Genomic DNA, 139,355 nt, shown 5'->3' on the forward strand with positions numbered 1-139,355 from the left:
CTGCCTGGTCCCAAGCATCCTTGGTACTTGTGTTTAGAACAGAGGGATTTCTGACTTGCACAGTAGAATGTCTTATTTCTGCAGTGAATGCCTTTGAAGGAAGAACTCCAGACTCTGGATTGCAGGCTAGGTGACCTGCACTTACATTGGCTTAAACCACTTTTGGGACTGCTGCCTTAGAGTAGACATTTTGCAGCTGAAGTTTTCTTTTCACTACAGAATTTTCTGTAGGATAGGGATCATCCAGCAGCTTATAGCTGTCTGTTCTAACTCCAGATTTGTAAAAGCCTTAAGAGCTAGAACTTTTATGTGGGTTGAGTCACACAAATTTCCAGGCACTGCCCACCTTTCCTTATTAGCTTGCTACCTTAGCATACTGCTACTACAGTCTTTCTAGCTATTTGTAGCTAACCAGTTGAGTACAGATCTTCCATTTCTTTTGGGCTCTATCTTTAGAAGGCATTTTTGCAGACCGATTTTTTAAGTCTCTCAGAATCATTAAACTGTAGTTTTAAGTCTGCTAGATATTGTTATGCAGGAAAGGACTCCTGGAGTCATTGTGATAAGCCTGGCAATGTTGGCTCAAGACTCAACAGTAGTCATAAAGACAAATAGAGAATTAGAAATTATTAGAGGGAACACAAAAATAAAGGAGAAAAACTGTGTTGTTTTCACTGTGTAAGTCTTTGAAAACCTATGTTTTAAATCTTGTGTATTGATTCCAGTGCCCTTAGTTCATCAAGCATACCAAAGAACTGCAAAATAGTGCAAATAATCAAACAGCTGTTTGCTCAATGGGTTTTTGACTATCCAGACTTCTTGCTTGTATTCAAAAATTTTTATTTTCCCTGAGAACAGATTTCAGTCCATTTTCCACATGTAGTCAGGCAGGTGAGCTTAGTGTTTCCTCTTTCTTGGCTTCATTGCATCTCCTCAGGCCACTGAATGACTGCCTTTTATCACTTCCACTAATTGCTGCAATGTAAGTAGGAACTAGGGAGCTGATCTTCCTAATGTCTGCCCCTGCAAAGGTACACCTTCCTTTTTCAGTCCTAGCTGGTTTTCTCTAGCATGTCCTGTATTGATTTGACTTGCTTTAAATGCAAGCCTCCACTTGGTTTGTGGCCAGTTTTTTGGCATGTTGGTATTTAGTTTTGCTGCTTCCTTTAATTAAATTTATTCATGCTGTGCAAACCAAGTTTAAAAAGATTTCTGATCATTAAAAAAAGAAAAAAACCTAATCTAGCATCCACTTTTTCTCAGCAAGCATCAGACCTAGGACTGTACATTCATAAAGGCCATTGGCTTGCTAGTTGCTGTAAAAGATCAAAAAGAAAATCAAAATGCATGCCAGGCTCCCTAGCTTTTTGGAGTGTCTGTGTTCTCCTTTCACTTGTCTTGATCTTCAAGTCAGAGTCCTGGTGAGTTTTGATTTGGTTTTATCTCTATGTTAGTCTGCAGTCATTATATCCCAAAGAAGTCCATGGTGGCTGTGTGAGAGGCACAAGCTCTCTTGAATCCTCTACTGATTTCTGTGAACCTGACCTGGTGTCGTTGTTCCAGAAGCCTCATGTGACTGCAGGTGTTTGATTAGACCATGACCAGAATAAGGCTCCCCATTTTTTCCTTGGGCACAATTAGGTTTTGGTTTCTTCGAGCTGGAGCAGTGCACTTATTTCTGTCTGGGTTTGATTGAACAGAAAGGGCTTTGTTGCATATCCTGCCTTAATCTATTCTCTAGACAGCCTTATTCCTGAGCTAACTGTCGTCTGAGCAAATTTGAATTTCTTTGCTGGAAATGAGTCTCTACTGGTGTACATCAGGTGTCCTGTTGTCATTTCACTAAGGCAATCTCGGCTGAAAGCTGTGTATTTGAGTCCCAGCATTTGCCAGGATGCTTTCTGGCTACTGGTCCTAGAAGGTTTTTATTTCAAACTTTTTCTTAAAGTCTTCAGCTACCATTTTTAAGGTTCTTCTATCTGTCTTTGATTTCTGTAATAACTTTGTACGTCTTGGCTTCTCAGTTCAGCTGGAGCAGCAGTTCCCAACTTAACACTCTTTTATCTTGTTTTGGGGACCAAGGTTACTGGTCTTGCTTTGGTCAGTTAAATGGTGCTGAAGAGCTGCTGCTGACTATTTTTTCCTCAGTGTTCAGGAGGACAAGGTCTTCTGTAAATAGAGAATTGCACCAAAGGTTGCACACAAATCACAGCATTCATTTGCTGAATGCTGGTTAGCCACTTAGGCTGAACGGGTAACATGAATGATAACAGTGAGCATAAGGATGCTCTTGTCCTCTTGTGTGATGGTTTGGTGACAGCAGTTGATTTACTGCTCTGTGTGAGAATGCAGCTGCTAGATAAAAAGCTTCTCCTGGAATAGCCCATCACATTTCAGCACTTAAGTTAATTGTAAGCACAAAGGGGAAATAAAAAAATTAACGGTCCAGTCCATTGCTATCTGCAGTGCATTTCAAGCCTTGGCAGAATTGCAAGTGCTCTTACGTACCTAGCAGTGAGAAATGTTTTCATAAATGCCACCAGCTGGAGATAAGGGTTCACAACTCCAAAATGGGCTGTAACTCCAAAATAGCAAATCTATCTATCTCAGGGTTTTATGCTCCTGCCATCATCCTGGCCTTTCTTAACGCTGCCTGCCTTTTTCAACAAAATTTCTAAAACCAGGCAAGCTTAGTGGGCCTCATTCGGTTTCTGGTGTATCTCCCCTTCCAGATCTAAATGTCTGCTCTGGAGACTGCTTATTTTATTAACTGATAATTTTTAAGATAATTTGTTTCAGGATCTTTGACTTCTTTTTCTCTGCCTGAGTTTTGAAAGTGCCAGCGTTACACAGTATATGGAGGTTTGTTCCCTTGGCAGAAGCCCACTGAACCTGTTTTCCTTCCTTGAATGGCACAGAGTTGCCTCCTTTATGTTCTCTGGAGAGCCTGCCCCTACAGTTTGGGAAGGAGCACCCAGTGTCCCACAAAGAGTACCAGGTTCTTTGTGCCAAGTGGTATATGCAGATTGGTATAAATCTGCTGACCATCTTTGAAACTGGGAAAGGTGGATTGGGCTTGAGAAAAAGCAGTGTGGGGCTACATGCATTTTTGCTCCCTGTGCTCCAAACCTGAATGGGTTGAGCATTTCACATGTGTAGGAGTTGTCATGTGTATGTATAGACATGACTTCTTGAAATTACTCTGCAGCAAAAGCGTTCCTGGCATGGACTTTCTGGTAAGGTGGGCAGGCTTTCAGCTGCCAGGCAGCTGGAGCTCAGAAGGTGTTTACTGTATCACAGCACTGCCTAGTGCTGTGATGGCTGCAGGAATGTCCAGGGTTATCACCACATCAATCTGTTCTGCTTGTCTATACCTCTTACTAACGAAGTGGCCTGCCAGCTGTGCACATAGAGACCATATGTCTGCTTGTTACTTGCCTTGGTCCTTGTTTGCAGCCTTACTGCTTCCCAAAGTACCTGTTGATCACTGGGAATGCCTGTCCCGTGGGAGCTTGGAATGGGCACTGTTTCATACATTTACAGTTGCATCTTGGTGGAGTTGGGTAACAGTTTTGGCTTTGAGACGTTTCTGAAAGCTGAGTGATTTCCAGATTGGTTGGATCAGTGGGTTTTTTACCACCATTAAATAAAGTTGAACACCTAAGGCTTCTAATGGATTGTAGGTTTAAAACATTTCTGAAGCAGATAACTCTTGTCCTAAAATAGGATGCCATTTCTGCTAGCAGAGTTCAGAGAACAACAGTAATTTTCTGAGTGAGCTTATAAATTATTTATCTTTAAAAGAGGCACCTGTGGGCAGAAGAGAAAGACTGTAACCAAACCCTCACGCTCCATGGATAGAAAGTGTTGCCTTTGTAGGCTTGTTCCTTTAAAGATCACAGATCCCTGTGAGATCATTGAACAAACATCTGAGCTACTATATATCATCTGAGCCTGACAGACTGGCTCTATGCTGAGGTGAGAAAAGGGGGTGTGAAATGTCCCTCCTTGATGCTGCTAACTAAAATAATAATAATGATAATCTTTTAAGTACGATCAAAACCTTTTCCTTGTGTAGGGAAGTGTTGAGGCCTGGATTTTGATACCACTCAAGTGCAGATGTATAAAAGCACTCCTCAGGAAGGATTTGGGACACAGAAAGTTAGATATGTTTGGCTGGGCACAGAGCAGTTCACTGAAAACAGCAGGACTGCGAGAAGTGACTGGTAGGGACAAAGGACCAACTAGTGGGCAGAGACAGTTCACTTCCAAACTCCAGGAAGCTCTGTCCTGGCTAATGCTCAGTGAGCAGAGCAGAGGGAGATTGACACTTTTTAGTCTGTGCTTGCCAGAGTGAACCTGGTGGGAACTGTGTGCAGAGGTCCCTGCACCAACCCTAGCAGTGGAGAGCAGGGTGAGGCTCCTCCTCTCCTCTCCCTATTTCCTGGCTCTCTCATCTTTGCTGTGTGCTGCTCAACTTTGTCCATGTGTCCAGCTCCAGACACTGAGCAAGACTCTCATGAGTTCCATCAGCTTTGGATTCTCCACAGCAGGACTGGAGCATGTATTCGTGTCTCTTTGTTACCCTGGAGCTCATGGGGAGCTGCACCCACCTCTGCAGGCAGTTCTTCTCCCCAGTGATCTCTTACAGCTTTACTGCCCAGCAACATTGGTGCATCCCACCTCAGTGGCATCCTGTTTCATACCTCAGAGGAGAAATTTGCCCTTTTTTGCTTTCACTTAATCTTTTGGTCTGGCTGAACTTTTTATTATTGGAAAAAATATCCTTTCTTCCAACAAATTTTCCTGTACTCAGGGCAGAAAAGATGATGCCTTCTACTCTGGAAATGACAGATGTGTGAGCTGGTGGGGGCTGACTTGCAGACTCATGCTCTCAGCCCACAGCATGAGGGGGCCATGGGTCCTTCACTGCATGTAGTACAAGCTGCAGCTGCTGGATGCAGGAGATCTGGGACACCAGAGCAGGATTGGCAATTTGCTGTGAGTTTTACACATATGTGGCATGGTTACCCTTGAATCTGCAGCCCACATCTTTGTCTTTCCCATCTGACCCACTCCACATCCTCTGGATCCATAGATATGTGCTGTACACACAGCATGTCCTGGGAATCTGAGTTGTGAAACTATCATAGCAACATCCTCCTCCTCCTCTTCCTCTTAGCATTCATGAACATGGAAATAATAGTCATGGCTTGATCAGTGTGGGGGTGAGGAGTGGTGCTAAAGCATCAGCACTGCATTTAGCTCCAGGATAGCTGCAAAGGTAAGGTAGTACTGGGTCAGACAAAAAAAAAAGCTCTGTGCTGCTGCTAGTCCTGGAGGGATGCTTTTCTGGAAGCCAGTGTGAGTGGCAGCTGCTTCCAGCATGTGTCTGTAGCATTGGCAGCCAGTGGAGCCTCTCTCTGAACTTGGCTCCTGCAGACAGAAAGAGGAAAGGGAGAAGGAGATGAGTGCAGCTGGGGTTTGGGCAGAGTCTGTTGGGAAATGTGGCAGCTGTGTGTGTGTTTTTATTTAACTTCTAATTATTTAGTTATGTTCTTTCTCTGTGGTGCTTCTGGGGATTAATTTCAACAAAGACTTCAGCCTGCATCAGCAACTTTAAAGTTGCTCTGTGAGAAGTGTGATGGCACTTGGAAAAAAATTGTTTTCTATATTAATTAGAAGTTACTACTGTAAAATTGATGTCAATTATCCAGCACTTTATTATGGAGAGGCAATAGCCTCTTTGTAGTCCAGGTGTCGGCAGCCTTTTCATTACAATGAGAAATGTTGCAATTCAGTTGAATTCATGACGAGAAACACTCAGGGACTTTGAGTTGTTGTAGAGATTAAGGAGGGAGAAAAAGGGGAAGATTTGTACTAAACCTGGAATAAACAAGCCCATTTGATGACTGCATTGTAAAATGCACATTTCTACTGGAATAGGAAAACCCTAGAGTCTCTTCCTACAGCCTCCACCCTCTGAGGGGACAGATTGCTGAGTTTGCTTGTGGTGTTTTGTGCTTTGACTGGTTTGGGAGGTGGGACTGCCAGAATCCCCTCTGGGTGTGGCACACAGGCAGTGACTCCACCACCTCTGCAGGGCAGACAGAAGGCATGTTTGGCTGCCCTCAGTCCTGCCCTGTGTGCAGTAGTGCTGATGAGAGGCTGGCATTGCATGCCCCATAGACTGGCTGCTCCATCCTCTGGCGTGGAGCAGATGGGACAGAGCCTCTGGCTTTTCTGTGCTGTGGGGCCTTGCTAGTCCTGAACTGGAGACCCTCCCCCATCCCTGAGCAGCAGGGAGTTGGTGAAGGGGCAAGTGCATTTTAACCTGGGCATTGTTGGGGGTGTTTTACCTTTTGCTTGATGTGAGATCATTCAGTCAGTGCTGTTCCAACTTCTCCTGTGTCGTGCTAGTTAATGACTGTCTTATGGGCATGGAGAGGCTTTAGTGAGGTACTGGTGATGCTGACTGATTGCATTCTTGTGCTTTCCTGTGCTAATTAAAAAGACAGTGTAGAGACCTTGATTTGTTTTTGCTTCTGTTTTTCCTTTTTATTTTTCTGTCATCACCTGTGCATGCTCCCTGGAACCTACCCACCACCACCGGGTCCTTTGCTGGATGCTGTGAATTGCTGGTGCTCTCTAATTTTATGTTCCAGTGAGGCAGAGACTGCAGATGCAGATGATGAAAGATTCTGCAGGTTAAAAAGTTACTAAGCAATGAAGCAACTGATGTCTGCTAGATAGATGGGCCCTAGAGCTGCATGTTGCCCATTAGGTTTTACTGCTGGTGCAGCTCCCTCTGTGGCATTGCTGCTAACAGTAGCAGTGTTCTCCTGGGCACAGTGGGGATAGGAGAGTGCTGTAATCCCTGTGTTTCTCCAGGACAGGATCTTCCAGGAGGACTGGTCTCTCCTGGGAGAATGCAGTATGTTGGCTCTTGCTGATGATCAGTCAGAGGGAACAGCTCTGGTGCACTAAGGAAAAAGTCAGTGTGTAGTGACTAGTGTAGCAAAATGATGGTGTGTTTTGAACGCTGAAAATTTCAGGATAGGGGCAACTGCTTCTGGGGGAAATGGTTTCAGAGCTCATGTGGGAGGAGGCCACTGACCCAATTGACCAAGACTGTCCATCCAGTCTGCAAGGCAGTGGTAGAAGGAGCTGGTGGATGGAGCAAAGTAAGGAGCCACAAACTGGGAAATTATCTTGGTCCTCTGGGTGCAGTGACTTGGCATGGCATGGGTGGGATGCTGCAGAGAGCTGAGCCCCACATCAGTCCCTCCTTTGGAAGCCAGCCCTCCTGCCATGTTCCTGGGGGGATGCCTCTACTCACAAGCTGTTGGTATGACTGGGGAAGGGGAGTTTTATGGGGCATGGGCAGTTGTAGCTGCAGGAGGAAGCTGAAATCTGAATGCCAGAGAAAGAACTTGCTGTTCAGAGCAGCTCCTAAAAAGTTGGTTTGGGGACACACATGCAGGGACCTGAATCTCCAGCATTTCTCTGGAACTTCTGGAAAGCAGTCAGAGAGTGAGTGGTGATAGGGGGTTAATTTGATGGCAAATTATCTTTAACTTACAGTGGTGCAGCTCCACTGAGCTCTGATTTGTTGCAGTGGAAAAAATGAGCAAATGTAGCCTCTGGGGCTGATACAGGTAACTGCAGGAAGGGAATTCAGCAGCCTTCTCTCCTCTTGTATTGACCCTGTCTGAGTTGCTTGCTTCCGTCATACTGCTTTTTAAAGACTCTGATCCCCCTAAGGTAACCTACAAAAAGACTTTTAGATTGTGACTCCATTAGGGTTTGTTTGTTGGCTTTTTTTCACTGTAAAGATCCAGTAAACTATTTTTAAAAAAAGAAAAAAGCTTCCCCTTCATGCTTATCCTTGCAGTCTTAGGGGTGCCACATCAAACTCCTTGAGGATCATCTACAGCTCGATTTCATCTGTCCTTGCCTGACACTAAAACTGGTGTTTTTCCAGCTTCTCGTGAGATTGTAAAAATCTGAATGAGTATTTAAAATCTGTTTGCAAGAGCAGCTAAAAATCCCTTCCGTTCTCATACTTGACCATCTTGGAATTCATGTTTTCTAGACACAAGACTTCCAAGAAGAATGGGTTGAACAAGACTTTGAAGGAGAAATGCTTTAATCTCAAAATTAAATTGCTCTAGTTCCTTTGTATCTGACAGGAAGGTTGCAGATAAAGATCTTGTGTGTTTAAGGAAAAAAGCTGTTCTTCCTGCAGTAGTTTTCTTGAGCAAAAGTCAAAGCAATGTGTAAGAAGGGCAAAGGATGCTAACATAGAGTCTTCTATTACAGAAAGGATGTGAGTTTTTTGTCATCTGTGTAGGAAGTTGATGTCTTTCAAACCTTCCTGTTAGGTATTCTTAATACCTTTTGCTGCTCTTTGACCTGTCCTCTGTCTTGCAGCTGCATCTTAAAGAGCAGATGAAATCATCTCAAGGATGGCAGGTCCTACTCTCAGTAATAGTTTCTATCCATTACAAGGTATGAAGTTGAAATGATCTGTGAGTGGGTTTATCTCAGATCCCACGTAGCATTTTTTTCTCAGTAGCAGCAAGAAAGGGAAATTATCAGGCAGTAGAGAGAAGCTGTTTATTTTTAACTTACCCTTTCTTTTTTTTAAGTTCTATTTCATAATTAAAGGAGATAAGGAATGGAAGCCAATGAAATACATAGCTGAAGGGATAAGCTGATCTCAAGCTCACTGCAGAGATTACAATAAGTAACAGAGTAGAGACTGTGGGGACCTCTTTCCTTCCCTGTCCGCATCCTGAGGTATCAAACTGAGTTCTTAGCTGCCTTTCAAAGGTGATGCAAGCAGACAGATTTAAAGGATTCTGGTTACAGAGCTCACTACTGCTCTCAGAGTTTACTTCTCTTCACCATGGTTTGAGGATGCCTCTCTTGAGTATCTGAAGAGATCTCTACTCAGAGCTAGCAAGGAGGAATCCTGATTGTTCCTGAAGAAGCACGTGCATCCATTGAGCGATCTCAGCTGTGTGGCACTGTGCACACCTGTGTGTATGGGAGTGCAGGGAGACTGAAGGGAAGGTTCCTGGGGAGTCAGGTAGCCCTGAATGAAATGCCTTTGCTCTTGAATTACTGCTGGAGAAGCCTGTTCAACTCCTCACCTTTCAAACCAGGTTTTCTCTCTGCAGCTTATTAATCTTGATCAATTTGGCTTCCTCTGACTGACAGGAGCAAGCTGCCAGATCCTTTATTGCTCAGAAGAAGGTGCATTATGCTATTACACTGTGTCCCTAGTGGATAGTTATTCCTGTGCCCAGGTGGCTTTCTTTCATCATTGCTCTTGGCTCTGCAATACTTCTTGTAGCTTCTGCACACAGGAGCAAGAAGGGCAGGCTGAATTTGGAGATGGATGTCATTGCAGGGAATTCTTTCTGCCAGTGGAGCTGACAAACAAAACAGCATTAGGAAATGAGTGCTGGAGAGGAGGCTGTGAGCCTTTGCAACACTGGCAAGCTGTTCTTAAATAACATTGCAGAATCAGAATCAGTGCAGTTGGAAAAGGGCTCTGAGACCTTCAAGTCCAAATCCTTATTCCTATCCCTAGCTCATGTCTGCAATGCTGCAGGGCAGTTGAGCTGCAGAGACTGCTGTGTGACCATCTCACCTGGGAACCACTTCTGGAACCCCTTATTTGCCCCCAGTCCTCATTTGGATTATTCCCTGTAGCTTCTGTCATCTCAGGCCCTAGCATGAGTGCCTCTGTGCACCACTGCCAGGTGCAGAGTTTGGGGGAAACAAGCTTTTGAAGGAACCCTAAGTAACTTTAGATTTCTTGGAATAAAAGATGTAAGGACAAGATTCAGTCCTGTAAAGGGCAGAAGCTGGCAGCTGCCTAAAGGGGCAGTTGACAGTCGTGCTTACACTGTTGGGAGTACAAGAGGAGAAGTGCAAGGGCTCCTTGTTGCTCTGGTCACTGCTGTCTTCAGTCCTCTGCAATGCTCTTCTTAGGATCTTTTCTGAATTGTGATGCCTTGGAGCAGGGTCCTCTTCTCTTGCATCTTTTACCACGTGTCTTCCTGGCTGAAGCTTGTCATGAGCTGGGGTTACTGTAGTGCAAACCTCAGATGTTCATATTCTGTTTAGCTCTCAGAGCAAATGGCAACAGCCTAAGAATGAAGTTCCTGTGTTTAGGAGAATCATTTCAGGCATATGTTTGCCCAGGAGTGTTGACCTCTATGGTTCCTTGTAGGAAGATTGTTGTCACCAACCATCTCACAAGTGCTTTGAGGAATGTGTTGGTCCATGCGATTCATTAAAGCTAAAAATCATTGTGGGAGTCCCTCTTGGTGTTCCCTAGCTAGGAAAATGAATAGTTCAGTAGAACAGAGATGTGTAACTATGAGTTTGCAAGTATAGCCCAGCGCTGGGAGCTGAGCAATAAAAGCTGGAACTGCTTTGGTTGTAAAAACCAAAGATACTTTACTATCTCCTGGGCAGAAGGACCTGGATTCACATGTCTTCATGTCTTTCTAAAAGCAGAGTCCATACCAAGGCTGGTCTTCTCTTAGTGCTTGTCAGAAGCTTGTTCCTGTCAGGAGAGGCATGCAGTGCTCTGTATGGAAGCAGAGCAGCTTGACCTGAGCAGCTCTAGAAGCTGGTGATTTAGCAGGCTGTGAATGGTGATTCATGAGCCAGGAGGGAAGTGTAGTGACAAAACTAACCTTGGAAAGACCCTGGGACTGGGCAAATCTGTGTTTGTATTGTGCTTCTCTGTTGCATCTGGGTGTACATGTGGTAATTAGCTGCTTGATTTATTAATATGTCTAATTCTGATGACAGAAGGCTGTTGCTGTCATCGATATAGGTTTCATCTACCATTCTCATGAGTGGAGAAATTTTATAAATTTCAGGACTGGTTCTTGGCATTAGGAAGCTTTTAGTGCCCACCTCCGTGTTGTTAATCATGAGCCAAATACTGGCTGCTAAAGCCAAGTCTGTTGTGAAGACAGGTGCCAGAGCTGTGATCTATCTCAGCCCCGCTCCTCCTGTGCTGAGGAGCCTGTGGGTGCTGATCCCTGTGCTGTGTTTGGCTGTTCCTGGCAGGTTTTGGAGGTGGTGAGGTCCAACTACGACACTCTGACGCTGAAGCTGCAGGACGGGCTGGACCAGTACGAGCGCTACTCGGAGCAGCATAAGGAGGCTGCCTTCTTCAAAGAGCTGGTAAGCTGCCTTGCCTCTGAGCAATCAACAGCCCTCTCCAGAGCCTTTGCTTATGGCCTGGGAAGTGGTATTTGGGGTGTAGCTGAGCAGTCCTGTTACTCCATTGGACTGCCCCCAAAGAAGAGGGCAGGAGCAGGATCTGGACAGACACTGCATGTCTTAACAGATCTGAGAGCTTCCTGGAGCTCCCTGTGTGGCTGAAGAGGAACCTCCAGGCTGCTTAGGCCAGCACTGGTCAGATGGTCTCTGTCCCTTTTGCCATGGGTATTTGCTCTGCTTTGTAGTGGTAAATTTGTGTGGGGAGAAGGTGACTGAGCTGACTGCTCCCAGCTGGGGTTAATCACACAGAGCAATGTTGCTTTTTTGCTGTTGTTAAGGGGACCATGAGGTTTGGGACTGGTGAAACACCTTTCTGCTCATTGCTTTCCACCTTCACTCACAAAAAAAGGATTCCCAAGCAAAGAAAGTGAAGGCATTCCCTAGAAACTTCTCCATCTGCAAGAGAAAACTGATGGTAGGAAGACCCACAAAAATTATAGAGCAAAGACAAAAATTAGTCTAAATAATTCAGGCTGGTAGTTATAATTCTTTAGCAAGCCAACTTGCTTACCCTTCTCCAGAGAGCTCTGATGGAACTTTTCTTGTCCACATGAGCACTTTTCATGTCCACTGCCACATGAGCATGAAGGCGTTGTTTTTGTAGTGACTGGTGTGTGAGGGAAGCCTCACTCTTGAATCATTACAGCTTCACCAAAAGGGAGGGATCTCTAACTTTGGCAGCCTTCTCTACCAGTCTGAGAACTGATTCTTTCTCCCAGCTCTGTCCCTGCTGATTGATGAGTAATTGATGCCTGCCTACTCCATCACGAGTCTCCATGAGTTTGGGCATGTTGTTGTGCACCCTTCTATCAGCTCTGCTCCAGAACAGGCAGCTGAAATGGTTTTGTTTCCTTTTACAGTGTGTTTTTAACTCTCTTGAGGTCATTCCAGCCCTGACATTGGATAGTATATGGGCAAAACCACTTGAAATTGCTTCTATGCTATTTTTCTGTGTTCTTTTGTGTCTGTTTTTGTCTCTCTGGCCTGCTGTTTGACACGTCTTTCCTGGAATACAGCAAAGAAATTTGGCCATAGCCTTCCTGTGACACAGACTGCTTCTGTTACTGTACTCCAGAAAGAAGACACATTCCTGTTTCTGTTGTCATCTGTTCTGTCCCAAGGGCTCCCACCCTCATCCAGCATCTCCTTCCCCTTGGCCACATGACTGCTCTGCTTCCTGCATGTCCCACTTTCCACTTGGCCTGGCAGAAGCTCAGGCCGATCATGCCAATTGATTAAAATGACATTCTCAGTCCTATGATCATCACAGCCACGAAACACTTCAGCTAAAATTATTTTCTTCCTAGACTCATTTCCTATTTTTTTCAAAATCCCAATTTTGTATCATTTAAGAATCTGTTTATCATAACCAGCCCGTCAACTCCCTTGTGAAAATTGCCCATCCGGGTACCCCTGGGACCCTCTCCTCAAGAGCATATAAAAGCCTGAATAATTACTGTATAAATGTGCTGATTTGACCCAGTTGTGAATCAGTTTAATCCACATCTCTAGATGCCCTGAGAATTGGGACCCTATTAAATGTTCTTTACTCACAGCTACAGAAAATCCCCTGCATTCCATTAAGCCGTTCCCTCAGCACAGCGGGAGATGAACCTGATACGTTGTGATTTGTCTTCAGCAAATCCACTTGGCCTCCCGGCCTCCTCGCTCTGCTTCTCTCTAGGTGCACAGTAACTGATGGCTTTATTAATTGTTCAAACAACTCATCAAAAAGGCCCTGATCTGCCCCGTCCTTCCCACAGCCCCTTCAAACCAGGTACTTGCTTTCTTTTAGTGAAGCTGTTGAGTCTTTGCTTCTGCTTCTGGGACTGGTCTGATTCTGGATAATACCCCCCTACCCAGTGCTTTGGGTTTAACCTCAGAGGTTTGCAGGATTTCATGGAGGGGGCAGAAGGAAGTTGCTGCAAATCTCTTTGTGAGCTGTACCAAAGGGTCAGGGCTGCTGGTGAACTACAAGTTCCGAATTCACATTGATCCCATCAGGTCTTTCCGGACAGGATCTGTTTGCAAATAATTCTTTCCAGATTCTGACAGGTTTTCTTACTGCTGTCTGCAAACCCTTCTTGGTGGGGAATGACACAGAGGAGACATTTTCCTTTTCAGCTGCCTTTTTATCTCTCTTTGCTCCCATTAAGTAGGTGAGCAGAAGCTTCCCCAAGCCATTCTGGGGGCTCCTTTATGCTTAGAAATCTTGTTCTCACTCCTTTGACCTGCTTTGCTAATTCACTGCTTCACTTCTCTTGCTTTGCCTCAGTGTTGCTCTTTCTTGCTAATCCCAAAGAAAAATCTGCTTTCTTCTCCCATTCCCTTTACAAAGAGGTTTTCAAAGGCTGCGATACTGCGACCACATTGTGGTGGAAGGTGATGTGCAGATTGTTTTATCAGCTGGGTTTTTTGGCATGTTGTGCTGCCTTTGAGGGGCTGAAGGAATGAAGCTAAGAAGTTTTCTTACACTTTTTATTTCTTTGAAGCCTCAGGAATGTCATTTGAGGTCTGTGTTGCTTTGATAGAATGAATGGTTTGGATGAGAGCTTTTGGATCCTCACATTGCAGCTGGAAGAATGCGTGGAAAGAGATTTCAGCATCTTTCCAAAAGATTCACTGTCTCTGCAGTTAGGTTTCATCAGTCTCAACATAGTCTGATTAGGGATTGATTTCAACTGAGGAAATTATCTTAATTTGACTTTTAATTAAGTGTAGTAGTCAGTGTAAACGTTCTTCCCATTGTACAAATAATTTAAGGGCTGCTTGTTGATTAGGAATAGGTTTAGTTGATGAGACTTGCTGTGAAATAGGAGTGTCGGTAGAACCTTGCACACTTCCAGCTCTGATGACACAAAACTAAAATTTAATCATGTTTCTCCCCCATGGTTAATGCCCTTGCTTCATCCATTCTTTCATTTACTCATTCTTCCACAGGTGATGTCAGTATTTTGTGCATTTTCCATTTTTTCAACATTTGTGGACTAATAGTAAGAAAACAATTTTAGAGCTCTTCTGTCCCTAATTCTCCAGGATACTCCATACAGAAGCAAGAGGGGACATGTGCTCTGCTTGTACTTCCAAGCAGAATTAATGTTAAAGCTCTGACCTTAATTTCTGCAGTTTTGGGGCCTTTGTGTAAGTCTGGAGGGATCTGGTAAATTCCAGGCTGGCAGCCAGGCCTGGGCTGCCCACTGCACCAAGAGCTAGGAGGAGTCCTGGGGTGTATCCTTCGGGAGCAGCTCAGGTAGACTATAGGAAGCTTCTGAAATGTATCCTTGTTACAGACTGACACCTCCCTGTGTAACTGTCTGGTCTTCCAACTCCAAAAGGGAGATGAGCTCTGGCTCCCTGTGCTGAGCCCTGGTGCTGGAGATAACTTGATTTAACTTGAATTTGAGCTATTCTTACCTTTTAAGTGGGTTGGCTCAGGCTGCCTGATTTCTCACAGCAGAAGAAATGCTGGGCAGGGATTTGTGTAAACGTCACTCTTGTGTGTTATCATGCCCACTCTTCTCCCCAGTTTGTGTTAAGGCAGATCTACGTTCATCTAGACTGCTCTTGACCAAAGTTTGTGTCTAAAGCTTCTCTTGAAACCTGAAGCTGTCTTTAAATGAAACTGGCTCCACAGCAGCTTCAGGTGAGCTCCTCCACCGCTTCACAGCCCATAGGTTTTAAAAGTATTTCCTCTTTTCCTGTGTAAATCTTCTTTGTCTAAATTAGGCTGTGTATTTCTTGCCCCATCCCCGGGGAGCCAGATAAATATTACTCACTGTTCTCTTTCTGACCTCATTTTACATAATGGAGTGTGTTTGCTCTATTCCTCCTTCTCTTTGCAAACTAATCAGGCTAATTAATTTCTTGTGCTCTACCCCATAGCTACAATTTCTGCTAAGCCCTGTGTTCTCATTGTGCCACTCCAGCCTCACTTTCTGGGTGTGCAGAAACTCCTTCTTGGAGACCTTGATGTGTACACAAGCTGGGAATCTTCTACTGCTGGTGCCTGAGTCCTGGCAGCAGTTCCTGAGGCCAGGAGCTCATTACTGCTTGTACTTTGTGTTGCTGGGATCCACAGAAATGCTTTTAGTCAGAATAAGGATACTGGCTTACACTGCTTGTAGCACCTGCCCCTTTTCTTCAGGCACTCATATTCCCCAGAGAAGAGAACTCCCCACAGCTCATAACTCGTTTCTTTCCTTCTTGTAAGAAGTAAATCCTGTCAGTGGGACTCCTGGCACCAGGACAGACTCGTGCCAGCCAGTTCTCTGGAGACCACTTGCAGCGGTGCTGAACGCAGAGTACAACCGTGCTTATCTTGCACAATGTGGTCCCAAACTATTTGAGGATGGAGTAAGTAAAAAGTCACCTAGAGAGTTGAAGGGGTGCTCCAAGGGAACAATGATGCTTGGGGTCTCTGCCAAGCATCCTGAGGAAGGAGAGTTTGTGGTTTCTGCAGATCACATAAAACTTAAGTACTTTGTCTCTTCGGGTAGACGTCTTTGCTGGCGTGCTCGGGTTGTTGGGGTTTATGCAATGGGGCTCACTGGGGTTCATTTCACAGCTTTCCCTGTTAACCTTCCAAGTTTTGCTTTCCTTCCCTTTCTTACACATTCTGCCTTTTGGGTAGCTTTCTGCCCTTTCAGTGTGTTTTTCTCACCAGGGTAGCAAGTGGGACCCTCGGCGGTGTGTATATATGTGCTCTTCCAGCCCCTGGTATTGGATTCCTCATTATGCATCTATATAATTCTTCCTCCAGTGCTTTTACAAAGTACAAAACACTAACCAGGTCAGCAACAACCTTATTATCACAGGCTCCGAGTCTCTGGGAGCTGTAATCCTGTTGTTTGGATGAGCTTGTGTCAGTTTTGCTTTCTGTCACTGCTGCACAGTCGCTGACACAGATGATGTTTGACTTTGTTTTCTCGTTGCCAAGTGCAGCTGAGACTGAGCCCAGTCTGGGGCCTGTGTATTTGGCCAGCGAGTCTGCTGGCACGAGGGGGGAAGGGAAGCTGCTGTCAACAGGGCTGCCCAACTCTGCTTTGTGCTCTGTGGGTGACCAGAAGTCTGGGTGTCATTGAGGGATAAAGGTGTCTCTTCTTCAGAGACAGCCAGTGAGCCAGTTGCACATGTACAGCGCTCGGAATACGCACAGCTGGCTCTGAACCCAGGGGTTTCTGCCAGCCTGGGTGGTAATTTGTGTTTACAGCGCAGTGGCATGGCCTCTGTCCTCTCCTTCAGTCTGTATCTTTGGCTCTGCGGGTCCTGGAGCAGGACAGAGGCCGTGGCACTGCATTAATCCGGGAAATGCTCACTGGCACTCTGGTGGGCATTGATAAAATATGATCTTTAAGCTCCAACCTGGGAGTGCTCACTTCCCCCATCCCTTTGCCCCAGAACAGGAAACACATCATAGCTCATGCATCTTCTCCCATCCCAGTCTCATTGGGAGTTTCCTCTCCTTGCTGGGATGTCACTGTAGACATTGCTGTTTTTCCAAGAAACAGCTGAACCTCAGCATTTCCTTGCTAGGCTGGAGTCTCAGTGAGAGCTTGCTGCAGCAATTGCTGTGCAGCTGTAAACGCAAAACAGCTTCACGCTGAGCATGGAGGTCAGCAGTGTCAAAACTACCAGGCTCATGAGGAGCCAGGACGAGTCCCGTGGCTAAAACATCTCGTTTTGCTTCTGTCAGGTTCGCTCCATCAGCATCAACGTGAGGAAGAACCTTGCTTTCAACACGCTGAGCCAGGAGCTGCTGCTGAAGGAATTCTCGACAATCTCTTGAAGCGGGGACGCTGCGGCAGCGCGGGCGGAGCCGGGACGGCCCCGGGTGGGCAGGGACGCTCCAGCTCTGCGGCCGGTCCCGGTCGCCTCCTGCCTGCAGAAGGGACTGTGTTTCTTCTAGGGGAACGCCTTGCTGCTGTGTGTTTGATCCCAAAGGAATGCGTTTAAACAGAACTTGGGCTGAGGAGAGCTGATTGGCATGTTGAGGAGGACGCAATTATTTATGGTGCCACGGGAGTGGGCTGCCATTCCTGCGACATAGCAATGGGAGATTCCCTCCACAGCCTCAGGGAAAATGCACTGGAAACCTTTGTAGCAGAGCTGGGGAGAGCTCACAACTGAAATAATAAAACCAGCCCAGCTGTGTGAAACTGTTCTGGGTAGAGATTGCTCACCTACTCTATGGGGAAAGCTCTCTGGTCCCAAGTGAGGGCTGTTCTTTTCCATCAGCCCGGGTCAAGGTGTCCTCCTGTCTGTAAGTCAAATCCACTGCCATCCCTTTGGGAATGGCTTTGGATTATAAAACAGTTTCCCCAAGGAGCAGGCCTTGCTCACTGCTGTCTCCTGATGTCAAAAGGTGTCACTTCAACCAAGCCATTGGATTACTGGAAAAGGGGAAACTTTGCCTCCAAGGCTGTTGGCTTGCAGGGTCCAGTGTGAGCCAGTGTACAAGAATATGGGTCATCAAACAGAGCACTTTGTCACTGGAGGCCAGCTCTGCTTGGGGTCACTGTTGCTTCCAGTAGCCCCAGCTCATCTGCTGTTTCTAAGGTAGAGGGACATTTTAGATATTTGGTTTTCATGGGGCAGAGGCTGACTCCTTCTCCCCACTTGTTGCCCATCAGAGACGGCTTTGCGACAATCCTCCTCTTCCTCACAGGAACATCTGCCTTGCACATGTTTGCAGGCACCTGGTGACCTTCATAAATGAAGAAGTCTCCAGTTTTTCTTTTGTGTGTAGCACACAGTTAAAATGCATCTGGAGTAGTAGTGACTTCACTTTCTTACCCCCCTGTCTTCACCAAGTGACGTACAGCCGTGTCTGCTGAGGGCTTCCCAAGGAGGAGCTCTGGGATGGGGCACAGGCAGACCTCTCTTCTCCCAGAGCCAGGGCTTCGGAGGTGCCCACATCTGGCAGAGCCTGTTTAGAGTGCTGTGTCAGGCTCCCAGCTCAGGAATACACAGCATAAACACCTGTTCCACACCTGTTCCCTGCTCATGCATTTTCAGCTCCCAGCAGTGATGTTATGATATTAGGATCTGGCCTGACTTGGTGGACTGAAGTAGAGAAGTTATTTTCATCCCAGATCCACAGGTTTTTTCCCTCCCCCTAGAAAACAGATTTTTTTTAAAAAGTGCCTAGTCCTGCTCTTAGCCTTGTAGGTTAGTATGAGTAATGTGGATGTCATGCTCATTTACTACCATTTTTAGGCAAGGCTTTTTTCATGCTAATGTGCGTTAATTGTGTTAATGTTTCATCTTACCTGCTATGAGCATGGGAAACTGAAAGCTGTGTCCTTGGCCACCCACTGGGCACAACACTGATGACATCCTTATGTTTTTCTTGGGAGTACTGGCTTTTCTCAGCAGATGATACTATTCCTCAGCAGGGAATTGTCTGGTTTTTAACAGCTAAGCCAGACATTTGTTTGCTTTCTGCCATGCAAGTGTATGGGAATGTGTATGTGCCAGAGGGACAGTGCTTAGGGGAGAGCAAGCAGGCTCCATAAAATCACTGCTTGAGAACAGGCCAGAGCATGTAGAGGAGGCAGCTTCTCCAGTGGAAAATGAGGAACAACTGTTTGCAGTACATGGTGCTTGTCTGGGGGGATAGAGGGGGATCTCACCTCTGAGGGGGGAGTTCCTTCTCAAGGGGACTTGAGGTGCGGCCCCAGCATTGTGACTGCTGGAGCAGTGAATCATCCGGCTGTCCTCATGCCTCCTGTTCTCTGAGCCCATTTAGGCTGAGCCTAGACACATATGTGAGAGAGTTTGGGATGAGTCTGCTTCCAACTTGGCAGCCTCTGGAATTTTCAGCTTCTCACTCTGGGCTCAGCTATCCTGTCTCCCTGAGGGTGCTCCCTTGCTGGGATGATCAAAGAAGCCCAGGCATGTGTAGGATCAGTTCCTGAGCCCAGCCCTCATCCAAGTCTGAGCTGGGGAAGACTGTGATACATGTCCTCTTGTCACACTGTCACTGAACCAAGCACTGTAAATGGATGTACATACAAACCTAGAGCTCAATAAATAGCAGAGCCCCGCCTGTCCAGAGTGTGCAGTGTTTGTCCTTCACTGGAGGGAGAGTGGGGTGGTTGGGGAGTCGCCCTCTCACCATTTGGTGGCACACTGGCTGCAGCAGGGCTATCACCTGCCCTTGGGCTCTTCCTGCCTGTGCAGAGGGAGGCTGTGGTGCTGCACAGCGATGCTTTGTCCTTGGTCCGGTGTGCAGGCACTACCCAGTAGTCAGCATCCCTCTTCCTCCTGCGTCTCCCTGTGGCTGGCACTGAGGAAACCATGGGCAAGGCTCAGAGCCCATGAGCAAGGGCTGCAGGGACCTGCCTGTGCGTGGTGTGATGCTCTCTGTTGCTGCTGTCAGCAAACTCCTGCTCACAGATTCTGCTGCACCTTTGTCTGCTTTGTTAAACACCCTACTACTATTTGTGTTTTGAGGCCAGCTTGAACTGAGCAGAAAGTCATTTAAATCTTAATATTCAGCTTCAGGATGTGTGTGACAGCCTCCAACTTCCCCGTATCTGATCTGAGCAGGTGAGTGTATTTTGTTATATCTAATTCATAACTCTGTCTGTTATTGGAAGAGCTGTTTCTGAGGCTTGTGGAGTGCAGGGAGAAGTCAGATTGCTACCTTTAAATTATGCAGCAGCTGTAGGGAGACAAATATTTTACAAAATAATGACCTGGAAGAGAATTGAATTTGAGGTAAACTTTGGAGGGAGTTACTACGAGTTGTTTTATAAGTACCACTGATTTTTGATCTCTTTTTCCTGAGCTCTTACAGGTCCCACTTTTCATGCAGACTCGAGAGAGAGGCAGCTCCTCAGGAGCTGAGTCTTCCCTGTATGGGCCAGCAGCTCCAAGTGGTGTTTTGTGTGTTCTTTGGAGCTGCCAGGAGCAGTAGTAGCAAACCCCTGATTGTGTACTGCAGCCAGAGGGCAGGGTGCACCTTTGCCCACCTGCTGTGTTTGCTTTGCAAGCCTCTTTGTCCTCTTCTCCATGGCACAGGAGCCATTCCTCTGCGGGACCGAGCTGCCTTCCATGTGAGCATGTCCTGGTGTCTGCTGTGGGCTGCTTTCCTCTTCCCACTTGAAGAACTGGACATTCCCTGCTCTGGGGTCCTGCCCACTGTTGCATGGTGGATATCAGCAGAAGTCCTGGAAAAAGACATCTCCTAGACAGCACTTGCATAAGGGACCAACTCCAGCGTGCTCCACCTGCTTCCCCACGCTTCCTTCTCAGCATGGAGCTGCTCTCTTCCCCAGGTCCCATTCCAGTACAGGGTGGGCAGAGGGAGCAGCTGTTCCCCCTGCCAGGTCACAGCTGGCACTGTGTGTGTTGGCACAGTGTGTGGCCAGCAGTCAATGGTAAGATTTACAGCTGGCCCTTGGCACTCAAAAGCAGCTCTTGGCCAGCACTGAGGCCTTTTGGGTATTTATTCTCATCTCATTGTGGGGCTCTGTTTTCCTGTTTGGTGCTTGTTGGTATGAGCAGGGTTGTGCTGGACAGAAGTATGATGGGTTTTTTGGCAGATGAGGCATTGCAGTAACCTGAAAGGAAAGAGGTAAAGCCCAGCTTTGGAAAGTGTAAAAATCCAAAGGGGCCAGGATAAGATGTGCTTTTCCCCTGGTGGCAACTTATTAATGCCTTTGCTGATGCTTTCAGGAGGAGGGCAGGCAGAAAAATAAGTGATGAATGGAAGTCTGGACCAGCAGCCTAGAGAAGGGCTGGCGCAAGGCTGGTGGGACCTGGGGGCTCCTGTGGCTGATAAGAGTCCTTTGTGCTGGTCAGAGCCCTGGCTCTCCCACATACAGCACAGTGTGGTTGTGCCCAGGGGGACACTGATCACGCAGGGGGGTGATCCCAAATGTATATGATAGGCAGCACCCTCGAGGGAGCATTGTTGAATGCTGCTGTCTTTCTAAAGCTTCTTTGGGCCACCCTGGCAGGTGCTCAGGGCTGCAGACCTCAGATCTGACCCAGTGTGGCTGTCGCCCCTCAGGGTTGTGACTGACTGCCAAGAGAGATGCTCAGGATGGGGCTTCCCCAGCTGTGCTCTGCAGCTGCCCACATGTCACTCAGGACCAGCAGCTTGTGCCCAGAGGAGCTCCTGCTCTCAGGATAGAATGGGGCTCCCCTGGAGCCCCTGACATCTCAGCACATCCCAGAGGGCCAGAACAAGCACAGGGTCCTGTGCTGCCCTCTCCCAGCTTGGCAGCTGCCGGAGCACGGGCTGGACCATGCTCTGCAGCTTCTGCTCTCTGTGCTGTCCCTCCAGGGCTAATTGAATCATGTGGCTGGAAATTGAATCCAATTGAATAGATTAAATGAGCCGGGCTTGCCTCTCACTGCAGCACAGCTCAGAACCTTGCCAAGCTGCTGCCAGAGGCTGGGAGCTCCCAGGAGTCCCTTGGGAGCAGGAAGGGGCTGGGGAGGCTGCTGGGATGGACACCCACTGTGCTGGGCTGCTCCTCCAGCTCTGCTGTGACAGATGGACCCTCAGTGATGTGCAGCCTGGCTGTGTCCCAGGGCCCACAGGTCACTCTGCTACAGGCACACAGAGGTTGGGTTGGCTCGTTTCCCTTCTGAAGCAATTAATGACTAATTAGCTGGAGCTCCCCTGCTCTAGGGTTCAGCCAGGGCCCTCCCAACAGTGTACAGGGGCCGGGATGCTCTAATGACCTGTGGCTGCTCAGGAGTTCCAATCCTGTTGTTTCCCCATCCTGCAAGTGCAGCACGTGGTGCTCCAGCAGCACTCCAGCTCCACGCCCTGCTTTCAGCCCTGCTGCTGCAACCATTGCCAGGCCAGTGGGATGGGATTGGATGGATTGGGATGGGCAGCTGATAGCAGAGTGCTGAGACCAGAATCACAGTGGAGACATCCCTTCCCATGAAGGTGAGCAGGGCACAGGGCCCTGCCCTGGCAGAGCAAGAGGGCACGTGTCGGCAGTGTGGACTCGCTCGTGACAGAGATGCACATCTGTTCTCCTAGCAGACCTGAGCTGCTGAAAGAGTCCCTGGTGGGGCATCCAGCCTGGCATAAATGAAGGTTGGAAATAGTATCTAGTTCCTCTTTAATTAAAACCTGAGCCCACAGGCACTGAGCACACAAACATGAGATGCTTTGTAGTGCTGAGAGGGCTTTTGGGACGCAGGGTATGTCCTGAGCCCAGGAATGCTCCAGTCTCCACTTCCCAGATGGAGTCTTTTTTTCACATGGATTTGTACCTGTTGTGCAGAAGTGGCAAAGAAACATTCTGGGTGGACACGGAGCCCCCCTGCAGCCCACCCAGCAGTGAGGCCATGCTGGGGAATCCCTCCTTGCTGGAGGGATAAGCAGAGGCAGGTGACTGGCTTTCGAGGATACAGAGTGTGATGCAAAGTCCTTTCTCTCTCCTGCACACCCAGATTTCTCACACCTAGTTTGCATTTGACAGAGGAATTTCCCTTCCTCCTGCAGCATTCCTGCTTGCAAGGCTCTCCCAGCAGCTTGCAGGATCATCTGTTCCTCCTCCAGCTTTGCAAGATTTTTCAGCAGCTGAAACTCCCCCCCTCACTGTGGATCCCACCTGCCCATGTGTCTCTGCAGGGTGGGTAAGTGGAGATGGAGCAGCCCTCCCCTGTGTGTGTCCTGGCTGATGTCCCCCTGGGACATCACCTCCCAGGGACCTGCTGGTCAGCTGTAGCTGTTCTAAGATCCCAGAGACCCATCTCTCTGCAGAGATCGAGGGGCCCGTCCTGGTCTTGTGTCACCCAGATCCATTTCCTCTGCAGATGTAGTAAATATTGTGGTTTATTCCTGAGTGAGGCCATTTGCCCTGCCTGGAGCCCTACCCAGACACCTGCATGGCCATGAACATCCCTGTCTGGGTCCTGTCTGGGAGGGGAGCAGCCCCTGGTGCAGAGCTGCTCATCTCCATCTGCTGGCATGTTTTCAAGGGGTGGAGCTGGTTTAAGGTGCTCCTCTTGTTTGCCCTCTGCCTCTGGAGCCAGTCCCTGGGGGCTGCACCCCTTGTCCCAGCCTGGGAGCTGCCTGGGAGCCCTCTCTGCTGGGGAAGCAGAGCTGTCCCTGTCACCAAGTGTAAATCTGAGCCCAGAGACACCAGGTGACCACAGCCAAAATGGGATTAATGGCATCTGCTGGGAGCTCATCCCGAGGACTGCTATTGATGATCATGGCTTTAAAATACTGTTAACAGTGGATAAAGCGCCGTGATTTTGAGCACTCCACAATTACATCTCTGTTTGAAATTTCCTAAAGATAGGATCAGACTCCTGAGTGCTGCTCTCTGCTTTTTCGATAGAACTAATAAGAATGGAAATTTGCAATTAGAGAGCGTGCTGGATGGTAGGGCAGATCAATGCCTTGTAGTTACCTAATGAAATGTTAAATTACGTCTTTCCCTCTCCCTGTCCCCTAATCACACCCACCCCAGGCTGCTTGCAGAGAGCAGAGGGCCTGGGGGACATCTCCCTGCACTCCTTTACCCCTGAGGTGCAGACCCAAGCACTCCTGACTCCTTTCCAGGGTTGCCTTCTGTGGTTTGGGACTGTCTTGGGTTTTGTGTGGAGCCTAGGGTTTTCAGCAGGGGAGTGTAGGGACTTGTGGATCCAGAGCTGGGGTGTCCCAGCAGGGAGCAGGAGGCATAGATGAGCCAAAGGGATCAGTCCAGTATTGCAGGGTAAGTGTCCTGGAGGAGGAGTAGGGTGATGGTTATGAGTGGGCTCAGCTTGGTCCAGCCTGGGTGTGGAGGAGGCTGGTGGCAGCCTAGCACAGTTCTGTCTCCAGCCAGACTCTTAATCTGGTGAATTTCCAAACTTGTTCTCCTCCCCAGTTATGACAAGGCTGCAGTAGCCACATGATGAGCTGGGGACAAACAAGGCTCCTGGACAGCATGACCCTGCTCATACTTTCCAGCCCTTCTCACCCTAGGAGTCACTCCTGGCTGCAGCTTCACTGCCTGGGGAGCAGCAGTAATCCTGTGCAGATGTCCCTTATCAAAGCCTTGCTGTCTCTGACAGGGTGACAGAGAGGCCACTTGGGGACCGTGCCTAGTGCCTGGGTGATTTCCACCATGGTGAGGGTGTCTGAGGGGTCCCAGGGACACCCTGCCCCACACTGCCTGGGGCACCTCATGGGGCAGCACCGTTTGCCCCCCCAGCCTGTCTCCCTCTGTTTCCTACTCCTCCCACCCCTCTGCTGGCTGTGCCAAGCCCTGGGGCTGGTTTACGTGGCCCTGTTTTTCTCATGGCTCTCTGCTGCTGTTGCAGAGATGAGTTTTGGGGACCTGGGTGCATCCACCAGACCCCTGCCTGCCCCAGCAGGCTCAATCCATCTACCTGCTGCCTGCCCTCCACACTTCCCTGGCCCTTGGAGTATGGGCTTCATGGTTAGCTGTGCCTGTGGAGCCTGTGCCATGTGTTGGGCAGCTAGAGCATGGCCCTTCCTCCCAGTTACCCCGTGTAACTGGGATCTGGATTCTCAGGAGCTGACAGAGCTCTTTCTATCCTCTGGAAATAGTTAATCCAGTGGCATCTTCCGCAGTGCAGACCACCAGCCCTGCCTGCAGCTGGCTCCTGCCCATCCTGAACCTGCTGATTGCTTTTGTGGTGGATGTGGCCAGCAGCAGCCAGGCTGCACAAGGCACGCTTTGATTAAAGCCTCAGACACTGCTTAGGTGATTTTTCCTCAGCCTGGCCCGCTCTTTTTGCATCTGCAGCACGTCCTGGTGAGATTGAGACATGTTGCAAGGGATGCTCAGCATTCTGGGGTGACTTTGCTGCTGTGCCTGTCCCTGTCCAGACACACTCACCGAGGCATCTCTGCACCCAGTGCACCCACAGCAGGGCACCTGTCTGGGTCTGGACAAGAGGGCAGAGACCAGACCCATCCCTGCTGCTCCTCCCCTGGCAACCTGCAGACCCCCACCTGCCAGTGCCCAGAGGAACATTTAGGGGAGGATGTTGTATTTTTCCCAAGCAGAGAAAGGCTCAGAGGCTGTGAATCCTGGCAGAATGCCCAGCCCTCATGTCTGCTATGGAAAGGAGCTGTAAGCAGTGATCAAGTGAGTTGTGTCCCCCTTTTTCTACACTGTGGGGGGGGGGTGGGATATGTTAGCCTGGGCCTGGGGCTGTCCCATCCTCCCCTACAGTACCCACCAAACTGCCCAGCTTCCCCCCTCTCCCCAGCCTGGCAAAGCATCTCTTGCCTGCCTGCTAGAACAGGAGCACTTAGCTAGGATAAAAATAGCCATGTTTGCCTCCCAGTGGACCAGGGATGGCAGAAGGTGAAAACTTCCCTGTGCAGCTCTGCTGGGCTTGCCACATGCATAGCAGGATGGACCCCGAGGAGGGTGAAGTTGGTGGGTGAGCTTGGGCATGGATCACAAGTGCTCCCAACCTACTTCCCTGGGACACTGCTGGTCCCCAAGGTGGCCAAGAAAATGTGGGCAAGCACGTGGTGGAGAGGTTGGAGGAGGGAGGTTGAGGAGGCCAGGGAGCAGCAGGATGGACAAGCCCAGAAGTGCGGGGGATCTGTGGGCTGGCCAGGCTCCAGCTTTGCTTGTCAGGCTAAGCGGAGGGGGCACAGCCAGAGCTGTCCTGGGAGTTTCCCTCCGGGCAGTCAGTGCATGCAGGCTCCGTGCACTGGCCGGGCCACAGGGAGGGCTGGGGGAATGTGTTTAGTTCTCCGAGCATTTCTCCACTGCGTTTTCCTTGCTAAATGGCTCTTATTTTTAGATCCAGGCAGTTGCTAAGCATCACTGCCTCGCTAAGGCGGCTTCTTTCATGGCTTGACACCAAAGCACGCTGACAACATGCTGCCTCGTGAGCACGGCCTTCCCTCCTCGCTGATCTGGATTCCCTTCTGCCCTGCGGCTCCCGTGTGCCGGGCTAACACAGGGATCAGGAGGGATGCTTTGCCTCCTCCCGCAGTCCCTGCTCTCCACTGTGTCTCTGCATGGGTAAGAGAATTAAGGGAGGAGCTCTGGGAAGCGATGGGAGCTGGAAAGCCCCTGAGATATGCCCAGGACCCCTGTCATGGTGCAAACAGTCAGTAGTCAGGCAGTGGCATGACAAAAGCCCCCTCTCCAGCACAGTCGGCATCCCTCGGGGATGGCTTCGTGCACAGATGGCAACAAATAACCAGGGGCAGCAGCGGGACATCAAGTTCCCAGTGCCAGATGTACCGGTGGGCTGTGAGCTCCTCTCTTGGCAGCACCGTGCCTGTGGAAGCCTCCCCGAGTATGCAGCTGCTTCACCCTTTCCCTGGGGCTGCAGGAGATGGGGGTAAAATCTTGCTGAAGACTCCAACCTTGCATGGAAAGCCATGCTCGGGATGGGGACGGCAGCGGGATCCGCTTCTGTGCTTGGCTGCAGGCAGAGGGACCTGGCCGCCCTCCCCACACCTCTCCTGCATCTCTTGACCCCTGCCCATCCCCTCCGTCTCGGACCCGACTTCTCATCCATCTTCTCCCCCCAGGCGGAGGTGCCCCGCGGGACCGGCCCGGGCTGGGGCTTCCCTTCCTGGGGGTCCCACGGCGCAGCCCGGCATGTGCACTGACACGCAGGGCTCGGGGGACCATCGCTCGCCCGCAGTGGGCTGTGCGGGTCTGCACCCCTCCTGCCCCACGCCTTCTCCATCTCTGTCCCTTTTTCCGTCCCTGCACGCTGCCTGATGCCCGGGGCTTTCCCGAACGGCCGGAGACCGCACCTCGGTGCAGTCTGGAGCAGCTCTCTCCCTGCCTCTCTCTTCTCGGGAGCGCCCCCGCTCTCCGCCCCCCGCCCGTGCCTCAGTTTCCCCGCGGCGGCGGGGCCGGGCTGGCGGTTCCCGGGAAGAGGCGGGGAAGGACGAGAGGGAGGGGGCGGCCGTGCCCAGCCCCGGCGGTGGCGGCGGCGGGGACCGGGGCGGCTGCGCGCTCCTGCTGCCGTGCCGAGCCGTGCCGAGCCGAGCCGTGCCGAGCTCCCGGCACCGCCGGCCCCTTGGCGCTGCCGCGCTGAGCGGCGCGGGCGGCGGGGCGCGGGGAGGCGGCGGCCGCGGGCAGCCCCTGCCCGCCGGCGCAGCCCGTGCGCCCCGTCGCCGTTCTCCCCGCCGCTCGGCGGGGCGGGAAGATGCGGAGCAAGGGCAGGAAGGAGAGCCTGTCCGACTCCCGCGACCTGGACGGCTCCTACGACCAGCTGACGGGTGAGTGCCGCCGCCAGGGAAGGTGCAGCAGCCGCTCGGACACGGCGCGGGGCGGTCCCGGGCAGCCGCTTCCAGCCCCGCTTCCAGCCCCGCTCCCTGCCCGCTCCGCTTCGCCGCACGCCTTGCTCGGGGAGAGGGGGAATGGCCTCGACCCCGGCGCTGGAGCAGGGGAACAGTCCCGACCCCCGGGGGGAGGGTGCTCCGGGGGCGATAGGGCTGGTCCCAGCGTGCAGGGGCTGTCCCGAGGTAAGGAAAAGGCCCCGGGCGGGGGGTGGAATGCTTGGATCGCTTTTGGCCGCCCCCAGGTTCACGCTCCCTCACTGTTACGCCCAAGCCCCTCGGGACACCAGGGTCTGGCGCTGGGCTCTCTCAGCCGTGCCTTGGGCCCCCGCTGCACCCTGGGGTGGCACAGCTGCATCCCAGCAGCAGGTTCCCCAGGGAAGACAGGCTCACTCCACTCAGAAAACCCCAGCACCACCACGGTGCCTTCACCCATCGCCCAGTGTCCCCTAGAGCACCCCTTGAGATGTCCCCTGGATGGGATATCTATGGGACAGAGAGGATTCAGACCACCCATTTGTGACTCTGTTGTATTCCCCTTCACCCTCTGCCCGATGAGGGAATTGCCGAGCATCCCACACCCCAAAACATCTGTCCATCCGTCACACCTCATCTTCCACTGTCCGATAGGGAAGCAGCTGGGCTGGAGCTCACAACACCCCTCCTTCCCCACGTGCTCTCCGCAGATCAGGCAAAATCCTGTCCTCTTTCAGGGCCTCTGTTGCAGCAGCTGTGAAATGGGGCAGCAGTTCCCAGCTGCCTTCTGGGACCCTGAAGGAGCTGAACCTTTCCTCAGCCGGTGGGGTTCGGTGTCCTTGTGCCGCAGGCACTGTTGTGCGGGCACAGGCAGCTTCCCTGAGTCCCCGTGATGCTTTTCCTGATGAAGTCTGGGGTGGATTTCAGGATTTGCTCTTGAATTTCAAATAGGTGGTAGTAGCAGAGCAGGACCTCTGCTCTGTTTTCCTGAACAGCCCCACACATGGGAAGTGCTGCTCACTGTCTGCCCAAACGTGCTGCAGGGAAGATATTTTTGAGCTGTGTAGGAACTTGGAACCCACACACAACTTTTGGTTTCTCCGGTAACTTTAAAATGTCCATATGGATTTAAATCAACTCAAAGTTAAAAATAAATTCCAGTCTCTTCAAGACTGAGACCTTTTATGCCTGGGCTTACCTCTGAGCCAGCTGTGCAGCAAGAACATGGATGGAGTGGAGCTGTACCACCATGCAAGTCCCTGCCCTCACGGATGGGGCTTTGGGGAAGTCATGGGGAATAAGGGTGGAAATCTCTGCCCCATTTCCCGGAGTGGGAAACAGGCCCTGTAGGGCATGTCACTCATTTCCCATCTCTGCCAAGTCAGTGACCTGCCAGGGCAGAGCCTGCAGTAGCACCAGGGAGGAGAGGGAGCTGGTCCCAGTGGCACTGATTTCCCCTGAGCTGGCTGAACGCACTGAAGCTGACCTCCCCTATGCAGGAAAAGCTTTCTTTCTCCCAGAAAGTGTGGAAGTGATGCAGGCAGGAAGGGGATGCAACCTTAACTCTAGGGAGGGTTTACTAGCTTGACCCTACTCCTTCTAACCTGGTCTTGGCTCTCCTGATACCCTGGAGATGTGGTGAGGAGCTGGGACCTCCACAGGGCTGTAGCAACGCCCTGGGGTGAAGCTGGCAGTGCCTGGTGGGCTTCATCTGCAGACGGCAGGGTTGCTGCTGGCACCTGCTCTTTGGTAGCTCAGCTCTGCTTGGGGTCGGTCAAGCAGGAGCAGTTTGGGGTGTTCCTGCAGCTTTGGAGACCCCCATCCATCAGGATGTGTCAGAGTTTAGAGGACATCTGCCATGCAAGAGCTGTTAACCAAGAGATGATTTGGTGTCAGGAGAGGCAACAGCCCCACAGCAGCTCCAGTGTGTACAGGGACAGCAGTCAGTCCTGCTGCCTCCCATCACTGCCTGAAATCATGGGTGAGAGCAATGTGATTCCCATCTGTGCATGCCCAGAGAAGGGTTAGCAACACCCACTTCCAGAAGGAGAGGGGCTAAACAGGAAGCAGGACCCCCATCCATGCTCAGGGTAGGTACACTCCACGATGTCCACTCATTTTTAAATTCAAAAAGCTGTTGAAAATGAGGGTGCAGTGACAGTCCCCACTCCCTGCGGCGTCTCCAGAGATGCCCAGCTGCCCTGGCTACGTGGGCACGTGGATGTGTGTGTGAGAGCCCGAGTGAATGAGAGCTGCCTGTGTGTGAGCAGTGGGGAGAGCAGCAGCACTTCCTGTGCCGGGGAAACACAGACAGGCTGTGCTGGGGTGAGCCAGGGTGGACCCTGCCTGTGCTGACCCTGCTGTGGTGGCATGGGGCAGGAAGCAGCCATGCCTGCCTGGCTGCTGAGCTTGAGGCTGGGCACCCACCTGGGTGCTAAGGAGAAAAATGTTTAGGTTACACCACCAGGAAATGAAACTGGTCCATTTCTGGGATATTTAGATGACGCTAGCGAGAAATAAAAGCCATCCATAAATTACATTATTCCTCCTGCCTCTAATGGCATGAGCAATTAGTGTGCAAGCAGTGCCCAGAGCCAGTGTCTCAGGACCGCTGTGGCCATGGCTCTCCATGCAGAAGAAATGGGAATCCAGAGCCACTTTGTCCCGAGAAGTGCAGGCACCACATCCCTGACCCTGAATGCCGGCAGTGTGAGAGGTGAGTGAGCTTGGAGAAGGGTTTCCCTCCCGCCTGATGCTCCATGGGGATGTGTGGGAGTCACAGCTGCCCTAGCTCCAGATTTGGAGCAAGGGTGGGTGGCCTGGAACTTGTCTTACCCCATTGGACAAACCTCTCCCAGCCATGCTGTATCCTGTGAGCAGAAGAGCATGTGCCAGCACAGGGCCAGTATCCAGGCTGTCTGGGGTGGGGCAAAGCCCCTAACTGCCTTTTGGAAAAATGAGGGATTTATCTCCAGGGCTGCTGGGTCCCCGAGAAAGGGTTAGGAGGCTCACTTTTCACCCTTGCTTTTTCACCCTTGCTTTTTTCCTCCAATTGTCAAGATCTGGGCACTTGAGCAACTGCTTTGCTCCACCCCAAAGGCAGCTGCAGCGTTTGCAGGGCTGAGCAATTGCTATAGAGATCATCTGCAGAGCTTTGGGATCCTCCTGTCTCCAGAGGTACAGCTGATGGATGGGGAGTCCCCAACTCCTAGCACTTCTAGCAGCCCACCCCGAGAGATGAAAGCCTTAGGCAGCAGCGTAGCAGCAGCACAGCATCTGGCTGAGCTCTCCTCCCTGCCTCGAGGGAGGGTGTTTCAGAGGTATTTCTCCTCATGGCAGGAAGAAAGGAGAGGTGGGGCCAAGCTGTCCCCCACAGACACATCAGAGGGAGAACAGGCCAGTCGGGTTGGTGGGAGAACAGTGGCAGTGGGGTTCCAGTCTCTGCCATGGGATAAAGCTGAGGAGCTGTGTCCTGGCAGTGCTGCAGGAGGGTCCCAGGTGATGGGCAGATCTAGGGCTGTGCCAGGGGCAAACCCAGCAGCTCCATCGTGTCTGCTCACAGCCCGTGATCAGCCAGGTGGGGGGAACATGTCCACCAGCTTGCCATGGCGTAGGACTTCCATCTGCATGGGGGATAATTTATTTCCCAGAGTGTGGAGGAGGTGTCAGTGGTAGCCTGTCCCAAATAATAGTGTGTGTAGGGGGAAGCACAGGGATCTGCAGCTGGAAGATGGAGTGACAGGATCATTGGGTGGGAGCAAGGGCATGAGCAGGCAGGGGCTGGCCAGGAGCTCAGCTGCAAGTGTGCATGGCAGGTTGTGTGCTGTGCCTGTGTGCTGGATGGATCCCAAGGAGGGGGACTGGGGTAGAAACTGTGCCCAAAACCAGCTCACCCACATCCAGAATAAAGGCCCTTCTCTTGCCCAGTTGCTTTCTCGAGAACAGCCCTGCACAGCCCTGCACAGACCTGTCCTTGTGGGTCTGGCAGGGCTAGCTACCTGCATCCCTCTGGTCACTGTTAAGCATGGGTTGTCCCCTCCTCCTAACAGCAGCCCCCAGGAGGGGTGACTCCCACCGGTGTCCTTCCCCTAGGTGTCTGACCCATGGGAACTGTGTGTTGCCCATCCACCTGCTCCCCCACTAACCTGCCTCCCCTCCTGCTGCTGCCCCATGCAACCTTGCTCTGCTTGCCCTTTCTGCTCCTGCAGCCTGGCAGTGAGGCTGGGCTGGAAGCCACACTGACCCTGACCCTCAAGCCAGGTCCCTGAGCTCCCAGGAGGTGGGGTACTGTAGGGAAGGGTCTCCCCCTCGTGTGCCGGGTTAGGGGCTCCCATGGGTCATCTCTGTGCCAAAGCGCCTTGCCCTCGGTGGCTGCTGCACCTTCCCGGGGTGATGGGACTGCTGCCTGACTCTGCCTCATCTCTGTCTGCTGTCTCCCTCCTTCTGGCACCTGTACCCTCTTCCTCTTCCCTCTTGCTGTCCTGGCTTGTCTGCAGTCCTCTGATGCTGATGACTTCTCCCTCATGGGGCGTTGTGGCATTGCTGAGATCACGAGGGTCCCTGACGGAAGGGATGCTGCTCCCAGCCACACATAGGGCAAGGAGCATGTGGGTGATGCTGCTGGGTACCACTGCTCACGGGCAGGTTGGATTTCGCAGGTGGAAAGGCTGGAGCTGAGGTTTTGGCAGCCGCTGCTGCATCCCTGCAAGCAAAGGCAGGTTGGGGTCCATGGGGAATTGGTGGCACAGGATTAATTGACAGGAAGTTCCTGGATTTGGTTGGGCCGGTTAAACAGCTGATCTCTACAGATGCTGATGCATAATTCATGGGTTGTCGCAACTTCGGCCAAGGGATACAGCTCCTCCTGCACAGGGCTGGCCATGCACAGGCTCTTTCACCAGGTCTGTGTCTGGGCATAGTTTTTCCTCACTGTTGGCCATGTTACAACTGGAAAATGTGTCTCGACTCGGTGGTGCTGTTCTCATACTGTGTGTTGTGCTGGCACCAGTTGCCCTCAGAGCTTTGGGAGTCAGGACATGAGGAGGTTTGGTCCCTGGAGCAAACTCTGGTTTCTCCCAGCTGTACTGGGTCCATATGTCCCAGCTGGACTTGAGCTTCATGCATTAACAGCCTGGATGTCAGTGGGTCGCACCAGCCCTGAAGGACAGGAGAGACCCCATTCATGGAGCTGCCTCTGCCTCACTCCTCATTAGTGATGTTTTCATTAGGGGAAGTGGTTCGGTTTTGTTTAAGCCAAATTGCTGTGCTTGGGAGATGATAAATCCATCTGCTGCAAATCGCTCTCCTGCCGCCGGATCCCAGCCCTGCTCTCTAATCACGCCGCAGATAAATGAGCCCTTAGTGAAACGAATCTCCCTGTCCCTCGCCGGGGGGGCTGAGCTGGGTGGTCTGATGCCATGGTGAGGGGCTCTGCCTCGAGGTGGGGAATCACAGCCCTTCATTAACGGTGTAGAACTCTGAGGGTGATTATTGCTGAGCAAGTGAACTGCTGGGGTTGTTGTGAGCGGCTTCTGTGGGAGCAAAGGGGCAGAGGAGCCCCTTTCCATGGGGCAGGGTCTGCGGATGGGTGCAGGGGTCATGTTCAACCCCCTGTCCATGCCAGAGTGCTCTGCTGGCAGCTGGGGCTGGGTGCATGCCATGGCATGGGGGTGCGTGGCAGGATACAGGGGACGAGTGACCCCGCTCCCAGCGATACTTCCCCTTGAGGGCTTTGCAGTTGTTCTGTGGCAGCCAGGCTGTGGGGTGGGAGGCCCTTACTGAGGTCCTCTGTGCCCAAGCTGCTGTGGCTCTGGCTGCTTCTGGCTCTTAAGTAAACTTGTCTTCCTCTTCAAATGAAAAGGGGTGGTGCAGCCCCTGGGGAGCAGTGAGAGTAATTAGCTTGTTTGGAGACAGAGCCCTGCAGGAGGGAGCTGGGGGCAGGATACTGCTGCCTTCAACAAGAGTTGACAAAGATGGGGGATGTGAAGGGCTGCCACCTTCACTGCCTCTGATCCTGGGCTTCCTTGAATGTTTCCTCTGTGGTCCAGACAGGGCAAGTCACCTATGGACACTGCTGGGCAGGGAAGGCACTCACTGCCATTCATATGCGCTTCTGTGTCCATGCCTTGCACGCCTCTCCAGCCCCAGAGGCTCAGCTCCATCAAATTCCAGATGACTCCAGCCCCATTTTGGCAGGAAGCACTCCGCTTTTGAACCTGTTGGGTTGGAGATCCCTTTTCTTTAAGGGGCTGGCACGTCTCCCAACCCAAGTTGGTGCTGTCACTGCTGCTGGGGACTCTGGGCAAGCAGGTCAATGTCCCATCCATGCTGCTCCTGCTCACTCCACCTGGGGACATGGGGCGCCTGGCGACCCTGAGGTCTGCAGGACATACAAGCAGGAGCCCCACTCTGAGCGTGTGTGATCACCTGATTCCTGCTCCAGCTTCATCCGCAGTGAGTGCTTTGGGGGTTGTGCCCTGTGCCAGCAGGGGCACTGCACACCCTGCCTGCAGTCAAACCTGCTCTGCTTAAAGGGCCCTGGGCTGGGCCTGGAACGGGCAGATGGCTTTGTCCTGATCCGAGGGAGGTGTGGGGGGCTGCTCACAGAGAGGTCTGTCAGGGACCATGCTGCAGCAGCAGTGCCTGTAGGCAGGCAGGGAACACTCAGAGCCCCAAGGGGCTGGCAGTGGAGATGGACAGCTTCACCTGTGGTCCCTCTCTAGGGAGCAGGTCAGGGACAATGATGGAGTGACTAGCTCAGCAGGTGGGGTGGTGGCACAAATCTACTGCCTTAGCTCTGCCCTGCAAAGACTTGAGAACTGGATGGGATTGGACACCCTGGTCTGTCTTGTTGTCCCCGTGAGACACATCCTATGGCAGTGACATTCCTTCTGGGAAGGGCTCAACAGTCTGAAGCAAAGGCAGGCTTCTTGGCAAGATGCTACCATGAGAGACTGGCCTGGCCTGTCACTGAGCCTGTGGGGCAGAAAGTGGGACCCTGCTCCTGGCTTCAGGCACTGACCTCAGCAGCAGAGCAGAGATGCACCAAATCCCTTACCTGTCCTCTTCCTGTTACCAGCCATGCATCTGGACACCAAAAAGTCCTTTTTAGGGATGGAGTATCATTGGTGATGGTCTGGCCAGGATGAGAGTCACAGGGAAGAGGGGTTTCCTTCACCCAGATGGAGAAGGTGTAACCCTGTGGGATGCAGGGAGGCACCAGAAAACTCTCACACCCATCAGGAGCCTGGTCAGGAGCCAGGGAAGAGCCATCCGTGTGCTTTCAGCAGTTCCTGCAGCCCGTGCAGTGGTGGGGTGAGATGGGAACCGGCCTGCTCGCTAACGAGATTAGACAGGCGAGCCATTGCTCCCGGCCCCTCTGGTTAATCGCTTCTTCCTAGATTGAATTTTTTAAAATTGCATTGCTTACAGAAAGCCCCTGAATGGGTTTAAAGGCAATAATCCACCCAGCCCTCTGTCACTGCAAGGGTCCCCCTGGGGCTACTGGGCAGTGGGTTGTTGAAGTCCCCGGTGTGTCTCCACGTCTCTGGTGTCCCCAGGAGGTGGCTGGCAGCACTGCCCATTGACAGCTTCTGATTTATTCCAGGAGGGAATATACAATAATTTTTAATGGCGTGATTTAGTGAAGTCTCCAGAGGTGAGGGAGAAGGGACTGGGTCAGATGCCAGGCTCTGTAGTGCAGCCCATGTGGCAGGTCCCCTTCCCCGTCCCCTCACCCCCTGCTGCCTCAAGGGCCATCCTGCTGGACTATCCGGGGGCATGCTGGATTTGGGTGGTTCAGTGATGTGGTACAGCACCCCCAGCCCTGGCTGCACTTGGTTGAGGTCTCATCAGACCCTAGAGCGGGGAGGGACAGCCGCTGGTGCCAGGTTCTGAGGTCGCAGCACAGGTGTGGGGCTTGGGCAGCACAGTAACAGATGTTCTAATATGCTGTAGTTATGACTGATCCCAGCATCTCTTGGAGACATCTCAGCCCTCTCCTGAGTGGTGGGATCTGCCCCTAAGCACCTCTTTCTCTCCCCTTCACTCTGCTTCTAGCAGTTGATCTTCTGAGCCCATCCCCAGCCCTCTGCTGATCATGCTGACCCAAACAAATTTCCCCTTGAGCTCGCCCTCCCTGCTTGCTTCCCCTCCATCGTGCAAAGTGAGTCACTCCCGGCACCAGGAATCATTCATGTCATTTCCCCCTTTGCCGCAAAGTCATTAATGCGAGTGGAATAATTTGTTGCATAACGGAGAGGATCAGCGGGAGCGCTGCTCTGGCAAGCAATTCCTGGCCCTGGCCACCACTGCCCTGGGAGAGGGCAGCTTGATGGGATCCTGCTGGTCCCATAGCTGCAGCGTGCTGGCAGCAGTGGGGTTGGATCCATGAGGCATTTTTCCAAAAGCTGTCAAGTCTTGCCTGAATCCCATTTGGGGGGGATGGACCTATTTGTCACGGCCTTGGTGTCTGCTCAGCCTCACACAGATCCTCTGAAAGGCACGTGTTCCAGCTCCCCCACAGTGGCACGGGCAAGAAGCGTCCCCAGCATTGATCAGGGTGTGTATTTGTTGTGGCCACATCCCTGCCTCCTACCCACTCCAGCTCCTCTGAGCTCCCCATGCTGTGGGTGTCACAAGTGCTTCCCACCAGCATCCAAATCCCTCCTGACTTCTTGCTCCAGCCTGGGGACCCCAAAGTGTCCCAGCAAGGGTGCAGGCAGCTCTGGAACTGCTCCCATGGAGTTCCCAGCTGGCCCTTTTTGGTGTAAACCCAAGCACAACTTGTGGTCTCTCCTGGGAACCTTGCAGCCTCCCAAGCAGAGGGCTGCCCAGAGGGGACTCTTGCCACCCCACCAGCCCAGGGCTGTGGGGGCTGAGAGCCTGTGCTTGAGGGATGCTCGCTGTGATTGTGGTAGATCTGGTGTCCCTCCTGCATATTGAGTGGGAGAAGAGAAGGAACAGTGCTTTAGGTGATAAGAGGCATTGTAGAGACTGCTCCTCCTCCCCAGGGTTAATTTCCTTCTATCCCACGCTTGGCCAGGCATTAATTTAAAGATGCTGTAATGGGAGAGGGAGAGCATAAGAGGATTGGGCTGAGGGCAGGAGGATTTTAACAAAGGGAAGGGATGTGGCTGGGGCTGATGGGCAGGATGGGCAGGGAATGCCGTGCACTCCTCAAGACTGAGCCGCCCTGATGTGTCCCAGCTGCCACTGTGATGGCACCCATGGTACCCTCCAACAGGGAACATGGAGTGAAGCTTTTCCCCTCCTCAGGGAGAGCTGGTGGTCGCTGGGTGGGGACAGGGCTGTGAGCTGCTTGTTTGCAGTGTGGCCGTGCCTCTTGTTCCCCCTGTCTGTGCTTTGCGTGAGACACCAGGCACAAGTTCAAACCCAAGCCTGGAGTAACCCAGCAGGAGGGCATCGTGCCTGGATGGGGGGACTGGGGGGAAGGAGCAGGCAGAGCAGAGCAGAGCCCCTTTGGGGTGCCATGTCCCAGCTGGGACTTAGTGCCCTTGGCTCAGCTGGGCAGCAAGCCCCCCAGTGCAGGAGGCTGCCCTGAAGCAGAAAGGGGAAGGAGATGGTGTTTATTATTTCCAAGTGTAGGGGTTGTGTGCAGATGTGGAAGCATGGGATGACCTGCAGGCTCAGGGTAGCTCTCCTCCTGGTGTGCTGCCCATCCTCACAGCCTGTCCTCCTGCCTGCCCTGGATTTGCAGCTCCAGACTCAGTTTGCACAGATCAAAGCCCGGGCCATCTCTCATCTTGGCTTACCTGGGTCCCGCCTGCCCCAGCCCGGGAGTGGGGGAGGTTTGGAGGTAATCCTTGCAGACTGGCTAATTATAGCAGACCCTCTCACTTCGTGGGAACCACGGCAAATTGTCCCTCGAGCCCTGGCAGCAATGGTACAAATCTTCCACTAATTAGACTTGAAAGTCCTCCCGTGAGCTCAGACACAGGATGGATATTTGATTATTAACATATTTATTTCTGAATCTCTCAGCAGGTCTTGCACTGGAAGGTTGTACTCCCCCTGCATAATTGCCAGGCACATTTATTCCTATCAAGAGTGCCTGGGGGCTCCTCCAGGGAGGGGGTGCTGCTCAGGTCTGTGTGCTAATTTTTGGGGTTGTCTAATTAAGGTGTGTAGAAGAAAAGCTGCTGATGCTGAGAAGGTCTTAGGCAGGAGCAAGGCTCCCAGGCTCTGCCCCGAGCCTCCCAGATGGGATGCTCCTGACCCTCCTGCCCAACTGGGAACCCAGGGATATCTTCACATGTTCTCCCAAGCACAGTGGGTCCAGGCACTGGGCAGCAGAGGAGGGATGAGGATGACCCAGGGGTGCAGAGCACCACAGCCCAACACAAAGCTGCCGGCCATGGCACCTTGAGGGAGAACATCCCTCCCTCCAGTGGAGGCAGACAAACTGCAATGGAAACACTGTCTCTGAAACAACTGAAAATAGCTCTCCTGTCCCCAAAATGTCAGTTTTAAAAGGCAGTCTTTAGGGCCCCCCCTGGGTTCGCAGTAGCCTGAGCAGGTGCCCTGGAGATGCTGAGTGTGCGGCCCTGCTGCCCCATGGGGCAGAGAGCAGCAGGGTGGAAGGCTGAGCCATCACTCAGGGCACAAGTGGAGAGAGGGTCCATGCTGGCATGGGGGGCCATGAGCCATGGGGATGCGCTGTGCCTTGGCTTGAGGCTGCAGAAGGGCGCAGGTGGGCTGTGGGCTGTTGGAAGGGCAGCACTGACCTTGTGTGTCTGCGCTGCCCCGAGCCCCCAGGCCCACCCAGTCACCTATCCAGGGGCTTCAGGCCAGTGCTGGGGGGGTGTTGGCATGGGGACTCCATGGGCTTGGTGAGGAGCCACGGGTCAGGACATCAGCCCCAACTCCAGCACCACTTTGCTCTCCCCCCTTGCCTCGTTGCTGTGTCTCCCGGAGCCGAGGGCACGCTCCTTGTTACAGCTCTGGAGTTATTAATAGCAGCAAACACTCTTGGTGCCTTCAGGCCAAGTCCATTTTGGGGGAGATTCCTGCCATTTGAAGCATGTTTCCCCTCTGGGCGCCTTATCTCCCTCTCCCAGCTGTGCAGCCAGCGTGTGCCGCAGCCCCTGGCGAAGCGGTGGCGCTAACAGCTCGTGTCACTCAGTGTGACAGCACCCGCCTGGCTGACAGAGGGGGTCCCGCTCCCGGCCCACAGGCAGCCCTGGGCTGCCTCAACACGTGGGAGCCGAGGTCGTGTCCCAGCCTGTTCCCACTGTGCTTCCTCCTGTCACCCTGCCGAGACAGATCAGTTGGTGGCCAAGCGAGCGCTGATTGCGAGGAAATGAGCCTAGCGCCACCTCCAATTTACTGGAGCCCAACCTGTGTGTGATTGCACACAGCTCATTAATTTGCCACCATCACTGTGGCTTGGTGTGGGGCGGCGAGGGTGGCAAGGCTGGAGAGATGTTGAGGACCAAGTCTTCTCCTGGAGCAGATTTGGGAGCAGGGCAGCATCACTTGTGACCAGACTGAGATTTTTCTCAGTTTCTCAATTCAGGAGACCCTGGTGATGATTGGAATGGGTGCTGGAATAGGACTGGAGCTAGAAATCCCTGCTGATTTTCATGGGGTGCCATGGGCATGGGGCAGGGTGGGCATCTGAGGGGCTGAAAGATGCTGCTTTGGGTTAAGGAGATGCTGTGTCTGTGTTGTGCCCCGGTGTGAGCTGTGCACCCCTGTATAGCAAAGCACACACTTGTGAAGGCCACGCTCTTTGGAGCTCCTGGGGGCAGTGCTGCCTCACTGCCCGATATACCCTGGGTGCCCCCAGCACTGCTGTGCTTTTCAGACACTAAAAGCTCTGAAATGCCCCCAGATGGTCCAGGCAGATTACAGGTGCTGTCTCGATGTGTCAGCCCTATAACCAGGGCTAGGTTCAGCTCCTGGCTCTTCTGCCTTCCCTGTGCTTCTGTTTCCCTGCAGCTCTGGTGCAGTTCTCTGCCCTCCTGTTGCAGGACGCAGAGATGCTCGGGGTGCACCCCAGGAGCTGGGGCGGGGGTGATGAAGCTGTTCCCCCAACTTTGTGCTCTCCTACCGCCCTCCTGTTCATGGGGTCAATGAATTATTCATCCCCGGCAGGCGGGGGCGTGTCTGTGGCCGCCTGTGTGATGCCGAGGGGGCCGACATGCCGCCGAGCACAGAGAGCTTTTTTGTGTAAATACCTAAAATATTTAGCAGAACTGACGAAAAAAGATTCAGCTTGGGAGCATTCAGTGTCATTCAGTGTCTCAGTGTAATCTGGAGGTCTGAGGGCCACCACAAGGATTCTGGGGGTGATGGACACACCAGGGTGAACCCTGTGGGGCTCTGACTTTCATCTTGGCCTGACACACACCACCCAAGCTGGTGGTGGAGTTTGTGTCTGTTTGTCTGTCCAACCACCCATCCGTTGGGTCTTTCTTGTTGTCTCTGCCATCAGAGAGCGGGGGTGCCCCATCCTTTCCCTGCATTGCAGAGATGCTTTGGCATGAGCCATCCCTAGCGTGGTGCCACAGAGCCAGGCTGCTGCCCCTCACCTGCTGCCTGCAGCTGCTGCCAGGTGGGTGCTGCAGGGCCAGCGCACAGCACTGGGCTGGGTTCTTTCCCTGGCAGCACCCTCCCGAGCAGACAGATCACGTCACATGCATTTTTTAGCAAGATCCACCAGCTGAGAACGAGCTGAGCTGTCATTGCACGTTTGTGATCAAAGCCAGACGTGCCCTGGCAGCCCTGGGGAGAGTGGCCCTGCGTGCCATTCCTCTCTGTCACAGTTTACTGGGCACAGCAGGCTGGGGACCCTGCTGTGTCACAGGTTGCAGGTATGTGCCCCGGCATTCCTGAATGTGCCAGGATGGCCAGTGTCCTCCTGCCTGCTGTGGTTCAATGATTCCTGACCCGAACAGCTGAGGGTGGGTGCAGTTATGGTGCAGAGCTGTTGATGGAGTTATGCTTCATGCACAGTCCTACATCCCAAAAATTGCACTTTCTGCTGGCAGTCAGAATGAGGTGGGTTTGCTTGCAGCAAAGACTGGGGTAGAAAAGGGTTTGTGCTTGTCCTGGGATGTGTTTTAGGCCAGGTTTACAAGGGAGCAAGCAGATGTAAGGGGTGCAGGGAGCTGTGGCCAGCTCTGGATGGAAAAGCACACAGAGCCAGCTGGCTGTGACAATGTAGGGCTGCCCTGCGAGGAAGCTTGGGCTGCTGGCAGCTTTTCCTTGGCCTTTGCAAGCTCGTCCTTTCATGGATGCTCTCTGAGCCTTGGCAAGGTAGGAGCTGTGTGCTGGCCCACGATCTGTGCATCCCAGGGCCAAGCCGCGGCTGTGCGGCCAAAGGCAGGAGGGGCTCACGGTGAGAGCGCACAGCTCCTCCCAGGCCGTGTGCCCTGCTCCGAGCCTTCCTCCACTTCCTCGCCTGATCTGCTGTTGCCCCCCTGGCCTCCCCGGTGTGGGTGGCGCTGCCTGCGGTGGGTGCCTGCGGTGTGCCCGTGCAGCACGGCTGTGTTGTGTGTTTCCCTCTGCAAGCGCAGCAGAGCCCTCGGGCTGCACTTCGCTGTGACAGCACATCCCATGTCAGACCCGCTGCAAATCCTGACTGCTAATAGCTATGCAAATTACCTCATTAGCTGCTTTATTTATTTTCTCTGGCATCGCATTTTCAGCGCTTCCCCCAGACCCGGAGGCTGCGGTTTCCCCGGGCTGGGAGGAGGCAGGAGCAGAGCAGCAGCAGGCAGGGCTGGCTGGGCTGAGCCTTCCTCTGCTGGTGGCGGAGGTGTTGGGGTGCCACGGAGCCACCCACCCCGATGTGGTGTACCTGGAACCAGAAACTCATGGCTTCTGAAGTAATCCCTGCTGCTGGCATGTCCACCTCCTTTTCCCTCATCATGTCCTGGCTCTGGGGTGAGTCTTGCTGAGCTCTCCCTCCAGCCAGGACCTGCTCTGTCCCTGCCAAGCAACTGTGGGTCTGGCATTGCTGGGATGTGTATGCCCTCCATCGGAAAAAAAAAGGTGAGTTTGAATTATTTAGAGAGAGAACAGAGCATTTCTCAGCCGCTGTGGACCTGAGTGGTGGGCTGAGGCTTGGCACAGGGTCGCAGGATGTCCTGCATCCTTCCCACTCTGATTATCCTTCCTTGGTAATGGAAATTTTCCTCCTTCCCGCCCTGATTGCCCTTCCTCATTACTGGAAATGTGCCTCCCATCTTGACAGCCCTTCCTCCCTGAGAGAAATGTTGGCATCTGCTTTCTGCCAGCCACAGGATGACTCCAGAGAGCTCACAGATGCCCTGGCCAAGGTAGCCCCGGGCTGGGGCCCTTCTCTGATGCTGTCCCTGAGGGCTGTAGCCCAAGTTGAAATACTTTGAAACCCAGGCACCATCCAGCACTGGCACAGGCACAAACAGGGCATCCCTGTGACATGCTGGATGGTAGGCCCATCCCTACCCATGCTGGATGTGCCTGCAAGCTCTGCCCTTTCCTGGCTGCATTTTCTAAGGGTGTTTATGTGCCCGCAACATCCATTACAGTGAATCAGGCTTTGCACGGACACCAGGGGACCCACATACTGGTGTGATGACTGGTATAAAGACCTTGATTCAGCCACTCCATGGGCTTGTCAGTACCATGCTGAGCTGCCTGCAAGCATTATGTCTTCTCCCCCATCCCTTTCTGTTTATCTTTTATTTCCTCCCTTCTCTTGGCGGCTGTGCTAATGAATATTTCATGGCCAGGAACCAGCGTGAATTCCCCCGGCAGCTCCCTGCGCTCCCTCGCCAGGTACAGCCCAAGAGTCGGTGGCTTAGGAAGGATGCATCTGCCAGGAAGCCATCTCGGGAGGAGAGGGCCCGGGTAGGAAAGGAAGCAGCGGCTCTGGTGTGGGCAGATGTGTCGTGCCCCCCTCCTCGGTGGTGTTGTCACTGTCTCTTCAGCCTCCGAGGGACTGCCAGCGGACCGCGGGGGCCGCATGTCCGTGGTGGCCGCATGGTCTTTACGGTTCCCGTGCATCCTCTCACACGCGTGCAGGGCCACGCTCCGACACAACAACACGTGTCCTCTGCTGTCCCCCGTGTGCCATCAGCTGCCACAGGCGTCTGAACGAGCCGTGTCCCCGGCTCACCTCCCGCCGCTCCGCCGCTCCGCTGCGCTGTACCGGGGCTCCTCTCAGCGTCAGGCGGCGGCACCGCGGCCGCACGGAGCGAGGGGCAGGGAGCGAGCGGCACGGAGTGTGGGGCACGGAGCGTGGGCAGTCCGTGTCCCCACCCATGACATTACAGGTGTGTCGTATGGCCTGTACTGCCCGGCTCCTGTGCTTCCAAGCTGGAGGTGTCCCAGCACAGCCAGCAGGCAGCCATGGGACTGGGGCAGGGAAGTGCAGGACAGTGTTGTTCTTCAGTCTCTGTGAATTTGCTCTTTATCCCCTAAGCCAGGCTGGTCCCCGGTGCAGGCTCCGCATTGGGAGGTGTGGGCAGTGTCTCTCTTTGCCGGGTCAAAGCACATAGCGGGACCATGCGCTGGAGCTGGAGGCAGAGCCTGGAGCCACAGCCTTCCCCCTTCCCATTGCTGCAGCTCCAGCAGCAGCATGTCCCCTCTGGGGGCCCAGCAGATGCTCTGGGGACACAGGCTGACTCTAAGTATCCTTTTGGGAGATGATTTCCTTTACTCCACAGTGCGGCACTGTGGGGAATGGAGCTCACCTGGGGCTGCAGCTGGGGCAGGGCAGGGGAATCACTGGCCTTCTTAAGCAGGGAGCAGGTCTGGGAGAACCACAGGCTGGGTTGTTGGGCAGAAGGCTGGCAGGATGCACCGTGCAGTGGCTCCCGTGGGTGGATGTGACCCAGGTGGGGTCTTTAGCAAGAAAAGTTGTGTAAGGGTGGGCTCAACAGCCCTGCCCTCTGGCTTGCTTTTGATTTGTGCTGAATTCCTACTTGGCTTTCCAAAGAGGAGCAGGGTGGGCGACCAAGGTGGCCAGCATCTGCTGATCTGGAAGGGACAGGAGGTCCCCTGTTCCGCATGACCATCACGACTAGAGGGAACAGGATGGCACTTGAACGTCTCACCCGCCAGGGACAACTTTCCCTGTCAGATGGAAACTGGCTGCCAGGCAGCTGGGTGGGCTTGGAATGGATCTGCAAACTTTGTGTGCTGCCACGTACTGTGGGCTCTGGCACCCTCCTGTGGCTGTTCTGTCGCCTGTCCTGTGTCCCGCGGGCTCTTGGGATGCTGCAGCTGCCTTGGTCTGGTTTGTGCTGGCTGGTCCTTGTAGCACTGGGGACACTGTGCATTTACAGGATCTGGCCTTGTATCACACAGCTCATGGGACCTGATCGCTGCAAGAAACTGTCCCAGGGTGTTTGTGTTGTGGGGTTGTGCCAGGAGCAGAGCTCCTGGGTACTGTAGACATGGATGAGGGTCCTAAACCCCACACCTGTTCCCAGAAGGTGTCAGGAGTGGACTGGGCACTGCTGGCTCCCCAGTCTCTGAACTTTCAGCTGGAGGCAAGTGGTTCACAGGGGTAGATTCAGTCAAGGTGTTGCATTCACAGATTGTCTCTACATCTGTGTCTCTGTGTACTGAGCTGCCCAATCTGCCTCAGCTGGCCTGGACTGGTCCCTTCCTGTTGTGAGGTTGATGGCCCTTGCAGCCCTTCCCTGGCCTGGGGCTTTGTGGATGTATTATTAAAGGGTTGCATGTCCCTGCTGTGCTGTGTGTTGTGCCTTGTTTAGGATCTCTCCAAACCTGGCTCAGCTATGCAGTGGCCAGTGCAGCATCCCCTGCTGCAGCTCCCCCTCCCCCTGGGACACTGTCATGCTGGGGTGTGGAGACACTGTTGGCAGCTGGCCCCCTTTTGCAGGGCCACAGCCGGTATAAGAGAGGGGGGCAGACAGGGCTTGGTTTGGAGGGCATGGCCGTTCTTTTGGGGAGCAGGAGGTGAGGTTCCCCTTTGCCAACTCCAGTACAGCGTAGGTGGGAAGCAGTGGTGCTCTTGCCCCTTCCCTTTGGAATCCTTGAGGTATTGGTAGGGACTGGACAGTCTGGCTGTTCCTGGCTGTATCATGGCTCCACCCTCTTTTCCATCCCTGAGGGAACAGAAGCTGTAATTTCCATCAGGTCCCTTTTTGTTCGCTTCCTTCCCTATTAATAAGAGATGAAATTTATGAGATTACAGAGTCTGGATGGATTCAGAACTGATAGAATCCTGCTGCTGTGGGGTGTGAATGCACTGTAGAGATGGAATACAGCTGGGAAAATGGTGCTAGGGGAAGGGATGTTGTCTTGAGTCTGCACAGACCGTCTCAGGCTGGCTCTTGGAGCAGGGAAATCCCACTGCCACCACACTCCAGTCTGTCTTCTGGCTCTGACATAGTGTGCAAGTTAGCAACTTGCTGCCAGGCTGAGCTTTGGAGTGAGCTGCTCCTAGCCTGGGTGGTTTCAGAGTCTGACTCCTCTTCCTCCTATCCTTGCATTCATCCTTGTCTCCTCCCCTGTGTGGAGCCAGCAGAAGTGGATGCTTGGAGATGCAGGACACTTGCAGTGATGAAGGACTGATGCCCAGGGATGCAGGATGCTCACAACACTTGATTGTGGGAGTGGATGGCTCCTGCTCAAGGATGCAGGATGCTCTCGGTGCCGGCTTCCCTCCGGAAGGAGCATCCTTGCCTGCTCTTGGAGAGAGGCGGCCCTGGGATGCAGCGGTGCCTCATTGGTCAGCGGGACCTGTGGAGTCTGCGGGTTGCCATACCAACCTGCCTCTGGTTCCCGGCCAGCCGGGGCGTGAAGTGCCGGGTCGAGCTGATGCCAAGGGGCGGATCGGGAGCCGGGGGCAACCCGAGGCTCTGCCAGCCAGGGAGGAGTCCATCCGCTTCTGCCGGAGGGCTGGCTGGCACCGCCGAGCTTCCCGACGCCCCGCATCGCCCTGACGCTGCTCCCCGCCGCTCCCCGCAACTTTGCGGCACGGAGGGGGCCGGCGGGAGGGCACGGCCCGGGGGGGCGAGCCCGGCCATCCCGCTCCCTCCCAGCGGCCGGCTTTCGTGAGCTCGAGCCCCGGGAGGGTCCCCGCCGCCGAACTCCGTGTCCCGCTACCCACCTGCACCGGGGCATCCCCGCGCAAAACTTCCCGCTGCCCGCCGCCGGGGAGCGGGGCCGGCGGCTGCCGCGCTGCCGGGCGCTGCCGCTGCCCGCTCCGCCGGCCCGGAGCGGACGCCGATGCCCGCAGGCTCGCTCCGGGCAGAAAGGCTCAGTCCTCCCCCGGGCATCGCCCGCTGCTCGGAGGAGCTGGGGGGCTGCTTGGCGGCCGGGAGGGGGTGCGGCTGGGTCCCTCCCCAGCGCCGGGAGCTGGAGCCATGAGCCACTGCCAGCAGCGCTGCAAGAGGCAGCTGGGCCGGGTGATCCGCTTCTTCTACCAGTTTGTCACCGGCACTCTCTCCCAAGGTAAGTACCGTCCTGGGGGACACGGGGTCTCTGTTCTGTGACTGGGGATGTCTGTCTGGTGAGCTCTGTGGGGTTATTTGGGGAGGGGAGAAATGCTGCTTAGAAATTCTGGTGGAGGGGTTGCACTGAGCTCCGTGTGGAGCAAAGCTGAAGATGGCTCCAGGAGGCAACAAAAGCCCCTGAAGGCCCCCTGTGGACCTGGGGTGAGGGGAATGTTTTATTTGGGGAGGGGACTGATGCAAAGTGGAGCATGAAAGAACTGCTGTACAAATAAATTGCAGCAGGCCTGATGGTTCCTGACATGTCAAGGAATCTGACTCCTCTGGGGCTGGAGCCATGCCCTCCATCTAGCTGGACAAAGAAGCCCTGGGTGTGCCCCATGAGCCAGGGCAGGGACACACCCTGGTGCCTTCATCTACTGGTGCTTTTGTTCTGGGATGCTTGGTCCTGGGTTCAGAGCTGCCTGCTGTGCGCTCCTGGTTTGCTGTCACTGCCATGGCAGGACCCTCACCCCTGTGCCAGCTCCTGCACTGCACTGCCAGCTGCCCAGAACCTCATCTTCTGGGTGTGAACCCAGCACCACCTCCTAAACCCAGTGGGCATATCCTGGGGAGGTCATCATGGGCCTGTGTGTGCTGGGAATCTGGGGACCCTACTCCCACCTCTGTCCCTGCGTCCCTGTGCAGGGACAAAGTTGGCATCCCCATGGCCCTGCCCTGCTGAGGACCACTGGGCTGCCCCTCTGGGCCCCAACAGCAGTGCTGGGAAGGGATGCACCATACTGTGAGTGCAGGGAAAGCCTTGTTAGGCCAATGTGGCAGCGTCACGCCTCAGAGCAGGGCTGGGACTTGCACTGCTTCTGCCAGAACTCAGCCTGCCTGGAAAACCCCTCCCAGGTTTTGTCCCCTCCTTGCCTGGGGAAACCCCTGGCAAACTCCACAGCCTGTGCCTGTCCTTGGGGCCAGAGAAATGCAGGAATAGCATGGAGCACTTGGCACAGCCCAGGAGGCTGGGATGTGGGAGCAATATTTGACCTGTGAGCCGTGCCCAGCTGGCATGCTGCCTTCCTGCCTACAGGGACCCAAGCCCTGGGACGGAGGTTCCTGGTCAAAGCAGGGGACAGTCCCCCAAGCCCAGCAGCATGCCAGGCTCTGGAGGCTGGGTGTGCCGCAGGCAGTGCCAGGTCCATCCCCGCTAGTTGGCTCCATCGGGCTCCAGCCAACTTGCCTGGAGTGGAGGGGGCAGAGGATGAGTCAGCTGAGTCCAGCCCAGGGCATGAAGGGCAGAGCTGCCAGTGATGGAGCAAAGAGGGAACGGGACCTTGGGTTGTTCCCAAACCCCATCACCTGCAAGGATATCCTGCAGGTCCTTCTCCCAGTGTCCTGGGTTTACAGCTGGGTGCTGTGGCATTGGGACTGCAGCAGGTGTCCCCTGGGACTGGGTTTCTGGAGTCACCATTTGTTGTGCTGTGCAGGACCAAGGGCTTTCCCTACAGCCCTGCTGGGTGTGCATGGGACTGGGATGGGCACAGAGGGCATGGCTGGCTGTTGGGCACTGACTACCCTCACTGTCTTCTTGGTGTCCTCCCAAGCTCTAAGACAAGCTGAAGTGGGGTGAAACCCAAAGCTGAGCAGCTCTGAGTTGGGTATGGGATGTGGGGCTTGCAAGGCCTTCTCCCCTCTGCAGCTCCCCTCCTCCCCAGCTGCTGCTCTGATCCTTGGGCCACCAAGGTGCTGACCCCTCTCTGGCTGTTATCCTACCACATCATTCCCTTTTGGGGGGCAGTGACCCCCTGTCCTTCCTGCCGAGGTGAAGGAGGTCTCCTGGAGCTCACTGCAGAAGGCACTGGGTGCTTGACCAGGTGGGCCTGGGGCAAGGGGCCCCCTGGCTGGGTGCCCTGGGGAGCTGGCCAAGGACGGGTTGCCAGAGAGGGCAAAGAGAAATGACTCAATCAATTAACCAGATTAAAACTGTGACTTCACCTCCCAAAAATAGCATTTCACCAATATTTTAATGTGCTTATTAATAATCTGCTCGCGCTCTGATTAGCAGCAAGGTAATAAGGGATCAGCTTTAACCTAAATTTAACTCTCCCTAATGGATGATGGCCCCGAGAACCAAAAAAAAGGAAAAATTCCTATCCATCAGGCTGGCCCCCCAGCAGGTGAGGAGCTCCTGAGACCTGGGCAGCAGCTGCCCAGCTGTGCTCAGGGACCATCACCTCACTGTGGCCCCGCAGGTCCTGTGGCACATTTTGTGGAAGTAGTGTCCTAACACCCTGCTGCACTGAGTGAAAAACACTTTAGGGGTAGCCACAGGGGTGGCTCTCAAGGCAGGCAGATCCTGGCCACAGTCAAGGTGCATGGTCCCCTCCTGAAGAGACAGGACCCTTGACAATGGATGATTGCCCTGCTCCATCCCGCAGTGGGGACAGTGCCCCATCCCCAGCTGCGGGTAGGATGGAGACAAGGCCCAGCCACCTGGCTACTTGGGTGTGCTTGTGGCGTGCTGTGTGCATGGAGCTGCTTTTTGGGCAAGAAACCCCACTCCAGGGGTTATTTATACACCACCCAGCAGGTGGCTGGCAGGGTGTTTAAATTTAGCAGTGTGGCAGGGCTGTGCTGCTGGCAGCACTGGAGAGCCAGGGCAGGGGTGGCTGGGTGGGGGATGCTTTGTGGCTGTCAGGGTCACTGCCCAAAGTGGGACAGGCAGCATGGACTCAGTGCCAGCCTGGGCTGCCTGGTCCTGGGGCCATCTTACAGGGCCTGCTGCTCTCCCCAGTGCTGAGCCATGGGCATGTGCCAGGGCCACTTTGCCATCCTGTCCTGTGTCACCTGTGGATCCTAAGAGCTGTTGATCTCAAGGGAGAGAGAAGGGAGGGAGGAGGAGGGAGGGACGGATCTGCATGCTTGGATTCTGCTCCCTGGAAGGGGCACAGCTGGGGCAATGCTGTACTCCTCACACAGTAGGGTGGCCACAACCCCTGGCTGTGGGTGCGGGGTAGGGATGGGACATCTCGTAAGCAAAGAGGGTTTGGGATGAAACACTTGGGTCCGCTGCCTTCCTCAGCCGTATGTCCCATGGGACAGCAGATGGGGCCAAGCGCCGTGCAGGGGCAGAAGTGTCTCAGGCATGGGTGCAGCTAATCCAGCATGGTTTGGGATCTGTGAGTGAGTGTGCCCAGACCCACAGTGGCACTAAATGCACCTGGCATCACGGAGCAGGGACCAGGCTGGTTGGCTCTGACTCCAGGCTGAGAGAAACAGATGCTGATTGCAGAAATCTCTGGGGAGGTGCTGTTGTGGGACACAGGGAACAAGATGCCAGACCCAGCTCTCCAGGATGGCAGAACTGCAGAGACACCTTCCTTCAAGCCCTGGTGTCTGGAGCAAGGACGGACACAGGCATCAGCAGAGATCCTGGCAGCATCATTCCCTTGGGAGCCCCTTTTCCAGGACTTCCAGCTTCACCTGTCATGTGGCAGCAAGGAGCTGAGCCCTGAGGATCCCAAGATGATCAGGGACCTCAGAGCAGCCCTTGGGCTGTGGTGATGCCTTGCTGGCCCCATTGCACTGAGACACAGACACATGTGTAATGAGCCCCGTCTGTTCTCTGCCCCCTGCCTCCTTCTCCTGGCTGATGGTGCCACTCTCCCCCCGGGCCAGGAGGGTTATTTTTAACTGTTTGCCATGTGCTGTCTGAGCACAATTAAGGTAATTGGTTTGGGAGCCTGGCTCTCACACAACGCTCCCAATTACCTGCCTGCCTGCCCGTGCGGCCCCCCGCCTCCCTGCCCGTGGTGGCCGGCTCCTCTGGCGGGGGACTGCCGGGACAGGGCTGCCCCAGATAGCACAGCAGGGCTGGCTGGGGGCGCGAGCGGGCACGGGGCATGGAGCCATGGAGAGGACATCCCTGCACAACGACAGCCTGCTCTATGCCTCCCTGATTGCCATCCTCCTCCTCATCTCCTATTGGTTCACCACCCGCTGCTTCAAAATCATCAGCGGCATTGAAGGTACGGGGCTGGGGACATGGGGGGACAGGGTGGCCCGGCCCGGCCGCCTCCACAGACCAAGCGGTGAGGCGAGCCAGATGCTTGGTGTGGGAGAGGTGCACTGGGCACTCCCTCTCTGGGAGACCTCCATCTCTTCGGTGAGTTCATTTGTTCCTCCTGGCTGTGGTCCTGCTCCGCTGTGTGAGAGCAGCCGGTGCAGCCTGGGGCTGGTCTCTGGCTCAGGGCTGTATACAGCTCTACTCCGGGGTCCACATGCTGCCAGTGTCGAGGTGCTGCTGCCCCTCGCTGTGAGATGGGGATGCAGATGGACTCTCTGGAGCCTCCCATTCTTGCAGGGTGCCCAGAGCTCAGGCTCAGGCCTCAATCTGCGTTTTGGGGCTCTGGGTCCCTTTGGGCGTGACCCACATCTTTGGTGCTCAGCTGGTATGTTGGGGAGCTCTGGGATGTGGTGGGGTCCCAGTTTTCCCAGTGAAGGGTCTCTCCAAGCCCCGCTGCAGTGGGATGTGAGAGTCAGGGGTTTGCAGGGTGAGACCCCAAGGCAAGGAGCAGGGCAGGAGGGGTGAAGCTGGCATCACATGTCTGGGAACATGCAGAGCCTCTCCTGCCCGGGGTGTGCATTGCTCCATCCGTCTGTGAGACCTCTCTGCACAGCTCAGCCAGAGCCTTGAGGCACTTCCCACGGCATGGCCAAATGCTGACTGGCTGCAGGGGCCAGGAGCACCCCTGGGAGTGATGCCCCTCAGTGGGAAGGGGGGCAAAGCCCTGTCCCACACTTCTGGTGAGGTATGCGTGCTCTTGAGCGTCCCTTGCAGGCAGCTGTGGGTCTGGCTCCATTGGTGACATCCCACATGTGGTCCCACCCCATCCTGGGGGTAGCTCCAGATGGAGTAACATCCCTGGGGACCTTGGTGAGGTGAAGGGGTGGTCCTTTGTCACACCTAGCCCATCTGGAGCTGGCCTTGGTTGAAAGGAGTATGCTCTGGGCGAGAAACCCTGGGGAGTCTGGGGGGGCTGGGAGCTGGGCACAGCGTGGGGCCCTGGGACATGGCACCAGTGCCAGGTGCCTGTGCTGGTCCTGGTGGGATTCTGTGTCATGCTGGCAGCAAACAATGGAGTGTTTTTTAATGGCTGCAGCGCAGAAATGTGTAATCCTGACATGGCAGGCAGTGGGAGAATTATCACTGCTCTGCTGGGGAGGATGGCTGGCACAGGGGAGGCACGAGGGCAGGTGGAGAAACTGTCACTTGGTGACTGACCTGCCACTGCTTCAGCCCCAGCATCCCACGATGCTGCCAGAGGCATGAGGGGCTGATGACAGTCTGTTCACATGGGTTCAGCAGGTTCCCTTTGCAGAGAACTGCCCTAAACTCCCTGGATCAGGCTGGAAGGGCTCCTCTCCCTCTACATCTGGCCAAAACTAGATTGCAAAAATAGACTCATGGCTTGCAGGACAGGCATCAGTGCTGGAAGCAGCTGGAGGCTTGAGGAGAGGATGGGTTGTAACTGGGGCTCAGCAAGAAAATAAAAAATACAGTTTAAAAATACAGTTGGCATCGGTGGGAAACTTCCTGCAGGTGTGCAACAGGTCTGTTCCACTCCAGCCCTGAGGGATTGACTCAAGGGCAAAAGTGGGAAGCAGACACATGAAATCCAGGCCCAGTGCCTGGAAACTCAGCTCTTTCCAAGAAAAGGAAATGCGAGGTCTGAAAACTTCCAGCCTGGGAAATGTTTCCCCAGGGAAGGCTTTCAGCTCTTTCCCCAAGACGCCTCTGATGCATCTCTGGCATCTTCTGCTGGTGTTAGAACAACCTTGGGAGCGTGCCCCAGGTGGGCAGGAGATGCCAAGCTCTGTGGCATGGAGCCACTAGATAGCCAGGCTATGCCATGACATGGGACTGAGACACCAGCCCTCCCCATCCTCTGCCAGGGGACAAACCTGCAGCCTCCTGGGCTGGAGATGGGGGTTCCTGGGGATTGGTGTGAGGCAGCCCTGCTGGGAGCTCTTGCGGGGGTCTGCTCCACAGCCTGGATATGGTGACCTCACCTGTAGCAGCTGGCCTTGCTCCTGGGGTGAGCTAAGAGGGGTGGGAGGCAGCAGCGGCATGGGGGCAGCCCTGCTCCCTGCTTACCACACTAGTGCTGGAGTTAGGACTGGTCTTGCATCATGGGCCATATGGGAATTGTCTGCCTGGAGATGGGCACTGCCGGTGGCATCCCTGGGGGAAGTGATGGGGAAGACCCCAAGGGGTGCTGGGCCCAGGTGATAAGCAATGACCACAGGTACCTGCATCCCAGTCATCCCTGTGTTTGTGATCAAACAGCCAGGCAGGGGCTGGAATGCTGTTAGAAAAGAGCAGGGGAGCTAAATTTAGCCCCGTTGTGGATGTGTGTGGATGTGTGCTCGAGGCACACGGATGCACAGGTTCACCCTCTGTTTCCAGCCTCTGTGTGACCTTGGCTGGGCCCCTAGCCCCTGTTTCTCCTCCTCGCCTGCCATTGCTGCACCATTTGGGGGTCTGGCAGCGTCTCAGGAATCCTGCATCACAGCCTCTGCTCCCAGCCTGTTCTCCCTGACCTGCTCCCCGTCTTCCCTTGGTGTTCCCAGCAAAACAGGTGGACCCATCTCTCTGCTCAGAAATGGGACAGATGGAATTGTTGCCCCAGACACTCTCCAGGAGGGAGGTGTTGAGGTGTTTAGCCAAGTTGGTCCCCATGGGGCAGACACATGTCTGGGGCACAGAGGACAAATCTGAGTCATCCCCATCCTGGATGTTTTGCCAGTGCCCAGCGTCCTGCCCCTCCCCGTGTCCCCCCCTGGGAACCGAGTGCCTTTTAATATCTGTGGCCCGTTTCCTTAGCAACTGCATTAAGCAAATCGATGGAGGTGGTGTCATTGGAATGGGAGGGCATGCCTTCTTTCCCCCTCTGACCCCCCCATCCCCGCCACCCCCCACGCCTCCCTCCACTTGGCCTCTCTCCACTCTTACTCACAGGCACGGCCCTGCTGTGCCTGGGCTCTCAGCCGTGGCTCCCTGAGCCTCCTGCCACAGCCCTGCGCTGAGCCCCCGCTCGCCCATGGCTGAGGGCAGGTGTCCCTGAGTAGGGGGTGACAGCCAAACCCCTGCCAGGGACACAGGCCCTGGGGATGAGGGGTCTGGCAGCTCAGGTGCTGGGGTGAGGGGGCTCCAGGACTGTGGTAGGGAGGGGTGGAGGGTGAGGGGCCATGAGACACCCCCACCATGAACCTGGAAGGCCTTGAGATGATTGCAGTGCTGGTGGTCTTGGTCCTCTTCATCAAGGTGCTGGAGCAATTTGGCCTCTTCGAGCCTGTGTCCTTGGAAGGTAACGGGTGTGGGCGGTGCTGTCACCTCCGGGACGTGAGGGGCAGGTGGTGGGTGTCCAGAGCTGCCCCCAAGGATGATCCAAGGCTGCTGCGTCCGTGAGAGAGTCCTAGTGTCTGTTGGCTGCTTGTAGGGGTGTAGGATGCAAGGAGCAGAGCATCCAGCCTGTCCCAGTGGCCGGGGATGTAGGGAGGGGACGGGGCTGGCAAGGTGTCTGCTGCATGGTGGTGACTTTGAGGTGTGCTGGGATGCTGGGGACTGGGACTGTGTGTGACCGTGTATGTGGGCACCAGGGTGTTTTCCAGCACCTCCACAGGAGCAAGGTGTTACCAGAGTTCATGGTCACCTCACCCTGCATGCGAGGTGTTGGACTCAGCACCAGTCTGCACAGCAGCCAGGCTCAGGCAGGATGGGTGCATGCTGGGCCCCCTGCTCCTGGCTCTCCCAAGGCTCCCTGTGGCCCCTGGGCAGGCTGGGGGACACAGAGGGAGCTGTCCAGCTGTGGATGGGATGTGTGAGGGGCTGAGTGCTGTGCACGGGACACACCTGGCAGAGGTGTCTGCCCGGGGGGTTCTGCTTTCTCATGGTGGGAGCGAGGTCGAGACTCGCTTGGCTGGGTGCTCCCTGGACTCCCAGGGTGATGGCCATGTGAAGAGTCCCCCCCAGCCCTGCCCATGCCCACACACACCTCTCTGAAGGATGCTGCAGCCTGCATGGCCCCTGGCATCGGGGCATGCACAGTGTGAGGAGGAGACACAGTTTTCCTGTCCACTGGTGCCCTGAGTTACTCTGCTGTGCTTCTCCAGCCCTGGGTGCCACACGGGTTGGGTGTAGTGGTGAATGCTCACCTCCACAAGCAGTGAAGCGGACAGCTCCCAAGGCTGCATCTACAGGATGACTGTGCCTAGGGATAGGGAGGGAGGGAACAGATTGGGGAGATCTCTCCCTCTGATCCTGTGAACCTGATCGCAGGACAGGAAAGGTGGGTGGAAATTTTCATTGCTATTTAACTGCTTGCTAAGTCCCTGTGTTCCAGCAGCAGCACTCCTGGGTGGATCATACCAGGAGGGAAACTGAGGCAGGAGCTGACCTGTCAGAAATCCTGCCTTGTGAGTGCTGGGGGAGGGCATGCTGACTGTGCCCAGGGTGGATTCCCCCTCCCCAGCTGCTGGTGATTTGAGGGTGCCTCCCTCAGACCCTGCTTTTCCCCTTCCCAGTGCTTTTGCTTCCCTGTGTAGCTGCTCAAAGCTTTGGACCAAAATTGGTGGCACTGATTGCAGCTGTTCTGCAGCTCCCAGGTGTGGTGGAAAGAGTGGAGACAGAGAGCCCCCAGCCCCTGCAGCAACCCTCAGAGGGGCTCAGGACAAGGCAGGGGCCACTTTGTGTGGCTCCTCTGTTTCCTGGGGCGCACTCCTTGTCCATCTGCAACTGACTTTTCCCTAGCATGGGCCAGAGCAGGATGCTGGAGATGGGGTGTCCTGTGTCCAGCCTTGTCCCGGTCATCTGTCACCCCTCCAGAAGGAACAGGGCCATGCCTGTCCCACTCCACCCACATTCCCATACTGAGAAGCTGCAGTTCCCTCTGGCTTAGCTGGAGATGTGCCCCATCTGTGAGGGTAGGAATGGGATCCAGGTGCCCTGGATTGCCAGCAATTGCTCCCATTGCCTGAAGGTGCCCAGAGGAGAAGGAAACGTTGCTTAAGGAGCAGAAATTGGCAGAGGTTAAGCTGAGCCCTGGGCACTGTACAAGGAGTCCTGTGTGTGAATGGCAGGGGTTTAGGATGGAGGTGAGGTGCTGTTGCATAGGTTGCTGCCCCTTCTGACTTGAGAGGCAGCAGGTAGGATTTTGCTCTCCAGGGAAGGTCCCAGGCAGTGTCTGGGGCTGGTAAATACTGTGTCCCCTCCAGGGGTTGTTTACAAGCCATGGTTCGGTCAACAGTGACAGCCCAGAGACCGCAAAGAGCCTGAAACCGAACACTAATGGCTTGGGTCTGCTAATGGACACGGGGCTCTGCCACCTGCTCCGGAGCCATCAATGCTGCCGGCGGTGCTTCCCCTGCTCCGGCCGCTGGCCCAGGCTCTCCCTGCCCCGTCCCTGCTGCTCCCCTGCCTGCGGCTCTTTCTCTGCCCAGGTTGTGCTGTGCCACCACAGTGATGGGTGGGAATGGAGCAGCTCCAGAGGGGACCAAACCAACCGCTCTAAGTCTGGGGGAAGGGTTCAGTAGGAGCATCTTGCAATGAGATCCTGGGGGAATTCCAGGCTTGCTGGGTTTCCAAACTCAGCTGGATGAGGCCCCAAGGACCCCATCCTTCATTTGGAGCTGGCACTTCCCTGAAAAAGGGCTTGGACAGAAGTGCTTGCTGACTGTCTGCAACCCCTTGTCCTGTCTGCTTGGAACTGTACCCCCTGGGACCTTACCACAGCCTTGGTGGCACGGGCACAGCCACTGTCTGGCAGTGGCAGTGGAGCATCCCTGTGATTGCACTGCGCTCCAGGATCTTCAAGGTGATCAGTGCTGGAATTGACGTTGTTTACCAGCTGGATAATCAATGATGGATTGTGTCATCCCACCTCTGCCCTGTGCCATCATGGCCGTCCCCAGCCCTGAAGATCTCCTGGCAGACCCATGCAGGAGGTTCTCCGACCTTTGCTGAGATCTCGCTTTGGCCAAGTGCTCAGGATGGGGCAGGTGCAGAGAAACACTATCAATTCTGCCTCTTGAAGTGCAGCATCAATAATTCAGCTCAGAGCAATCGGTCCCGGCTGGGAGGAGGGGTGGCGGGAGGGAAGAGGCGGGAGAGCCACCCGCGTAGCCCAGCCACAGATTAATATTGAATGAAGTGGCAGATTGCTGTCGGCAGGATAATTGGTGCCCGCCCAGGGCTGTTCCTGCCTCGGCTGTTCAGGGTACGTGCTGGGGGGCAGGCAGGACTGGGGGTGTCTTGGAAAGCCCCCAGCATAGGGTGTGCTGGCCTCTGCCTTCCCTCGGGGCTGCTGCTGCTGTAGAGCTCAGGATGTGGAGAGAGAAGCAGGGCTGGGAGGGTGCCAAACCCTTCCAGAGTGTGGGAGAAACAGGAGGGAGCAGCAGCATGCCTGGGTGCCACTGGCTCTCCGAAAGGTGCCAGGCAGGAGGGTGGTGGCAGTGAGCAGTATGAACCCCTCCTCATGGCTGGCTCAGGAAGAGGGCCCCTCTGGAGAGGGGAGAAAGCAAGCATCCCCAAGGTGCTGGTGAGAGCGAAGTCCTCTGCCAAGCCCTGGTTCCTCCTGCTTTCCAGGAACCTCTTTGGCAGGAGTGCTGTGTCTTGGCTGCAAGAGGGACTGGCCCTTTGGGGTGTGATGCTTTGGTCCCCGGGCTCAGGGTGTCATCCAGCCTGGTGGGTTTGACAGACCCCAGAGGTCAAGGTGAGCTTGCTGCAGGGCAGAAAATCTTGGAGCATCAAAATCCAGCCTAGGATAGCTGCAGGCACTCCAGGTTGTGGTTTGGGGGTCCCTGGGCTGGACTGCATCAAACATTCCCCCATTTGCTCTGGTTTAACCCTTGCCCTCCCATGGGCTAGCAGGTTTGTCAGCTGGCTCTAAGGCGGGACAGAGTTGGCTCTCCCAACAGCCCTGAGCTCCCCAAAGTCCACAGTACCTGTAGTGCACCCTGTGCCTCTGCTGCTGCACGGTGACATGTCCTGCTCAGCCCAGCCAGACCTAATTAGCTTGTTGAATCTCTTCTCCCTCCGGCCTTGTGTTAATCACTTTTCACATTGCTTCCTTCCCAATTCCCTCTGGCCTGATTTGCTCTTACTGTTGCTGATGTGCCTGGAGAGGGGAGCAAGGAGATCCAGCTGGACATGGGAAAGGGCCCCCACTCTGTCCCAGGATGGGCTCTGAGCCAGCAGATGGAGGGGCCAGAGATCACTTGGCCACAGGGAGGTGAGAATACCACAGGCTGGAGAAAAAGCAAGAAATGTAGAGAGCAAAGGAGCCTATTAGAATAGACTGCCCTTCTTTATAGTCCTGCTCTGTCAGTGGAGGGTGAAACCTTCATGTCCAGTGAGAGAGGCTGTGACTCTCTAGAATGAGGTTCTGTTGGGCTGCAGCGTGCTGTGGGAGCTTATTGGGATGTCCTTCACCTCTCCCCTGTGAGAGGTAGGATTAGACCCCAGAACTGGGCACAGGTGGGACTAGAAGTGCCCTGGACTGGGCTCTAGGGAGTATGGAGTCCATGGTCCCCGGAGTGCTGATACTCGGATGTCAGATGTGCCATCCATGCTTGGCTACAGCATCCCCTGCCAGGGATACAGGAGAATGTCTCATCCCCCGTGGATGCCTGCCCTGGGGCTTGCTCTACTGCTGGGGCAGGAGGTGGCCACATTCAAGGCAGCTGTTAGATGAGAGATGCATAGACAGCTGAAAGCCACTTTCTAATAACCACTACTGCCAGGCTGGAGTCTCTCCTGCTGCCCTCAAAGCAGGATGCTGGGTGGGCTATGGGGAGCACCCACCCTGGCTGTCTCTGATGTGCTGCCCTCCCTCCAGGCAGCATCCTGTGGGGCACATTTGCACCCTGTGGAGCACATTTCTCTCCAGCATCAAGCAACGTACCCAGGGCTGGCAGCCCCAGCTGTGGCTGTGACTGACTTGCTGGTGCAGAGATGCCGAAGAAGAGGGAGGAAATGAGGGTTGCAGATGTCTGTAGAGGTGATCAGTAGACAAGGCTGAGCTCCAAGGCAGGGAACTTGTGCCATGCAAGGTGGGGACACTGTTGGGGGGAAGGTTTGGTGGTTTGTGGTGGGGCAGAGCTGCTCCCTGGGCTGGTGACAGCAGTATCCCAGTAGCGTGTGAGGAACTGGAGGGTCCCTGCACACTGCTCAGCTCCAGTGCCACCACGAGCTGCTGTTGGGGTGGAAGTCAGTGTGGCCAAGCCTCCTGCACCTCCATGCACCCACTGGTGCCCACTGTGCACCCCTTTGTGGGTTCATGAGCCAGGCTATGCGGTGCAGGGGTGCCCTGCAAGAGAGCTGACCCCTAAGTCCCTTGGGCAGTTTCGTGGGCTCTCCTTCTCTGCAGCCTGGGTGCCCCGAGGGACCCCAGAGGGTGCCAGGGCAGGAAGAGGGAGGGCCAAGACAGGTCTCTCCTCCCCTGCCCTCCCCTCTCCTCCTGCGTTGCTGGGTCTGTTGCTGCCAGAGCAGCTGCCGGCTGGGGCCGTGTGTCTGGGGGATGGCGCTTGCTGAGGCACCCTGGGACCTGCAGGGGCTGCAAACCGTGGGCATCATCTTGCTGCTCTGCTCCAGCCTCAAGATACTTCATGCTCTGGGCATCATCGACCTGACCAGGGGAGGTGGGATGGGGACAGGGATGGGGATGGGGTTGCAAGGAGATGGAATGTGGTGGTGGAGGTGCTCCTCCTATCCCAAAGGCTTGCAGGGTGCTTAGGGGAATTTCTGAAGGATTGGTGTGGTTTAGGGCTTTTTTTTTTTTTTGTGGGGGGGGGGAGGGGGGCATTGGAGTGTCTGGCAGCATTAGGGTGTAAGGAACTGGGGAAGTAAGGGTGTCTGGGGGTGTTTCAGAGTGTTAGGATATTGGATGGGAATATTTGTGGACATTGGAATGTGTGGTCTTGGGTGCAGGATGCTAGAAATTTAAGATGTCTGGGAGCTTTAGGGTGGGGGATATCTGTGTCTTGAGGCACTGGGATGCAGTGACGTGGGGTGCTGGGGGATGGAGACTGTCTGGGCTATTGGAGTCTCAGGGAAATGGGATGCAGAGGGCTGGGCTTTGTCAGATGATGAGGAAAAGCACTGCAGGTAACTGAGGCTGAAGAGATAAATGTGAGCTGGGAGAAAAGAGCCATGAATGTGGGGTGCAGCACCATGCAGGACAAAGCTTTCTCACTGCTACAGGAATTGGTGGCTATGGAAAAGAGCTGAGAGCCCCTTTGCCCTCCCTGCGGGGCTGTGCCAGGGTTGGGGAAGGAAGAGGATGCTCTGGGTGTTGAGCTTCCTGCACTGGCAATTGGGAACTGAGGACAGGGCTGGATGTGGCCAAAGAAGAGGACCCAAAATATGTCAGAGCAATGGATACTCCACCTGTTGGTTGTGCCTGGTGAGAGTGGGCGTGCAGGCAGCTGCATGGTGCTGATGCCTTTTTCCTCTGGCTCGACAGTGCCAGAGACTGTCCCAGCTCAGACAAGGACTGCCAATAGACTTTGCATGAATATGTTTTGGGGTTGGTTTGCCTCCATCCCCTCTGCATCCTTGCTGGCACTGGGGATGCTGTGAAATGAAGGGACTGCAGATCACATGTCCTTGGTAGCCAGATTTCAGAATGGGAGATGTGTGGCCAGGAGTGATCAGAGGAGCAACTAGTATTAGAGCAAAGAGAGGGGAGAAGAGGAGGGTGCTGTGCTCAGGAGATGCTTTCAACTTCCTTCTGATGGAGGATGTCCCTGAGCTGCCTGAGATCTGGCTGGGGTGTGGCTGAAGCACATCCACTTTTTGTCCCTGTGCCTTACGGTGGAGGGTATGGATGGCATCTGGGTAATGGACATGCAGAGCCCTAGCTCTCTTGTGGAACTCACTGCTTGCAGCCAAGAGGAGCTGCTGCTCCACTGGGGCATTTTTTTGGGTAGCTCCTCTGGCACCTTGGATATGCTGGCTCCTGCTGTCAGAGGAGGTGCTGATGGGGGCAGGATGTGTCCCTGGGTGTGGGTTTTCAGCAGGGTGATGCATATGGCTTTCCCAGTCCTGCAGCTTTGTCTGCTCCATTTGGGGAGCCCCTGAGCTCCACTGTCTCTTGGGATGTGTATCCTGTCCCATTCCCTGCTCGCAACATTTTTTGCACGGTGTGGTCTGAAGAATTATTCTGCAACATCTCCTTTGGGCACAGCCAGCCTGTCTGAGAGCACTGTCACAGGCTGGGGATGGCAATGGGAGCAGCAGTGCTGCAAGCCCCACTTGACTCTCTGGCCTGTTCTGGCCCATGGCCAGTACCCCCCTGGAGACTGCTCAGCACAAGGGTTGTGGAGCTGTTTCTCTCTCTGGCACCAGGGAATATCCTGGTCCTGAGCCTTTGCTGTCCCACAAACTGCAGCTTGCTTGGCAGCTTTGCTGGTCCCAGCTCTGTCCCACCCCCAAGACGGGCACTCTTTGGCCCTGGGAGATGCCAGCTGTGATTTCATGTCCTCTGATGGATGACTGTCTGGCACCTTCGCTACATTTGGCTCTGCATTGCTGACTGATGAGGGTCATTTGCAGAGCTGCTGTTGGTGGGACACATCCTGACCTCTCCCTAGGGGAGACTCACTCTGCCTCCTGCTTAGTGTCATTGCAGCCCCAGAGAGCTGTGGCTGATGGCACTGCCTGAGGCTGGGCACTTCCCTGGGTGGCTGAGCCCTGCACAGGGATGATTGTCAGCCACAGGTTTTAGGGGCAGCTGGGTTCAGATCAGCCTGGGATACCGGCTCCTCCTGACTTGCCAGCTGACCCAGTGTTGCCCCACGGGGCCAAGCAGGGGCTGTGATGCTGCATGACTGGTGGGCTGCTGGTGGTCTGCTCCCCTCCTGGAAGGGTGCTGTGCCCTGGGGCTGGGGACACTGCGGGGGTCTTGTTGTGGGATGAATATTTTCCACCCATCATGATCATGCATTTATTGACAGGTTACTGAGAGTGATGGGGGAGTTTTGGCACTGCCTGTTGGTTTGTTATTGAGGGTGTATTCAAGCAGGAGGGTGCTATGGGAGGGGTGGGTTGGTCTCCCCATCCAGCTGTCACTGGAAGGGCACTGGTGGCTGTGGCTCTGTGGCAGGACGGGGACATTGTTATGCACCTGACTGACTCTGTCTCCTGCTTTTCCTCTTGGGTCCTCCGTGGGAAGGGGGTGTCAGCCCAGCACTGGGTAACCAGCATGGTGGCATAGGCTGGATCCAGCCTCCAAGGACACATCAGCTGCTGGTGGCTCGATGGCCATCCTGATGGCAATCATTGCTGGGGGCAGAGATCTACCCACTGTAGGACCCTTCAGAGCCAGCCTTTGGGATTCATTTCAACAGCGTGTGGAGGTGGGGGTGGGAAAACCCTTCCCCTTCTGGTGCTACTCAAGGATGGAGTCTCAGCTTGTGTGTGTTTGTGTGTTTTGAAGTCACCGAGCTGCAGAGTGATGCCTGGGAAGCGACAAGCCACTTAAGCCGGCAGCCCTCCCGCCGCAGATAAAGCGCTGCCAGCCCTTTCTGCTCTGTGCCGGCCGCTGGATGGCCCTTGCAGGAGGGTGGAGAGCAGAGCGGCATCTGGAAAAGGAGCTGTCGCTGGCAGGCACAGGGCTTCGTGTTGCAATGTCCCTTGTGTCCAGAGTGGCAGCACATGGTTGAGCTGTGCTCCTGATCTTTGGGCAGAGCTGTTTCCCAGCAAGGAGGAGCTCCCAAACTTGGTTGTGGTTTGGGGGGACAGAAAGAGGGTAGTGTGCACTACTCAGCAGAGCCCTTGTGTTTGCTAAAGCCAGGACAGCAAAACCCCAGTCCTGGTCACCCCTCTCCTGTTGTTAAGCTGCATGTGCTGAATGTGCTCCCCACCCCTGCCCTAGGGGCCCTGGAATTGGGCCCCCTTCAGTTTCCTCCTTGAGAAAACGCCCATGTTCTTTATTTTTTTCTTTTTCCTTCTTTATAACAAACTAAAGTGTAACTTGCACCCGACCTGACCTACTGCACGTGCCTATACCTGCTGCCCCTGTGAGTCCAACCACAGTTTACTCTCTGTTGCATCTCTCTCGCTGTGTGGTTTTCCTCCTGCCCTGCTCCCTCCTGGGTGCCTCACCCTGGCACTGGGTGTTGCTCTGCCCACCCTGTCCCTTCCCTCTCAGCAAAGGGGATACTTCTGACTGTCAGGTCTGTTCCCACAGCTCAGCTCTGCTGGAGGGACCTGGCCCCAGAGCATCCTTGGAAGGCTGAAAGGTGCAATTTCCCTTTCCCTCTGCAAATTAAGGCCCTGGAAGTGTAGCTTGGAGAAAATAATTGTTTATGTACAACTGATGCCCACTTCTAGGAAAGAAAAGTCCTCTTTCCTCACCTGCCTGCCAGCCCTGGAGCAGACAGGAGCCAGGTTGTCCTGTTCTACCAGTGCCAAGATCCTGGTCCTCACCCTTTCCCCTGTCATCCCCCGACAAATGCCAGGGGATGTGTTGGTTTATCCCTATAGGTTTGCAGCTCACTGTCACCCTGCTGGGGATGCCACATCCCTGGGGAGAATTTGCCCTCTTTGAGTGGCTTTTTGTGATGTCCTACTGGATCCATGACCTCCTGGAGCTATTCTCCATCCTCTTGAATGATGGAGCTGCCTTGGTGTGAGCTCAGAGGGTGCCAGGTCCTGCCTGTGAGCACTTTGGGGCCAACCTGCCTAGAAGTGGTTGCTGGATGCAGACCCATGTCTCTGTCTTGGAGCTGGGTACAATGCAATCCTAGCATCTGGAGCTCAGCTTACTCCCACAAGGCTGAGAAGGGGCTTCCCTGGCAGCTATTTGCTAGAACCCTAGAGAAACAGCCCCAAAACCAGGGTACAAGATGCATAGGCATTGTGACCTGCTGCTTGCAGATGTACAGGATGTTTGGAGCAAACACAGTGACAAACCAGAGCCCCAAAGGGACTTTGCACCTTTTGTCCCATTTGTCCCCATGCTGGTGCCTGCCTCCCCTTAGAGGCTGGAGCCAAGCATGGCCTTCATCCCCTCCTCCTCCTCCTTTCCGCACCTGCAGCATTAGCCCTGTGCTGAGTTTGCTGGCTTGAGGCACTGTGGGAAGGGAGGGAGGGGGTCTGCAGCCATGGGGCAACACCAGCTGGGAGAGATGGGGCTGAGTGAACCCATTGGGGTCCAAATGGGGGAGCAGGGGGTGGCAGTGGGGTCAGTACAGTGAGGGGACCTACTTATTAATGCAGGGTGACTTGGATGCAGTGGCCATGGGCCAGGCTGGCATGGGGAGTCCCTCACCCAGCCCTGTAGCCTGGCCAAGGCAAAGCCCCGTTCCCCTTCTGGCTGTCTCAAAGCAGGTCCCTGGGCTCGGGTCCCAGTGTTGCACTGGGGTGGGGGTGCATGCTGCAGTCTGGGCTGCATGGGGGGTCTGGTGCATGCTTTGCCTTCAGCCCTTGGGTGCCAGCAGGATCAAACCCAGCTGGAGCTTAGCAAGGATGAAATGCCCTGCCTCTGTTTCTTGGGTTTCATTCTACCTTGCCCCCCTGCAGAGCCCCTCGAGAGGATCCCCTGGGAGCCGGTATTTGTCCTCAAGGCTAAAGGACAGAGTCTGGCCCTGCCATTTCCTGATTCTCTGGGCTCCTGGAAGTCTCCAGGGCACCCTGGTATGATGGGTGTGTACAAAAGTGCTGGGTGTGGGTAGCCTAGCAGGGTTGTCCTCATCCTTCTGGAGGATGGCTACTCCAGTGCTGGGTTTGTCCTGGGATTGAGCAGGAAGGTCAACCAGAGCCTGGGCTGGGATTTGCCTTCCTGCTCCTCCAGCCTCACACTGCATGTGCTGCCTCTGCTCAGATCACCCTGCACCGGGTGCCCAACCCTGCTGCCCGTCGGGACCGGGGGCTGATGCTGTGTTAATTCTTCTGCTTGGTGACTCCTTCTTTCTTCCAGGCAACCCGCCAGTCCAAACTAAAAAAGCGCTGAAGCAGCGATTCCTCAAACTGCTGCCCTGCTGCCGGCCCAAATCCATCCCCTCGCTCAGTGAAAGCAAGTGCTTCTTCTTGCCTTTGTGTGTGTTTGTCCCCGGCGGTGCTGCTGCCTGCTCTCCGCCCTGGCCCTGCCTGCGGGAAGGGGACGCCTCCACCTCTCCCCTGTCCTGGCTGTCAGGATCAGCCCTGCCCTGGAGGGATCCGATCCCATGGGCTCTGCACCCACCTCTGTCGTTACCTGCTCACAGGCTGGTTTTCTCCCTCTTCGTCTCCCTGGAGCAGTTCCCACGGGATGCACAGCGGCAAGGACCGCTTGGGAGCTGGCTCAGGGTAGCAGGGCCCTCCCGGCACTGGTCTGAGGGGTGGGGAGTTGTTTCTCTAAGCTGAGGGGCAGTTTGGAGACGGAGGTGTGATGGGGCGATGAGAGAGGCTGAGCAGGGTGTGAGTGCAGAGTCCCTTAACCCCCTGTAGTGGGTGTGCTTGGCTCCTTGGTGAGTCCAAGCCCCCGGTCGGGATCTCTCCCAGCTCCATGGTGCAAGCCAATCCCCCCGGGAGAAGGTGAGTATGGAGGGGCAGGGTCTGAGCCGTCCCACGAAGAGGGAGTACCTGCTGTGTACCCCTCTTGGCTGAGTGGGGTCTAGGGGTGCTGGTGCTGCAGGCAGGGGTTGTGCAGCTTGGCAGGTGGTGGAGAGAAGCCGTCAAGGAAGGTGGGAGCACGGAAGGTGGGAGCACAGTGGGTAGAAAAGAATCTGGAAAGGGTGGAGCGGGGGTGGCATTTGGGGCTGGGGGTTCTGAGGGGCAACTCTCCTACTGGATGTGAGCCCTGGTGCTGCAGGTCATCAAGGGTCTGAACTTCACGGGGCAGATGTCTCTGCTGGTGGGGGGAGAAGGACAGGCAGGGAGGGTTTCAGCACTAGGGGGTTTTCACACTAATTTTGTGCCAGCCTGGGCTGTACTGGAGGGGGGTTGTTGCCAGTGTCAGTCCCTGGTCTGTAGCCAGGGTGTCTCTTCTGTGTCCTCTTCTGGCATAGACCCAGTTCTGGCTGAGCAGAGCACCCCAAAAATGTGTCAACCTGGGCAGGTGTGAGGGGACAGTGTGTGCTGTGCAAGGTGCCTCTCTGCCCCCTGGCATGCCAAGACAGGGCAGGACAGTGCTTGCCTCAGCGACCCTCTCTTCCCCTGGGTTCCTTGCAGACAGTGTTGAGGATGAGTTTGAACTCTCCACCGTCTGCCACCGCCCTGAGGGGCTGGAGCAGCTCCAGGAGCAGACCAAGTTCACCCGCAAAGAGCTGCAGGTCCTGTACCGAGGCTTCAAGAATGTGAGTACTCCTTGGTCAGCTTTGATAGCCCCCACCTCTGCTGCCCTGTCCACCTCGGGGTAGTGCTTTGTTTGTGAAAGTTTTTGGGGTTGAAGTTTATATAAGGCTACACCCTGATCTTACCTCCAAGGAGCTCAGTGGGGAGACCTGATCCTGTGCTGTTTTCTTGGGTGCAGAGAGCCCTTTCCTGGGTGCCTGGGATTCAGAGCCCCTCCAGCAAGGGGTGCAGCCCAAACCCAGCCTTGGACCATCAGGGAGATGGTCCAAGCAGGCTTTCTAGCCACACCACCAGGTGCACAGGGCTGGGGGGCAAGGCAAGGCAGCCACAGGTTTTTAGGGGGTGCTCAGCCCTTTTTGCAATGTGGAAGTGACGCTGCGACCTTGCCCTGGCAGGAGTGCCCAAGTGGCATTGTCAACGAAGAAAACTTCAAGCAGATCTATTCACAGTTCTTCCCTCAAGGAGGTGAGTGCCCATCCCCATCCCTGTCCCCATATGCATGGGTGCCTCTGCAGGGCAGAGGGTCACCGAGCACCCCCTCATGCTCTCTGCCTCCCTGCAGACTCCAGCACCTACGCCACCTTCCTCTTCAATGCCTTTGACACCGACCATGACGGCTCCGTCAGCTTTGAGGTGAGCTGTGGCCAAGGAGGGGGTGATGGGGTGCAGTGGGGCAAGGAGAGCACAACCCTCCAGGGACCATGGGCTGGGGTCAGCAGTGCTGTTGTTGCAGATGGATGAAGAGCTGGCAGGCCTAGTGGAGTTTATTAAATTCCCAGAGGCAAGAGGAAACTAATGAAAAGCAAAAAAAGAGGCGCATTCTGTATTTTCTGGGTAGGGTTGTGTAGGGACCCAGACTAGCAGATAGAGTCATGGCTGGGTCTTGTTCACACAAGACTGAACACATTGTCCTCTTGGTTGCTGTGACCCAAGGGAGTAATGTGGGAAATGTACAGTGTTAAGCAATTTTTTCTCCCCCAACTCTTTTTGATAACCAACATTTCACCTTGTCAGCCCAGCCCCAGGGCATATCAACTTTAGGGCTGAGTTCCTCTCTGCAGGAGATTCAAGCAGGGCTGTACCCTATGTCTCTGAGGCCCTTTGTAACTCCCATTTGCCTGCCTTGTCCATCCTTGCAGGACTTTGTGTCTGGGCTGTCTACCATCCTGCGGGGCACCATTGATGATCGCCTGAACTGGGCCTTCAACCTCTATGACCTGAACAAAGATGGCTGCATCACCAAAGAGGTGGGATGGGGAGTCCCGACTGGTCCCCAGGGCCAGTGCAAGTCTGACCTGCCAGGGACAAGGGCAGAACATGGCTGAGCTCTGGAGGAGGGCCTAGGGGATCACTATTTAACTGAGCTCAGCTTTGCAAATGTCCCTCCTGGCCCCCTGGTATTGGTGTGACTCTGGGATGGAGGTGGATGAGTAGTGTGCAGCTTTGGGGGTCCATCGCACATGCACGTGCACACATGACCCCACACTGTGCACAGAGCCAGCAGAAACACATCTGAGCACCCCTCAGGTCCTTCAGAAACATCAAGAAAAAGGTGTGGGTTGGGGACCAGGTGGAAGCAGAGCCCCGTGTTGACACTGCAACCCTGCTCCCCTTCCCATCAGGAAATGCTGGACATCATGAAGTCCATCTACGACATGATGGGCAAATACACCTACCCGGCCATGCGCGAGGAAGCACCCCGGGAGCACGTGGAGAACTTCTTCCAGGTGAGCTGAGTACATCCTCAGGAAGCCTGAGCACATGGGGAAGCAGAGCTCCAGCACAGAGCTGCAGTGGGTGCAGTAGAAAACACCCCAGTCTGGGGATGAAGCAGGGTTGTGCTGGCCCTGTTGGTGCTTGGGCATGCCTGGGGCCAGGGGTGCACTGTGTCCAGCCCCTGTGGGAGCTGAGCAGGGGGTACCAGGTTCTCCCTAGGGCTGGGGCTGTCCTTGCTATGCTCCCTGTGCTGTGCTTGTCTGCAGAAAATGGACCGGAATAAGGATGGTGTGGTGACAATTGAGGAGTTCCTGGAGTCCTGCCAGAAGGTAAAGTCACCAGCAACTCTTCTCTGAGCTAGGTCACCACCCTCTTCCTTGGGGACCTTCGTCCCTCCTCCTTCCTTGCTGCAGAGAGGGAGTGAAGCCAGGGCTCCCAGGGGCAAGGCTGGGGCTCTGCTTCGGGAGCTGTACCCATGCCAGTATCCTTGTTCAGATGAGGAGAGTCATGGATCCCAGTAGGGCTTGGAAACTTCCTGTAATCCCTGGGGCTCTTGTCCCATGTGCCAGAGCTGCCATGAGGGTAAAGCCAGGTTTGGGGGAGCTGCCCAGATTGCTGTTCTGTGCCCAACTTGCCTGCTTCCCACCTACTCCTGACAGGATGAGAACATCATGCGATCCATGCAGCTCTTCGACAGCGTGATTTAGCTCCCGGACCTGCCTCCAGATGAGCTCTCCTGACACTGGGCCCAGAACCTTCTTCTCTCTTTTGACTTTTCCTTTGAGACTCCCCTCCTCTGGCTGCACAGACACCTCCATGGAAAGGGGCCTTCCTTCCCTGGAATGCAGTCGGTGTCGGATCTTCCCTTTCCCCTGGCCCAGCTCTGCTTTCCTCGGGGAATCCCAAGCACGTGTTCCCAGATGTTGGAGCACGGGCATGGCTGGCACAGGATGAGAATTTCACCTGGATGGACCTCCCTGCACCCAATCCCGGTGGAAAAGATACACCCTTGGGCTGCAGTAGAGGTTTCCCCCATGCACACCACCCTGTGCAGCCACAGCTCACCTACCCTGATCCTCCCCAGCCCCAGGAACCCCCCAGTCCCAGCTCCAGCCCAAATCCTCCAGCAACACTGTCTAGAAACCAATAAAGTCTTGCAATGGGCACAGCCAGTGCTTTATCTTCCTCCCCTGCCCTGGCTGTGCCCTGCTGTGGGAAGATGTCCGGTGTGTCCATGGTGAGCCACCGGCCACCCTCCTTGTCCTGGGCCAGGGGGTGGGCAGAGGGGCCGTGCCTGGAGAAGGCAGCCACATGAGCCCTGGGGGTTCATTGCTGCATGAGCTATGGGGGAGCAGTCCCTGAACCCAGGGATCCTGGTTAGAATATGAGGCTCTTCCTGACAGGGGCAGAGTGGAGGCTAAAGGGACTCCGAGGTGACTCGTGGCACTTGTCCCCCAGGATGGATGATGCAAGGATGGGAGAGCTGCAACCTCAGCCCCTGTCTCTCAGATTTGGGGTGTTGGCACAGGGGGACCCCAGGGATCCACTTTGAGGCTCCAGTGGAGAGACAACCTTTCCAACCCTTCCCGAGGATGTGACAGCCAGGGTATGGGGACATGTGGAAGAGGGAGATGGGCTGGTCTCTGGTGGCCATTCTGGCCCCATAGGGCTCGCAGCCATGCTCCTGGCATCACTTGCTGCTGACCTTGCCCTGCTCCTGTGCCCTGGCCCATCCCAGCACACCGGCTGACCTGGGAACGGGGGAATGAGCAATGAGGCAGAGAGGTGTCCCCACAGGCATAGCCCTGTGCTGGTGACATGGCTGAGCTGGCAGCTCCTGGAGGAGAAAGTCGAGGTTGGGGTTAGACAGGAGTCACTGCCATGCTGCTGACAGGCTGGAGGGTCACCTTGGGGCAGGGGACTCTTCTCCTTTTTCCAGCGTGGCTGTGTGAGAGCCTGCCTGGGGACCCTGGGGATGGGGGACCCTGGGTGTTTTTGTCACCACCAGCTCCTTGGAGATGGGTATGTGCAGACAGGCCTGTCCTGCCCACATACCACTCCAAGTCATAGCTAGGAGAGTGATGCCCATGGGCTAATGATCCCATGCCAACTCTAGAAGCCCCTCACAGGCGCTGGGAATGTACCCAGACCTGGCAGCCCTGACTGTGGTTCTACTCTCTGTATCCTTGGCCAGGGGTGGTTTGGGCTGGCTTGAGCTGCAATGTCTGGGATCAGCACACATGCTGGGCCAGACCCAAGCTGAGGCCCTGGGGCTGGAGACATTAGAATTTAACCCCTGGGGCTCTGAGCCAAAGCTATAGGGCTGCTTCCCAGGGGGATCATCCCTGTCCCAGCCCTTGCAGATATCACATATTTTTTAGGCTCATTTGACACATTATTTATCTCGCAGACATGATGTGTTTTTTAGGTTCATTCAACACACTGTTCATCTCACAGACCTGTTCCCAAATTTGCTGTGGGGCTGAGCTCCCACTTGCATTCTCCTAAGGGTGGGAGGGCCATACCCCTCCATCTCTTGGCCCTGTTCTCCCTCCTCCCAGCTCTCTGGGGTACCCATTGTTCGCTGCCATGTGGAGCACCTGCTGCCTCCCCCCTCACGCTGTAGGTCGCATGGTGTGACCCCCTGCCCTGGGGCATGGTGACCCACAACCCGCTTGGCATCTCCAGTCTGTATATTTTGTATTATAACAATTATATGAGTTAAAAAAAACAAAAGAAAAAACCAACAAAAAACCAATAAAATCTAACCACAATCGCTATGCACACTACCGTTCCGTCTTTGCATCTGTCAGCTGCCTGGGATGGGAGAGCAGGAAAAATGAGGGGTTTCTGCAGAGGGCTGGTATCCTTTTTGGGGTGCTGGGGTTGTCATGTGCTCTGCATAGGTGCTCTGGGAGGTTGCATGGTGGACAGGGTGCACACTGAGCCATGCTCTTGGTGGTCCTGTAAATACAGATTTTTTCCTGCTTAGAGGTGGTAAGGTTAAAAAGCTCTTGCATCAAGAGTGTCACATTTCAGGAGCCAGGCTGCCAGGTGTGTTTTCAGCTTGCCACAGATGCTGCTGGGTGAACCCAAGCTTGGGACCAGGTGGCCCTTGTTAGGATGTGGCATTTGAGGCTGAGCTAACAGGAACATGGTTGCCTGCCACCTTGAGGAGGTAAGTGTGGACAGGGAAGGGGTTTACTTATGGCAGTTACTGGTTGATGGAAAAGTCCTGCATTAAAAACTGGGGAAAATTAAGTCAACAGTCATGTAAGTAAGAAAGTAGCAGAACAAGAGAGCAATGGACCTGATGTGGGACAGCAAAATAGTCCAGCATTCTATAGACTGTGGTCCAGGAACTGAAAGCTCAAAGCAAAGAGCTGCCTGGAGACCAAAGAGAGCCTTAAAAGGTTGGGCTCTGGCCGTGGGGTGAATTACCATTGTGGGACTGGGTAAGCAGCAAGTCTGATCTTTCCAAAGCCTCTGACTCTCCAGGGACCTTTTTGGGCTGCTGGCCATCACCCAGGGCTGTGTATGGCAGTATGAATGGGCCTGAGCACGTTTTCCCCTCTAACCCACTTTCCCTGGTATATCCTATCCCCTGAGCTCTGTTAGGCTGGTTGCTATTTCAGGCAATGACATCCAAGGGCTTGATGTGCCCTCTTGTGGCACAGGGATGCTGTGAGCCCCTGATGGGATCCCTTGGGTCCTTGTCCCCAGGGGGAAGGGCAGAAAAGAGGCTGAGTTGATAACGGGAAAAACAGCGCTGTGGGGCTCAGCCTTCAAATGCTGCCATAACCTTTTCACAGCAAATGGGAAAAGGTTTGTGCAGGGAGTGTAGCTTTTGGAGTGGGGGGTGGGAAAGCTGGGAGTCAAAAATAATCTGTTTAGCTCTCCCCCAAACATGCCCTCAGGAAGGGCCTGAGGGCAGGGAGGCCTGGATCCTCTAGGTGTGCCTCCAGCTTGCCATGAGAAGCTGCCATGTGAGCCAGGGCTGGGATGACCCTTGTTAGTAGGAGGTGCCATTTAAGGGTGGACAGCCAAGTCATTTGGTCTATGATGAAAACAGAGAGAAGAGCTGATGGATCCTGGGAAAAGGGCAGCCTCATGTCATCTCCAGACAAGTTTTTCCCAGCTTTCAGAGGAAAAATTAAGAGTAGCTATGTGGTAAAACAGCTGAGCAACTGGATGAGGCAGCTGATGCAGCCTGGGGCAGTGATTCACTCCAGCTGCCTAGAAACACAAGCTCTTTCTAAAAGGATGAGATTGCAACACTGGGAGAACTATAACTGTAGGATTATCCTGCCATGATCAGAGATATGAGCACCCCTTCAGGGTCTTTTGTGACCCTGTGGTCATCACCAAGCTCTGGAGGTGTGCGTAAGTCCTGTATGTTCTCCACCCAGATTCTGTGCGTTTCTCCTCTCTAACCCTTCTGTAAAGTCTGCTCGTGCATTAATGCAATTTAGCTGGTTCCTATTTAGGGTATTTGTACAATTTCTATTTTTGCTCATTGAAAGCTTTGGCCTGCTGATGGTGGTAACTAGAGATGCCCCTTGGCCAGGGCTCTGCTGCAGCACCCCAAGCGCAGGTATTGCCGGTGGCGGAAATGCAGCCGTCTTCGGTTTCTCGTCATGCCCGAGCTGCTATCAGTGGGAATGAGTGACTGAAATGTGAGGTGTCTGCCCCGATATCTGCAGGCCTTCTCCAGCCCTTCCCCGCCAGCTGTTTTCGGCAGCTCTTCGCTAACTTGTTTCTTGTTGGCTGGCACCTGCTGCAGCCTCCCTAGCGCTGGCAGGATCACCATGCCGGCCTCTCCACACCCACAGAGAGGTCACCTCAGGCCCGGGGTGCGTCGTGCTCCCCTGCGGCTGCAGCAGGAGAGACGCTGTGTGACCTCAGAGCGCTTCTCTGATCTACTGATACCATCCCACCTTCAGCATTCTCGTGGCCTCTTCCAGGCACGGACACACCTCCAGCCGTGCCGTGCCGTGCCGTGCCGTGCCGGCCGCAGCAGTCCCCGCAGCCGCTCGCCGTCCCCGGCGGGCCTTGCTGCGCTTGCGCGGCAGCGCGAGAAGTAGGGCACGTCTCACGGGAGCCCGCGCGCCCTCCGCTCCCGCGCAGGCGCGCTCCCGCCGGGGCGCTGCGCCGCGAGGCGCAGGCGCAGAGCGGAGGTAAACACTACACTCCCCACCCTCCTTCCCCCCTCGGCGCCGCTTCCCTACACAAACCCTAGTGCGCATGCGTGCTGTCCCACCGCCGCTTCCCCCTCAGTCCCCGCGGCCCCTCGCGCGTGCGCCGCGGGCGCGCGCTGCCTCCCCGCGCAAGCGCCCTGAGGCCGCCGCGGCCTCGCCCCTCCCGCCGCCGGCCCCGCCGAGCACGCGCAGTGCGCGCCCTCCCGCGCCTGGCGCCTGCGCAGACCGCGCGTGCCGCCCGCCCGCCCCATTCCCTGAGGAGCCTCCCGCGCCCCAGCCCGTTGTTCCCGCTCCACCGGCGCGGTCCCGGCCGCCCGCGTCCCTCGCTCTCTTCCCACCGAGGCAGGCGCTTCCCCTGCCCCCGCGGCGGTCCCGCGGAGCGGGGCGGCTGCGGGCGGAGCGGCGCGGACCGGTTGGGGCCGGTTCCCCGCGCAGGCGCAGCGCCCCGTAAACAGGAAGCGGCGGCGGCGGCCCCGGAGCGGCGGAGACAAAAGGGCTGCGGAGCGGGGACGGCAGGGACCCGGCTCGGCTCGGCCCGGCCCAGCGAGCGGCGGCGCTGGCGGCGGGCGGCAGGATGGTGCAGAAGGAGGGGCAGGCGGCGCTGGAGGAGCCCCAGGGCAGTCCCAACCCGGCCGGGGTGCCCGGCGCCCCCTTAGAGCCGCCGGGAGCCACGGCAGGGCCGGTCCCAGGGGGCGAGGAGACCGACACCGAGACGGAGACCGCGCTAGGCTCCCGCCGCTTTCTCTGCGGAGTCGTCGAAGGTGAGAGCTTTCAGAGGGGGTTTCCCCTGGGAGATAGGGCGTGCGGGAGAATGGGGGGTTCGGTATCCGCGGGAGACGGGGGGTGGGCTGGTCCCAGCTGGCTTTGCTTTGCCGTCTCCTCCCCCGCCCGGAGGAGCCCGCTTGGCGGGGAGGTGGCGTGCGGTTCTTGGCCGGGACTCCGCCAGGGTGGGGAGGAGCCGCGGCTCCCGGGCGGGGCTTCTGCCCCCGGGGCTTGTGCTGGAGCGGGGAGCGGCCTTTGATGGCAGCTGTGCGGCGGGGCGAGGGCAGGCCTGGCACCCAGCGCGCCGATGATTCCTCAGAGAGGCTGAGGCGGTGCTGGGGCTCGCTTGCTCGTACGTGTCTAAAGGGGGAAGTGGGAGAGAGCAGAGCTACCGCGGGATTATCTCGGCTGTACGTGCTCTTCCTGCGCTCCAGAGGCTCACATTTAGTCCTGAGGAGGAAGTGGGTGATGCCGTGGACTTCTACTCAATAATTAATATTAAATGCACCTTGTTCTCCAAAATATTTTAGCGTAGCATTTTATTTGTAGAACAATCCTCTTTTAGCATAGTTGCACCATTAAAAGGTTTAAATTGTTCTTGAAGCTGCAGAATAAAGGGACTTTTTGTAGTTCTCAGTAATGCATTTCTGACAGGTCAGTTAAGGTAGGTGGTTGCAAGTCAGCAGGAAAAATGGTTTATTCCCAGCGTAACAGTTGGCTTTAAATTGTTTATTTCCCGTGATCTCAGATTATTTCTGTACCAGTAATGATTTTCCAGTAGGAAAACAAAATTATTGGCAGATGGAATGGAGAGGGGAGTTTATCAAAGTCAGTATCTGCATTGATTTGCAGACTGTTTTCTGTTTGTATCTTTTAAAAAAAAAATCATTTGGGTTCTGTAAATAAGACTGTGAAAGGTGAATTAGTAGGGCTTAAATACAATCATTGTGGAGAAAAATGCTCTTCTTTTGCTAATAGGCTTAATTCTGTGAAGATAGATACCAAATTGAGGGCTTTGGAGACACATAACAGTGAAGAAAAACACAGATTGTAACAACATGTTTTCTCATGTTCCTGCTGATACCCCTGGAATGTCTCTTGTTCATCCAGGTTTCTGTTGGAACCACTGAGAATACCATAATAAATTTTCTTGTCATGTTAGTTACATCGTTGGTTGCCTCAGCATATATTTTGTTGCAGGTGTTCCTGAGTGTACTGTGCACAAAACAAAGCAAGAAAATGGCCTCTGCCCGAAGAAGCCGTCAAACACTGGTTAGGAGTTACCAGTCTAACAATAATATGTGTACGGGAAAAAAGGAATAGGGGAGTGTTGAGGAAAAAAAGGCAAACAAAAAACCACCACCAACAGAAAAACAAACTTGTGGTGAAGGAGGTAAACGGTAGTGAGTGAAAACATCTGTCTCATTAATGACTCAAGGGAATTATAGAGTTAAGAGAAAAACAGGAATTAACTTCAGAAGTGTAGATAAATACTTAAATATGAAGTAGTGGTTAACACAGACTTAGGTGTGGTGAGGTTAGAGTGCTGAGATGGAGAGTTTGGATCTTGGTAGAAAAGGCAGAAGGCAATTGGCCAAACACTGGGTGTGCACTCTAAGAGTATGAAGAGTGTATGCCACTTACCAAATTCACTGTTTTGCAGAGTAATAAGGTCTAAGAGATTGCTGAATGCAAAGCTTTGATGCACTGCCTCTAGGATGTCCTGACTTTTAGTGATGGAGAGTGTGGTAATGGGATGAGGTATTTTGGCATAATCTGTTGACTTTGTATTAACCTGACACACAGTCCTGAGGGAGTAATACAAAACTAGGTCGATTTTTTTAGTTAGACAGAAAGATCCAAGAATTGTACTTGGCTGATGACAGTAGTAACCTAAGAAATGTGGTGACAGATGGAAAAGTATTGCTGCAGATTAGCCTGTTCTGTTCAGCCTTATTTAATTAGTTTTTGATAACTGATTTTCTTTTTTATTTTTTAATAGTAGGCTGTGCTCTGCTTTAGGCTTGTAGGTCTGAAGCAGTAGTATTATAAGTAAAGCAAAAGTGTTGTGAACAAGTTATGAGGCATAGGGGATATTCTTTAGGTTTCACAGGAATTCATTTCTTTTGTGAGTTCCTGAGCTTCCTCAGTGCAGCATCAGTCAGAGTTTGGAAACTATAGTGAAAATACGAAATTCCTTCTGGGTGAAGTAAACTGGGAGGTTTTCAGGCCTCCCAGCTCTCTCTTGTTGTTCCCTGTTTCACTGGGCAGTTGTGAGAAGTAGTTGCTCAGTTTTGCCACGTTGTGGTGCCAGGCAGTTTGAGATCACTCTTAGAATAATTCTTAAAACTTGAGCCTCTTGTTTTTAGCTTCTCAAAAGAGCATTGTACACTTAGCATGTAACTGAAATATAACATATAGAAAATGTTGTCAGTTGCACCAGTTTGAATTTTTTGAAGGTAGAACGGTGGTTGTGTCCTCAATGAGACTGAATATTTACAGATTTACAAGGGTGAATAGCTTTGGAAATGAAAATACTGTTTACCTTTTGAACTGGTGTTCTACAGAGGCTTGTGAGCTTTGTGTAATAGTAGTGTCATTCATCACTGAGTGGCCATGCCGTTTGAAAAGAAGAGCTTATTATATTTCATGTTATTTTAATCTCTGGTCTTTGCATGGACTGCGAGCTGAAGCTTTGTTTTGAAGTGCCCACTTGTGGTTGAACTGTTTGCACATAGGTCTAAGTGAGTTGGCTTGACTAAGAGGGCATTGAGAGTGCTTTTTTAAAGTATTGTTTCTAGAATGGAAAGATTAGATTTGAAGCCTGAAGCAGGTGCAATTTCCATGGAATCATATGACTTTCAATGCACTCTAAAATTACTTGGGTAGATGCTTTTATATATGATTATTCACAGACATAATACTAGCTTGTAAAATGTGGAAATGGTTAAGTAGTATATCAGTTTGCAACTTAATTTTGAAAAGATCCTATTAAACAGAATAAAAGAAATTAAATCCTAAGCATTTTGTTGACTCACTTGCACATTTTTTTAATTACACATAGTCTTCTGCAGGATGTATTTATATGTTCTGCTTATATAAATCCTAATCTGTATCACCAGTTAAGCATTTTTGAGCTGGTAAATATTTTCAAGTGTTTTCAGTGTTCACCTTAAAGTCAAATCTATTTTGTAGGTGTCTGGTGTGATAGTTTAATTAGGTTATAACTGTTCAGTCTGCTGCTATAAAAATGCTGACTTGACTTGTCAAGGGCATATGGTCAGGAACACAGTTTGCATTCTGAAAATTAATTGCTTCAGTGGCCAAAATTATAAGACCTTAGATCATAAGAAATAAAACAAGTTATAATTGCATTTTAAATTTAGATCACTTTAGGTTATTACACTTTCTTCATGCTAAATATTTTTCTTTCCCTTTCTGCTTTGGGAAGCTTTTTGACAAATGTAGCAAAAGAGGAAGAAAATGGTGGGTTGTAATACAAAGTTTCATGAAGCAGGCATAATCTAACTGGATAATTCTAATCTTGTTGCCCATAGGATTTTATGGAAGACCTTGGGTGATGGAGCAGAGGAAAGAACTTTTTAGAAGGCAAGTCATGTTTCCTCTTACTGCAGCACATTCCATTGGAATGTAATCATAAACTTCCACTTAAGTCTGGAAAGAATTATTGTTCTGACCTAGAGCAACTTTCTGCCTGATATCTGTGTTCTTGGGATTTATATTCACCTTTTTATCTTGCATATACCAAATTTGTCCAATATAATTTGTGCTTAAAGTTATTGTGACTTTATAGTGTAACACAATGTTCAGTGAAGAAAAATAAATCTGATTGAGTAAAAGAATAACATGAAGTAAAACACAGAATTCCTGAATTTGTAGGCTATTGGAAGGCTTTTTTCCTGTGTTTTTAGGCTTCAGAAGTGGGGACTGAATACATACCTGTATGCTCCAAAGGATGACTACAAGCACAGGATGTTTTGGCGAGAAATGTACTCTGTGGAGGAAGCGGGTAATTGCCTTTATTTCTCCTCTGTGTTTTCTATAAGTAGATTTTTGAATGAATTGGTTATTGCCATGTATACTTGTGTGTGTTTAATCACAGTAGCCATTCCCAAAGGTGACTGAACGTCTCTTTTTAATACCCTGCAGGTGTGTTTATGGGAGCTTTGGAACAAGCATGGATTTACTTCTTTTAACTATAACTGCAGATGATTCCTGAAACTGCTTTTAAGGCTTTGTCTTACAGGATTTATTTTTTGTCACGGGGAAGGTTGCTTAGACTTATTCCTCTGGCTCTTGAACATCTTTTGAACGTTTTTTGAAGTAGAAATTATTTGCTTTAGAAAAGGAAAAAAAGATTGATGAGCAAATAGCATGTCCTTTTATGCGATTCATTAAGTCCTTGTCTCAATGAAAAGAGTACCTGTTAGAAAAACGGTGCCTGACCAGTTAGTCAGAACATAAAAATGTGTTCATGCTAGTGTGAGTTGTTTTATCCACCTCTAGTGGTGCTTTATTAGACTGAAGGGATTATAGTTTTCCTTGGGTGAGGGGAAAAATCAGACTCTTGAAATTAAATAATCCTGCTTGGAGGCCTCTTTGGATCAATGTACAAAAATAAAGGATTATGCAAGATAATATCTAATAACAGCAAAGATTTTTAAATATGCTAAAAAGAATTTTCTTTATTCATTCTATGAAAGAATTCAGTTGCAAGTTTGTTTCTTAAGGAAACTACTTCTGCACATGAAGTAGTTACATGGTCATGTTCCACCCCACTTTTTCATGTGCCCAAGCTTCAGTCATATGAGTGGTGTGTGAACCTCTGTCACATGGGGTGATATTACTGCTAAAAATTGTTAGTATGTTTGGAAAAAGTGAGTAATAATTCTAGAACTATTGATGTACATATGTACTGTGGAAAAAGACTATATTTGTCTCAAAGCATTGAGATAAAGAAAACTTTTTAAATATTTATAAAAATTTTAACAGGGAAAATGAGAATACAATGACAGTTGTTGTATTCCTTTTGGCATAATTGCTGAAAAATCTTCCAAACAATTTGGTGGTTTTACTGTGTTAGTTTCAAGAAATTCCAGCAATTCATTTTTCTAATTATGATTGAAGAGGTATCTGCACTTTATAATACACTTTAGATGATGCCTGAGAAATTTTTGAGTCCTTCTGAAATATTTTGATTTCATTTCCAGAGCAGCTAATGACTCTAATATCAGCTGCACGAGAACATGAAATAGAATTCATCTATGCAATCTCACCTGGACTTGACATCACTTTCTCCAATCCTAAAGAGGTATCCACATTGAAACGTAAGCTGGACCAGGTAAGGATGACACAAACTTAGCACAGTTCCAATGCTGCTTAATTTGGAAGCTCCAATTCCTTGCTCATTCTTGCAGCTTTTCACCAGCTTCTTGAACCTTTTCAGCACTGGTGTTAGTTGGGTGTCTCTGAATGATTCCAGTGGATGTGTTCTAGTTACATTGCAAATGTAGCCAGTGATAACTTTGATTTTTAAAAAAATTCTCATCTTGTATTGGATGCTGAAGGCTATTTTTGTCTTCAGAGTATTTCGGAATCTTGAGGCCAAGATGCGCTGCTGAAGCAGGAGCTCTAGCTCACAATAAGTGCCTTCACAGACCTGACATGCACATCTTCTTTGTTCTCCTGACTCCTCTCCTGTGTCCAAGAGCTGTTACAGAATTAGCTTTTTTCCCAGCTGTCTATCCTGTGAGATCAGCTTTGGGTGGTTAAAACTGGAACAGATTGCAGGTCTTTAAAGATCTAATCTTTGAGAGAAGCAGAGCTATGGGTCAGAGACAGGCATTCATTGTGAATAGAACTAAATCCCTGTTCCTGTAGCTCTAAGGTTCCTGTAGTCTCTAAGGTTAGATCTAAAAATCCTACAGTTTGATTAAAAGAAGCAATAATAATTTAACAAATTAAACATTTTACTCTTGTCTCTTGTATTAGGTTTCTCAGTTTGGCTGCAGATCTTTTGCACTGCTGTTTGATGATATTGATCACAACATGTGTGCAGCAGACAAAGAAGTTTTCAGTTCTTTTGCTCATGCTCAAGTCTCAATCACAAATGAAATTTATCAATATCTAGGAGAACCAGACACATTCCTTTTCTGTCCTACAGGTAAAACAAGCAGAATATTTTCATTGAGCCTTAAAGGAGGGGGACTGTTACCTTACTGTTTGAAAACCTGGTTTAACATTTAAAAACTGCCTTAAGGAGTATTTTGGGGTGATTGAAGAAATTGATTTACAAAAAAAAGTTTGATTATTCAGATGTATGCAAAGATTTTTCCAAATGTATAAATCTTTGAAAGGCTTAATGCCAAGAAAATAAGGCAGCTTGAGAGAACAATTTGAGAAGCTTGAATTAAGAATTAGGCTAATGGAAAATTTATTTTTCCTAACTTGAACTGAAATCTTTGCTTCTTCAATTAGCAGGTTGTTAGTTTCTAAGAATTTTTTAAAGTGGAGGTAGTTTATGCTTACGGCTGCTGCTGTTTCCTATTTTTAATAACATTTCTTACTTCACTAGTCACCGAGTTGCTTTTTTAATCAAAAATTATTTTTAGTTTATCCTTTTACACTGTAATACTGTGGTTCTGTTGCAGACCTTAACTTTAGAGACATATGTTCCAGTGTTACAGTTTTTAGGTATTTGTACTTTGTAATGAGTCTTGGGGTTTTCTCATTCTCTAGGATACTATCTGTTTTAACATTGTACTTATGGACTTGATTAATTATTTTCCTAATTTTGACATTCGAGCAATTTAAAATTTTCTACCATTTGTTTCTGATACTTATGCTGAATGTCATTCAAAATGTCCTTTTTATTTATACTTTAGACTTCTGGGCCTTGCTTGATTAATTTTATAAATGTTTTTTATTTCCAAGAGTGGTATTCTCTCAATGTGTTTATTTCCAAGAGTGGTATTCTCTCAATTGGGTATGTTGTCATGCATGTGCATCCCTCTAATGACAGTGACTTTCTCTTTTCCTGTGCAGAATACTGTGGAACTTTCTGTTATCCAAATGTTGCCCAGTCACCATATTTACGGACTGTAGGAGAAAAACTGCTCCCTGGAATTGAAGTGTTATGGACAGGTTGGTTTTTTTTGTGTTATGGACAGCTTGTTTCTTTTATTTTGTTGGTGTTAAGTGTTTTCTTGTAAATATTTAGTAAACTAAACTGTCCAGCTACTTGGGGGTTGAATCTTCAAGTGAATGCAAAGCCTTCTGATCATCCTATTTCCTGCTTAGGTCCGAAAGTTGTATCCAAAGACATTCCGGTAGAATCCATTGAAGAAGTTTCTAAGATCATCAGGAGAGCCCCAGTTATCTGGGATAACATTCATGCTAATGATTATGATCAGAAGAGGCTTTTTCTTGGGCCTTACAAGGGTCGGTCAACTGAACTCATCCCTCGACTAAAGGGTGTTCTGACCAATCCAAACTGTGAATTTGAAGCCAATTATGTTGCCATTCACACGCTTGCAACCTGGTACAAGTCTAACATGAATGGAGTGAGAAAAGATGTGGTGATGAGTAAGTATGTGTAACTGTTTGCTGGATCTATGCTTAACCATATAAATCATACCAGTTCTCAGTGTTTTTATTGATTTTTCTCTCTTCCTCACCAACTTTTTCTTCTTATGATCACCTAGCCTTTTCTGTTCCATAAGTAAATGGCAGTTGCCTGAAAGATAACGATCTTGCTTTACTGACTTCCTGGGGCATATCTGTAGCACATGGTATCAAAGAATTTCTTAGTCTGGGGAGGTTTCTGTGGTTATGTAATTAACGGTCTTGGAAAGCAAGTTTAATGCCCAAGTTTGAAATGTGTCCATGGATATGATTTCATTGGAATAGAAGCAGTTGAAATCAGAAGGCATCCTGCATCTGGTTTCTGTGTTGACATTGGTGGTGACCATAATTAATTTTTTTTCTAATTAGAATCTAGTAACTTGTCCTTTTTGTCAAGTAAGCCCCTGAGTTACTGAATGCCTTGTCTGACATCCATTTCTGCTATTTAAAATTAAAGTAATGTGATATCTTTTAAAATTTGTCTCTGTAGCTGATACTGAAGACAGCACAGTTTCAATCCAGATTAAATTGGAAAATGAGGGGAGTGATGAAGATATTGAAACAGATGTTCTCTACAGCCCACAAATGGCTCTGAAGTTGGCCTTAACGGAATGGTTACAGGAATTTGGAGTACCTCAGCAATACAGCAGTGAGTATGATTTGGTATCATTCTGGGGCTGGTAGAAAAATGGTGTTAGATGTTCAGTATTTGTGTTTAGATTAAAGATATTTTACAGATCCTGGCAATTCATACACTTCAGCTGGAAATATTTTCTGCCTTAGTAACTGGGGTACCTTAATTTAAAAGTAAGAATGCTTGATGTTCTGCAGTGTGCTTGTAATGCTCTGACTGATCAACAGAAGCAATCTTGATATATTAGCTTTTGGCATTTCTGATAGAAGGCAGGAAAGGGTCTCGATCTTGCTAGTCCCAGTTCTTACTGGGTTTCAGTGGAACCTGAGAGAATGGGAAGTATAGTGGGGATTTTTTTTTCGAGTTGATGTTAGATTGTTGTAAAAACTAGTTCTGGTCCTGAAGACTCTGTGTTCTTCCAGGTGTTTTAAGATAGTTTTACTTTCCTGAGGTTGTCTGCATAAATCAGCTGAGTTCCTTCCAGCACTGTACACCTTTTTTGTACCCGTGGGACCTTGGGATAGATCTTTAGTCTAACGACCTTGGTCAGGGAGGGTGAATTAGAGCATGTTGTCCAAGATTGCGTCTGGTAAGGTTTTGAATGTCTCAATTTTCCCCAGGTTAAAGACAGTTTTGAATTTGAAATACTTAAATATCAGCTTATCATATTAAGCTTTTATTATGAACTGCCCTTTATATTCAAATACAACTTTACCAAGTCAGTTGATAAGGAGGGAAAAACAGTTACTTGGAGAGCTTTTTCTTCTGATGACATAGTTAAAAATAAATGTTACATAATTTTCCTAACTTTTTCTTCATCCTATATTTGCTTACCAGTTATGTGAAAAGGAAATTTGCAAAACTCAAAGTCAATAGTTAGAGTTACATTGAGAGAAGTGAACAGGCAAAGTACCAAAAGGAAGCTGTGCTGATGGCATGCTGTGGTAACAAAATCATCCACCATTTGCAGGAGTTGCTGATTTGAATGTTAGTTGGTAGATACTGAAAACTAAATTTGTTTCTTCTTATTCTCAGGTAGGCAAGTGGCCCACAGTGGTGCTAAAACCTCTGTCGGGGATGTAGGGCCACTGGTGGCACCATCCTCTTTAAATGCAGCAACAGTGGTTACCACGGTGTACCAGGAGCCCATCATGAGCCAGGGTGCGGCGCTGAGCAGTGACTCACCGGCCTCACTCTCCTCCAAGGAGGAGGAGAAGAAGCAATCTGATGAGGAACCAATGGACATGGTGGTGGAAAAACAAGATGATGCAGACAAGAATGCAAACCAGATACTGACAGATATTGCTGAAGCCAAGATGGCAGAGGAGCTGAAGCCCATGGATACAGATAAGGAAAGTATAGTTGAGTCAAAGTCTCCAGAGATGTCTATGCAGGAAGACTCTGGTAGTGACATTGCACCTATGCAGACTGATGAGCAAATTAACAAAGAACATTTTGTGCCTGGGCCGAATGAAAAGCCTCTTTACACAGTAGAACCGGTGACTTTAGAGGATTTACAGCTTCTTGCTGACTTGTTTTACCTTCCTTATGAACATGGACCCAAAGGTGCACAGATGCTGAGGGAATTCCAGTGGCTTAGAGCAAATAGCAGTGTTGTCAGCGTAAATTGCAAAGGAAAGGATGCTGAAAAAGTGAGTGCAAATCTTGTTTCTTTCCTTTTATGTCAAAATTTCAAGCAATTTTATCTGTCTGTAAATAGAGACTGGTGTTCTACTTAGTAGGACCTGAATGGTAGTGTATAATGAACCAGAGGTCACAGTAGTTTTCATTCCTCCAGTGGAATCTACTGTTTTAAGCCCTGTAGTGCCACATAGTTATGAAGGCAGTCTAGTATCTGACCCGTGTTCCCTGTACTGGCCTCACTTCTAACAGCCATGGAGACTATCTGTGAGTCATGTGTGGTGTGGTAGTCTGTCCTGGCAAAATGAAGTAGTGAATTGTGTAGTCTTTCTCTGTATTTAGAGTACCACTCCTCTCTAGGAGCCTGGGTTTGATCTTGTGGGTCTTTCTCATAGATAGAAGAATGGCGTAACCGAGCAGCCAAGTTTGAAGAGATGTGCAGCTTGGTGATGGGCATGTTCACTCGCCTCTCCAATTGTGCCAACAGGACAATCCTTTATGACATGTACTCCTACGTCTGGGATATCAAGAGTATTATGTCAATGGTGAAATCTTTTGTGCAGTGGTTAGGTAGGTGCATTGGGAGCCATTATAATCCCAGAGAGATTATTTTTATGTGTGTTTTTAATTAGCCCACGGGGAAAACTGAAGCATTAGGTGAACGTGTTTAGTTGGACAGGGGGTCTAGTTTGACCCTGTTTTAAAGGTTTTCCTGTCTTGCTATTTGAAGCAATGCTTGCAGTGAGTTTGCTTTGCTATTAAAAGTGAAGTCTGCTGGATGCTTAAGATTGGAGGCCTTGATTTTCTTCTTGGGCTAATGAAACTTGAATCTCATCTGACACGTAAGTGTTGACTTTAACTTACTCTTGACTGAATGCACACTGGACTATGCCATGTAACTCCTTGGATGCCCCGCTGTATGATTGGAAATGACACTACGAAATGTGATCACCTCAGCCATCTGCTGTTTGCTCTGTCTTAATAACATTATTGCTGTCTTCAACAGACCTTTCAATGGGCCTGGCCATGAGGAAGGTGATCCTCCCAGCCCCTGTGCGCATGCGAGCTTTAGCATAAGGCTATTCTGGTGCAAAATAATTTCCTTTAAACACTTTCCAAATTGATGATTTTTTTAAAACTTTTTTTAATCTATATCTTAATTTTTGGTAATAGATGGAAATTGTGGAGCTCTCTGGACAGATTTAGTCTGAGACTTAAAATGATCTTGAAACTTTTTTTTTTTTTTTAATGTGTGACACTTTCTTCTTTGTTTTGTTTTGTTGGTATTTTTCCTGAAAGATTTTTGAGAGATCCTAAGTTGGCAGATAGCACCAGCATGGCCTGGGTAATTCTAGTCACTTCATTTCACTTTCAGGTTCCAATCCAACTGTAAGGAATATGCTGTGGAGTTGCTTGACATACACAGCAGACAGCAAAGCTGATGGTCTCAAGTCACACTTTCTGTAGCTGTCACAAACCTCACAGTGGCTAACCATTACACAACCTTGATCTAATCCTAGTGTTTGGATTGTCTTTAAATTATATTCTTAAATACTGACAGATTTAAACAGGGACAGAGAAGACCTATTAAATCATCAACTTGGTCTATGCCCAACAAATTCTTGTATTTTGTGCTTATTAAATATCTGATCCCTAAACTCATAGTTGATAAAGAAGAGAGCTTTTAAGACTGCCTTCTGCAAAGCACAGAGAAGAAAACCTAGTGGGGGAGGAAAACTCATCAGCATTATAGTATGTTAACATTTCTTGAACAACTTCATGCTGTTTTAAAAGCCTTTGTTTGTGCATTTTTAAATGTAACACCTCTCCTCCAACTTTACTATCCTTGCTGTGTGTTGACATTTAGCTAGACAGAATGCTCTCTTCTTGATAACTTAATCTGCTTACAACTCTAGGCCAAAGCTCTATAAAGGGAACAGTGGTTCTTGTAGTCTTTGAAAACATCAAGGGCCCAATACAGACTGTATTTCAGAATTATCAGACTATGTACTAAATTCAGCTGAAATTGTTTTCAGTGTCCCTGTAAAGTTAGGTTCAAATCTCTAAGTGCATCAAATATTTGGAGTGATTCACAGCAGAAGCCAACTCAGTAAACACCAACTCTGTTACTTTGGCACTGTTCTGTTCCAGTACTCACACTGGTATTAGATAGTTGAAAAATTAAGGGTTTTTCACATGTACAGTTTAATACTCTTATGCTAACAGTGCTTCTGTGAGAGGGACCATTTTTGTCTTCAGCTTGTGTTTTATCACTGGTGTAAATACAGAGTAAAGTCTTTGATAAAATATCTCATTATATAAAGTCAAGTACATTACAAATCCAAACAAGTTAGTTTTCACAGTGGTGTGCTCAATGGTCCACTGGATGTTCACTTTTTTCACCTCTCCTCCCAAGTCCAGCTAGCATTCAGTCCCTTAAATTAGTGTGGCTGTACAGTACTATGGATTACTAATGACTTCTATTGTCTTCTTCCCCATTGTGTACAGATGGGAGAATCCTCAGCACAAGTTTCTACTGCTATTGGATGGACAGCGCCAGATGTTCACAGCGCGTCGTCATTAATTAATTAAAATGGAAAGGTTTTGTCTGTGAGGCAGCTCAGATAGATTAGATGTACAGCAGGCATGAACTGAAGTCACATTTGCGCAGCGACTAAGGCATTAACTATGTTTTTCATTTATACAGCTCTTCATTCACACAGCTCTTTACTGTAATAATTGGAAGTGCTAGTTAAGTTGTAGTCTCAAAGGACAGACAGATGCTGTCTTCCAAGTTTTTGACTAAATCTCTTTGGGAAGGGTATCTTCTTAGGTGAGAATTCTAAAATGTGGGAGTGAGCCAAATTTGGGTTCTGGTGTTTGGATTGTTTCTGAAATTTACCATACTTAGGGTAGTTTGTATTGAACCTATATTCCTAAACTATTCCTAAACTCACATAAATGTCAAACTTGGCACACTTTGGGACTCTCTGACTAGCACAACATACTTGTCTGTACTGATCTGAGACTGTTACTTGAACAGGAGGTAGATTGCTGTCCACAAAAGGAAAAGAGTATTTGCGCTGCTCCTCTTGTCAGAAAACTAGGCGGGTAGTTGAGATTGCCACTCCAGATACCACTTGCCTTTTTTGTCTCTCCAGAGCTGTCATTTATGTTACTTGGTGAAGGCCGCAGTGCCTTGCTGGCAGAACGGTGTTAAAAATCAAACAGCCAATGGAAGCTTCTTTTCTAAAGCAAATGCAAGCTAAGGCTGAGCACTGCAGTGGGTCTGCTGCTGGTGGTTGAGCAGCAGGGTCCCTGGTGCATCCAGTACAGTATGCTTGTGGAAATAAAAATCAAGATACAAAAAGCAAAGCTAGTAGTGGCCACCAAGGTGTATTAGTTAAATTATAAGTTAATTCCAGTTAACACTACTTAGCTTTTTAATGTGCCAACAGTATTGTGATAGTGTGACCTGGATTATGTAAATCTGTGTAGTGTCTTGCAGAATGCTGTTTCATACAGCTATCCTGGCTGCCTGATCTGTTCCAGACTGTTTACATATATTGCTAGTCCTAGTTTTCTGACAAGATTAGAAACAATCAGTACTAAAATGTGACTTCAGAAAGGTCCATTTTTTTTTTCAGGGGCTGTGATAATGGCATTTGTTTGATCTAAAATTTATGGTCGTAGCTATTAAGCTACGTAGCTTCCAAGATGTCAGATTTTCATAGATTAAATGAATGTTTCTGACACAAATACCCAAAACAAAAAAGTGAACAATATTTGTGGGAAGTCTACATAGTTCTGCATGGCACCATTCTTGTGCCTTCTGGTCTAGAATGAAGTGTGTAGCTGAATTGTCTCACCTGTCTGTTACTGGTAATGAAAAAATTTGAAATACTGCAGTTAGTGCGCAAGCACAAAAGCTTTATAAATGATACATTATTACAGCCCCTCCCCTTCCCCAAGCCCTGGATTCTAGCTCAGTTAGAGAGCTTTTTCCACAAGTGTATGTTAGCTTTTTGGACATGTAAGACACCCAGGAAATCCCCCTTCTCGTAACGTTCTCCGCTTGGATCTGATCTCAACAGGGTGTCGTAGTCAATCTTCAGCACAGTTCTTAAGTGGAGACCAAGAACCCTGGGCCTTTAGAGGTGGTCTAGCAGGAGAGTTCCAGGTATCAATATGACTTCACAACTGAATGACATTTTCTTTGTTTTATGAGAAACCTTTTGTTGCACATCAGAGGTCTGGAAGGATTGGTCTGCCGAAGGCTTTCTGGTCCAAAGCCCATTAGCCTTACAGCTTGGTTTAAAATAATTTTCCTCCCCTTTCTACAGTAATTTCTCAAGGAGATGCTGCCTGTCCCACGCGCATGCGAAGCGCAGCGGCTTTAGTTGTACATTTCACATTGTTTCTTTGCAGGTCGCACAGCATTTTTACCTGCGCCCGCAATTGCACAATGCGCGCACGCTTGTCTGCCAATGGGAATTCCATGAGCAAAAGGGATCGCCGTCCAAATTTTGGTTCCTCTGGAAATAATGCTGTAATGCGCTTTACTGCGAGGAATTCAATTGGCCAATATTCCTAGATCGCTGTTTGTACCATGTGCAGATTTGTTCATGGATTTTTCAGGCGCTATACTTTTCCCCCCTCACAGGTGCTCTGCGCGCAGCAAATTGAATCAGCGCATTGCTTTTGGGATAAAGCGTCTCCTCTGGCCAGTTAACCCTCTTCAGACCAAACCTTTCCTCCTGACATTCTGTGTTCTTAGACAGTGTAGATATGATTGGTAAAAAGTTTTTAAAGCAGTTAAGATTAACAGACTCTTAATGTGCTGTTTCAATTGCATATTTTAGAACACCAATTGGATATTTTCTATTCAAATAAGGTCGTTGCATTTGTAAAGCATACCAACCCCACCTTCTTTTGGGGTAGCAAGTAGCAAATGTTATTTTGGGAGTCTGCAGTGCACACCCAAGAGCGATGGGTTTTGTTGTTCATACAGTTATATTAAATATTTTGTTTTCACAGCGTTTGCTGCCTATTGATGGGGCAAATGACCTCTTTTTTCAACCACCTCCATTAACACCCACTTCCAAAGTGTACACCATACGACCTTACTTCCCTAAAGATGAGGTAACTGCTTTTGACACTTGTCACTTTTGCTGTTAGTGATGCACTTTCTTTAGTGGCAGCAGTGATTACTGCTGAGTCCCCTCTTCCCTAATGAAGCAGGTGTCCTGGTATCTTGCACAAGGCACAAATGCCAGCTCACAGGAGAACTGAGGTTAAGTGATATGCCTCTGGTTCAGCAATATGCTGTGCAAGACTTTGTGCACACCCACAGCTTGATTCCCAGCCTCCCACCCCCTCACCCTTTTAAATCTGTGAGTGCCTTCCTTTTTTACAAAAGACAAGTTAAATTTGTCCAGGTGGTAGAAGAATTCTTGCAGCAGGGAAACATCCAGTGAATTAACCTTAGAAGGTGGGTGTGTATGCCTGTTTCAGTCAGTGGTTATTGTGGTACCTGCTGGTATTTGCAGAGCTGTATAGGCAGAACATTGATACTGCATCTCAAAATGGAGCTGAAAAATGGGATCATGGTTCAGCCATTCTTACCATTTTAGTTAAACTTGGAAGCTTTTTGGTCTGATTTTGAAAGGATGTTCTCAAATCTACTTTGGAGTGTTTGATACTTCAAAATCAGGAAAATTTCATTAGTCATTTTTGATTAGTTTTTTTTTTTTACTTTTTCTGTTTTCTGAATGGATCTGTAGTGTAGGTTCTTTCCTATTAGCTTGGCATGGAGAATACTTGAAAGTGAAGTATCAGCCAATAGTTAGTTAACTCTTTATGGATGCAGTTTAAACAAAGTAGGGATTAATGCAGCTTGAAGTCTTGTGTTGATAGGTAGACTGAGATGAAACAGGAGTTTCTAGGTTGAGTTTCCAGTATTTCAAGCGAGTCTTAACTTTGAAGCCAGTCAGACATATGAGGCTGACACATGAAGACTCCTTTTCTATCCTGTGCTGTTCTCATGAGTAGTAAAGCAGCCTTTTCCAAACCTTCATGCAGGACTCCACCGAAGCTGACTTGTTCTTTGGTAGAAAATTGAATTGATATTTCTAAACCACCTTAGCAGTTAGATGTGCAGCTAAGCATGCAGTCATAAACATATTTCTTCTGAGGAGTTGCCCTTTAATTAAAGGAAGAAAGTGTCAAATGCAAAGCATTTTTGTTCAAAAAAAAAGCGAAGTTTCTTATTTAAGATGTGACTAATTCAAATTTGCTCTTTTAAAGAGATACAGGTGAAATCCTTTTAACCTGCAGGATGTTTCTGTCCTTTGCAGAGGTTGAGTTGCCATACTGGAGCATCAGAGGTTTTATGAAGGGACTTTGTAGCAATGGTGGTGATCTTCACTGAGTGTTTAGCTATCTAACCCTCAGTATTAATCTTGTGCTGTTACAAGAGCAGGAGGTTGCCCTCCAGCCTTTCCTTCCCAGCCATTCAACTTAACTGCAATGTTTTTGAAGGCAACTTTGAGTTACTTCCAGGGAAGAGGTCGAGGGAATACCATCCTTTTGCATAGATGGATACTTTTGATCTCTGGTGACTGGGTGCCTATCAGTACTAGGCTACAGTGCAGCTGTTAATGACATACTCTCTTTTATATGTGACTGCGAAGTTGAAATACTCTCTTTTCTCCTCTCAGGCATCTGTATATAAGATCTGCAGAGAAATGTATGCTGATGGAGCTGATCAACCCTTCCATAGTTTACCAGATTTAATTGGAGACAAGTATGTATTAGGAGCAAGTGTCCTGCAGAGGTGGTTCTGAAGGATGAAGTCCTGATAGTGTATTTAATTTGAATTTTTAGAATTGTGTGTGAGAAGAATACAAAGAACATTTGAAGTAGATAAAATAATTTACTCTCAGGAAAATGGGGTTTTGGTTTTTTAAAGAGACTGCTGACACTTATGTCTCAGTTCATGTGCTGGTTGCCTGGGGTGAGCTGTTAGAAAATAAATTTAGCTGAAACCTCTGTATTATGAAAGGTGTGCATCACAGTATCTTATTTCAGATCTTGTGAAAGTATATCATGAGAGTGTCCATAGTCTGTAGTTATCCTCTGGTATTTTTTCTGACCTGTAGTTCTTGAAATAGAATTGACGGGTTTTTGAGGTGCAGTCTCCCAGCTGAGTGCCTCAAGTTTTTTCTCAAGTACATGTACAAACTTTTTAAAAGGATAAGCAATGATAGAGAGAGAGACTACTCTGAGTGACAGGCAGTTAAGAAAGCATGTGTAACTGGTATCAAACAATACCCAAAGGCAATTATGAAAGCAAGGAAATAATGGCAGCAGAGCAACTAAGAGCAAAAGCTGAAGGACAGTGTGTATGGAGTGAAACAGTGGAATCCTGAGGTGCAGATGTTGCTTATAGCTGAATTTTGACAGTTGATCAGTCAACTAGTGCTTTTTTGGAACTAATTCCATGACTGGAGGACTCACTTTTTTGGTTGACTGTGGAGTCTCCTTTGTGGAACTTGAAGGGCATACTGGGTCAAACAGACCTTCTTTTGACTGAATTTGCACTTTTTTCCTGCAGGTTAGTTGGAGGTCTGCTCACCCTCAGCCTGGATTACTGCTTTGTCTTAGAAGATGAGGATGGCATATGTGGCTATGCTTTGGGAACAGTTGATGTAACTCCCTTCATTAAGAAATGCAAAATGTCTTGGATCCCTTTCATGCAAGAAAAATATACTAAACCAAATAGTGACAAGGAGCTGTCTGAAGCGGAGGTTGGTATAACCTGTGAGGTCAGAACTGTATGCTGAAGTCTTTCCAAAGTGGGTCTTTGTTTTTTGAGCTCACATGAAATTCAGTTTTTTTCACCTTTCTGAAGACTTTGAGCATGTATTAAAGCATCTGATGTATCAGAAGGAGACAGTAAAATTATTCATTGCCAGTCAGATACAGCTATGTGCTGTAATACACCCATGAGGTGTGCTTGAGTAGTAATCCATGCAGTAAATGTAAAGCACCTTCATCTGGAGAAAATTACATTTTGAAAGTCAAGTATTGCTCCTGCTCTGTTCTACTGCAAAATGTAGTATTAGTTTCCCCATACTGCAGGTAGAGCACTGAAAGTCTTACCAGTTTAAGTAGGGAAAACAAATTCAAGAGTACTTGGCTTTGGTGTGAAAATCTATGAGCTGTTTGTGGAATGTGACAGCTGTAAATGGTGCAAGGCAGCCTAAAACTGCCCAGTAAAAAGGCAAAGAAACAAAGAAGAGTATCTGTGTGCAAACTGCTGGTTATGTGTGGGCTTACGTTTTCTTTCACTTGAAGTATGGGTCACTGAGAAGGAGCTTTGCATGCCTCCTTTGATGCTCTGAGAAGCTCTTCTAGCCAGTACGAGATAGAGTCCAGACAGCAATTCAGCAGATGGGGAACTAAGTAGCCATCAAGAGGTGTAGCTGAGAAGGCTGCTGGTTTGGAGATACACTCCATGAGCAAAGCAGCCTCCCCTGATGAAGATCAGTGAAAATGAAAAGTTGGATAATTATTAAATACCTGTTTCTAATATTCTTTTCAGAAAATAATGCTAAGCTTTCATGAAGAACAAGAAGTATTACCAGAATCGTTCCTTGCTAACTTCCCATCTTTGATAAAGATTGATATCCACAAAAAAGTGACAGATCCAAGTGTGGCCAAAAGTATGATGGCCTGCCTGCTCTCTTCTCTAAAGGCTAATGGTAAGTTTCTTGCGCTTAGAATTCCTTGTTTCCTAACCACATGTCATTTCTAGGGTGCAAGACAAACTTGGGAAGATTTGGGTAAGTAACTACAAAAGCTTTTGAACATTTAACTTCTGCTGCTGCCTTGAAAAAGGGAGCTTTTAATTTTAGTCATTATCCTGCAAATTAGAAGATAGGCAGGACTGAGGGAGCAATTTGGCACTGAGAGCACACATCTTTACATCTTGAATACTGCACAATAGTCTATATTTTTCCTGCTGGCATTGGTAATGATGCTTTTTTTAAAGTTTGGCTGTGTGCTCTGGTGGGTAATTACCAAACCTTCAGTATTGGAAGTGCTTGGCTGCCTGCCCTGACTGTGCACCTCACACTTCCTTTGTGCCACTTGGTGCCCTCCTGCAATGCTGTTTTTGGAGCCAACATCAGATATTTTTGTGTGCAGTGAAAGGTGAGCAGAGGGATTGTTCAGACTGATGGATGCCTGCAGTGTGTAGTCCCATTAGGGGATGGTCAGCTGTACTGCCATAAATCTGGACTCTTGGGCACTATGCTCCATGTGGAATTGGATCACTGATTTACCTCATAAAATTGGTGGGAACTCTAGTAATATCATCTCCTACAGTATTTTATTTCTTTCCTTTCTTTTCCAGGCTCCCGTGGGGCTTTTTGTGAAGTGAGACCGGATGATAAAAGAATCTTGGAATTTTACAGCAAGCTGGGTTGTTTTGAAATTGCTAAAATGGAAGGATTTCCAAAGGATGTTGTTATCCTTGGAAGAAGCCTTTGAAGTGCTTGACAGTGAACTGTTCCAGTACTGTAGACCCTTAACAGCTGGGCAGGTAGTGGTGGGGATCTTCATATGGTCTAACTGCAATAAGCCAGCTTGGTAAAAGGGGCTATGCGAAAATCACCCATCACACATTCAGACTGTAATTTGTTGGAAGGGGATAATGCTGCTGAAAACATTGTTAAACAAAGAGAAACCCTGTCCTCTCCTGGTCCTGTGTGAAGTGCCAAGGAATCTTGCATGGGCTATAGCTTCTCAGAGGAATCCCTCTCAGTCGGTGCTGTGGTTGACGACAGTTCTCTGTGCTCAAGTGTCAACAGAAAATTGATTTCTGGCAGGATGCCTATAAAGATGCAGGTTTTGTTCTCTGTCATAGAGCAGGATGCGCAATTGGAAGTTGCAGAAATGGGAGGGGTTGCTTGTGTCAATCAGCATTTTTAAAGATAAGTAGTTACAGTTCTATTTTTTACTACCTTTATGCTTGTTGATAAAGCAATGACCCATTGTCACTTCTAATGACCATTGGTTCAAGCTTTTTGTTTTGTTAGGGACAAATGTGCAGTGGTCTGTGGCAGAAGTCACTTAATGACAAACTTGTAAATCTCAGTGTATATAAACTTAGATGTATGCTGACTAACTTTTTGTTTACTGGTTTTTGTAACTTTTTCTTTTGAAAAGTGAAATGGTATAGGTCCAAGATGGCACTTATGAAAAACCTAAAACCACAATCGAGAACAAGTCTGTCCTCAGCACTGACCTTTCTTATTGTGCCTCATATCCAGGGCTAGGTACTGACCATCTTGGCAAAGGGGAGCACATCCCAACTGACCCTTCCTTCAGATAGCAGTTTGAGGGTATCATTCTCCTGGGACTGAAACAGCAATTCACAGGATGCTTTGCTGAACCCATTAATTTTGGTAATGTTCACATGGGATTATGGATGAAAGATGGTGAGAGGGAGAGAGAGCTGGCCCACAGCTGGGATTTGTCCTTGGAAGAGTCACCATGTTTCAAAGCCTGTTCGTACTAGTTTGATTAAATCAGGGTCTTCAAGTCCTGCACATTTGTATCAAATAACTTTTCTATAAGAAATGCCACAATAAGCACATTTTTACACATTATTTAAATGGTTATCTACTTTTAAATGTTCCAAGAGTTTAATGTTTTTACCCAGGATAGACATGCTTGGTGATGGGATGGAACTGGCATCGTATGGGACCTGGTATTTAGGTAGTTGGATCATTTAATGGAAATGGTATTTTGCAGTAGTCCCAGTGTCCCAGACAGGTGATTGGACAATGGTATGCACTTTGCAGTACTTTGTTTCTTCCACCTGCTGGCATAAGCTGTCTATATCTTATGTTTAAATTTTCCTGGGGTTTTTTCAGTGGTGCACAAAGGAAGCTTGGTTGCTCTTCCAAGCCTCCAGCTGCATAGAAGTTGATTTGCAACCTGTAATGAATGGCATTAAGATTGCAGTAATGCTCTCTGCAACCTGTAAGGAGATGCTGTGTTTGGCCTTCTGGTGCAGTCATGTGCAAGATGTTTCTTTCTTTTTTTTTTTTCTGCAGAATGTGAATGATTTTTAATGCGGTAGCGAAGTATTTAAGTTGAAACAAGTTCATTTCATTTTTAGAGAGAGGTATGGGGTTGTGCTGTGGGATTTCATTAAATCCAAGCTGAATGCCACTAGTTTTTATACAGCTTTGAGTGCATGTTGAGTAGCTGATAACCTTGATTTACCAGGTGGGAGAGTTTTGTTTCTTCATGGATACCAGACTCGACTTACTTCATCTGGATGCATAACATTACAGCATAGGATGCTTGTGGCCTTATTTCTTGGCTTTTAAGGAGTTGCCACATTTTCTCTTCCTATGAATTTGTTATTATTATAGAAGTTAATTGTCTAAGCCTATGGAATGTCAGGCCAATACCATCATTCTAGGATTGTAAAGTGATATGTTGACATATCTTTCATGGTTATGAATTTTCATTAAGGTTGGAATGCCACTTTCATTAATCTGTTTTAGATCAACAGTATCTGTAGCAGAAAAAGACCTGTAAAACTGTATTTGAAGACCATGCGAGAAATAGAATAAAAATTGAGAAGTGAATGTAAATAAATGTGTATTTTGTGTATGAGCTGGTCCAGAACCAGAAGTGGTTCAGCAATGTACATTACATCACACTGTTTGGTGCCCTTGGGATCAGCTGTCAGAGACTTGTGTCTGGTTTTGGTGTTGGCACCTGTACATCCACAAAATTTAACTTGGGAAGATAAACAGAGATGCCTAAAGCAAGTAGCTTTCTGCTTAGAGTGACAGCTAGTACTCAAAGGGATGGGACAGGGATATGAAAAGCAGCTTTTTCCTAAGGTCATTCCACAAGAGTTTGTCTACCTACTGCACGGGTGCACTCACTGGTGGTGGTTCAGGAGCTGTGCAGAGTGGAGAACAGGACAACACACAAACCAAGCAGGGAAGTCATAAGGTGAAAACTTTTCTCCTGGCCCAGTAAATGTTCTCTGTTAAAACAAGTAATGTGTTGCACATAGGTGATATGTTTTCTTAAAGCCTATTTCTTGAGGTCATGACAGACTTGTCTCTGTACAACACATCTGGGCCTGTGCAAAGGAATTGGGCTCTGATGTTGCACCAGACTCTTTTCCTTTACGTGAGCATAATGCAGCAATGGATGCTCCTGCCTCCCTCGCTCCGCTCCGGGGTGGTGGCTGCAGACGGGTCAGGTAGGGTCAGGTGGCTGCGCAGAGCAACTGCTGAGAAGCACATGGGTGAGCTTGTGTAACCATTGCTGCACGAGCACTTGCTTCTTTCTGGGACCTGGTTCAGCTTTTCAAACCTCTTCAGTCAGGTTTTCCTTGAATCTACTCCAGCTCAAGCAAAGCAAGTGGCTGGCTAGCAGAAGTCCCTGTGGTAGGAGCAGAGCCAGATTTGTCCCCAGAAGGCAGTGTGAGCTCGTTGTTAGTGGGGTTTGTTTTAATTTGACTGCTCCTCTGCAGCACCAAGCAGACTTGCTTCCCTTTCTGCTTTGAAAGACCAGTCCAGCCCTCTCCTCCTTGCCGTAGATTTTGAAGTTGCCTTCTGTGCTCAAACGCTCCTGGTGCCGCAGTCCCCGGTGTGAGGTCACGCTGTTCTTGTCCATGCTTAAAGGGATAGAGATGAAGAGGTCCCTCCCACTGCCGTCCTGCGACCATCCTTGTCACCCTCCTGTTCCCCCGATACCCCTCTTCATACCCTGCCCTGTGTCTCCTCCCCAGGGCTGACCGGCTGCTGCCGTGGGCCGGGATGGTGCCCAGAGGGGCGATAGGTGAGCAGCCGGTAGTAAGGGCCATTTTTCCGGTGTGGCGTTTCCACAGCTGGCGGTGGGGTCAGTAAATGCTGAAGGCCCAGGAAAGGCCAGGAAATGTCCTGATACTAAGGTATCCGGCGGGGCGCTGCCGCAGGACCCTTTGGTTCGGTCCCCGGGGGCGGGGCGGCTCGGCTCGGCACTGCGCTGCACGGCCCGCCCCCCTGCCAGAGCCCGTCCCAGCGCTGCCGCCTCATGGAGCCGCGCGGGCCCGCCTGTCCCGGCAGCGTCCTCTTCGGTGAGCGGCCCCGGGCCAGGGGGAGGGAGAGACACATGGGGGGTCGCAGATGAATTAGGGAGGTGACATACGAGGCGGGGTGTGGGGACGAGAGAGACGTAGGAAAGTGAGAGAGAACTGGGGGGCAGGACTTTGGTGAGTAACGGGGACGGCGTGGAGGCTGGAGCGGCACGTGGGGGGGGGGGGGGGGGGGGGGGAAACATGTGTGGGGGTAACAGGGGCCGGGGGGCAGCGTCAAAGAGAGACCTGGGGCAGCCGAGATACTGTGGGGGGAAGGGGGCAGGAGAGACACGTGGGTATGGAGAGACACGTGGAGGCCATTAACGTGCCGTGGGGGAAGGACGGTGTGGAGGCACACGAGTTTGGCCGCGCTTGGGGGGCGGCAGGCACATGCTGGGGGTCCCGGGGCGGGCTGGGGGGAGCCGCGTGGGGTTTTGGTGTTCTGGCGGCTTTAGAGAACTAGGATTAATGGGGCGGCGGCTTGGCAGCCCCGGCTCCCGCCGGCCTCTCCCGCTCCTCCGGTTCATCCCCCGCGCTCCCACGTTAGCGTGTGGCGGGGCCGTGTCCCTCCTCTGGGAGGGGTTTGCCGGGCCGCACGGTGCCCTGCGCTGCTCGCGGACCCGTGTGAGCCCGGGCCGGGCAGCGCGGCTCCGCGCACTGCCGGAGGAGCGGAGTTACAGCTCCCCAGGCCTTCAGGCACCCGGGGTTTGGTCCTCCCCTCGGTAAGTTCAATATATAAGCATGGGAAAAAAGCGGTCCTGCCCTGGGCTGTGCTTATGAAAGCTCATTCCTCTCCCTTGGAAGTGCCGGCGCTGGTATGCAGGGCTCAGCTCTGTGTTTTTCCGATTAGCCTCACATTGGTGAATCATCCTGCAATAAGTAAATGCACCCAGGGCAGTTTAGTCCCTCCCTTTGGTGGGTTGAATCCTGATCCTAAGAGCTAAGGGTGTAGTTTTGCATCTCCCTTATTTTTGTAACTGTCTGAGATATGTAATAAAATATGTCTCAAAACTTCTCTTGAGGGACTCCAGCTCCCTGCAGCTTGGTCTGGCATCCTCCCCTTGGGTTTGTGCCTTCTCATTCAGGTCTGGCACTCTGTGTCTGTCTCTGCTTCCAGACTCAGACTCCCATTCAAGAAAACGTTCTACTGGCAATGGCATGAGCAGAGTCACTGTTTTGTCTGCACCCTCCTGTTTCCCACAGTGTTGTGCCTTGACTGTTCTGCTCTCTGGAGGGGAAGAACCTTGCCCTGCCACTGCTTGGGAACCTTGGGTGCCTATGGGCATTGCCTCATGGCAGCCTGCTTTGGGGACACCAGATTTTGTCCCCTGCATGGTGCAGAGGCAGGTGTGTGGTTTTCTGGGACCCTGGAGCCCAGGATGCCCTGGTCTGATGCTGCTACTCACATGAGAAAAAATAGAGTTTTAGGATGCCATATGCATGCCTGGCCAGGACTGCCCCTCAGGACCCTTTACCTGTAGTGACTGTTGTTGTGTAATACTTGCTACTGCTTTTTTAATCTCCTTCTTCTAGGCTGTGAGCTGACTGCCACTACCAAATCCTACACATTTCAGGTGGATGAAGAAGACAACTCTGACCACATTTTAGCACTGTCTGTGGTAAGAGAAATGTTAATTAACTGTGCTTGTTGTCTCCTGTAGTTCCCCACATCCTTATGCCCCTTTTCCAGGCTCATCCTCCTTTCTTGGTGGGCTGGATTAGGGAACTCCCTTGGCTGAGGTCTCAGGACCAGCTGCTCTCAGGCCATGACACAGAGTGGTCACAATTATCTGTCATACAGAGATGCTTGTGCAAAGCCTATGGTGGCAGGAGACTGCTGAGTAGGGGGATGCTCCAGGCAGGTGGTGAAGAAAAAATATTTTCCCTTGTATTTGACCTTGCTGGAGCTTCACACCAGATCCACACCAGCTGGGTCTCTGGCTGGTTGCTCCCCAAGCCCAGATAGGTGGAGGGCTTCATTCCTGACTCTTCTGGGGGATGTTTTCTATCCTGGGAGCACAGAACCTGTCAGCATGGATCAGATCAGCAGAAAATGCAGCCCAGGTGCCATCCCTTTAGGTGACTGCAGTAACAGCTGTTGTAGCTGGGAAAGGCACAGAGCCCTCTCTGGGGCAGTCAGGGGACAGTTGCAGTGGGGCTGTTCAGTGCTCTCCCTGTTTTGTGGAGCAGCATCCCCACACCTTGCATGACATCTGGGCTGGTAGCATTGATGTGGGTTACTTGTCCTGTGGAGAGCTCCAGCCGTTCCAGATGTGTCCCTTGGGAGAGCATGTATTCACAATCTCCACTCCCACCCAGGTTTGCCTCACTGATGGTGCCAAGGATGAGTGCAACGTGGTGGAAGTTGTTGGGCGAAACCATGAGAACCAAGAGATTGCTGTGCCTGTGGCAAACCTGAAGTTGTCATGCCAGCCCTTGGTAAGAGGCTGATTTGAAGACTCAGGGGTGGATGACTGCAGGGAACAGGACAGCTCTGGATGTTTGTAGATGCTGATCTAGGATCTGCAGCTCACAGGCAAATGCCCAGGGTACCCTTGGCCTGGCTGCAGGTGCCCTCAGATGGACATGTTTAACTGGGCCAGGTGCTATACTGGGAACTACAGGATATTCTGCTTTTTGCCCCTGCCCCTAACTCAGCTCCATCTCTGCTCTTTGCAGCTGAGTCTGGACAACTTCAAGCTGCAGCCTCCAGTGACCTTTCGCCTGGCAGCAGGCTCTGGCCCAGTGCACCTGGCTGGCTGGCACCGGATCAGTAAGGATGGATGGCTGGGGAAAAGCTTGGGAGGAGTGAGGGGGATGAAGGGGCTCCAGTGTCAACAACGTCCAGGTTGCTGCTGGGAGATGCACTGGGTGCTACCTGGCGTGCATGCTGTCCCTCCTTTGTGCTGGTTCCCCAGGGGCCATCTCAGTGCAGAGATTCCTTCCCTACCGCAAGGCCTTACATGGAAAAAGGGGTCTGGATGTCTCAAACTGTCCCCTTTTTTTGTGTCTGCCTGTCACCATTCCCTTCTGAGACCTCCCTCCAGCTGTGATGCTGCTTATTTCCTACTCTTAGCTGCTGTGAAAGCTGCTTCAGAGCTCCTTGGGCTGCCCTGCTCCTGGGGTGTTTCGTGGGCCAGCTGTGTTTGCACAGATGTACACTGGTGAGTAACAGTTACTTGTGTGTCCCAGTGCACAGGGAAGATGCTTCCTTTGAGGAGGATGATGACTTGTCTGAGGAGGATGAGGAGGACCTTCCTCCTATTATGCCAGCCAAGAAGTAGGAGGAGAAAGGAGTAACTTGTCTACAGGCAAGGTGAGGGGCCAGGCTGCCTTGGAGGAAGGATCTGGGTGGCTGTGATACTGGTGTGGCAAGTGTGGGTGGAACGTGCTGCTGAAGTCTGCTGATCTCAACCTGGTTCTTCCCCTAGGTACTCAACTGGGACTTCTTTCCCTGGATGGTTTTTACGTTGGATACCTGTTGCTACCACCTCAACGTTTGCTTTTTTTTTTTTAAATGCTGTTTTAACTATTTGGGGAGCAGAGGCTGCTCCCAGCACCGAGGTGTCTCCTTTCACACAGCCCTGGGAGGGTGATCCCAAAACTGGATGGATGCTGCTGGTATATCCCCTCTCCCTGATCCTTGTTCTGGGAGTTGAGGATGGAGGAGGTGATCCTTACCCTGTGCCTTTTTGCTGTCCTGGACCTCTGCTCTGTGCACCCCCTTTCCCTGGCTGTGAAATACTCAGTCCTGGCCCCTTCTCCAGCAGATGGATGTAAAGCCACTGTGGGACAGGCACTTTCACTGATTCTAATGTGTTTGCTTTTGCTTACTCACAGTTTGGTGGTTTTATACTTGGAATTGTAAAAGTGGGGCCCATGCTTTGTTCTCAACTGCAGTTATGGTGGGGTGGGAGCTCACAGCTTCTCTGATTTGGGGGAGGTTCTGGGTTAATTGCATTGTAAAGAACTGTTCTTACACTCAATAAAGATCTCTCAGGCATCAGGTCTGAAGAAAGGTCCCTGCTGGCTGGCAGGTTCTTCCCATGCACGCTTCAGTGGGGCAAGTTTGAGCTGTGCCCTTTGCTGAGGAGTTGTGTCCCCCTTGCCTGGGTACCTGGAGAGGGTTTGATCCTTTCTGCACTTCAGCCAGGTAGCATTTTTCACCCATGGTGGCCGGTTCTGCCCTTAAATGTTTCTCTGGCAATTTCTCTGCAATCAGTCTTGCATTCTTGGCCCATGTCAATGCCTGTCCCAATCCTCCTAGCCCGAGACACTGGCTGTTGTCCCTGAGAAGCTCTGTGGATGCCCTGGGACAGTGAGTTTCTCAGTAGCCTGGACTCATGTAGGAAATCCAGGGTGGATCCTCAGCTCAGGCTGTTTTCTAGATTATGTTTCTCTCCTCTGGAACCTGTGCAGCTCCTTTGCACCTACTCACTGTTTCCTTCTGGCCCCAAACAGACCTTGCTTAGCTCCCAGAAGGAGGCTTCAAAGCCCTGAGCAGCAAAGGGAAAAGGACTGAAGAAGAGCTGGCTCTGGGGAGATCTTCCTGTGGCATTTCAGTGCTTAAAGGGGGCTTGTAAGAAATATGGCGACAGATGTTTTAGCAGGGACAAGGGGTGTCCCCTGAGGTGTGACAAGGGGTAATAATTAAGCTAAAAGGGTTTATTTAAATCAAATATATGGAAGAAGAGCTTTTTACCAGCTTTGGGGGTGGTAAAACAGGTTGCCCAGAGAAGCGGTAGATGCCCCATCTCCAAAAACATTCAAGATGAGGTTGAGCAGGGCTCTAAGCAACCTGATCAAGTTAAAGATGCCCCTGTCTGGGGCAGAGGGGTTAGACTAGATGGCCTTTAAAAGTCCCTTCCAACCCCCAAAATTCCATGTCTCCAAGACCGCTGGCATCCCAACTCCGGGGAACGTGATGTCGGCTGCCTGGAGGGCACAACGGGAGAAAACCGGCTCGGGGGAGCTGAACCCCTGTTTGGTGCGTGGCCCCGCAGCAGCGCAGGGGGAGGATGCGGGGCTGGAGAGGCAGCGGGGGCCAGCGCGGCACCGCCAGGGGGCAGGCGGGCTCTGCGGGCCGCTCCGGGGCACCGGGACCCGCCGCTCCCCGCCGCTCCCCGCCGCTCCCGCTCCGTGTGCCCGGCCCGCGGGGCTCTCCCGGCCCATGGCCGCCCTCCCCCGGCAGGGTGCACAGGCCATCTCGCCCCGCTGTTCCTCCTCTCCGGTGGGAGGGCGGGTGTGGCTGGCAGGAGTCCTGTCCCCCGGCGAGGTGCGGTGTCCCCCCGCCATCCTCTGTGCCCCGTGCTGGTGCTCGGTGCCCGTGCCGACAGGCGCGGTCGGATCTCTCGGCAAACCCCGTTGCCCTGGGAATGTCCTAAGTAGCGGTACATTCCTGCAGCTGAGCTGGGTGAAGGGAGGCAGTGGCATCCTCCCTGTGGGGCAGTGGATATTGGAGAGGCGTCGGTGGGCACATGCACCAGTGCCCTGTGCTATTGGTACGGGAAAGGAGTCCCGGGCCTTGGAGGGAGCCGTGGCTGGGACAGTGCCCAGCCCCTGCCAGGGCTGGCACCCCATCACTTTGCAGATTTCCCTGGCTATGTGCACCTGGAAGGGGTCAGGGATAATCTGTCTGCCAGACCTTGACTGTGCTTGTGCTCTGCGGAAATGCGGCCTGACTCCAGGGGAATAGGAGCCAGCAGACCGTTTTTAACAAGGCACTCTTGGAAAGGAGGGTTGGGGGAGGCAGCTGCTTCCAAGCCTGATAGGGAGTGATGAGTGGAGGGAATGGGCACTGCTCAGTCCTGGAAGGGTGATACTGTTGCTTCACGCAGTGGAAGAGGCTGTGTCAGCTAATGAGAAGAAGCATTTGGCCTCTTCAGCAGTAAAAGGAGATTATTTCAGGCTGCAGGTGTGTGTACTTCAGGGTGTCTCGGTAGCTGGAGCAGAGGCAGGCAGGACTGTCCTGGCAGGGGGCAAAGGTGGCACCATGCAGGACATAGGGTGGTGGCAGGAGGCTTGAGGAGACAAAGCTTGTGCACCCCACTGTAGGACCAGCTCAGCTCTAGATCTTGCCATGAGTGCTGGCTGGTCCCCAGTGCTGCTGTAGGGAATGCTGTGGGAATTGGGTGCCCCCAACACAGAGGGAGCAATAGAGGGGCTGGGGTGTGTTGGTAGTGCCGAGCCCCTTTCTAAGTGACTTTGGGAGGTTTGCTTTCTGCTCCCCAGCAATGTCAGAGCCTTGATGTGCTCAGCTTGGGAAGAGGGAGATAAATGCTGAAATGTCAGGAGGCTGGGAGGGGGGGTGCGCTCAAACAGCACTTAATGGGGAAGGATGGGATTACAGGGGTCACGCTAGGTGAGCAGCTTCCTTCGTGGAGCTGATGGTATCAAAGCAGGTGCCCCCGGCTGCAAATACCTTGGGCAAACAAACAGGGCTGGCTGAGAGCAGGTGGGCTCGGGCATGGCTGGGCTGGGGGGTACTCAGTGCTGGTGGGGGGCAGGAGGCTTTCTGTGCGCAGGGAGTGAGGCTGGGGCTCCTGCTGTGGGGCTGCCTTGTCTTCCACAGGGTGAGGGGGTAATCCAGTGGTTGTGTTTCTGTGTACGTACATGAGCTCCCCATGCTGGAGACACACCTAAGGGTGTGGAGCCCATCACTCTCCCAACAGGGGGTGGAGGTGCCAGTACCTGGGGAGCCAAATGATGCTCCAGTCCAGGTGGCTCTAGGATTGCTCTGGGAGTTGATTTGATCTGAGCATCCCCCCTCTCTGCTGCTGCAGGGCTCTGCATGCTGATGCAGCTGGTGATGGATCCCTCCCTGCTCTGGCAGCAGTGGGTAACTCTGCCCCTGGCTGAGCCATGCAGCAGAGAAATGGAGCTTAATGTGGAGCTCATCCTGCATGAGGGTGGCTGTGCACCTGTGGTGCCACACACTACAGCCCTCCCAAACCAGCCTGCTGCTCCTGGTGAGAGGCTCAGACTGCTTGCTGCAGGGCCTGGCTCCGGTGCAGCCTTGCTGGGCTGGGGCTTAGCTGCCTCCTCCTCTGGGTGGCTGGGCCAGGCCAACAGCTCCCAGAGGATGCTCTGATTTCAGAGGTCAGGTTTGAGTTGCTATTTCAGGGATGGAGGAGCAGGATGGGGAGCTGCTCTGCTGAGCGTGGCCAGGAAGTGGTTTTCCTTTTGATGCCCCAGCGGGTCCTGCCCCATCAGAGTTCTGGCTGGGTTTCAATCCTTTGTGGCTTAGACCACGGCCCCAGGGCGGCTGAGCAGCACAGCTGTGACTGTGCTGTAGGTGGGGCTGGTCCCCTGCTCCATGAGCTCCCCGTTGCTGGTTCCCACACTGATCCAGGGTAAAGCTCTTTTTCTCTGAGTCTTGGCTGTCTGGGCTTTGAAGGAAGTAAGGGGGATACCCCAGGAGATGCAGCATCCCATTATCCTGGGGTACAGCATCTCTGCGAAGTGGGCAGAGAGCCATGTGGCACCCTGGTGGCAGCAGGAGCCAGAAAAAGGGCCAGCAGAGCCACCTTTACCTGGGACTACCCTGATGGTGGGTGTCCTGCTCTCCAGAGTGTTAGCTGACCGTGCCATCCCTGTTCCATCCTGCTGGCTGTGGGCACGGGTACCTCTGCTATTGCTCAGGGAGCCCCGGTAGAGCTGAGGACAGACTGCAACCAAGGGAGGCAGCAGCAGGATCTGGAAGGGCCGGGCTGTCAGTAATTACCTTCCTCTTCCCATCAATATGACTTGCAAAGGGAAATGGTGCTGGTGCACTGTGTGGGAATGGCCTTCTCTGCTGGAAAAACTGAAGCTCAGGTCTGGTGTCATCTCTTGCGTGCTGGTGCTCAGACACATGCTAAGTCCTCCCCAGGCTGCCTCAAGTTTGTTGGGAGCTTGGATGTGTGGCTGTTCACCCACTGAGTGTTCTGTGGGAGGAGAAGAGGTTCCTCCTGCTCCCAGTTCCACAGCAGATGTCTGGATTCACACCCTGGCACAGGAGTTAGCTCATGCCCAGGATGGTGGCAGGCTGTGATAATGTGGCTCCTTGTGATGTGGGTTCGTGTCCCCAGTCCCACAGTGCTGCCCAGAATGCAAGAGGGGGCTGTTTCCATGAAGGTGCTGCCGTGGCAGCTGTGGATTTTTGTTGTGCAGTAAGGGTACAGCTGGAGAAGCACGGGATAATGTTGGAGCAGGGGTTGTGTGGGTTGAAATTCACAGACACTCACAGACACATAAAGCAGGTGCCAAAAGTGAATATGTTTGGGCCGTGGCAGAGAGCTCCATGCAGGGCAGCCTGGGTTGAGGCTCCCTGCAGCTGTCCCACACTGTCCCCTCCTGAGCCCCTGCACAGCCACCTCACATCAGGGCAGTGTTGGCAGCTCTGTGCTCAGCACCCACAGGTGTCCTGCCCTCCAACCCTCGAGGTACAATCTAATCACTCTGGTCTGGGCTGTCCCTGACACTGTCACAACTGCCACTACTGCCCACACGTCCCTGGCAGGCTAGTGGCATCCAGGGGAATGGTGCCTGCATGGAGCATTTGGGCTGTGTCCCAAGGGGATTTAGGATCTCTCAGTTTTCTCTCAGGGATGTCAGTGGCAGAGCCCGGGCCTGGATGGGCAGGATTTATCTTCTGTGGTATCCTTGCTGGTGATGTCTCTGCACAGAGGCTGGGGGACACCTCACACTAGTCCACACCTCCATTCCCTGCTCCCCTGACAGGCTCTTAGGCAGGCAAAGAGCTGCAGTGCATGAGGGTTTTGGGGCTGGATAGGAAGGGTTGTTGCTGATGGGTAGAGTAGAGGATGAGGAGAGCAGAAGGGCGAGGGACCTTGTCTGTGGCAGGTCTGTCCTGCTAGATATCCTAATGCTCAGCTTACAGGGGAAGGCAGCATGGTCTAGCAGTGGGGTCTGCCCATTGGGAGGTAGGATTTTGGCTCCTGCAGAAAAAAAAATGGAAGTAGAATGTTTGGAGATCTCTCAAACTTCATCTGAGCTCCCTGGGCATTTGCACCTGTGCCTGGGCTGACTCCCTGCAGCCCTGACCCACCCCTGCACATCCTGGAGATGGTATCTGCACCATGATGGCATCTTGGGTTTTGCATGCCATGGCCACGCTCCAGGGTGGCATGAAGTCCCTGACCACAGCTGGTACTGGGGAGAAACCAGTTACAGGCTGTCTCCAGGCTCTGGCTGTTGTTTTGCCTGGGACCATATGTTCCGCACCTTCCTAAAACAGAGGTCTGCAGGGCAGCACAGAGACCAGGCATGGCCTGGGCATGGAAGCTGGCAAGGGGCACAGTTCCTGTGCCAGTCTCTATCCCAGCATGGGGTGGGGGCTCTGGGGTTGACAGAAGATGAAGGGCTGGGCGTGGATAAGGACTAGCAGGGGGTTTGGGGTGGGTCTGTGTTGTGGTGGTCCACAGAAATGTGGGGGGCTTCAGCCAAGCCTTGACAGCAGCAAATACCATGTGTGTCCACCTCAACACTCCTTTGGGGTTCGCTCCCACTGGCCCCACTGTCTCCCCATGGCCATGTGGGGTGCCCTGGGGCCTGGCTCCTCGGGGCCAGGGTCAGGATGAGCTGTGGCTCTGCTGGGCTGGGATGTCAAAGGGGCCATAACCCTGATGTTTTGCAAACTCCTGGGGTCAGCAGTTCAGCTGCCACTGACACAGAGGCCCAGAGACACACACGGGCATTTTGGGTGGATGCTGTAAGCAAACAAACGAAGGTAGAGTTACAGTGACGTGGAGCCCCCCCCCCCCCCAGGCCATGCTGTTGGTTTTAGGCTTAACCTCACTGCGGGCTGGGTGTAGAACTCCTCTTCCTACAAGGACCCAAACCAAGCCAAATTGCCTGATGGGGCTGCCTGGGAGATGAGGCAAAAAAGGAACAGCATTTTGCATTTCTGTCTCAGCTACCGGAGATCCTGAAGGAGCCATAGACCCCATCCCACAGACAGGACAGTGACACCTGGCATTGAATGATGGCTCCCACCTTCTTGGGTGGCCAGTGGAGCCCCTGCCTACCCAGCCTGGCTTTGACCCCCCCCTTTCCCAGCCCTGCCTGATGATGTGTGGCTGGAGACCCCAGCTTGGGCTGGGCTGTGATGCTGGGGAAGTTGTGCCAGCCAGGAATGCCTTGGGACCAGGTTCTGGAGGTGCTGTTTGTTCTGTACAAGGGGGTCAGAAATGGAGTAGAGCTGCCCAAGGGCCATGAGCACACACATCCTCATCCACATGGCCATGGGTGTGACCCCTTCCCCATGCACGTGTCACAGCCATTCCTGGCCAGGCTGCTTGTTTGCTGATCCCTGTTCAATGCAGAGCAGAATTGCACAAAAATATTCTGCCTGGGGTTTAAATCATGCAGGGCTGGAGATGTCACCTTCTTCCTGAGCTGATGCCATGTGAACTGCCCTCACTGGGACTCTTTGGTCTTTGTTTCTGGCTTGCCTAGCTCAAGGACTCTTTGTGGGCCCCTTCCTGCACTGGCTAGTTGCAGAGCCGTCCCAGTTCCCTCCTTGCAGACGGATGGGACCTGAGCATGTGCCTCCCTTTCAGTGCCCTCCCCAAGGCTCTTGGTTTTGCTCAACTCTGCCCATGTGCCTGGCTCACCCCGTGTGCTGGGTGGGGATGCCAGAGATGAGAACAGCACCGGCCTCAACAGACCTGAATACAGGGGATGCTTAACACCATTGGAAAATCCATGTGGGCATCCATGGACCGTCCTGGATGACAGGATGATCCTCTGCTCTGCCTGGGAGCCAGGAGTGAAGCTGCCACAGGCTGAGGCACCCAGGCTGAGCCCCTGCTGTGCTGGCAGCCCTGCTGTTGTGAGTGGTGAGCTCTCCTCCCTGAGGCCCAGGCTGGATGGAAAGCAGAGTCCAGCTTTGTCTTCTCTGATCTGCAGGAGCATCACTGCTTGGGAGCCAGCACGTGGTCACTGGAGGATGGTGATGCCAATACTGACACCTGCAATTCCCGGAGCACAGACTGAAATTATGGAAGCAAAGGTTGTGTTCCTAGAAAGCTGCTGGATAGGAGGGACAGGAGGTGGTGAGGGGCAAGGAGTCAGCCGGATTCCCTGAAAGGAAGCTGTGAGAGCAGGCTGCTGAAGAGTGACCAGAGGGCCACCTCATCCAGGCTGGTCCTGCACAGGAGGTCCAGGGGGCTGTGACCAGAACACAGGGACAGTCTCCTGGCCTGGTGCTCCCACCTCCCACAAAACATGCCTCAGTCTTGCTGCTAGTAATTGAATAGAAAGAAGAATTAATTGTGAGTGGGCTGTGTCTCCCCTCCCCGCTCCTCGTTTGCCCTGGGGCTGCCTTGGTGCTGTGGGTAGTGAAGACAAGGTCATTCCCATGTAACACATCCCAATGGGGTTTCACTAAGTTCCTTCCCTTTGGGGGGCGGGGGCAGGTTAATGGTGAGCAGTGGGATTGCCCCAGGCTGCTCTGTGCTGCTCAGCCATGGAGGAGCTGCTGTTGCCTCTGAAACGGCCCATTAAAGCCGCAGTGAAGGATCAGCAGGCAGGGCCGGGGGCACTGGGCCACGGGGCTGGGAAGGGCGAGGGTGGAGTGGGCTAATATCCCTCTGGCTTTGCTGGGAAACCTCTATGTCTTTATTTTGGGGTGGAAAAAGTTAGTTTATGGCCAAGCATCCTCCAGGTATGGCTGTAAAACATTACAGGATTCTGGGGTTTGTGCATTTTGTCTCTTCATATGGTGTTGGAGCAGAGAGAGATGCTCAGTTTTGGGCAGTGCTTCCTGCACTTCAAGTGTCCCCACCTTTGTGAGCCCCAACCTTTGGCTAACCCTCAAGCCTACTGCCTACACTGTCTGTCACCTTTCAGAGTCCCCCAGGCAACTGCTCTGGAGACTGTCTGAGCCCTTTGCACCTGCAGAGAGGAGCTCTCCTCGCCCTCTGGGCGGCTCAGCGTCGCTGTGTGCTGCTGCAGGTACTGCTCTCCTCCATCAGTCGGGATTAGCGCTGTGGTCCTGTCTGAGTCCCTGCCTGGCAGGAGCAGGGAACTCTGCCTCTTGGCCTCTCTCTCTGAGTGACACCGACGTCCTGGTTGCTTCTCCAGCTGATAGTTTCCCCTGAAACTATCCACTGGTTGTTCCCCTGAAAGAGGTATTCAAGGCAAAACTCCTGTGGGTGTTTTTCTGGCATCCCCTCACTATGAATTCTCTCAGACTCCTCTTATGATATGAACTCCCAGTTTGCCGGGAGCTCTTGTCTCCATTCAGCCCAGTTTGGACTGCTTGCCCCTAAAGCTGTAGTTGGTGTTGTTTTTCTTGTCTCTGCCTTTCTGAAAGAAGGGGTGCTAGTGGAAAGGTTTCAGGCTGATGCTCCTTCCTGGCTTTGATCTCTTGTGGGGAGCAGGAGCTGACACCACTGTTTGTCATCTTGCACAAGGAAAGGGGTGTATGTGGACCATTTCTGACTAGAACTGGGCTAGACAGGGATGATAAAGAAACAGGCAGGAAGGAGATGGAATCTGGCTCTGTCCTGCAGATGTGCTAAGGGAGATTCTGGGAGAGAGAAAGGATGGTGCTGGGGTGGCCCTGGGTTGTGGGGGTGCTGTGCTGAGCATCACAAGGGGAATGGGAAGAGCTTTCTTCAGCACCTGCTGCGCTCTCTCCAGTCCCTACTGCACAGAGAAGCACAGACCCCTCCCAGAGTCTCACAGTCCCCCATCTGCTGCTCCTTCCATCTCAAAGCCTCTCCTGATCTGCTTCCTGTCTTATCTCATTCTAGGCTGCTACAGGAGCTGCCTCCACACTCCCCAGTTGACAGGAGGTTCTGTGTGGGGTGAAGAAGGTGGGCAAAGTTTGAGACCAAGCCTGGACCCCAGCTGGGCTGGGACAGATCTGTGTCCTGGTTCCTCTCTCAGCTCCTGCCTCTTGGTGTTGTAGCCCTGTGGATGCACCTTGGTACCCTCAGCTTTGTGGGAAAGGGGATGGGAGGGCTGCAGCTCACATCTCTGCTGCTAATGCTTCATCTGCAGCATTTAATGTCCCTGATGAACATGAATGTGAGCTCTTCTCTGAAGGAAAACCCTTCTGTATCTGACCAGTCTAAACATGGTCCCAGTTCTGCAGATCAGGGCAACGGAGCAGAGGGGCAGCAGGACAAGATCTGATGGGACCATGCTGGTAAGCCTCTTCCAGGGATCACAGCCCAATGGCTGCTTGGTGTGCTGGGGGCACAGCAGGTCCCCAAGCCTTTCTGCCACAAGGGGCTTTCTTCCACCATCTCCACAGCAGTTTGGCCTGAGGCCCAGCTGGTCTCAGGAGCACAGGGCTGGAGTTTCTCTTCTCCCCAGGAGAGCCAGACAAGCCATTTAGACTTGTGCCAGGAGATGGAGGGGACCCTCACCCTGCAGACCAGGGGGCTTATCTCAGATGGCCTGTGAAGGAGCTGGCAGGCAGGCAGATTTCCCTTGTTCTGCCTGGCATGGGCGAGGACCTATCAAAAAAGGTTTTTTTACTTAAAAACAAAACGGGGTGGGGGTGTCACTCTTGATGCAAACACAGGTGGGCTGGGAAGCACCAAGGGAAGAAGGCAAATGCCTCTGTGCAGGTCCCCATCTTCCCTGCAAGGAGCAAATTGTGGCCATGATCCAAGGCAGCAGTAGAGGTGGGGTGAGCCCAGCAGCCGTGATGCTGCCTGTCCCTGGCTGCTGTCACCGACCTGCTCATTCCTTTTCCCTTCCCAAAGGTGGGGTAGGAAGGGGGCTGTGGAGGCTTTGGCTGTAGGCCTGAGGATGGCTGACAGGAGCGTCGTCTGTCATCCCCTGTCAGGCAAAGTGTGGCCACCCCTGCGTGATCCCACACTGGCTTGATTTTACAGCCATGACTGGCACTTGAGCCTGTTTGCTGAGGGCAGGGGGCACACGGGACTGTCAGCTTGCAGCTGCCTCTGACCCCGTACAGGACACCATAAATCTCCCAATTTAAGGCAGTCTGGGCTGTTCTGGAAATGGTGCTGTGGAGTAGACTGTGGTGTGCAGGGTAACATGTGCCTGCCTGATCCCCTGCCCACCAGGGATAAAGTAGAGGTGGCCACTGGTGAAGGAGAGCAGCATCTGGGAAATAGACTGAATTCCTTGATTTTTTAATACATAAAAAAGTATGGATTGCCTGCATTTAGAGCATCAGGAGAGTCTAGTGTTTCCTGTTCTGGTTTTGTCTGGTTTTCCTTAGGCAGTGCAGAGAGGTGAATAGGAGAAACCACCTCACCTGTGCTGTGGTACATCAGCTGTTCACACAGCTCAGCCTGGAGGATTTTTGTCCTGCCTATGTGCTGTACTGATGAGCTGAGTGTGTGAATGTGTCGTGCCCTTGGAAACCAGCTCCCGCTTCTGCTGAGCCCTTCAGTGCCTGTCCTGCCTGTTCCTGGTCCTCCTAAATCCTTCCAGTTACATACAGGTTTGGCCCAAGACTTCTTCCAACACATAGGAACCCCCCTTAGAAACGTCTTTTTGCACCAAAAAAAAAAAAAAAAAAAAAAAGGAAAATGAACAATGAACTGAATTTTGGGGTAATTATGCCCAGCACAAGGCAGTTGCTCATCCTGTGCTGTACTGGGTTTGTTAATAACTGTTTTCTCCTTGGGCCCTGTGGGGTCAGCCCAGTGACGGGGTAGTGCCCAGGCTCCCCTGCCTGCCTGCAGCACCCCTCAGCAGTGAGGATGCTGAGCAAGATCACGTGAGAACCCTGGGGGATCCATCCCCAGAAGTGACAGTAGGCAGAGTTTTGGGGTGACACATTGTGTGGTGGGGAGAGGTGTTGGTGCACTTGTGCCTAGGGCTGTTGGGTGCCTGAGCAAGGGGGAAAGTGCACAGGTTGATCGTCAGTGTGCATGTGAGAGAGAGAACTGTCCTGTGGCTGCAGCTGGTGTGACCGTGTTTGAGGCAGAGGGCTGTATTTTGCGGGTAGGGGCAAGCAAAGCAAAGCGTGGATAGCTGTGCTGGGGGGTGCAGCGTGTGAGGGGTGCGAGCGAGAAGGAGGGCACCTCGCGGGAAATGCTGCACGCATGTGCCAGCTGTGCGTGTGTGTGAAAGGGACTGTGTGCAGCCTGCGTGTGTGCCTGCATGGCTGTGCGTGTGCGGGAGGGCAGCACAGGCGTGTGCGGGGCTGTGTGTGTGTGCGGGCGGGCCATGCACGCGTGTGTGTGAGCGTGGCTGTGCTTGTGCGGCGGGGCAGCCGCCGCGCTGTCACTCAGGGGCGGCTGACAGGAGCTGCCTCTCCAGCGGCGGCAGATAGCGCTGATTGCTGATTCGAGGAAGCAAAATAGCAATTGTAATTATGGGCTCTGATAAGATAAAGGAGGGCGCGGGGAGCGCGGGGACCGGCAGCGGGGCACGGCCGGCAAATTAGCAGCTGTCACTCAGCGCCGAGCAGGCGGCGCCGGCCCCGGCCCCGGCCAGGTACCGGCCCCGGGGGCCGCCCGCCGCAGCCCCGCCGCAGCCCCCGCCCCGGTGCGCAACAGGTGGCGGGGCCGGGGCTCGCCGGAACAATGCAGCCCTCGGCGGCCCTGCCCGGGCTGCGGGGCTGAGCCCCGTCCCGCCGCCGCCCGGCCCCATGGCCCCGCAGCGCCGGCCCTGAGGGCGCCCGCCCGCTCTACAAGGTAAGCGCCCGGCGGGGATGCTCGCGAAGAAATCGGGGGTGTCCCGCTCCCCACCCCGGTTGCGGAATTTGCTCAGCCTCACTCCTTCTCGAAACTCCGGCCCCCTCCATCCCCCTCCTCCGGTAATCCTTTTAATGTCTGGCACGTCCCGGGAGGGCTCGCCCGCCCGCTCCCAATCCACAACGCGCCCGCGGAGCGGCGAAGCCCCAGCGGGGGGAACCGCGTCCCCGACCCACCCTCCGAGCCCTTAAACCCCGTTTTACGGATGGGGAAACTGAGGCACGGGCTGGGGAGGGAGTCCCGCCGACCACTGGCCGCGGAGCCCAGCCCTTAGTGGCAGCCGCAAGCCCCGGCGACACCTGGCCCGCCGCTCGCTTCGCTTAGGCAGGTACCGCCGGGACCGGGAGGGAGCCGGGGTCCGGCCGGGCTTCCCCCGCGGCGGCTGCCACCCCCCGGCCGCGCCCGCCCCCGCCGTCGGGGCCGCGGGTCGGCTTCGCCTCCCGCGGAGGCGGCGGGGCCGCGGAGCGGGGCGGGGGGCTCCCCGCGGCAGGGGCCGCCGGCCGAGCGCCCTGGGGGCTGGCCGGGCGGAGGGGCCGCCGGGCCTTTCCCCTCTGTAGCCGCTTGTGCCCTCCTTTCTTTGGGGCGAGGACGTGCCGGCAGGGCGAGAGGAACCGAGGAGCTGAGACAGCGCCGCGCCCCCCGGGCGCTCCCCGCCACCGCCGGGCCCCGGGCCCCCGGCCCCGCATCGGCGCCGCGATGGACCCCTGCTCTTCGCTCTTCAGCTACGTGTGAGTAGCGGCAGCCACAGCCCTCCCGCCCCGCGCCCGCAGCCCCCCCGGCTCACACCTCTCTCCCGCTTCTCCCCCTCCCAGGTTAATGCACTTGTTCGTCCTCTGCCTGCAAGCCCAGGTAAGTGCCCGCTGGGCTGCCCGGCTTTGTTCGCCCTGCGGGAATGGGGGGTGCCCCGCCGCCGCCGAGCGGCTGGGCAGGGAGGGAGACAGGGAAGAGGAGCAGTTTAAAACCCAGGAGACAAAAGTTGCCTGGTTGTAAAAAGCCGGAGCCGAGGGGAATTCCACCTATCCAGGGACGCAAAATAAGGTGCGGGGGACTCCGGCTGCGAGGCAGAGTACCGAGATTTCAAGGAAATACGCAGGGTTATCTCAAAGCAGCTTTAATTCCTGTCCCCCCGACCTCTAATTACACTGCGGATACCCCCGTCCCGCTGCTCCTTTTTTTCCCCCCCTGTATTGCTTCATCCAAAAAAATAAAGCAGAATTTAAAAAAAAAGGAAAAGAAACCCTGCAAAAGCCGTAGTAAAAAGTGCAGGTTTTGATTCAGCTTAAAAGTGTCAGACTTTAGCATCGCTGGTTTGTATCGGCAGAGACAGAAGTGACACGAATAGATTAAACGTCCCGGGCAGAGCTTGTGCAACACCCGCATACCAGCAGGCACGCGTCGCTGGGAGCGGTGCGCCTCCAAACCAGGGTGAAGCCCCCCTTCCCCCTGAGATTACAGGTGCAGAAGCTTTGTTTAAAATGTCCTTTAAGCTACTTTTAAAAGTTATTGTTATTTTCCTGGAAGCTTGTGGGGGGAAAAAAATGGAGTTTCCAGCTGAAAAGTGAAGGGAATGGAGCACTGGGATTGTGCAGTTGTGTAAAAACATAGCTGTAATATTTTGGAGTATGAGATGGAGACCAAATAGCAGCATGGCTAATGACCTCTCCTCCACATGGTACCCTCATCAGAGCTGGGGAGAGAATCCTGCTGCATTATCCAAAACCCTTCTATAGGAAACACACATGCACAGGCAGAAGCAGAGAGAGAGAGATGACATTGTCAAGGGGAGATATCTCTATAAAGCTGGCTTTGAGAGAGCAGCGGCTTTTGCTTTTATTGTGGTTTTCTGTTGTTGTTTAAGACAGGAGGAAATCTTCCCATTTGACGTGGGGGTGGTGGGGGGTAGCCCCAGCCTTCTGATGTTGAAAGGAGCGATCTCCTAACATTTGCTCAGAATACATCTTTATAAATGTCAGGGAGCAGCGAAACTTTCCAGACTTAAAAGAGGGATTTGAGACGAGGGGGGAAAAAGACTTCTGTGCCAGCTCGCGAGCCGGGGCTGAGGGGGGAGCAGGTTTGGCCGCTCGTGAAAATCATTTAAAGCCCAGGAGCAGCAGTCTTGGGTCTGGAGAGGATGGACTCAGCTGCGGCTCCGGGACTAAAGGGCTTGGTGTGCTGGGGCTAGGGATGACCCTGTGCTGGCAGCAAACAGCTGAGAGGGGATGAGAGCTGTGTTTGCATGGGTAGCATGTTGATATCCATGGGTTGTTACACCACTAAATACCTGCGCTGGGATATGGTTTTCTTGTAATTCTTATGCCTCATAGTTCCCCCATCTCTGTGAACTTTGTGTTTGAAGAACTTAACCAGTGGGGTATTTGGGAGCAAATAGAGAGCCTGAGACCCAGAGGATAGGCAGCTGTTGAAACTGTTGGGGTGTGTGCCCGGGGCAGCTGGAACAGTAGTATGCTCCTGCAGAGGTGAGAGAGGTGTGGGGTAAAAGCATCAGCCCCTTGAGAGGACAACATAGTGCTGTCCTGTACGTCCCACCTTGATCCCCTCCAGCTCCCAGCCTTGATGCTTATCTCAAGGTACCCCAGTCCCAGTCAGGACCCACCGAGTCCTGGAGGGGCCTCTGGGGTCACCAAGCCCTGTTCTGCTCCCAAGCTACCAGCACCTCTGCTTAGGGTATGTCTGGAGAGGACAGTGCTTTGTACAGGGCTCTGGTCACTGTGTCCCCGAGCTTAATGCTCCTTCTCCTGGAGAGACTTTGATGGCACAGGAGGCACTGCCGCGGTCCTGGCTCCTGGCCTCCCGTGAAGCCCAGCTGGAGGCCAGCGATCTCAGCTCAGCCCGCTTGCCCTGCTGAGGAGTAGAGATTATAATGGTGTGTCGTATATTTTTTAATTTCCTAAAGGTAACTGTTCAGTCCCCACCTAATTTTACACAGCATGTGAGGGAGCAGAGCCTGGTGACAGATCAGCTCAGCCGGCGGCTTGTCCGTACCTACCAGCTGTACAGCCGGACCAGCGGGAAACATGTGCAGATCTTGGACAACAAGAAAATCAATGCGATGGCAGAGGATGGGGATGTGCACGGTAAGGACACACGATGGGGGGAGCTGAGGAGGTGTTCGCAGCCCAGCGTGGCGATTGATGATTTCCGTCCTGTTTGTTAGCCAGAAATCGTTAAAATCGTTCAGCTTGTGGGGGCTTGTAAAAGGAGAACATAGGGGTCAGTAATCAGCAGCTGTGTGATTCAAGGTGAGGGCAGGTTCCCTGTGCCAAGGGAGGGGACCAATGCTTGAAGGATAGGCTCTGCTTCTTTCCTTTTAATTCTTGGTTTGCACCTGACTCAGAGGGTTTGGGGCTGCGGCATCCTGAGCATCATCAGACATTTTATCCTGGCTCTTTGCAGGGATGGGAATCCCTGAGACTTTCTTTTGAAACAGAAATGTAAAGTAAACTTGAAAAAGAAGAGGCAGGGAGGAGAAAGGGAATGACTGCTTTGGAAGCCTTCCCTGATCTAGGACTGTCTAAAGCGGCATTTTCCCTTCCCATCCCTTCCTTCTCAAAACAAATCACAGGGAAAGGGTCAGTGAGGCAGTCAGCTGCAGGCAAAGATGCTGCGGTGTCTCCAGAGACAAAGCAGAGGCTCTGCAAGCCCGAGAGCCTGCGCTCTGCCACGGCCCCTCGGCATCACCCTGGCACCCCCTCCCCAAAACCTCCACCCTCTCTGGGGCAAGGGGACCGGTCCCTCTGCTGGGGACTCTCGAAGCCCAAATGCTTTGATCGTGTGAGCTACTGACGTGCTGGGATGGACAGAGGCAGCGCTGGGGTCAGTGGGGCCGACGAGCCCCGGCACCGCCGCGGGGCCGGCTGCGGGAGGCCTGATCCTTCACCCAGGGCAGGGAAGTGCCTGTGTTCCTGTGTGTTGCACATAGGTATCACAACGGTTTCTCTTTGGTATTAGCTGCATTTTCCCTTTCTTCCTTGGGTAGATCAGTAGAAACATTTTTTTTCCTTTGCCTTTCTGGTTTTTGGGGGCTATTTCTTCATTTTGCTTTGGCTGAAAATTTCACGCTGGACATTATCAGTACAAGCGCAGTGCAGGTTCCGTGTGATGTTCCATACATCCAGACTTAATCTTGCAAATGAATTATTCCTATCCTGGAGCAGCTCTAACTTGAAAGGGCAGTAGCTAATTTCTGAAGCAAAAAAAAGAAAATCCCATCTTGTTTTAGACCTCTAACGCCTGGTTTTAAAAACCAGTTAGTGCATATTTAAATAACAACCAGGTTTAAATACGGCCAGAAGGAGGGGACTGGTGGTGGCTTGAAAAACTCTATTAAAATGTAATAAAAAAAGGTTAAGCATTTGAAGAGCTAAGGAGGAAAATGAAGACTGATCTAAACCAGAAAGAGAACAAGCAGTTTTTCAGATGTAAAGTTTTAAAAGAGTTGCAAGTCTGTAAATGTTAAAATAGAGGTTCAGGATTGTTCTGTATGAATCTCTAGGGAGGCCCCCATGTCTGGAAGAACTATTAAAACGCTTCTTACTTTCACCTTTTTTAACATTTCCTGAATACTTTCTCCTCTTCGCAGTCCAGTTGGGGGATCAAGTGTGTCTCGCTGCATTTTTTCAGCATTTACGTAGCCACTTTCCCTTCAAAGTTTGAGCATGAAACATAATTTTACTGGGATAAATCTGTCACTTAAATGAAAGAATAGAGTTGAAAACGTTAAGCCTCCCCCCCTCCCCAAAAGAGGAAGGGGAAAAGAAAAAGGAATCCCCCGAAATGTTATTTAGAAATCCACTTTTGTAGCAAAGATCCCCCCTCCCCAAGCCCTTCCTTCTGCTTTTTTCTTTTTTTTTTTAGTCTCATTTTTGGGGGTGGGCGTGTAAAAGGGGTTGATTTATTTTTGCAGATGACCCCTTTCCCCACGCTGACATTTTTACAGCCGACTTAACATCGAGTCCGGTGTTTTCAGTTATTTGTCTTAATTGTCAATATTTGATTGACTTTTTTTAATTCTAAGGGAAGGCAGGAGGCTGGTGCAGCCCAGCTCGTCCCTCCCAGGCTGTGCTTGCCACCAAGAAAACCACTGCCAGCTGCAGCTTGGACTCGACCCCACGAGTGGCTGGAGACACCAGCACAGCTCTCTGCCCCCTTGCTGGTTTTTGTCTGTGCCCAGGGTTTTCTGTGGCTTGGGACTGGAGTTTGCAGGGTTCATGAGTTGCCTGCAAGGGTCTAGGGGTGCAAGTCTCTGGGGCCAGGTTGTCTTCATGCTCTGTGGATAAGGGGTCTGGAGCGACACATGGGCTGGGCTCGTGCAGGCCAGCAAACCCGTCTGGTGGCTGTAAATCACAGCTGCCCTTTGGGGGGGAAAAAAAAAAAAAGAGAAAAGTCCAAAAGAGAAGCAATGTGCATCTTTAAAGCAGGGTTTTGTGCTCACTGGGGCCAAGGCCTCCCCACTCCCTCCCTCTATCCCTCTTCATGCCTCCCTTCCTCCCTCCCTCCCAGCTCTTTCTATCTCTCAGAGAGAAAAATCAATTCTCCTCAAACCTTTTACTGCCTCCAAGATCAATTCCACCCCTTTCCCCAATATAGATAAATAGGGGGTCACTGTCTCAGCGCTTTGTTTGCAGTGCCATCGCTCCCGTGGGTGGTTTTGGGGATGCTAGGTGCTTGTCAGGCTCTGGGCATTGATCAGCACAGCCTGGAGTTCACTCTTCCCAAATTTCTTGTCTCTGAGCTCAATCTGTGCCTGCCTGGGAGTAGGGGGATGTGAGTACATGGTAGGCTTGGGACAAGAGATGCTGCAGGGTGATATTGACAGGAGGGGGTGCCTGCATGCCCATCAAGATTGGGCTGTCTAACAGCACCAAATCAGTTGGCCCCAGCAAATTTGGGGATGACCTTTCCATTGGTCAACTCAGCAGCTGCCAGTGCTGCCTGCTTGCTGTCCCCACCCTTGGTGCCATTGACCTCAGCAGCATCTGTCATAAGATGCAGAGCTGAGGCACTGCAGAGACAGAAAGGCATTTTCCCCTAGCACAGAGTGTGATTTAGGCTCAGTTTAACTTGTGTGTGCACCTACAGCCTCCTTCTGCCGTTCAAAGCATCCTCCTACAGAGCCTCCCACTCCAGAGCCACATCACTGCCCTCACTGGGGCTTGCTGGAGGCTGGGCATCCTGGGCTAGAGATGTGCAGGCTGCAGTGAACTGCAGTCCTGAGAAACTGAGCAGCCCTTGTGCAGGAATCAGAGAGAATAAATAAGGCATCAATGGACTTAAAACCCATAATAAGAGTGTGGGCTTGGAACCTTTGTGGCCTGTCCTCTAATTGCTTTGCTGGATAGCACTTACAGTACTATGGGCTGATGCTGGACAAGAGGTGATGGGACAGTCACAGCTGGCTTTTCAGCATCGAGGGGAATTCTTTGGTGCTTGGCATGGCACAGACCTTTTGAGATGCAAACAGGTAGCCACCATTCCCAGCGGGGCTCGCTCTGGGGACAGCAGCTGCAGGAGCGGGAAGAAGGATGTCCTGTCCCCATCCTCCCCCTTCCCTGGGAATGGATGGGCTTTGGGGCTTGGGTTCCCAGGGTGAAGGCAGGGAGGGAAGGTGACAGGTCTATTTATAGGCGGCCCATCGACCCAGCAATTTGCATAGCTCCTTCGGAAGTCGATCGATGCCTCCATTAAAAAACTGAGACCAAATCAATACGCCCTCTCGACTCGTGCAAAGGTGAAAGGCATTAAAAGGGTGGCTGTACCCTTCACGCCTCCCCTGCCAGCTGCAAAGTCACTGCTCCTCCTGCAGCCCTGGCCTGGCAGAGGGACACGGAGCGGTGTCCCCTGGGCTGGGGACAGCTGGCAGCACACTGTCCACTTCCAGAAGGTGCTGTCTGGTTCTTGCCTACAGGCACACCCAGACTTGCCTCAGTTTGCAGGGCAGCTGCCTTGTTCTCTGCCAACCAGCGTGTGCCCTGCTCACTGCCCTGCATCCATCTGGGACACCTGAACCACTGAGCCCTGTGGAGCTGGGAAAAACAGAGCTACTCCCCATCCAGCACAGCTTAAGGTGGCAAAGGGGCATGTCCAAGGTCACGCAGGGACATAGGGGCAAGTTAAGGGGGAGGGGGGACAGGCTGTGTCTTAACCTCATGTGCTGATTTTAGAGCTCTCTGGCCCAGCTGCCAGAGATAATGCGCCTGCAGTGCCCAGCATCAGGCTGCGTTGCTGGGGTCTCCTTACCTGTGCCAGCCCCATCCCACAGCCCCTCTGACCTCCCTCCCTCTCTCCCCAGCCAAGCTCATCGTGGAGACAGACACCTTTGGGAGCCGCGTGCGTATCAAGGGGGCAGCCACAGGTTTCTACATCTGCATGAACAAGAAGGGGAAGCTGATTGGCAAGGTAGGGTGCAAGGGTATGGGCAGGGCAGGGAAGTGCCGGGGACACGAGTGGGGACTGCCTGGAGAGGAGCTCTGCCTTTTGGGGGCAGGGGGAAAAGCCATCCTGCAGCCTGAGGGGGAGCAAGAGAGGTGGGCGGGTGCCGTGTGGGGCACATTCCTTCTATCTCTCGAACAAATAGGCGGATTGCTGGTCTATTCTCCACGATTACATGGTACAAGTGCCAGGAATGTTAAGATGCTCCATGGGGCTGGCCCCAAGGCCAGACCCCACCACCCGCTGGTTTGTCATGCAGCTTCTGTGCCTTGATGCCCCTTCCCGTGGTGGGGGGGCTGGACATGCAAAATCCCTCTAGAACAGTGATTATCTGCAAGGATTTTCCACGGCAGCTACTTCCTGGGGGCTGCCCCATGTGGGTCCCTCTCTGGTCCTGCTACTGCCCATAGTGGGGGGAGCTCAGTTCCTGGCTACCCCATGCTCCCCCCACCACCTGCATCTGTAGGCACCATCACCACTGACCTTGTGTCACTCCTCCTGCCCCTCAATGCTCCTCGATGCCCCTCCTCTATTAAAGACCCTGGGGGGACAGGATGGGTGTCCTGTGATATTGGGATGAGAGTGAATTGAGATGGGTGAATTGGGACGGAGAGTTCACTTCTGGTTACATCCAGGCACAGATGGAGGCAAAAGTTCTCTTATGGATGTGGTGGAAGTTAAGGCTGGGACCAGCTGGACCAGTACAAAAGCAGCAGTGAGCAGTGTTTGTGTCACAATGCCTTCTCCCTGCAGCTTGTTAGGGAAAAGCACATTTTGGGCAATTCTGACTTGTGGGAGAAGTGAGCCTTTGGTTGCCCACAAGCTCTGCAACCAGCAGTCAGCGCAGGGTGGGGCAGTGAGAAGCAGCCCTCTGAGAAAGTGCCTGTCGCTTAAATCTCTGCTCCCGTCCCCTTCTCAGAGCAACGGCAAAGGCAAGGACTGTGTGTTCACGGAGATCGTGCTGGAGAACAACTACACGGCGCTGCAGAACGCCAAGTACGAGGGCTGGTACATGGCCTTCACCCGCAAGGGCCGCCCGCGCAAGGGCTCCAAGACCCGGCAGCACCAGCGGGAGGTGCATTTCATGAAGAGGCTTCCCAAGGGCCACCAGACCACCGAGCCCCACAGACGCTTTGAGTTCCTCAACTACCCCTTCAACCGGAGAAGTAAAAGGACTAGAAACTCCAGAGCGGGCCCTTGATGCGCCTGCCCCTGCCTGCATCTCTCCTGCAGGATGCTCCTCTGAGCTTGGTGGACTATATGTAGAGACTTTCCCATATGGGTATTAAAGAAAACAAAAAAAAAAAAAAGGGAGGGGGGAGGATAAAAGAAATTACCTGCTCTAGTTGTTGGTACTTTTGGGGGGGGTGTTTGGTTTTTACAAAAAAAAAAAAGGAAAAAAAAAAGAGGAAAAAAAATGAGAGAGGCTCTATTTTTGTATTCCAGCTTTAAAAGTAATGAAACATTCAAAGACTGGTGAAGGGAGAAGAGCCCTTCACTTAGAAATGTTCTAGTCTGTTTGGGGTTGCGCTTTATTTTGTAATTATTTTTCTTTTTGTAGCTCTAGAGGGAAAGGAGTTTAAAAATCATGTTTAAAACAAACAAGCAAAAAACCATAGAAATCCAAATCTGGAAGCAATGTGCTACTTAAATGAACTGAACTAATGCTATGCTTGCTGGAGAAGCTGGAAAACAGCAAAGAGGAGGGGATTTATTTTGGAGGTGGTTGGAGGCCTCCTAGGTGGTTTTTGCAGCCTGGGTGATGCGGGGACACTGCCAGTGGGGGCTGACTGTGACGCCTGGGGTGAGGACCACTGGATGCTTTCTTTCCTTGGATGTGCCTACTTCTTTGGCTGAGCAAGGGGTTGCTGGAAGTCGCATCTTTCTGAGAATGTTGCTGGCTTCACAACTCTCAACTTACTTTTTTTCTCAGGAGGGGACAGGGGTGATGGATTCCCCAGAGAAAGTCCTGAACTGACTTGGTACCTCTTACCCACGGGAGCATCTTTGGCATTTGGTTTGTTTTAAAGTACTAAGGTACAGCTGCTGTGGAGCGGGCTGATAACTGGTATTATTTTTTTTCCCCATGTGGAAAATGTGAACTTCTCGCCAAAAACTGATATTTTTTTTTCTGTCTTTATTTTTTTATGAGATGCAAGTTTTCATCCATGAAATTAAACAAAGTTTACAAATTATTGTGGAGCCATTTCAGGCTGTTTTGTTGTGATATTCAGTATCTTGTCATAATAGTTGGTGCTTCCCTTGCCAACCATCTCCTACAGGTCTCTGATCAGAAATAGTGCCACCCTTGCCCCCCCCAGGAAAGGAGGGGGTTTCTTTCAAAATTTCTGTTTGACAGAAGGCTAATTTTATATTAAGAAAAAAAAAAAAACCAACAAACCAAAGGGAGCATTTAATCTTTTGAGTGAACATCCTCAGCCAGCCCTGCTCTGCACATGCTGCCCTGGGACTGTGACTCTCTCCAAAGGGTTAAACCAATTATTCTTCACGGGGAGGGCAAACAAAGACACTGGATAGGAGCCAGAACCAGGGGTGACTTTTCATCCAATCTTTTTTGATTGTTTGAGGTTTTTCCTGTTTCCTTGAGGATTTTTGTTTTGTTTCGGTTGTGTACAAATTGAATATGAAATGATTGAAATATTTATTTAATATGTGCATTAAAAGTTTGTATTAGTCTAACTGAGCCTGATGCTTTCCAGGGAGGGGCTGGGGCTGGACAGACATTGGAGAGGGATGACAGAGGATGGCAGTGAGGTGCAGGATGGGGCTGAGGCTGCTGGTTGGTGCAATTTCCTTCCCAAGGGAAAAGCTGTGGAAAATGGGAGACTGCCCCAAGATTTTGGACCCAAATGAGTCTTGTGGAAATCGTGGTTTTCCTTGCAGCAGATTCCAGATTCAATGTGCAGATGCCACCTTCTTGAGGTGTGGGAGCAAGGCCCACTGCAGGTTGAATGGGGACAGAGTAATGGAGCCTTGACCACTGCTTTCAAGGACGGGATGAAACTGTCCAAGATAAAGCTGCCACTCTTTCCCAGAAGAGTTTGGGGGCTGTGCAAAATGGGCTGTTGCATCCCCTCCTTCAGAGAATACTCGACTCTGATGCAGTGCTGGGTCTTGCTTACAGGAGCTGATCAGGGATTCAGAGATGGAGTGGTTCTAAGGTATGGAAGCAAGCAAGAATAAAACTGTGGAATGTGTTAAACTGCCCCAGCGTAGCAGCCCTGCAAGGTGCATCTCACCATCGCTGGTGCCAGCCCTGGGTTTGTTGCAATGCTGTGATGTGACATCACTGAGGGCTCAGGCTGGGACTGACCTGTGGGTGTGAGGCTGAGCCTTTCCCTGGCTGACACAGCAGCCTGGGCTGAGCTGGCAGTATTTGTCAATAATTTCAAGGAGGGAAAAGAAGGGGCTGGGCACTTGGCCTTGCCCTGCACCTGAGTCGCTGCCGCATCAGGGAGATCAGGGATGTTGCTTGAGCCGCAGGACAGCATGGATGGCTTTTGTCTGACTCTTCCAGGAGGGACCCAAGGGCTGCCGAAGCCTGAGGATGACAGTGGGGGCAGACTTTGTTGTGGTTTACAGACGGCAGGAATTAAAAGTGAATTGCTCCTGGTCTTTCCCCAGGCAGAGATGGTGTTTGATAGTCCTTAATGGTTGCTTTTCTTCCTTTAATTTGTCTAACTGCTTTTCCTAATGGCTTTGTGAACATGAGTGAATTGGTGCCAGGTGCCTGCTCCAGGTACGGGTAGCAGAGGCACAGGACTGGCCTCATGCCTCCTGTCTTGTTACAAATGCCCCAGCTATGGCAGGGAAGGGCACGGTGTGGGTGCTCAGCCTCCAGTAAGGCTGTTCCCCCACCCCTGGGATGCAGCCGAGAGCCGGAGCAGCCAGCAGCCCGGGGTTTGAGGTGTATGGACACTCCTGTGTCCCCACGCAGCTCTGTACCACACCAGCCCCCAAATCCTGCTCTGCTCTGCCACAGTGCAAGGCACCCAGGCCTGGCCTCCGGGAAGGGATCCCCAGCTCACCTGGCCCGTGGCTAGTCAGACACTTCTCATGGAAGGGCTTTTGGGCGGCCATGGAGCACTGCAGCTTGAGACTTTGTTTATTGTTTGAATTTGTCTGACTTTAGCTCCTAGTCAACCAATGTTGTTTCACCATTGCTTGGAAGATTAAAGACGCTAATTCTAGTAAGTTAATGAGTAAGTGAATTAATTAATGGTTCCTCATATCCTGTCTCTGCGCTGATACCACTTCATCCTTGGTAAGTCTGGAGGAGCTCATGCTCTTCCTGGGGCCTGCAGGGTGCTGTGTACAGGGTCTCCAGGGCTGGTGGCTTCCACCACCCATGCAGGGAGGCGGGGACAGTCCCTGGTGACATCTGCTGTCCCTCCACAGTTAAAGGAACCCTGGCTGCTGTTTGAATGCATGGGGTCAATCACCAACCCAGGAATCTGGGACTTCTTCCTTCTTCATCAGCAGGTGTGTGAACCAACCTGGAGAATCACAGCCCTCCAAGGGCCCTGGGGACTGCAGGGTGCTGAGATGGGGCTGGATGCAGGAGTGGGCTGGGGAGGGGTGTTTGCTTTTGTTAACTCATGCTGTTAGCATGGGTGTTTTGGGTGGAAACCCCTGCTCTGAGCCAGCTGAGTCCTTGTGGTGGGCATGTGCCTGCTGCTAATGCCACCATTCCCAGTGTCACCCTGCAGCCCCCTCACTGCCACCAGCTGGCTGGAGGGAGGTGGCAGAGGAAGGAGGAGAGGAGCCTTGCTCTCTGGCTGTTGAAGCAGGGATGATGGATCCTGAGCTCCAAGCAGTGGTGTCCCTGCCTGGACAGGGCTTCACCATGAGGATGCAGTGACAAGGCTGGAGCTGAGCAATGTTTGGGAGACTCCACCCTGCCAGATCACAGGGAAGCCCATCTGGTCCAGCCAGCTAACACAGGGTAAGAAGTGAATGTGGAGTGAACACACCAGGGCAGCACCAGGCAAGACAAAGAGCTGTTTCCAGGTTAAATGCTGCTGTGGTTGCCCAGAGAAGCTGTGGGTGCTCCATCCCTGGCAGTGTTGAAGGCCAGGTTGGATGGGGCTTTGAGCAATCTGATCTACTGGAAGGCATCCCTGTCCATGGCAGGGCATTTGGAGCAAGAAGACCTTTACAGTCCCTTCCAATCCAAACCACTCTGTGATTCTATGGCAGAGAGGCAGAGTAGCAGGCAGCAATAAATTGAAGGGGCAAGGAAATGGGTATGTGCTGTCTGAGCTGGGGCTGCATCCCTGCTTTTTCAACCAAACCTCAAACCTTTTGGCACATGCTGTCTCTGCTCCCACCCCTTCTCTCTTTACAACTTTTCCAGGAGGTTTGCTTGGATATGGGTGCCCACTGAGCAGGGTGGGCTGAGGGATGCTGTGCAGGGCTGGGGCTTGCCCAGGCTTCCTTAGGCAGCTTGGGAAGGACGACTGGGCTGTTTGTTTATTGCATCAGGCTCAGCTTTCAAACATTTCCCTGCCATCCCCCTCCCCCTCCTTTAATTAATTCTGGGTAAGAAGTTCTGGCTTTATTGTGCCACCGAACTGAGGGCTCCCTGTGGGAAAAGTCACACCTTCTGAACAGCTTCTGATACCATGCAAATGAAGGACAAGTCCAGGAAACGCTTTCATCTCAGACCTGTCCAGCCCCCTGCCCATTAATTACACACATTTCATTTGTGTGAGAGCAATTCTTCTCGGGAAGGGGGTGGGGGGTGGCTTGTGGATCATCTCAGCCCCCTCTCTAAAGACTCCTCCTTGGGAGGGATTTATAGCCAGAAACGGGAATGCTCAGGGACTCAGTGGGGGATCTCATATTTTGGGCACTCCAAACCAAACTGGCTTGTAGGTGGGCTGCATCCTGCCAGCAGGGAGGGCTCAGCACTCCTCTGTGCCCTGCTCCATACCAGCCAGGCATGGCTGTGGCACCAAGTGGAGCAGAAATGAGCTCAGTGCTGTCACAGGGGAATGGCCCTCCAGGGCCAGGAGCTCGTGAGATAGATTACTTTGGGCAGGGTGGCCACAAAATGCGTCTCACGTGTGGAAACATCCTTCTGTGCTGCAGCAACACTCAACTTGTGTTGAGGGACAGCACCATACTCTGACAAGGCACAACATTTTCTTGGTCACAGGGCGACCAGACCTGATGCTCCTTTTGAGCCTTGGTCCCTCTCTGCTCCTCTCCTCTCCTTCCCACACAGGTTGTCTGACCACAGGGTGCAGCCAAAGGCACCTTGAGGCTGGTTCCTCTTTTCCTGAGTCTGATGGGGAGTCTCAGGTCCAGACCCAGGAGAAGATGCAGAGAGGGGGGATGTGGAGTACAGTTGTTTTTCACAGCCAGTTTCCTGGCCATAGTAATAACACTTAGCACTTCTGTAGCACCTGGGATGCTCCAACACCTACACATATGCTCCTGATTACCACTCTGCTTCCCATTTGCAGCGTTTCTGCCCCCTCCCCAAGCACACCTACAGCACTATCAGTTCTCCCTTAGAAATGGGGCTGCCCTCCAGTTCCTGTGGCTTTGCTGCAGAAGACCTTTGATGGCTAAGTTTGCTGTTTGCTTTCCTCCTGGACAAGGATGTGCTGTGGCCTCTGGTGTTGACAAGCCATGGGCCCAGGGAGACATGGCCCCTGTGGCTTGGTACACCAGAGGAGGTGTTGGGAGATGTTGGAGGGATGTTTGGGACTGGGCTAACGGGAACCTGCAGTCTTTTCAGTGTCAAAGTCAGCATGAAATTGGTGCCAGGCTCCAGCAGAACTTCTTGTCCTCCCACTGGCCCTGCACCACATCAGCTGCAGACAAGAGAGGGCTCCTGTGGGGATTGGTTGAAGGTTATGGCTGTTCCCCCAGGTTGCCTAATGGCCCAGGTACTGTGCAAGGAAATGCACTTCAGATTTGCTCTTGTGGGAGCAGAGGGGATGTTCTTGGGCTCCATGTGACTTACAGCATCTCTCCTATGTTCACAGTAGCTGTAACACTGGAATGTCCTTCCAGGCTGTGTGGTGTCCAAGATAAAATCATGGTCCTAGATCAGAGGCTGGGGGAAGAACCATTCCAGCCGTGTCCAGGTGTTATCACTTTGCTAAGGTTGTGCTGCTGGATGTTGTGGGCTGGAAATTGGATGCTGAGGGCTGTCAGAGCCTCCCCAGTTTGGTGAATGCCTGATCTTTGCCACTGCTCCCATCCAAGCCCTCTGATCAGCCATGGAGTAACCCCTTCTAACCATGACCACGGCACTGTGAAGGGTCCTTGCTTCCTGGGCTGGCTTCCCCTGCCAATATTGCCAGTAGTGTTTTCTAATTGCTTTCCTCTCAAAAATTTATAGGAGGAGGAGAAGGAAAAAAAATCTCAGCCTTGCTCTTTCTGTGATTGTTTTGCAAAATCTTTCTGCTGTAGTTCTACATTTTGGTGGCTGGAATCTCCTCTTTAATGAGATTTAATCTCTCAGAGTAAGGAGCAGCCCTTGTCCCAAAGACATCATGTTTCCTATGGTCCACTGTAGCAGGTGCCATAAGCTGTCAGATAAATGTGAACATGGGTCTGGTTGCTGCCACAGCAGAGTCCTGAGAAGGGATTTGAAGGAGAGCTGGAAGGTGTCCTTCCCTGTGGAAGTTCATAGCAAATTTTAAGAGCACTCCAATAACAACATTAAAAAAAAACCCATAAGAGCCTCCTGAAGTGCAGGATGAGACCTAGGCTGTACATCCATAGAATTTTGACTATCAGGATGTGAAATGGGACCTTGAGTGCTGGCTGTGCCTGCTCAGGCCCCGAGCTGTGGCTGTGCTCCCTATCTCCCCATGAGAAGCAGAAGCCCAGCTGGGAGCCAGCCCTTTGGTAATGGCCTGCGAATTTCCCCGGGCTCTGCTAATTGCTGCCTGGCTGCTAGTTACAACTCCAAGTCAATTGCTGGGAGTGTTGGGCCCTGCAAAACAACCCCTTGAAATCAGTTGTTAGCCCAATTAACAACCAGTTTGGCTTGGGTTCAGGCTGTTAACCATCAAACAGCTAACTGCTGGTAATGATTGATTTCTCAGCAGTTGGGGCTGCAGTGCAGGAGCCAACCTCTGTCACAAAAAAGCCATTAAAACCAAAATTTTGTGAATGCATCTGGCTCAGGCAAACGTTTGAGTTGTCCCACACCAGCAGAGCAGGCAAGGGGATGACCACAACTTTTATCCATTTTGATTAAAGTGGGGGTCATTGGCATGTGTTGGGGTGAGCTGGCAGCCACCAGAACAGGGCTGCCACCACACAGTGCTCCAGGAGGGCAGGCACTGCTCTTTGTAGGGCAACCATTGATCCTTGGGGGCATCACAGCATTCGAGGGTGGGAACAGCTCATTGTCCAGCTCTCTTCCACAGTTACTGTTCCAGCCAGCAAACCTGCACAGGTTAATGTATCTCGTTTGGATGTTCAGGTGTTTCCACAAACCAGCATTTCCATCTGTAGCACCAGCCAGGAGCTTGTACAGGGACAGCAGCTCCAATCAGCAAGAGCAAGCTTGGGATGTCTCCATAGCAGCCTGGGACACTGTGCTTGCTGGAAGGCAGTGTAGGCTCCTGCAGGTGGGAGTACCTCTATAAAAGCTATAAAATACTCTTTGGGTCCCAGGGTTCAGGCAGGGGTTGTTTAGGACTGCTGGTCAGGTCTTCATCCTTTTCCCTCCACAGTTTCAGGCCCAGGTTCTCCACTGTGCCCTGACAGGCTGGTTCAAACACATTGCTGGTGTTACATCCAGAGCTTCCTCCCCCGGGGATATTTTCCCCCAGATCAAAGTGGCTGATTCAAGCTGTAGCATGTTTGGGGAGGAGGAAGGCAGCCACCTGTTAAGGAAAGACTTTGAAAATGCAGAGGATGCACTTCAGAGGTTGACTTTGTGAAATGTAGGCTCCAATGGAGGGTGAGGAGTGAGCACCTCGATGAACAGCACTGTGGTGGTTGTGCTTTTGTGGGTACTCAGGGGCTGTGCTCCTGCCAGGGCCTGAGCTGTTTCTGAAGCTGGGACCTGGTGCCTTTCAGCAGGACATGTGCTCCTGAGACCCATGCAGGGGTTTCAAAGATCTTCCTGCAGGGTTCCTCTAAGTGCAGATCTGGTTCTCCCTGGAGCCATGCTTTTCTGTCCTTTCACTGCATGCATGGTCATCCCAAACTCCCACCAGTACATAGCCCTGCATGGTGCACGTTTTCTGTAATTAGCTGTATTAGATCCTTGGGCAAACAGGACAAAGTTGTTTATTTCATCAGATACCTACTAAAATAAGATGGGTTCTCTCCCACATTGGGATTACCTTGCCACCCATACTGGGGGGCTGGGTTGCAGCTGAAGCTCCCCCCAAGCCAGGCAGTGCATGTGCAGTGAGCCTCTACATCCAGGAGATCAGTCAGGGTTTCACCTCCAGTGTGCACAAGAAGAAACTGGTTCTTACAAAAGTAAAAATGAGGAGTTTGGGGTAGGCAGACAACCCAGTTTTCTCACTCATTGTGTCTGTGAGCAAATGTTTTACTTGCAGCTTATGCATTTGGCTGGGCTGAATTACAGCAGCTCCAGCCTGTGCATCCTCTGGGTGTCCATTCCCCCTGAGCTCTGTTGGACACGTCCTTCCAGGTGGTGCTGATGGGTGCATCCTGCCTGCTGGAGCTGGATGAGCTCGGCCCCCTCAGACTTTCTGTATACCAGAGAAGGTCAGCTATAAACAGAAACGATTGCTTTTGTTGGGGGCTCTTTTTAGACATCAGAAATGCTCCATCATCACCAGGCTGGCTTAGCTTTCAGCAGCCAATGCAAGAGGAGCCAAACCCTCAGCAGAGAATTTAGAAGGAGAAGAGCACAGACTTTCCAGAGCTATTCTGCCAAAGTATCACATCCTCATTCCTACTTATACTTTGTGCCACAGCAGTCGATGCTGTTCTGGGCTCTGCACAGACACAGGGTGAACACAGAGGAGCTCCCAGCCAGAGATGAAAGCAAGTGGCATAGCCCCTCTTTAGAGAAGGTGTGGAGGAAATCAGTAACCAGAAAGATTGAGATCTGATAGAAATTCTGGCAGAGCTGCAAATCAGCTGAATCAATCTGTAAGAGGCCAAGAAAAGGTATGGCAGTGGTCCAGTGGGAGAAGCAATGCATATATGCAATAATCTGAGTTATAAATGAGGTATAAAACCACAAACCTGATTTTTTTTTCTAAACCTCACGTCCAATTCCTCAGCTTTGACTGAAGATTGGACTCTATCCTGAATGCTGACTGGATTTGTTACATCAGCAGATTTCAAGGTCGTGGGGAATATTCGGAATGTTCGTCCCAGTCTTCTGCATACTTGGATGAGAGAAACCTGCTCAGTGCCTTCTGAGTGAAAGTCACAGCTCTTACTGAAGGAACAGGAAGAAAGGATATTCTGCAGGGACCCCATATTTCAATATTCTTTGTAATTTTTGGCCTAAAATGCCTAACTTTAACTCGCAGCACTTGATCTTGCCCTCTTCCAGCCTACAGTGTCATCCCACCTGACCAAGTTTCTCCAGGCAGAGCAAGCAGGTTTCCCAGGCCTCTCTGAGCTCTTGTAGGGACTTTTTAAGCAGATTCCCATGTGTCAATATCTCTTGTGAAGTGCAGCCAAGTGTCTTGGCCTCAGCATCTGGTGATACAGTCTGGTGTTGGCTTGGCTGTGTCCAGGACCTTGAGAGGAGAAAAGATGCAACAACCACCCAGATGTCTCTGCTCAGGGCTGGTGTTTTCCAAGAGGTTCTTGCAGGACTTGCAGAGCAATACCAAGGAGCTGTAATCCTCATTCAGATGGGACCAATATAGCTCCAGTCTGTTTTGAAGAAGAGAGACGTGGATGGTCCTCACAGGAGGTGCAGGTAAGGAAGTTACAGTCTCCTGACACTTGCATCCAGCTGCAATGGCCACAGCACATCTCTAAGGCAAAGGCAGCATTTATTTTATAATGAAATCTGAAATGCTGGATCTTGTGCCTTCCCAGGAGGACTCTATCTCCTGTCATCTATATATTGACATCTGATCTATTTTTGGTCTCAGTTGTGATGGGTAAAGCCAAAGTCTTTCCTCCAATTTCACTAGAACCACTGTGGATAAGTTCACATGTGAGCAGAAGGTGGTTTGACCTAATTATCCTCCAAGCCCATGTCTGCAATTCTCTCACACTAAGCCAGCACAGCGACAGCAGTGAGAGCACAGGTTTTCATATACCCAAGGGTTTTGGCAGAATCTGTGTTTCAGGAGCTGGGCACTGACCCCAGATGCTGTCCCACGGCACTTTTGAGGAGTGACCAAGATGTAGAGGGGCACAATAGGGCAGGAAGTGCTGTGGAAACTGCAAATTCCCAAGGCTGTGGCTGTGGCTTGTGGCAGTATGTGCAGCACCTGCTGCCCTGACCCAAATCCCACCACTATCACAAGCTGGTTAATTATTAGAAAAGCTCTTTCTTACTAATTGCTGCTGGCTGGTGAAGGGGCATCCCCAGCCCCTAAAGGACTGGTGGGATCAAGATGGGAGAGCAGTGGTTGCTGACATGAGCTGAGCTCCATTGTGGAGCCTGAAGGTGTCTGCACTTCACTCCCTCTCAGAGCGATCACTGCAAGGAGCTGAGAGTTTCACCACCTCCCCCTGCAGAGCCGTGGGCTTGCCACGCACTTGACACTGGTGCAGGGGGATGACTTGTGCTTGATGACTGTCCCCACCACAGCAGCCGCCCGTCCTTCACCAGTGCTCCCCTCCAACCTCCTTGCAGGAGCGGTGGCATTCCCTGGATGAGGCTGAACTCCAGGGCGGTGTGGTGGGATGTGGAGGTGGCACCCCCGGGGCCAAGCTGCCAGCTGGTGAATGTGACAGCCTCCAGGCCACTGTGGTCCCAGGCACTCCAGTCACCAGCTGGGGCTTCTCAAACCAGGTCTGGGGCTCCCTGGGGGAGCCAGTTTGCCTTCAGCTTCAGTAAGGATGAGAAACTTCCCTACAGGTAAGAGAAAATTACAGCTGAGGTTTTTGTGCTGATGGCGATACTCTGTGAGCTGGGATTTCAGACAAATCCTCAGCACTGTGACATGGATCACATTACACATGGTGTGGATGGGGCATTTCTTTTGTGTATTTGCTACCTTTGGTGTGGAAAGCTGCACTGCTGCTGTGAGCAGAGGGACAAACAGCAAAGGGGACAAAGCAGGCAGGAGTGTGGAGTAGTCCTACATGGAAAAGCAGAAGCAGCTGGACTGGCCAGTGGAAGGGCGAGGAGGGGCTTTGAGTCCCATCCTATGCTCCCTAAGGTAGGTTTCCTGGCAATGAATACCTGTTGGAAGGAGAAGGAAGCTGGAACTGGTTAGTGAAGCACATAGGCTTTTAGTCCTCTTGTCACTCAGGAGATGACAAATGCGGAGTCTCTGCTATTGAGACCAAGTGAACCCCTAACGGGCTGCTTCAAGGGACTGTCACGTAGAGAAATGGCAGTGTGACACAGACAGCTATTTCATGGGTACTTTACTAGGCAGCACCCACTGCTCACTGTTCCTCTGCTGCCTGCTCCACCCCAGAGGCAGCTTCACCCTGTGGCATGGCAAGCTGGGATGACCTGGCTATAACCTGTCCTGATGAATGGTCCAGAGGAGTTGCACTGACTGGAGATACTGGACGCTGAGATCAGACTCTGCTCCGGGTCTGGGCAGCATCACAGGCACTGTGCACTGGTGGGTACTTTTGGATCTGGCCCTCCCCACTGGTGCCAGTGCAGGAAAGCTCTGACTGTGCCAGCTTGCAGGATTTTATGCATAGGATGGATAATGCTGCCACTGCTGTTGTCTGGAGCAGGTTTGAGCTGTTACTTGAAGCTGGCTGTGTGGGAAGCAGTCATAATACAAAAGGTCATAAGGATAAAGGTAGAGTGAGTGTCAGTGGGGCATGAAGAGCTCAGGATGGGGAGGAGGAGTGTCATCAACATAGTGCAGAATCCTCATCCCCAGAAACCTTACTGTGTTGCTTCTTGCTCTGCTTTAAACCTATAGAGAACCTGTGGGGGTAGGAACTCTGAAGAAGTTTGTATGTTATTTCAGGAACATTCATCGTGGGGAAGCAAATCTTTCCCTACCAAAGCAGTGAATCCAAACCTCTGCCAACAGCCTAGACAGAGAAGGCTCAGCCCTAGATAAGATCTGAGGCAGCAGGTGAACATCAGGACGCTGCAGGACCATAACACAGACTTAGCTGCAAGCTGGGTGCACTATTTACTGGTGGGAACTGTCATGGAAGGCAACAGGTCTCTGGAGTTATTTCCCTGTATTGAGCTGCTAGGAAATGTCTGACCTTCCTTGAAACCAGAGTATGCAGAGCAGCCTGCTTACCCTCAGCAGTGATCTCTGGGCAGGAAGCTCAGATGTGAGCGATGGAGGCAGCAGCTTTGCTGAGGAAATGCATTTAATTTGATCTACACTGCAGTTTTTGTTGGAAAAAATGTTGATGCAGTAACATTCTGCACAGTAACTAGGGGTGGATTAAAGGTCATAGAGATAATGTAGCATGCTGAATTCACAGGTGGCAGATGGGAAGAGTCTAAGACGCACTGCGAAAGTCTCCCTAAAGTGTCTTCTCTGCAGCTTTATCTGTTTGACTCAAGAACTGGGTTTGCTTGTCCTTCCTAGCACGTTTCACCCTTGCTTGGACCTTTCTGCACACTGGGAATAGCTTGGCTAGTGAGGCTGCACCTGAATCTTTCCCCCATGCTTTAAATCACGGGGTGACCACTTAGCACGGTGCAGGTGGAGCAGGGAAGTGTTTACTGATGGGGATGCAGAGATGGCTGGGCAAACACAGCCTCCAAAAAGCAGTTTCCTGTGCAGATGGGTCTCGCTGCAGAGCAGGCTCTTGGGAGAGGGCAGGAGCAGGCTTCCCCAGTCTGCTGCAACTTTTGCCTTTATCTGAGGGGATGAGAAGTCTTCAGTAGAAGACAGCAGGTCTGTGACAGAAGCATTTTAAAGGACTGTTCCCAGAGGTGTAAAATTCAGTACTGTGCACTGGGACTACGTGTCTCAATGGACAGTGGAGAGCCTCACACATTCCAGCTCACAACATGGAACAAGTGGCCGACCACCTGAGCTCCTCCTGCCCTCTGTGTGAAACAGAGCTGGTGCCAAATCACTCCACAAGTCCCTGGAAGTTTCCCAGAGGTTTTGGAGCATCCAGTGAAGGATGTTGCAGCGCAAAGCATTGCTGTTTATTAATTCCACCGTTATCACCCAGTGCAGAAAAATGCAGAGTTCATTGTGACATCCATTGGAATGTCATGGGAAAAGAAAGCCAACTGCCCCGCAGTGAAATCACCCTGTCCTGCAGGACAGACAGACAGCCCCCTCCTCGTTCCCCCAGCCCCTCCCGTATTTTGTGCTCTGTCCCAGCAGAGGGAGCCCGAGTTTATTAACAAATCCCGATCCCGGAGATGGCTGCTATCAAGGTGGTACCAAACCCCGGGCAGGATTCTGGATGCTGGAGGAAGGCAGCAGAAGGAGCAGGGGTCTCGCAGTGATGTTGAAAGCAGGGCTGTGTTTTCAACCAGGGAAGCAAGCGAATGGTGAGCCAAGACACCCTGCAAGGAGCTCTGCTTTTGGGACACTGCAACGGCATCAAGAGGTGGGTGGCCTGCTGCAGCCAGCAGACAGGCTCGCTACACGGGGAAAACATTTCCCATCAACAGATGCAGCAGATCCATGCTACAATGGATGAACTGAGTTTAATTTACTTCAGAGGCTACTTCAAGGCAGTCAGCAACCTGTGTACCTGCACTTGTACTGGGCTGGCCAGTTTTAATCCTGTTATCTGGACAGCTCTCCCAACAGTGTTCAAATCCATCAATCACTGTGGTGCCAAATCCACAGCTGTTTGGCACCTTGTGCCTGAGTCTGATCCCATTTAGGCTGCATGGTAATGCTGTATAACCTTTCAAGCACAGGAGAGTGGCCCTGAGCCACCTAGCATGAAATTTTGCAACGCTCTCCCTTGGTTTTAGAGGCTCTATGCTAGTGCACAAAATTTAGTTGAAGGAAGCAGGAGCAGTTTTAGTGAAGTGCCTTCTCAGAGCTCCTGAGGATGCCCTAAGTTTTCTTTGCTGATAATGTGAGATGAAATGGTTCCCAGGGAGATGTAAGATTCCTGGCTCTGTGTTCTTTTTTACAGCCAGCAGTTGCACTGATACCGTGGATGCACACATGGGTACAAGATTATCTGGGAGAGAAAAGGTTGTGTGATTGGGGTGCAGGAGGGTCACAGATAATTTTAGGCCAAATCCAAAAACCATTAATATCAATGCAAAGCCCCTCATTAGCCTGAGCAAGCACAGAGATTCCTGTTTTAGAAGCTGAGTAACAAACTGTGACATTTTAGGATGCAGGGATGGGAAGGCAAATGACTCAGGCTGCACTTTACAGAAAGCAGCAGGCAGATATTTTCCGAGGCAACTTTTAAAAGGAAGGTTCAATTTCTCCAAGATAAGGAGAGCTCCAGCTCGCTGGAATGCATCATGACCCCCCCCCTCCCCACCTCATCCCATGATAACAGCTGCTGTGTTGGAAACCTAATGCTGATGAAAGAGTTAAAGGCTGGTTGATGGGCAATATCGGTGACACACCTCTGAATTGAGCATACTCCTGGAGTGAGACTGCGGACTGGTGTTACTCAATGAATAGAGGCCACTCCAAGGGAGTTTTTCCTTGAATAGAATGGGGTCAGGGAGCCGCTTTGGGGAACAATGGTTGCCACCGGCTAGCTGAATTTCTTACAATCACACACCATACCCCCTGATCAAATAGCTCCTTTGTCAGTCTGATATAAAAACATGTCATACAATGATGATCTGGAAGAATGACAAGAGCTGGCCTTTCAAAGAGATCAGAAGGGCTTGTTTTGCACAAAAAGAGCCCCCATCAGAGTCAAGACAGAAAAAAATGGAGAATAAAAGGGGGTGAATGGAAACAAACAGCAATAACAACAACAACAGAAAAGAGGGCAAGTTGGAAACTTCAGTCTGGCTTGTTTCACAGCATCCCATAGCCACAGCAGTGCAGCACGGTCGAGTTGAATCTCTTTCAGTATGGACGTGGATGTCAGATTGCGCTGCCATTGGGTTCCCATTGTCATTCTGCACTGGGACAGAAGAAATTGCTGGATGGGAAAAGGTCACTTGGCCCAACGAATCATCACCCTGCCCCCCTGAAAATGTCTCAACACCATCTCTCTCCTTTCTCACTGTAGTTCACTCCTCTGCCTTTTTAATCCAATGTTCATCTGCTGTCTTTATGCTCCTGTACAAAGTTCAGATTGCTCAGAAGGCTATTCTTGTCCGTCTGTTCATGTGAGCTGGAAAATGTCTTTATTCTCCCCTACTACCTTTTTAACTTTAATTTTTTTTCCTCTAGTGTGTACCCTGTTTTCAACCCTCTTCTCAGGATTTTCAGGGAGATAATTGAGATTCTGGATGGAGAGAAAGAGTTTTTCCCAAAGAATGTTTTAAAATGGGAGGGAAGTGGATCCCTGTCTGCTACTTGCAAGGGAGCTGCATTCCTACAGTATCTGTCGCAGGAGTCCCAAGAGATGGCATTTACACACAATCATTACAATTATTTGCAAGCCAGAAAAGCTCACCAGACCTGGAAGTGGGCAACTAAAGCTGCCAGGCAATTTCAGCACCTTAAAGTGCTTGAAAAAATTGTATTTAGATTTAAATTTGGTATTATATAAAACAAGAAGTCAGAACAGTCAGAAGAAATCACAGCATGTAAAAGACTGAGCTCTTGGGAAACTGCTCCTGAAAATACACACACAATAACAACACACCAAAGCTTTGCCCCATGTTTAAGTTATCTTTATTTATTTTTCTTTTTAACCACAACATTTTCTCTAAAGAGAAACAAAACCCAAAAAACATTGCTAATGCTTCCAGGAGTTTGTATGATTAAGCACTCAAACGGGGAGGTACCTTGCAGAAAGGATAACTTTATGCACCTCTTTTTATCTTCAAGACAAATATCTATTATCATCTAGGGTTTCTTCATTGTACAGTGTTACTTGCCCCTTTCTACAATTTTGTAAAGAATCTGTTGTACTCCTATGCACGTTAGTCAGTATATGTTCATTTTTAAGAAAAATACTAGGTAACCTCTATTTACAGAATACATTGTTTATTAAATACAGAGAATATTTATAAACACACACATAACACTGACATGTGTAAACCAAATAGAATTGATGCTGACCTGAATAGCTAAGAACTTCAATTTCTTTATGTAAAAGTCTGGATAGCATGAAATCAGGGTCATAATTAATCACCTCCTTTACCAAATAAAGGTCTGAAAAGCTAGCTGAAAATAACTAGGCCATGTTCTGGGTGCAGGCAAAATTAGGATACAGGTTACAAATTCTGGGTTGGTTACATTTCAAGACTGTTACTACCAGTGTATTTGAGGTGGTAGAGGAAATAGAGGACACGCTGTGCAGTACTGTTTGGGAATTAATTTGGAATTGTAGTATTAAAATTTGCACACAGCAAAACAGTGCAGAAGGTAGGTGAGACACAGCACATGTAGTGTTAGGAGTCAGAAACTAGACACTGAAAAAAGTATTTAGGCACCTAAATAAAATGTTCTCAGTGGTCTTGAGCACCCAACAGTACTCTGCATGATTTTCAGAGCTAGTGACAGACAAATGACTTTTGAGTTTGTCAGTCTGAAAGGCAGGTTTTAGTGCTTGTGTTTGTGGTTGCTCCAGCTTCCAGCTGAAAAACACAGGTAGCAAAGAAAGTGACAATTCAGTTCTCAAATGGGATGTACCTGCCCTGGGACTGGCTGTTGAACTGAACACCTGGTAAGGGGTGATCGGGTTTCTGCAGTGCTGGTCTTGATCTAGCTGCCCTTAAAGCATACCAAGACCTCGTCATTTTGTGATCAAGGGGGGCTACACGAGAAGAAGCCCTTGGCATGCCATTACCTGCTGGCTGGACTTTACAAGCCTAGTTTGCCTGGGAGAGTGTTATGCATGTCCTCAGGACTGGGGTTCTGGTCCACTGGGTGTGATATCCACTTGGTTATGACCTGCAACTTCACAGCACCTTCATTTTTCTTACTTAAATTGTTTTGAAGTTGTGTTGTTAGGCTTTCATTGGATATTTGTTTTGTGGTTTGTCTTGGTTGCTGGGTTTCCTTTACTATGGAAGTTCTGGATAGGTGGATAATTTTTGTGTTTTCTTTAGGTGACACCTTCTTTATGTTTCAATATAAAGCAGCATAATTCTGTTAAACTCAGTGAAAACTCTTGTTTACAGCGCCCTCACATCTGGTCCTGAGACCCTGGACAACTCTGGGAAAGAAAAAAATAGGTTAAGGGAACACTCACTGTGGAATTAACTGTTCCAAAGATTGGAAAGCATAAGAGCCAGCTTGCACACACATCTTAATTTTGTCCTTTTGTCAACAGGTTGTACAATCAAAATTTAAGTGACACTTCTGTCTTCTTTGGGCTGCTGGCTCTACTGTGCTGAATCTCACCTGTTCAAGTTTCCAGTGAACCTTCTTGCATTCTCCTCTGGTTCTTACCCTGCAGTTATAACCTCAGTATTGGGAGCAAGCCTGGAAAATTTCAGAATGAAAACTGAAACCTTCCAAAAGGTAGGAGCAAATAAAAAACAGAGGATATTAATATAGCAACAGCTGGACTTCAGCTTTAATAACGTATATTTTTTTAGAGCACGTAGCAATTCAGATCAGACAGAGGTATTTGTGTGCTCCTGTTAAATCAGGCCTCTTGCCAATAACACAGTGAGAGGCTGGTACACTCTATTAAAATATTAATTACCAAGCCCCTTTCTTTTGATGGGTCTACTAAAGATACTTCAAATGGATATGTGAGAATTGATCAAAGATTCTGCAGGTTGTTGCCACTGCTCACTGGGCATTTCAAACCAAAGGAGAACCTGACTCCCATGAAAAAGATACTGTGTTTTTACAAGCAATAAAAAAACACTGGTCACTTGATTGCTATGGGGATGGATATAACTAAACCGGGCTTTCTTAAAGCAGAGAGCACGATCTAAGAGAAACAAAAAAAGACATGGGAGAGGGAGGGAAAGAGCGAGCAAGAGAGAGCTGAATTGATTTCAGTCTGTTCAGGTCTAGCTGGAAAACACAATGCAGTGAAACGGTCCCTTAGTCGGCAAGCTTCTTTTCCTAAGTTTTTCCCATGGTTTGAAGTGGAGAGGGAGGGATGGTATTAGAAAAAGTGTGTATGTGAGAGAGAGAGAGAAGGCTGTAGGAAAGGCAGAGAGATGAGAGACATCGTGTAAAATGGTCCTTTCCTTCTGGGGAGTGGAAAACTTTGATGTCCACATCTCTGGTTTTAAAGTGGCAGTGTCAGGTTCAGGCTGAAAGGTCCTGATATTTGAATCTTTGTGCTTGTGCTCAGGACTTTGCCTGTGCAGACACCTGCACATCCAAACACCTGCCAGGGCATCCACACAGCAAATGGGCCCCACACATCAGAAAATAAGCAAGGAGATGGCATCACTGGTTCCTTGTACAGATATTCATGCTGGGGTAAAAAAATGGCACATTTGTATGTGTGTGCATGGAAAAAGATATAACCAAAAGGGAAAAGGTGCTATGGGCTTTACCTGCCTTAGAAAGCTGTTTTCTTCCGGGCATTACTAATGCAGTTATTAGGCTCAGAGTGTGTTTAAGGCTCGTGATGGCTAAACAGATAAACAAGCACAATTACAAGTGAGGAGAATAATCTGTGAGAAGCACTGTGATTTGTCAGGCTTCACCATACTAGTGAATTCAGTTTCAAGAGTCACAATTTATGTCTGTTAATCAGAAACCTTTTCTCCTCTGCAGGGGCATGGACATCTTGCCCAGCCTGGATGTTTTGTCCTTAAAATGCATTTCAATAGATTGTTACTAACACTTCAGGCATACAAACAGTGGTAAATCCACTACAAACTGGAGGGAAAAAAAAGGATAGGACAGAATTTAGCACTCGTGGCAGTCAAGTGAATTCTGGTAAGAGTTGATTCAGTGCACAAGTGTCTCTTTCTCCTTTTCTCCCT

At 51.7% G+C, this 139,355-nt stretch overlaps 5 protein-coding genes across 7 annotated transcripts in view; all 5 read left to right on the forward strand.

The window, feature by feature from the left end:
• Positions 1–19,357, forward strand: part of ARMH3 (armadillo like helical domain containing 3) — a 123,642-nt gene extending 104,285 nt beyond the window's left edge. For all 3 annotated transcript variants that reach the window (XM_084210677.1, XM_084210675.1, XM_084210676.1), the window contains 2 exons: positions 11,101–11,217; positions 17,009–19,357. In XM_084210677.1, coding sequence (XP_084066803.1) covers positions 11,101–11,217; positions 17,009–17,101 — 210 coding nt within the window. In that variant the 3' untranslated portion in view covers positions 17,102–19,357. The remainder of the gene's footprint in view (positions 1–11,100; positions 11,218–17,008) is intronic.
• Positions 19,358–27,238: 7,881 nt separating this feature from the next.
• KCNIP2 (potassium voltage-gated channel interacting protein 2) lies at positions 27,239–69,813 on the forward strand. Its single transcript, XM_084210105.1, has 9 exons — positions 27,239–27,514; positions 63,957–64,056; positions 65,193–65,313; positions 65,707–65,776; positions 65,874–65,944; positions 66,451–66,558; positions 66,934–67,038; positions 67,294–67,356; positions 67,687–69,813. Exons 1-9 carry the CDS (start codon positions 27,442–27,444, stop codon positions 67,732–67,734), a joined length of 759 nt encoding a protein of 252 aa, XP_084066231.1. The 5' UTR covers positions 27,239–27,441; the 3' UTR covers positions 67,735–69,813.
• Positions 69,814–72,466: 2,653 nt separating this feature from the next.
• On the forward strand, positions 72,467–94,565 carry OGA (O-GlcNAcase). Its single transcript, XM_084210092.1, has 16 exons — positions 72,467–72,986; positions 76,545–76,596; positions 76,920–77,017; positions 78,219–78,349; positions 79,000–79,171; positions 80,053–80,151; positions 80,308–80,592; positions 81,122–81,280; positions 82,301–82,917; positions 83,302–83,476; positions 87,001–87,086; positions 87,944–88,048; positions 89,626–89,711; positions 90,522–90,714; positions 91,512–91,671; positions 92,325–94,565. Exons 1-16 carry the CDS (start codon positions 72,800–72,802, stop codon positions 92,459–92,461), a joined length of 2,742 nt encoding a protein of 913 aa, XP_084066218.1. The 5' UTR covers positions 72,467–72,799; the 3' UTR covers positions 92,462–94,565.
• A 1,453-nt stretch (positions 94,566–96,018) lies between these two features.
• Positions 96,019–99,969, forward strand: NPM3 (nucleophosmin/nucleoplasmin 3). The gene is made up of 6 exons (XM_084210530.1): positions 96,019–96,065; positions 97,599–97,684; positions 98,385–98,504; positions 98,745–98,838; positions 99,258–99,381; positions 99,497–99,969. Exons 1-5 carry the CDS (start codon positions 96,023–96,025, stop codon positions 99,347–99,349), a joined length of 435 nt encoding a protein of 144 aa, XP_084066656.1. The 5' UTR covers positions 96,019–96,022; the 3' UTR covers positions 99,350–99,381; positions 99,497–99,969.
• Positions 99,970–112,456: 12,487 nt separating this feature from the next.
• FGF8 (fibroblast growth factor 8) lies at positions 112,457–120,410 on the forward strand (the record flags this gene model as incomplete). The annotated part of the gene is made up of 5 exons (XM_084210145.1): positions 112,457–112,488; positions 112,573–112,609; positions 114,675–114,855; positions 119,070–119,176; positions 120,129–120,410. 5 exons carry the CDS (start codon positions 112,457–112,459, stop codon positions 120,408–120,410), a joined length of 639 nt encoding a protein of 212 aa, XP_084066271.1.
• Between the last annotated feature and the right edge of the window lie 18,945 nt (positions 120,411–139,355).

This window comes from Fringilla coelebs (assembly GCF_963513975.1).
Source record: "Fringilla coelebs genome assembly, chromosome: 8".
Classification (NCBI taxonomy): Eukaryota; Metazoa; Chordata; class Aves; order Passeriformes; family Fringillidae; genus Fringilla; species Fringilla coelebs.

Excerpts from the sequence above, each read along its gene's own strand:
- KCNIP2 (XM_084210105.1), top strand. The coding sequence starts at position 27,442 with ATGCGGAGCAAGGGCAGGAAGGAGAGCCTGTCCGACTCCCGCGACCTG. Across the intron at positions 65,314-65,706 it reads TGTACCGAGGCTTCAAGAAT|GAGTGCCCAAGTGGCATTGT; the intron begins GTGAGTACTCCT and ends TTGCCCTGGCAG. Across the intron at positions 65,777-65,873 it reads ACAGTTCTTCCCTCAAGGAG|ACTCCAGCACCTACGCCACC; the intron begins GTGAGTGCCCAT and ends GCCTCCCTGCAG.
- OGA (XM_084210092.1), top strand. The coding sequence starts at position 72,800 with ATGGTGCAGAAGGAGGGGCAGGCGGCGCTGGAGGAGCCCCAGGGCAGT. Across the intron at positions 80,152-80,307 it reads AATTGAAGTGTTATGGACAG|GTCCGAAAGTTGTATCCAAA; the intron begins GTTGGTTTTTTT and ends TTTCCTGCTTAG. Across the intron at positions 90,715-91,511 it reads AGGAGCTGTCTGAAGCGGAG|AAAATAATGCTAAGCTTTCA; the intron begins GTTGGTATAACC and ends TATTCTTTTCAG.
- NPM3 (XM_084210530.1), top strand. The coding sequence starts at position 96,023 with ATGGAGCCGCGCGGGCCCGCCTGTCCCGGCAGCGTCCTCTTCG. Across the intron at positions 96,066-97,598 it reads TCCCGGCAGCGTCCTCTTCG|GCTGTGAGCTGACTGCCACT; the intron begins GTGAGCGGCCCC and ends TCCTTCTTCTAG. Across the intron at positions 98,839-99,257 it reads GGCTGGCTGGCACCGGATCA|TGCACAGGGAAGATGCTTCC; the intron begins GTAAGGATGGAT and ends TGTGTGTCCCAG.